The sequence below is a fragment of the Miniopterus schreibersii genome (assembly GCF_964146895.1).
Source record: "Miniopterus schreibersii genome assembly, chromosome: 15".
Taxonomy (NCBI): Eukaryota; Metazoa; Chordata; class Mammalia; order Chiroptera; family Miniopteridae; genus Miniopterus; species Miniopterus schreibersii.
Window position 1 is genome coordinate 34,613,575 of NC_138115.1, and position 144,179 is coordinate 34,757,753.

At 39.9% G+C, this 144,179-nt stretch overlaps 1 protein-coding gene across 5 annotated transcripts; it reads right to left on the reverse strand.

Moving 5' to 3' along the window:
- Positions 1-11,792: 11,792 nt before the first annotated feature.
- On the reverse strand, positions 11,793-107,428 carry SATB1 (SATB homeobox 1). 5 transcript variants are annotated; one of them, XM_081160361.1, is made up of 12 exons: positions 107,208-107,428; positions 82,981-83,215; positions 79,107-79,283; positions 78,214-78,340; positions 77,322-77,445; positions 59,219-59,330; positions 56,450-56,904; positions 48,893-49,105; positions 41,036-41,191; positions 14,552-14,755; positions 13,857-13,952; positions 11,793-12,328 (listed from the first exon to the last, which is right to left on the reverse strand). In XM_081160361.1, exons 2-12 carry the CDS (start codon positions 83,189-83,191, stop codon positions 11,837-11,839), a joined length of 2,367 nt encoding a protein of 788 aa, XP_081016487.1. In that variant the 5' UTR covers positions 83,192-83,215; positions 107,208-107,428; the 3' UTR covers positions 11,793-11,836. The 5 variants fall into 5 exon arrangements, with proteins under 5 accessions (XP_081016487.1, XP_081016489.1, XP_081016486.1 ...); XM_081160363.1 differs by lacking the exon at positions 107,208-107,428 and adding an exon at positions 86,651-87,713; XM_081160360.1 differs by lacking the exon at positions 107,208-107,428 and adding an exon at positions 85,889-86,603.
- Between the last annotated feature and the right edge of the window lie 36,751 nt (positions 107,429-144,179).

The following is a 144,179-nucleotide window of genomic DNA, read 5'->3' on the forward strand; positions in this document are numbered from 1 at the left end:
AAAAACTATAGCACAATATCACAGAGGACTTTGCCACTGATACCATCAAGGTACAGAACATTTCCATCGCCACAAAGAGCCCTCGTGTTGCTCTTTTGAGACACGACAACTTCCTTCACATCCCCTCCTTAGCCTCTGTGTAGGCCTAGGCTGATATGTGTGTTTGTGCATTAAAACAAAAAAGTTTAAAATGTTAAAAAATATAAAAACTTTAAAAATAGAAAAAAGCTTATAATGTCTTAGGTCTTCACATTTGCTCACCACTCACTGACTCACCCAGAGCAACGTCTAGTCCTGCAAGCTCGGTTCATGGTAATTGCCCTATACAGGTGTACCAATTTTTATCTCCTCTACTGTATTTTTACTATACCCTTTCTATGTTTAATTATGCAGATACACAAATACTTATTACGTTACAGTTGCCTATAGTATTCGGTACAGTAACATGCTGTGTAGGTTTATAGCCTAGGACCTATAGGCTATACCATAAAGCGTAGGTGTATAGTAGGCTATACCATCTCGGTTTGTGTAAGTGTACATTATGATATTCACATAATGACAAAGTTGCCGAAGGACAGATTTCTTAAAACACATACCCATTGTTAAGTGACACATGAAAGTATTCAAAAAACATTGCGCCACTTCCTTTAGGTTTCATGTGAGAAATCCGCTGTTTTTCAAAATGTTTTCTCCCTGTCAGGTGGTGTTTCTCTCTTGCTGTTTTCAAGATAATTTATCTTTAATTTTCAGAAGTTCAGTTATAGTGTGTCTTGGTGTAGATTTCTTTGGGTTTATCATATTTGGGGTTTGCTCAGCTTATGGAGTCTGCAGGTTTATGTCGTTTGCTAAATTTGGGAGGAGTTCAGCCATTATTTCAATTACTTTTCAACTTTGCCTTCTTTGTCCTCCATTCAGTTTTTCATTTCAGTTTTTTACTTTTCAGTTCTAACATTCTGTTTGGCTCTTGTTTATATCTTCTATGCCTTTGCTTAAATTTTCTATTTCTTCATTTGTTCCAAACATGTTTGTAACTGCTTATTGAAGCATTTGATGACTGCTTTTAAATCTCTGTTGGATAATCTAACGTGTGTAATCTCAGTGTGTGTATCTAGTCATTGTCTTTTTTACACCCGGTTTGAGATTTTCTGGTTTGGGATAGGATTCAGTATATTTGTGTTGTTTTGTTTTGTTTTGTGCATGCGTGAGTGAGTGCATGTGTGTGTTACTGAAATCTGGATCTTTGGGGTATTATGTTATGAGAATCTGCGTCTTATTTAAATCCTCTGTTTTACTGACTTTCTTTGACACTGCTCTGGCAAGGGAAGTGGAAGTCCAGCTTCCCTACTTGGTTTTCACTGACATCTGGAGGGGTTCTCCTCATTGTTGTTAGGTGGGGAGTGGGAGTTCCAGCTCCCCACTAGGACTCCAGTTGTATCTGCCTGCCTAGGAAAAGTAGGAATACCTTGTTACAGCTCCTCATGTGGTCTCCACTGATACCATTTTGGGGATGTGGGATCGCTTTGTCACCACTTGTGGGTGGTGAAAGACGTGACTGTCCTCTAGGCCTCCTCTGGGAAGGCTGGGGCACCTTGTTACAGCCTCTTGAGTGTGGAAATATAGGCTCACCACTCAATTTTGCTGCCCTGGGTGGGGGTGAAGAGCAGTTTTTTTCTATGATGTATGGCTGGAGTAGGGCAGTTACTATCTAAAAACTTTCTGCCTTGCTAGGCTTCCCCTTTGTTTTCCCTTTGGCTAACGAGAGCAGGCTTTGGGGGGGCTTCTTTTGTTTGCACCCACTGACATTTCTGGATTGCTGCCTTCTTCAGCTCCCAGTTTTAGGATATATGAGGCAGGAAGGAAATGAACGGAACACACTGCTGTGTTCCTTGAGCCCTGAGGCCCCTAGCTGGTCTGCCTTCCTCTTGCCGCCTTTCAGTCTTGCAGTGTTTGTTTTATATCCATGGTTTTTAGCTGGAAGACTAACAAAAAGTATGTCTCCTCCATTGTCCTGGAAATGGAAGTCTCAGTAATTTTTACAACTATAAAGAAGTCCTGAGACCAAAAGATTTGAGAACTGCTGATTCAATTCGAAAGTTCTCAGACTTATGATTTCATGGGTATGTAAAACAAAACCAAATAAAATATTTTTAAAGGTGGTTGCTTTCTACTTATTACACCACACAAAGACAGTAAAAAATAAATGGTCCTCTGATCATTTATCACCGCCTTTTCCCAAAAGAGACATTTTACCACCAAATAGTAAGAAAACAAAAATCTCAGAAGTTGCAGTCCTTGAAAATGCACAAATATAGTATTATTAAAAATTTTACTTCGTTGTCTTTTTTTATGTTCCTCAAACTCCTTCTGGTCCAGTGGAGACTCAGCTTTACATAAGTATCTGTGGAGAGACAAGGATGAGGGGGCCCCTGCTCTAGTGTACCCCTCTGGCAACGGTAATGTTAAACTCACACTACCTGGCCCATAGTAAAGCGAGTATATAATTTTGTTAAATACAATTCTCTTCAGATTCATTCTGTGGGTTTCCAGAGAAAGATATCTTTTCACACTAGATCTGTAAAATCAAGTTGCTCGGTTCATGTAGGACACTGTACCACACATACCCAGGTTCTGGGATAATTGTCCAATATGGTGTTGCAATAAGGTCCACAAGGAGGACTGTAATAGCAGAAGCTTGTTGCTATTTTTGATAAATATTTATTATAAGTTTTTGTCTTATGTGTTTCCTATTTTCTTTTTTTACTCAGAGGCTGTTGTGATAGGTGTATGTTTATAAATAAATAAATATATTGAGTCCACTCCAGACAGAATTAGGCTATGCATCTGCTTTCCCATAGGCACACTGACAGCATTACTCAGTCCCTGCAGATTTCAAAAGCTTTAGAGTTAAGTCAGATGAGGGGAGGGCTATTTGCACCTCCTGGGTTCTCCAGTGGTCAGTAGAACATTTCTCCACGGTATGGCGCCCAGGGTCTATAGAAATGGCCTTTCTGAAATAGTGCAGGCTCTCTGTGTAAGAAGGAATCATTTAGATCCCTGTGGTCTTGTTTTACTTCAACAGAACTCTCTCTAGACAGAATCACTTCCTCAAGGGCTATCAAGCCCAAGTGACAAGTTAATCTCAAATCCTCAAAGGAGAAGCTTACAGTTGTCAGTGACGTGTCCTCTCAGGATGGAAATGAGACAGACCTAGCTTTCTGCTGGGCCAGGAAGCATTGATTTTAGTAGGAACAAATGTTCTCTCGGTCTAATCAATCTCACAGAGCAGATGGATACGGCAATTAGTGCAAAAGCAATTTTGCCAAGAATATTAACACTTCTTGAGTTTATCAAGAAAGGGTGAAGTTTCTAGTCAATAATTTTCTAAATTCACAGAAGAGTTACTGGTGAGCAACAGGGTATAGGATCTCTGGTCTTAGGGCTCTTGTGTAGGTCAATGACGTAATTAGTGGATTGAATGCTTTAGGTTCTTCATACACATCATATGAAACATGGAATTGAGAATGAAAGAGTATTCCAGTTAACATATGCTCCAACTTTCCTGAAAAATACTGAAATGATTATTTTGTTTTGACACAATTTGTCCAGATAATTGCTTTAGTTTCTCTACCTTTGTAAACCTAGGCACAGCTTAACGGTCGAGGGCAGAGGTCAACAAACATTTTCCATAAAGGTACCAGAGAGTCTCTTTCACAACCACTCTAATTCTACTGTTATACCACAAAGGCAGCTATAGACAATAAGTAAATAAATGGGCATGTCTGTGTTCCAATAAAACTTTATTTACAAAACAGGTAGCAGACTGGATTTGGCCCATGGATCATAGTTTGCCAATCTCTGATCTAAGACATTGATATTGTCACTTGTTCCCTTTCTAACATTATATATATAAATTTTTTTCCCCCAAATTAGGGTACTTACTGGAATCACTGAATTTAAAAATAGACAGTGTTTCCACAATCATTAAAAGGGGCCAGTTAGCCATGGTTTTTGTTTTGCTTTGTTTTGTTTTCCTTACAATATAAAAATATGCAGAAGGTATGCTTCCCCTTGGAGTTATCTCACTTACCAGCCAGTCTTCCTATTTCTTCCCAACATCTTCATTCTTCTCTTCCTGTGTCCCTGTTCTTTCTTCTGGCTCCCGTCTCTTCAGTTTTATTCTTTTTTAAAATTTTTGTTTTTTAACCCTCTCCCGAGGATGTTTTTTCCACTGCTTTTCAGAGAGAGTGGAAGGGAGAGAGAGAGGGAGGAACATCGACGTGAGAGAGACACTTCAATTGGTTGCCTCCCGCATGTACCCCGACCAGGGCCGGGGATCGAGCCGGCAACTGAGGTACGTGCCCTTGGCAGGAATCGATCCTGGGACCCTTCAGTCAGCGGGCCGATGCTCTAACCACTGAGCAAAAACAGCTAGGGCTAGTTTTATTCTTTAGCACAATCCTCTTCCTACCCCCTTTCCATAGTTGAACTTTATTTTGGTCAAATAGGATTTTGTGGCTTACCCTGAGCACCTAATCAAGAGTTGAGTGCTAAAGCCATGACCCTTGTGGCAAATAAGAATAAAACAATGAATGCCAAGGCAAAAACTATAGCTGCATTTTGAGAGGTGAACGAGTTGTTGGGAGCCACATCCACTGAGGCCAGTTACATAAAAACTCTTTGCCTAGTTTAATTACCAATAATAAAATAACAATAATGTACCTCCCTTTTATGGTGGTTTATTTGGATTAAATTAATTGGGATTGTAAAGGGTTTAGAACAGTGCTAGCACATAAATTTAGGAAAGAGGCAAGGATATCTATCTGCTCTTACCATTTCTATTTAACATTGTACTGGACACTCTAGAAAATAAAATAAAGCAAAGAAAGAAGACATTTATATTGGAAAGAAGAAATAAAACTGTTTGTAGATGACATGATGGTCTATAGAGAAAATCCGCTGGAATGTACAAAAAAGCTACTAGAACTATTGTGTTTAGGGTAGGTTGCAGGATAAAAGATCAATATACAAAAAACAAGTATGTTTCTGTATACTAAGGGCAAATAACTGAGCATCAAAATTTTTAAAAATATGTGCAATAGAATAAAAAATATAAAATAATTTAGGGATAAATCTGACCAGCATGCTAGAACTGTACACTGAAAGCTATAAAACATTGCGAAGAGAAACGAAAGAAAGCGAGTTCATGAACTGGAGACTCAATATTGTTAACAGGCCAGTTCCTCCCCAAGTGATCTGTGCAGTTTAAGCAATCCCGGTGAAAGTCCAGCAGATTTTTTTGGTAGAAAATGATGAGCTGAGTCTAACATTCATAGGGAAATGAAAAACCCAGAAGCAACAAAACAACTTTAAAGAAGAATAAAGTTTAAAGATGTAGATTATCTGGGACTTAATATGAAGCTATGGTAATTAAAACTGTGATCTCGGTGGAAAGAGCGACAAACCAAAATAGAAAGAGACACACATACATAACGTCAACTAATTCTTGGCAAAGATGCAAAGGCAATTCAATGGAGACAGAATAATCTTTTAAGCAAATGATACTGGAAGAATTGGAAATATATATGCAAAATAATGGGGGGGGGAATATTTTGATCTATATCTTGGTACTTTGTCACATATATAACAATTAACTCAAAATGGATCGTGGATTCAAATGTAAATCCTGAAACTATAAAACTTCTAAAAGGAAAAAATAGGAGAAAATCTTTGTGACCTTAGATTAGGCAAATATTACTTAGATACAATGAAAGCAAGACCTTTTAAAAACAGTTATATTGGATTTCACCAAAATCAAGAACTTGTCTGCTCTTTAAAGGACACTGTTGAGAATGAAAATACAAGCCACAGGCTGACAGGAAATACTTGCAAATACTGTGAACTTTAGTGTTTCTAGTATAGAATTATTAATTAAATTTAGTTCTTCATTTGAAAAGTAAGTTTACTGGACTGTACCAAATGGAATGTGAATCAGTTTAATGTAGTTTAAAATATAAGCATAACCTAATGAAGTTAGCTTTTTATGTTATTTCTATTTCTTTCTTTTTAAAAATATCTTTATTGATTCAGAGAGAGGAAGGGAGAGGGAGAGAGATAGAAACATCAATGATGAGAGTCACTGATCGGCTGCCTTCTGCACGCCCCCGACTGGGGATCGAGCCCGCAGCCCAGGCATGTGCCCTGCCCGGGAATCGAACCCCGATCGCCTGGATCCTAGGTGGATGCTCAACCGCTGAGCCATGCTGGCTGGGCATGTTATTTCTATTTCTTGAAACACACACTCCTGTTTGGAGTTGTTTTTTCCCTCTTCTCAGCCTAAAAAGATTCCTGTCCTTTTTAATTTAGCCTTTGTGGGCATGTTGCAAATATTCTGCCTTGCTATGTATTCCAGGTCTATTGTAGTAGCGCCAATTCTTCATTTCTCTGCTTCTCACCTGTTTCTGTCTATTTATTTGTGTATAAGGTGTCAAAGGAAAATGAAAGGAACACCTCGAAATACCACCTTGAAAGGGAAAATGCCAACAAATTCTTCTCTGCACCTGAAGCTTTTAATTCTTTAATCCACCATGGAATGTTGCTTAATTACATATTTTATTATGCATAACTGAAAATTATGTACTTTAGTTTAAACAATGATATGAAAGCACGTATTGTTTATAAATAAAGAGAGGCTGGTTTGCCTCTATTTTTTTATGGTACAAATATTTGTGGAATTCTCCCAGGTTCTCCTTTTAAAATTGGCTTTTTGAAAATTCTCAGAGGGCTCAGGGGAAAACTTCAACTTTTTAGTATTCTTTCTAGAAATCAGAAAATTCATGTGTATTTGAAAGTTCCTATAGTAAAGTGTATGGGTTTTTTTTTTCAATCCGGTGCATATGGGTCTTTCACCAGCACGGCAGAGTTTTGGGGTTCATGATGAAACATTTCATACACAGAATTTTAATTACTTTAGTGATGACCTTTTTATATTAGCAAAATACGTGTTACACTGTGTTTCTGAACAATTTGAACTGCAATTTTCCCCCATATTTTCTACATTTGAGAAAGTTTTGGTTTTTTTAAAGAGAAAGTAGAGACAGACATTTGTAGAGAGGAGACTTGGTTTCGGACCAACGTGGCCACTTAGCGAACAAGTCAGTGACCCCGTCTCCCCCCCCCCCGACCTTGGAACTGGGAGTTTCAGGCCCGACTCCTCCGGCGGAATGATCGCCTGTAGCGCTGCCGTGGGTCTTGTATGGTGCGGTGTTCAACACGTTGTGGCTGTCACCACTTTAAGCGTATTTGAGGAGGATGGTAGGGAGGGGGCCTCAGAAGGTAGGGAGCCTTTGCATCCTTTGCATGAGATGGTAAAACAAATATTTGGAAATTAAAATTGGAAACAAAGGTGGAGTAGTTGAAACCTGGCCCCACATTAAGATGCTGTTGGTCAGGTTGTGCTCTGGACAAATGCCCATTTTGCATCCCATTGCCACAGACTCAGTGAACTAACGGGCACATTTCAATGTTTGAACCTTGTCAGCATGCCCATCTAACAGGTACTAGAGGTTCTTTTGCGAGTGGCAAATCGGAGCAACACACGGAGCATCGTTTCTTTTTTTGGGCCTGCGGGCATGAATTAGAGACCGTCACTGGGATGAAAGCTTATTTGAATACCATAAAAAGCAAATATTCAGTAACAGTAAAAAAATTCAACTAGCAGTAAAGAAATAATGTTTAACATTTCACCTAGTGCAAAATACACTGTAGAGTTTCTTTGCGAGTGTTTATTTTGCAAGGCAACAAATATAACATACTGGTCTGTGATGCATCCCCCATTAACCACCTCATTGCAGAGAACAGGGCCCAGGTCGTGTGCCTTTGATCACAGTAGGGATGTTAGCAGAAAATAGTGGAGGGAAGAAAGTGACTTAATATACAACCTTGGTATAAGCAAGAAGCCATAACGGGGCTGTTGTAGATTTTGATAAATTAAATTTGGAAATGCATGATCCACGTAAGTAGGGTAATATAAGAAAGGCTTAAAAATGTTGCTCATCTTGTAAACAGCAATTCCAAACTATTTTTATTTAACATTTGGTATTGTAAACAGGTATCCTGGACATACACCTTCCACCACATTTCTTTAATAAGGGTACTTTATATTTTATCAAAAACGTGTGTTAATAGATTGTAGCTTAGCCTTTGTCAAAAGACATGCAAGTAGTATTTACATTAAAAGGGTTTCCCCAGAAGAAACACTGAATCCGTAATACACCCCCTTCAAAAGTCAAAAATATTTATTTGTCAGGTAAACTATAGCATCAATATCTTTTGATATTTTAGATATTAATATTTTTGGACCTCCGTTGGTTTCCACACTACCATGCAAATTTCTGGCTTGTTTTAACACAGTAGTCCTATCTCTATAGGCTATTGAATAGGGTATATACATTTTAATTGCTCTTTTTTGAAAATATCACCAGGCAGTTCAGAATAGCTCATTTATTGATAATATCGTGACATTCAAGGACCTTAATATTGGCTGATGATAACAACAGGGAATAGGTCAGACTTTAATAATGGAATGTATGGGATTGTCACTTTTCCTCAATCTTGACCCATTTGAAAATGTTTTCTACTCAAGCTATATTTTAGATAAGCACAGATATAAATATCACTACTTAGAAAAAACACTTATTTTAAGCTCAGGATTCGTTAGGGCTAAATGTTCATCTATACACACTTTATACATAATATGTACAGACTTTGTAACCAAGTGCCACACAACTAGGGCACACATACATATTAGTTACCTCGGTTTTCAAAGGTTGTGTGTCAACTCTGCATATTTTGTGCCAAGGAGATACTATCAACATTATTTTTTGCATAATGTGCAAGTATTATATGGCCACAGTGTGTAATACAAATTAGTGGCAAAGTGCTGAGGGAAGGAATCCATGACAGATTCAGATGTACAAGGTTGAATATTACCCGTAAACTACCTGACTCTGCTAAGGTCTTAACAGCACAAAGCGCTATGTCATGTCCCGCTTTTAAACTCGGACACCATGAAACTTGTTCAAGGAATTTTACCATAGCCACCGGCAATAAAAAGACTGGTACGAGTGAAAAATGACACTGGGGGAGCGATATGGAAAATCACCCAGAAAAATCGTTTCCAAAATGTGCCATCTTTCCTGAAAACAGTAATTGTGTAATGACATGTGCTTTATTTTTGGTTTAAAATATATTAGTAGGATTACACTACCAAAGTTAAAGGGCCTAAGGATTTTGTTAATCATTTATTTTTTACAAACACTCAGCAATTCATTGAGAATGTTGTTTCAAAAGTTAGACTGCGAATGGGAAAATCTTATTTGCAACCCAATTTCTCCTTCCAAAAAAAAATTAATTTCATACTTCTGATACCTTAAGTGTTGGGCTGATTTAAAAAAAGTCTCTTTGCTCTAGGGTTTTCTTTAAACTCAGAAAAAAGAGGAAGATAGTTTTCTTAGAAACTTCATGGCATACTAGTTTATATTTTTTTAATACATGAAATCTTATTTGTATTTTAATTCAAATTTCTTTTGCTCAACATGGTTTTTTAAACTCTAGTGCACAAGACTGTTTAAAAGTTTTCTCACTTAATAAAAGAATTGAAAACTTTTCAATCAATGTTAAGTTTGCAGCAAACCAGCTGCCTTCATAGTAGTTCAGCTGTGCTTCAAAAGTAAATACTTTTGAGAACTGAATTGGGAGTTTTCAATGATCCCATTTCAGTTACCTAAGTAAAAGTTCGCCACTAAAGCAACCCAGTTGCCTAGCAATGCGTGGCTTATCAGGGCCTAGGGCAATGGCAGGAAAAGAATGGGCCGTTTCAGGACCAAGTTTTAAGGAACCTGGATACCCCTATTAACATGGAGGAAACCTTAATAAAAGGAAGCAAAATACAAAGTGAATACAAAAATAAAAATAAAAACCTGTAACACTGGCCCCATCCTTCCTATGACCATTAGCACACCTAATTTTGTATCTTGACGATTGTGTTTGAGTTTCAGGTGTGTTGTTCTTACTTTCTCATGTGGTTCTTAGTTATGACATACACAACCAAATGAACTGAGTTAACTTATATTCCATTTATAACCTTAAAAAAATACACTGCTTATTAAGGAGTTTTATACAAAAGGTCCCTTTTTCCCCTACTTATTTTATGTTACTATTAATGGCCTTTAAAAACATTTGTACATTAGCTTTAAAAAAAGTGTTGCCATGAAGGAAGTACTGTGGAATAAATGCAGAAGAATCCATTCTAAGCACATAGCTGCTGGAGACTGGATTTATGTTTTTGTGGGCAAGTCTTCAGACCATCCTGCTACCTGTTTATTAAAAGCAAAATGTTAACCCCAAACAGGTTACGATCTTCATAGTTAAACTTTAAAAATGAGCATGTGTTTGTGATTTAAATTTACAGTGTGTCGAGTGACTTTTCTTTCCAATCGCTCTTTTAAGAATCAGTAAAATATCATCCAGAAAGTATTAACATGCACCTAACCGAGAGGGCCATCTTTGACTCCTGAAAGTGACTTCACATAAGCAGACAGACCCTCCCATGTCATACCATACAAACAATTTTAATTGCGTAGTTACAGTCAATAACCACTCCTAATCAGAACATTTCTGCATAAAGAAAATTGTGATACACTTATAAAAACAGCCAGCTGTAACAAAATAGCTGGTGTTTTCATAGCCTTAAACTCATAAAAAAGAAATACACCTTTATACAGAAATTTTATACAGATGTAGCTTTAAAATTGATTGTAAACCAAAGGAAGACACATTGCAAACATCAATTATTTTCACATTAATTGCATAATTTTCTAAGGTGATCTATTAGTTTTATTTACCTAAGCTTATTTGCATGGTAGTAAAAATTGCATACAACAATAAGAGTGAAGCTTATAGTATGAATTGCTTGGATAACATAGAGCACTTTTTATAGGCAACTGTGTAAAGCACATTTTCTCTATTTAAAACTTTTTAAGACACTTTGTTTTACTGCCCATCAAAATACATTTATAAATAGAAAAGAATCAGTATGGTAACAAGAGAAGCAATATTACATTTAACGGAAACTTCCAAAAAATTAATTACAACATGATGCTGCAGGATCTACAAATAAATAATGACTAAATCGTGTTTCACATTTTTCTTTTCATTTTTTAAAAAAGCATTTAACAATGAGAATGAAGAGAAAAAAAAAATTACAGTGAACTTTTATTTCCAAAATAAAAACAAATTTGAATTACGGCAGTGCCATATAATACAAGGCATTTGTTGGCATATGTCATCTTTAAACTGCATTCCACAGTCTATAGTTCTTTTGTAACATACAATAGAGTAACAAACTCTCTTTTTTTTTCTTTTTTCTTTCAAAATAAGGGGCGAGTTTCGAAAGATCAGTGTGGAGTGTTACAGAGATAATTAAAGGAAGGAAATCATCATCACAGAAGTTATAATGCTTGTTTGAGGCTCCAGAATAATAATAATTATTTAAAAAATAAAAATAAAAAATCAGAATCACTGGTATCATGCTGACGGGGTCCGCCCCTCGGTGCGTCCCGAGAACACAGATCTGCATCGTTAACACCAAACAATCCTCAGCGCCTCCCCGGGGCTGCGCGCAGTCCGCAGGGCGGCCTCGCGCCCCGCTCGGCTCTCCCGTCGCGCGGGTTTCCCACGACGCTCTGGCCCGGCGGGGGCGGCGGCGGCGGCGGGCTCCGAGCGCGGGCGCCTCCGCGCCGCTGGCCACGCGGGGGCGCTGCGGGACGGGCGCCCCGCCTCAGTCCTTCAGGTCGGCGGCGTCCGTGCGCCCCTCGGCCGCCAGCTCGTCCTCCAGCTTCACCGCGAAGAGGGTGTTGGCGTTTTTGTCCTGCGCGCTCTCCTCCGCGTCCTTCAGCAGCTCGTCGTCCTTGAGCTCGGCCACGTCCACCTCCAGGCCCGCGTTGTCCTTCAGCTTGCCGTGGTGCTTCAGGTAGTAGCGCTGGTTCTGGAAGAACTTGATGATGGTGAACTTGGGCAGGTCCAGCTGCGCGGACAGAGTCTGGATGGCCTCTTCGTCCGGGTACAGGCCCACGTCTTGGATGAAGCTCTGCAGGATCCCCAGGGCCTCCACGGAGATCTTGGTGCGCGGCCGGGGCTTCTGGCGGGCGTCGTCCTCGGCCTCGGCCGGCGAGGCCACGGGGGGCTGCCGCGGGGGCAGGCGCGGGCCCGCGGGCTGCGGCGCGGGCGGCGGGGGCGGCGCGGGCTGCGGCGCGGGCGGCTGCGGCTGCGGCTGCAAAGGAACAGGCACAGTGAGAGCTCTGCGCGCTCGGGCCGGGGGCGGCTACATGGCCCACAGCCTGGGGGGAAAATCAATAACTAGGAAGGGACTGGGTGTTTGGGGGTGCTCCTGGGCCTCCTTCTCAGGGGTCGCCGGAGCCCGTCGCCTTGATTTTCTGGCTGGCTCACCAAGTGGGAACTCGGCGCTCTGCAAACGCGAGCCTGCAACGCGCCAGAAGGCTGCACATCAGGCGCAAAGAGCAAAGCAAGCGAGGAGGTGAACGATTCATAAAGACTGAATAGGGAGCTCGAGAGGGGCTTCAAAGGCCAGAGCCGTGAAAGGGAGGTGTGTCCTGCCCCATGTCCCGGTGGCTGAAACACGGAGCAAGCACTGCAGGTTGTGTTTAAATGACCATGAAGTGAACAGTCCTCTCTCTTCTTCAGCACTGTCCCCTAGGAGTCCAAGGCGGTTTCGAGACGCGCGCACTCGTGAATCTCCTACCAGACGGCTCCGCTTTCACACACAATGTCTTACCAAATTGCACAAGGCTGACAAGGCAAGTTTTTTTCTTACCGAAACATAAATGTCCAATCCACCGCACAATGGCTAGCGAATTGTTTTGTCTATAGTAAATTCAGATGTGATTAGGATTTAAATTTAGTGTACACAGACACTTCTTTATAATTAGTATCTGTGTGTGTGCTGTAATTTCCACAGTTACACAGAACGAATGTGTGAGACACGTACGGAACTGTACTCTCTACCCGTGACTCGTCAGCAAGGCAAATCAACCCGAGTACGCGGCAAAATATCAGAACATTTATATGGAGCCTAAGCGTTTCCTTTTATCCCCCTAAGAAGCAATTTTATTAAAAACGATTTACATTTTCAAACAAGTCCTATTTTTATTACTTAACGTGTATCTTTCTCTTTTTTTGCTTCTGCTAAAGTTTTTCCAGGCTTTCACGATTATTTTAGTGCTTGATATCCTAAGGGGTTCTCCTTTTCAATTTATCTTTAATACACACTCAAGGATTCTTTTTTCCTAGTGGATGGATAACCCTATTATTGTTTTTAGCTACATATGTATTTTTTCCCCCCAGCAATACCCAGAAATAATGCAGATGATTCACCAAAGATAGTAGAATTTTAGGGCTCTGGAAGGCAATGGCATTTCCCCTTAAAGGGGAAAGCTAAAAACAGCCCCTTAGATTTAACAAAAGTAAGTTATACAGCCCAAGTTCAATTTCAACAGGATTCCTAAGCAATCGAGGCCATAAGAGCATCAACAAACTACCTGATCCCAGAGCTTCCCCATCTAAATTCTTAGGGGAGTTCCCTCAGTGGATGAATGGAGACAAGTCCCATGACACAACAAGCTAAGTACAAGGCTGAATCTGTTGGCACAGTGGTCTCTGCCCACTGCCATGGTTAGTGTGTCCTTTAAAAGTCTGAATATCCTGACCAAGGGTGCAGGTCTTTAAGCCACCCCCTCTCTGTGTCCCTCTCTTGCTGGCAAAGGTAACTTGTGCCCGCTCACCTGAGGAGCAGCACCGAGCCACGGTGCAGGGGTCAGCAGGCCTGGTAAGAAAACGCCTCTAGACTCTCCTTTCCCAAGGGTGGTGGGAGAGGGGCTCTAAAGGAAAGACAAACAGACATGACTCACCCCTAACCTGTGTTCCTTGAGGGTGCAGGGAGACAGCTACACAGTGAAGGAGGGGCAGAGGAGTCGGAAGCAAGATTCCAATTAGGTTTCCCTTCCCTCCTTTTGGACAGAAGCCAAGGTATACAGTTGTGATTCTACAAAATTCCTCTCCAGAAAACAGCAGTAATTTCTCTCCTCGGGGGCAGTGTAGGTATTAGTTTGTGCTGTTATTGTTTTTTTTTAAAAAAAAAGGTGGTATGTTTTAAACTCTGATTTTTAAAAAAAATTTAAGCTCTCACACACCAAACAACCCGATTCTAACAAAGACACACTTGCCAAACAAGAAGTGTAAAAGGGGGTTCCTGCCACTTTGGGGGTGGGGAGTGAAGAAAGCGGAACACAAAACACATGTTGGAAAAAGTGTTAATTTTCCTTTCTTCCCCGAGCAAGACGGCGGTGGATTGCTCTCTCTTGCTAAAAAGCCCACGTGGAGCCTGCTGGAAGGAGGGAGCCGCTAACTCCCCCGCTGCGTTGCACGGCTCTATGTACTCGGCGCTGTGTGGAATCGGCCAAGGCCAAGGTAAACGAACCTGAATCTGCTCCGCGGGCACGTGGATGATGTGGGGCGGCCTGTCGCCGTGGTGATGCACCGCGTTGCTCTCCTGCTCGTAGATGGCATCGCGCTCGGGCTGAGGAAGGCTGAGGAACCTGCGGATCATGGAGAGGTTCTCCCACAGGGTCCTGTTCTCCGGGGAAGGGTCTTCTTTCCAGCGTAACAGCTCACACAACCACCCCTTAGAGACAAGGGAGTAAGAGGTCAGTTCGTGCCTGGGGGGGTGCTGATCATTTCCATTAGGAGCTGAATACGGAAAGACCCTGTGAAGTTAACTTTTTTCATGAGCTCAAAACACTCCAATCTGTTTAAAAAAAAATTTTTTTTTTTTTAAACTCTGAGAATAGCTGTGGCTGCCGAAGAGACAGGCTCTGTTTCTAATAAACGTTCAGACTTGAATCTGAAAGGAGGGTGATATTTTTCAGACTCTGAGGGCAAGACACATTTACCACGGACTCTGTGACATGTGGAACAGGAGAAGAGCAAAGCTGAGAAAAAGCCCCATTTTCTCGTCCGATGAGTGGCCACCTGAGCTCCTAAAGGTACTTAAGAAGAGAGAGGACAGATTTTTAAAATAATTTTTGGAAAGGACTTCATAAGCTTATAATTTTTGTATCAGAAAGGAAACTAGGTGTGAATATTTGTGTGGGGGTGTGCGCACACGGAAGAGAAAGGTCACGTGCAACTGTGTGAGCAAGAACTTTGTGCAACGCAGGGCGTGATGGTCAGACTGGGCACCGGGAGAATCCTCAAGGAAGCACTTTCCGAAAAGGCAGCTCAGAGTCCTGCTCTTCTGCCCACCGCAGTAGACACGTAGGACTTGTCAAGCAACGATGTTAACAGATTTTCTGAGCAAAGAATGAAATGCCCAATGAATGCCAAAAATCGGAACCTTCCTGACACGTTCCAAGGCCCAGCTTTTGATCCTCAGGTTATCGATTGAGAACTGCGTAGCCTGAGGACACTGTCCATTTTCTAATCAGCATCTCAAACCCTCTTTATCTCCACCAGCCCCCCTTTACCAGCCAAGGCTGCACCCCAGCTGCTGTGCTGCCTGCTGAGACCTCACAGCCACACTCTTCTCTGGAGAAGTGTCTTGGGCCGTCTCACCCCGAGACGCCTGGACAGTTACTCCACTTCCTCTCTGGCCCCTCACCCGGCGTGGCCATGACTGGCTGACCCAGTGGTACAAAGCTCTGCCCCTTTCCCCACGCGACAACTCATTCCGCCATTCAGTCTACTGCTGTGTTCTGTAGAGGAACTGACTCCCTAGAGACGGCCCTCCCGCTCCCCATCCACACAGACTTTACCTGAGCCCACATTCTCGCTGGACCCTTCCCCATATGCTTCTTGCTCCTTCAGGTCCCTCACCCAATCACATGCACCCATCCCCACCTCGGGCTCTGCTTTAGGGAACCCCACCTAAGACAAAGGGGCTTCTTGAAAATTCCATCTCAGTTAGTTGGATGTGAATGGATAAAGTACATTTTCTTTATGATCTGATTTTTAGAACTAGCCAAGGAGAGGGTTTTGTTTGCTTGTTTTTGCTTTTATGCTTTTGTTTTTAAATGTTACCTCTGGAGTGAGAATAGTATGACTTCCCTCCCTTTCTTCTCAAACTGAACCACTGGAGAGAAAAATTCTCTTTCCAACTGCAATATATGGTGGAAAGAAGCATGGCCCATTCTCCCCGAAATGGCCTATTTGAGAGATTTTAGAGAGAACTGATACATTAGCTTCCCAAGGCCCATCTACTAACCAGCCAAGGGTGACTGCTGCTAAACCTCACGAGATCTACCAATTCTTCTAAGAGAGCTCTCATCCTCAACAGGTCTTTTAATTAAACAAATATGTACATGGGGACGGTCATGCAATCATGCACTCATTCAGTGCCACTGAACTCATAATTCAAGGCTAAGGGAGCAGGCAGTAAACTGAAGATTTGCCTAAACCAGTATTAGCCGAATAATAAAAATGGTGATTACAGTGTCACTGAACACGCTTCTCTTCTAACCATGGCGATTCTATGTTTATTTCCAGAATAATATGATATGTCATATTTCAGCTCTGTTTATGTGAGCACGATATTAACTACAAAATTGTATTCAAGTATTTGAAATATCTGAGACACACGTGCATATGGTGCCCTGGAGATGATTATTTAGCTCTTATTGGCAAATATTTACAATCCAGATTAAGCCATGAAAACACTTTATATTTCCCTACATCTAAGCTACTTCTTTATATTTTACCTCTAAGTTTTGATGCTGTGAAGACGTTAGATTTATCTTCCTGTAGGTCTGAATATTAACTATATGACTTTCCTCCTTCCCCTTGTCTCCATTCTTCAGCTATGGCAACTGACAGGCCCCCATGCCTAACACAGCAAATACTATCATTTTATTTCTCTCTCAAGAGATGTTAGAAGGTTCATAAAGAAAAGTTTTGTTTTCTTTACTTAGCTAGTCTTATTGCAGTGAGTGCTCAACATTGAGCATCTGAGAATTTTTTTAAAGAAACTAATGCTTGCAACTAAAAATTGCTAAAAGTTAAATTAAGAACGATTCATGTAAGAAAAGCTTCTTGGGGAGAGCTGAAAACTCCAATAATTTTCAAATCCTTTAGAAACTTTGTAATGCAGAGATCAGTTAGCACTTGGATATATGTGAAAAAACATGTGGATCACAGATGTTCTCTGGAAAAGAAAATCATTAGTTCTTTTAAAATGGCTAATAATGATAGCTAATTCCTAAACAATCACATGCATGCTGGTTTAACAAATATTTCAGAAAAAGAGCCCCGACTCATTCAACAAATATTTGCTCATATTGTCACTTCTGTGTCTCTGCTTATGAGATAGATCCTTATTTTTATTAATTGCCCATGACTAACATAACATTTCCAGTAGTTTGCTATTAACCTCTGCCCTTAAATAATACTTCTAATTCCTTATCTAAAAATAATTTGATGAATTAGAAGTTTGAAGCATGTCTCTGCTAACCTTTCAAGAAACACGATGATTTTAAGAGACTGAAATCAGATGCTTCTTAGAAAAATATTTAACGGTGCAGCTGGGAACTGTTAGTTCTACAAGGATATTCCAAAAAAACAAAAAGAGGGTGCTTTTCTTGATGTGTGTAGCTCTTAAAAAGTAATGGGAAACAGATATTTTGACACGCTAGTTCTCTGTCAGCAGGGAAATGAATTGGCTCATTCCCAATTTACACCGGCAAAAGTAAGATGAATTTTTTCTAATACTATTTAAATGCCCTGGAATATTCTGACTACCTCGGATCCTATCGATTGAGATTCTATTAATGATGACAGTAATCTAATCTATGTTTTGCAGAAAGCGACTGAAAAACTTTAGCCAAATGCTTTCTAATTCCCCCATACCGTTTTCTAGGCCACTTTTCCGTAAGTGATATTGTTAGAGCATATAAATTTGTGAAGAAAATGAACACGTCAGAATATTTGTAATATTTAACAAATAAGGAATAATGATTCCCCTAAGTACTGTATTGGTTTTTAAATGATAAATTTATAGATTTACTTGGTAGAGGAGAGGAATTGAAATGAAGCACTTTGTTGCAAAATGTGACCATAATTACATTTTTAAGAGAGGTGTCTGAGACTTGAAATATTATAAGACCATAGGCGGGAGTAAGCAACTACTCTCAAAATTAAATTCAATGACAACTGTTCATTGAATTGAATTAAATTCAATGAACAGTAAAGACAAAAGACTAAAAGCCTTAAAATAATGATACTGATCCAGTCTCAGAAAACTGAAATGGCACAAGGAACAACCTAAACTTTAAATGTAGTAAATTTGCCAAGCAACATTACACTGCATATAAAGCGGGCAAAATATAAACAGTAGCCACATGTAAATAAATCGGTAAAACTTTCCGGATGTTACTACTTTTCAAACTGACAAAGTTTAATTTGACACCTTCTGTTCTAAACCCTTTGTTTCTATTCAAAATCACGCCTTGAGCTGTTGCTATCAATCACAGAGCTCCCCCTATTACTTAAAAAAACTGGCATGGACCCCGAATAAGCCGAAAATGCCATGCAGATGAATTCTGAGATAATATGTTCGAACCTGTTATATACCACACAAATCCTGTAAAGTTATGTATTGTAAACCTACATTTATTGAGAACTAAAAGTCTTAAATCCATCTGCCACAAAGGAAATACTGTTACGTACTTTATAGTAACCAACAACCATCTGCAAAAGTCTAGCCACTATAAGCAAGAAAATGGTGCAAAAGATGCTAAACCTAAGGCTGCATGAAATAAATAACATTCTTCGGACTGGTTTTGGTTAGGGATCGATTAAAGGAATATGAGATAGGGCGGAGGGAAAAGGGAAAACAGAGCGACTGCCAAACCAGTACTGAAAAAAGCAAAACAAACTCAATGACAACACAATGGCAATTTATTATGGTCCAGGAAACACATGACTGTATGCTCATTTTAAAGGAAAAATTAGCAGTTCTAAACTCAATATTCTAATGATGTGCTTTACTGACAGAATCTTGTTGTACCACATTTAAATAAAAATCCTGGCACCTTCCTCTCTCAGCTGCTAATTTCCAACTAAACTCAATCTCGGATTTCCACTCTTTTTACAACAGTTAATTCAAGTAAATTTGCGTCTAACATTTTCACGGATAAGGGGTGCACGATGATTTTAATTTAGTCAGGAAAGGAACCTTATTTCACGAGTGAATTTATTGTATCTATAGAGTCTCACACATAAAAAGAGAAACCTTTCAGGGCCAGGTCTGTGACAAAGCTGGGAGCATGCAACACAGTTTAGTTTTCCAGGGGAAAGTAGACTTCCATATTCTCTGCGGAAAAAAGTCACTTAAATACAATATACAGATATGTATATGTGATCATTACGTACATATACATTTTAAACCCGAGAGCTATAAAAAGTGAAAGAAAATGACAAATAATTCTTGCTACAACTAAGACGGAAAAATACATTTAAAAAAACAGAATGGTAATTTGAGTTCTAAAAAGCAAAACATTTTATAGTCTGTATTTATCCCCCATCTTTTATGTGTTATTTGCAGAAGTATTTCGTTCCAATCTCTGGGGCACATAGCATAATAATATATGATATTAAAAGAAATCAATCTAAATAGGGAGGTATTTGATACAAACATTTTAGTGGAAAGCATGAATTACATTTTAGCAAGTAGTAGGAACCAGGATTAAGTACATAATCCATTAAATAGTACTTCTACCACAAAAAAACACAGGATTGCAGACTAAACTACACTAGGCATTTTGAATGAGTACATTCTGAACAACAACTAACTATAAAGCTAGCAAATTATCATTCAGCAAATAATTTTCTACTTTTAAAAGAATCTGTAAGTGTTACTTATGCTAATGAAGACAGTTTTTAATCTGCCCACAAACATGCTAATAGAGGGCAATTTCTTTTTATTTACAAAGCTGTCGGCACTCAAGGGTATTTTCATATCAATGTTCTATAAGCTGGGGGGGAGAGGGAGGATATGGGTTCTAATTGTCAGAGCTACTGATTCTTTCACCTTTAGAATAACGGTTTAAAGATACCACGAAAGATACAAAGTGGCTACTGATGTTTTAAAGCCACCCCTTGAACATTCCAGAAGGGTTCCATTTTCACACTTTTTAGGTTTTAGACACATTCTGTCTCAAACACAGTACTGAAATATACTACTTCTTCAGGGCCCTGATGCAGACACGCTAGGCTAATGGACCCACCCACCAACTTCAACCCTTGGACCCACTTCTAAGTCCAAGGCTTGGAGGTTCAAACACCAACTTCAACCTTTTTTCGAGAACAATGGTCACACTTTGAACAGTGAGAGACGAAACAGTGGCAAAGCAATACTGAAAGCATTTTAAATTATTTACTAGGTTAAAAGGGTGAAATGATACTTTAAATACATCAAATTTCATCATCCAGGCCATTTTTTGGTGGCAAAGTGGTATTGATCTTTCCAAATGCTTAAAATTAACTATTTTCCCGAAGGTCATTATTTGATTAAAGGCATTAAAGTTGAGGGCAAGAAGCGATGCACTTTTTCTTCTTCCCCATTCAAATCATCATGTAATTTAATAAAAACCATCCCATCATGTCCTGTAATAAAAACGCTTCTCTTAAGATATCGTTCTTTACCTAACATATTAACCTTTAAATGTTATGAAGTTCTTTAGAAGAAAAACCTTTGCAAAAAGCAGATTAGGCTGTAACATAATGAGAGGCCAACCCATTAACATTAATAAAGATACATGTTCTCCTCCATGGAATTAGTAGGAAATACATTAATCTTTCTCCTCAGTTTAATAACATCGACACTGTGTATAGTGAAGAGAATTTCAGCAGGTCCGTGAGTCAATTTTTCTGCTTTGTTAACATTGGTCTTATTAAAGGAAACCTGGGAAATAAATCTGAACAGAGACGTACCAGTAAATGCATTTTCCATTCTAAAAGTAGCACATTAACATCCACTTTATTCAAAGATGGGTTTTAAAAAGAAACATACTTAAAGGGAATATGTATGTGTGTGCGTATATATATGTGTCACCAAATATATTTATTTTCAAGGTGTGTTTTCTAATACTTGTATTTGCTAAAAAAAATTTTTTTTAATCAAGTACTCTTTTAAAATATTACTGTTTTTAAACTTCTAAACTGTTTCTGTTTTAAACTCTCTCCAGACTCCACAGTTTATGTAAGGCCCTCTATATCTTAGCCAAAAATCTCTGCGTTTCCATATTGTGGTAATGAGAGGACACAAAACGGCTCTCCATACATTTCTCATTTGAGTAAGGTTTTGCCGTTTTTTTGTCCTTAAGAGGGTAAACACATCTAAGTAGAGTTTCTGGAGGTTTGTTGTTACAAAAAAAGAAACGTTTATACAATCCGGGTGAAAGTTCCCTTTAAAATTTAGTGAATTTAGAAGGAATATTCAGAATCATATTTATTTTTCAGTTTTGCTTAAAAGTCAAGCAAAAAAGAGAAAATGATGTGTCTTCCATAGTTTTCTACCTTCTCATGGCCACTGACTTTAGGGCACACGTAAGGATGGTGTTTTTTTCTTTTGGTCCATAACAAGATTAGCAGATGACAATCTGGTTAGAGTAGATAAAAACGGTTCTCACTTAAAAACTTTTTCAGCCAAGGAGATCTCAGGTTTTAAAGAATATTTTCAGGAGGGAGAATCTGAGAAGCGGAATGAAGATAAAAGTATGACATTCTCAACAACAACATTCAACCAGCCAGCAAGAAGATAATCTCTTAATTTGAGTGAAATAGAGAATTTCTCCCGAGAGCCTTAATTTTATTTTTAATACATTCTATTTGGAAAATATCTAACTTAAACGTTTCTTTTTTTCCACATACTTCAAGCCTACTTTCGAGATGGTTCCTTCGAAGCTTAAACAAAACTAATCCTGGCTTCTATGTCTGGCTTGAATACAGATTCTGCAGAAGAACTGCTTGTGTTATTGCCTCTCGATCTAAGATGTATTTTTGACATTACATAAACTTCAGTGATACGATCTGGCTCTTGTTCAACATTTATACACTCGGCCTTAAAACCTTACTGAAGTTTTCGCCCTTTCTTTGTTCTCCAAAGCTGGTGTCCGTAGAAGATCCCCCCTCCCGAGGCTCGCCCGCGGCCCGTCGGCTGCAGCCTCCGCTTCTATGGCGGCCCCTCCACTCCGCCGTCCCCGCCTCGCGGGCTGGGCGGCCTTTCCGCTGAAGTCCATCCTCAGGCAACAAACGCTGTAAAATTACTCCCCTGGACAATTATTTTGATTTCTGAACTAAAGAACTTTGCAGTAATCACTCCTTTCCTCTCTCAATGGGGGGGGGGGGGGGTTCAGCAGTGATGACGGGAGCTTTGATGACAAGCGAGGCAGCAAGTGTCCCCACAGAGGTGCGACTTTTCCTGCAGAAAGCACAGCCCACGTCTGCCTCAGTGTCCGGCCGCCCGGCAGGCACGCGCACAGGCTTGTGCAGGCCTTCTCGGCGCCCTTGCCACCTTGGAGGTGCCCCTGGGAACAGGAGCCAGGATGAAAATCCCCGCTCCGGTCTCTCTCAAACTGCTGCCCAAGGTGACCTCGCAGCCCTCGAGCTGCCCGCGGTCCCCGGCGCTCGGTCCCGGGCAGGGCCTGTACCGGGCGTGCCGGGGGTCCCCACATTGCTCTCCACGCCTCCGATCCCTCTACCGGCAGGCCCTCCTGTTTCCTGCCCATCCAAGTACTAACCCTCCTTCGGCCGGCTCGGTGTCCCCAGGGCGGGCGCTCCTGGGGGAAGCTGAGGGAACTCCCTTCCCGAGCCTTCGGGGCCGCTCCCCAAAGTGCAGAGCGGCGGCCTGAACCTCCCGGGCCTGCGGCTGGCACGGCCGGACAGGACGGCAGCCCGGGGCCGGCCACGCGAACCCCACAAAGGCCTGACGAGCTCAACTGAAAGCTCTCCCCGCAAATGCTCACAGGGTACTGGGGAAGCTCTGACACAAAAAATTCCTACTTAGTGCAAGGCCGTACGTGCTAACCGTCGATGAGGGGCACGCTCAAGTGCGAGCCGGGGGCAGGGGCAGGAGAGAGGCGCCGGGTGGGGCAGGCGGCCCTTCCTGGGACGGTGGCGCTGGCTCGGCTTTAAGGAAGGGGCGATGTTTCGAGTGGGGAGGACAGTGGGAGGAAAGAGTGAGAGGAATTAGCGAGGAAAAGCAGCAGGCCAGCTGCTCTGAACTGACCAGGCCTGAAGTTCTGCCACTGCTCTTTACCATGCTTTCCTGAGAACATATCGCTGCGACCGTGTCTACTCTAGGCACTATATCCCTAAGATGCATTTGTTAAGGAAGCCTGGGTATTAATCCGAGTTCCTATTCTGCTACTTACTAGCCCCCTGTAATTTTGGTCATGTTATTCACGTTCTCTAGACCTCGAGTTCCTCCTCTCTGCAATGGGCGTATAGTCTTAGCACCACTCACGGGCGTTGTGAGAGCTGAGATAACTCCTGCGAGGGGCTGGGCACACACTGGTGACTGTCAGCTACTATTGTTTTTGTCATGATCACAAAGATAATCCAAAGGAATTCGAATACCAAGGGAGTTAACAAAAATAACTCAATTACCACAGTCCAACCAGAACCCAGTCTTTTCTTCCCGCAAACTAGGATCTCTTCCTATGCAGTTTAACTCAATAGCATCACCACCCACCCAGTCACCTGTGCTGAAAGGCTGTCATTTGAAGTATAAACCAGTACAATCTTTTGAAGGGCACTGTGAAAATGTTGAATGTACAAACGTCTGGCAAGCACCTTTAGAACACAAATGCCTTTTTTGATGCTCACATTACCATTATTTGTAATAGCAAAAGTTAAATATAACTGAAATACACCTCAACAGGGAATTCAAAGGTGTGTATATCATACAAATGAATGTAAGACATACATACTATATGCATAAACCACATATATATGTATACATATCTAAGTTAGCCTACAGCACGTCCTGATAGGTAAATATACTGGTTTAATTAAGCTTTTAACTTGAATCCCCTTATCCATCTTTGAGAAGTGTATATACATGCATATATATATATATACGTGTGTACATACATATACATATATAAAGAACATAAATCAGGCTATCTCTAGTTAATTGGGATTATGTGCATTTTTATATTCTTCCTTATGCTTGTGTTTTTTTACTTTTTTCTATAGTGGCTACATACTGATTTTTACTTTAAATAAATAGCAAACAGGCCTAGCCCATGTGGCTCAGTTGTTTGGAGAGTCATCCTCAACACTGAAAGGCCACAGGTTCGATTCCTGGTCAGGTCACATACCTAGGTCATAGGTTTGGTCACCAGTTGAATGTAATGTTTCTCTCTCACTTTGGTTTCTCTCCCCCCCCCCCCCCTAAAAATCAATAGACATATCCTTGGGTAAGGATTCATTTTTTTTTTAAGTAAATAAAAAAACAGTAAACAGTTTCAATTAAAAATCTTATTTTTCTTGTCTATTTCCTCCATAAGTGGACAATGATAAATTCCAGTCAGTTCCGCCCCTTCAGAAGGTCTCCTGAATTTGTTCCTTTCTGCCATCCCTGCTGTTCTGGTTCAGACCCTTGGAATGTCTTCCATGAACTAATTAAATCTGATGTGTGTTTTACTTCAGTCCACCCCCATCTGTGTTATCTGGTTACATTTATAAATAAAAGTCAACACAAACAGCCCTTTGAGGGGCACACGATTCACTTTCCTTCACCCAAGGGGCTCGGAGACCCCTGAGGCTCACCCTTCAAGGAGTGGGTATAAAACTGTAGCAAAAGATTCCTTGCAACACACTAAAGTGGCAGTAAGTTAGGGGCACAGAGAAAGATGTAAGAATGGCAAAATCTGGATCGTTTATTTAGCGGCAAGAAACTGTACACTCCTAATTCCTGAGGGTATCATGTATGGTAGCAAAGTCCCATAACTTACATTCGTAATGCTGTTGATGCATTTCACAGAACTAAGATTCAAACTGAGCTCAGCTTGCTGGGTTTAAGGAGGCAGGGAAGCACTATTAAAGGCTTCTGTCAGAGGCAAATACATTGGATTATTTAAAGAAGCAGTTTAATGAAAAACTTCACTTTTTCCAAAGCCCTCAACCCAAATAAAGATGTGCTCTCATACTGCAATGTTAGGAAGCAAATTTCTTGCCATGCTGTATCTTAAAGTCACTATTATAATTTTAAGATACATATTTTTCTGTTCAAAATTATGAAACTATGAAAAAGACTGATGAAGATCCACATATGCCCAGTGCAAAAATAAAGTAAAAATACGAACTTACAAAATGCATAATTTTTAGGTGACGATTTATCTGATACAGTCGTCGTTTGCTTACACAAATAATTTACTACCATGTTCTTCTAAACAAATATTTCTGCCATTGCATCTTGGCTTATATAAAACCTTTCAACAATGCAGATATTCCTAAAATAAACCTCACGCCCCATTATGCATATTTAGGATCTGGGATTAAAATTTTAAGTATTCCGGGATAACAAAAAATGTTTAAAACAAGGGGGAAGACAAGTTGGGATTGTAAAAGTTAAGGGACTTGTTTTCTAAGAGGAGCAGTCAAGCAGGAGGGTTCATTATGAGCTCCCAAATTGCTTATGATTCTGCTGATAAAATAACACCTATTTTGTGGTCAAAACCCACATCATTGTATCCATTTATGCAAACCTACTAATCCGAAGTTGGCCTGAGGGACTCAAATCTTGTAATTTACAAGGAAGCATTAAAAAAAGAAAAGCATAAATATTTCTGGAAACATCGTGTGAGTCCCAGTGACAATGGCCAGGTTGTAATTTTACCAATGAAAGGAGACAGGGAAGCTGGGGCGCTGGCCCTGTTTGAAGCTGGGGAGACAGGCCGAGAGGGCAGGGGGCAGGAGGGACCAGACTTCCCGAGCTCAGCGCCTCCACCCCTCACCCGGGCTCCCTTAGGAATGCACTGGTTTTGTGAGGGCGAAATTGTGAGCAGAGGAAATGTGCTTCTGAAGCATCCCGCCCTTCCACAAATAGTTACCAAGTGCCATCTGTGTGCCACCTACTGTGCCGGGTAAGAGGAAATTTGGGGACGGACGCAATGGGGAGTCATTTCTCCCAACATTTACTGTCCAGCGGGGTAAGAACAGCTTAAACTTCAGGTGTAAGGTGATATTAAAGGTGTCGTTCAACTGGCAACAATTTCTAGTCTAAGGGCAAAGGAGCTCTCTCATAAAGGGCTGCCCTGTATGTGGCATCAGGATGTTGCAGATTACCCACGAGGTTTTTGTTTGTGTTGTTGTTTTAAATGTTATTGCAAAGTTCGTAACCCCTGCTTACATGTGCTGGGAGCGAAGGGCACTTGAAAAATGAGCACATTGAAAAGTAATAAATAGCAAACAAATGTTTGCCAGGTAAATTCAAGAATTCCTCAGTGACTATATTTAAAAAAATATAATATTTCTTCCTACACAAAATTTATTTGATCACTGATCTCATCGCCTTTGTGTCATGGACTCTCTGGAACCTGGTGAAGCCCATGGATGATGCCTTTTCAGAGCAATGTTTTTATTTGCCTGAAATAAAATACATAATATGAGAAAAACCAATTATGAAATAGTTATCAAAAATTGACATAATATGTGTTTCTTTATTAACGCACTAAATAAGATCTAGCAACAGATCTAATAACTCCTACAATTTTATAGTGATGAGCGTAAGTAATATTTTGAGATACTGTAATAACCTGATATGATATGAAAGTATTTGTGATTTTTATTGGTGATAAATTCTTAGGTATTGCTAAAATTATTGTGATTTGTTGCCTACATTGATAATTGAATAAAATATGAAATTTTAGTATACCTTAATGAAAAAATTTTTTCTATCCAAGTTCATGAACACCTTGGGGAAAGGTAGGACAAAGGTTAAGACTCCCGGATAGGGTGCCCCCCCACATGATGTATATGTGTATACATAGTACTAAATGTGTATATATACACATATTTCAAACATTTTTCTAGAACTATCTTACATAAGCTCCTAGTAGACTAGAGAAGTTTGGGTTTTTGATTGACGAACTAGATTTCCTTATCATGTTTTTTTTTTGCTTTGTTTTTTGCCAAGAAAGGACCATTCCTCTTAGAGACTGGGTTGGAGGAGAACAGTTAATCACTAGTACGATGGTCCCTGAGTGTGTCTCAGGAGCGCCAGGTCCCCATCAGAGGGTTTCAGCAGTGCCTTGGCTGTGTATGTGTAGGGGGGGCGTCGATGAGAAGGCCCTGCCCGCCCAACCCTCAGGTCCATCAGAATGGGGGAAGATTTTTATCTGATTTATATAGTTCAGTTCTAGATGAGATTTCATTCATAAAACAACAGTTCTCGGGCTTGACACTCTCTGACGGCCAATCATGCTAGCAGCATGTATATACCTCACTGTGTTTTCCTGGTTCTGTTACAAACTCACAAAATGGGTTTACAACCCCTGAATAAAGCCTCAGTATTCTAACTTAGTTAACTTCATACCATCCAAGTAACTATAAAGGTAAATAAGATTAGCCGAGTATCCTCTGAGAAATGTCTGTCTGCCAGGAGAGGAACACTAACAAGTTTTTCCAAAGACACCTGGATCCTCAAATAGAAGGGAGAAAGGTGGCAGGGCAGAGAGGGGGGCAAGGACAGGGACCCAACAGTGGCAGGCAGAGGGGGCGGCTACGTGAACGCTAGGAAGCAGCAGTAATCAAATAATGGCCCTTGTCATCACTTTTCAAAGAGCAAGTGGTTATAAAGAATTTGCCTTTAAGATTTGAGGGCAGAAGGAAGCTAGTCCAAGAGGACTAAAGAGAAGAAAGTGAGTAGGAAAGATGGTAAAGGGGGGGGGGGGGCTAGGGAAAAGATAACTGAGCACATAACCATCTCGAAACTTTGTATTACGATGCTACACTTCTCCCACAAATATAAACAGAACTTTCTGTCCAGAGATTAAGATTGATGGGTAAGGCTTTAGTCCTTATGGTTATCCAGGGTGCATGTTATTTAGTCTCTTTAATCAAAATACTAAAATAAAATTATTACCCATTAGGCTATTACCCTTCCCCCAATCTCCAAACACACAAGCAAAAATTAACTGTGAGCCAGGAAGAAAGAAGGCAATTTAGACAGTAACAGCTTGGCACGGACTGAGCTGGGTTTCCTAATGGCATTTGTCTGGTTGTGAATGTATATTTTATTTACCGCCTTCACTTCCTTTGACCTTGTTGAAAGTAATTTATTTTGACCTAATCTGCATTTCATTTCAACCACCAAATACTCCATCAATGGGCCAGCTAAGCAGCACCCATGACAACCAGCACTCCTGTTGGTACCATAAGTAACACGGGTAAACATTTAAAGGAGACATTTGGGGGTGGGTACCCCTCAGCAGCTATTGAACACTGCAGGTACCAATTTATGAATTTGTAAATATGGGCATCAAGAAAGTCCCTCAAATCAGCTGTCACTCCCTAACTTTCCTTGTTTACTCTCTTTTTCACGAATCTCTTCCAAACCTGAGGGACTGAGTACATTTTTTCCCTCTGTAATGTGCTATTCTTCCCAGAAGAACTTACATCAACCCAGGGAGAGAGAATGGGGGGGGGGGGGGGTGTAAGGGTAGACTTTCAGACAGCAGTTAAAAAACCAAAATAGACATGTTTAAGGAGGAAACCTTTCATCAAACTTCAAGTTATCTCATGCTGGCAGCCACTACCCACCGCATACTAAGCCAAGCCCACTCGCCAGCCCAAGGGCGCTCGCCTCCTCTCTGCACCGTGCTGACTCGCCGGTCCCCGATAAGGAGAGATTTCCCAGTTTTCTAACAGCAGGGCTCAGTGAGGTTGTGTCAGTGCTGAGCTCATCTGGCACTACACACCACGGAGTTCACACACGGGATTCCAAGCAGTCCATTTTCCTCACTGTATACCACTCGTAATTCTTTTTGGCTACAAACCCCAAGATGGCACTTTGTCCCCCCAAACCGAGCCCTTCTGTTACTCAAAATCTCACCTCCTCTGTCTCATTCTCAGACCAACACACCTGTCGGCAGTACCTTCAATCAAAACAGCACCCTCTTCCCCACTTGTGCCCGTTTACAACAAGCTCACAGAACCTGGAACTGCAAGCACGTTAGACATAATCTGACCCAGCCTATTCACCTTCACAAAGGGAAGGTCAAAGCCTGAGAGATTAAGCAATACGACAGGCGGTAGTGGTATTGGGCCCCCACTCTTTGGAACTCTCAATGCTTCCTCTGAAAGATAAATTTGATGTACAAGGTATTATTACGCAAACCATCCGTGAGTCTGCAAACTTACCTTATTTCTATCTGATGTAGAATATCAGGAACCACGACCTCTAAATTCCCTTCAGCTCAGAATAAAAACATGAACTCCACTGTAAATGATATTGATGACCTCATCAATGATCATGAAAAATGCAGACAGCGGGTCCAAGAGGAAACAGCAAACAGTATTAAAAGGAACCAATTCTCCTTCCTGTATATTTTCATGAGGATTTGAGAGCACCGAGGAAGAGCAACTGCAGGATGGCTGAGGAAGATGGACCGCGGTGGGGCCGGATAAAGCGTGTTAACTAATACTTCGAATGAATCCTCAACTGTGACTTGCTAACAGATGCATGAAAACTGTCCTGTTATTAGACAGGGACCGAGCAGGTTCCCTAAGTAAAATTAAAAGATTTTCCTTGACAATGGGATTATTGAAGTCTAATTAAATTTAATGGAAAGGCATGCTCATACCGAAAATACTGAATATTCTCCAACTCCACCCATACCACAGCACCCCTAAACAGCAACGCTCACTGTGCTCTCTTTCCTGTTCCCATCCGTATCAACAGGTGTGCTAGGCGCAAAGAAATCCTCACACACAAAAACTAAAGTTTGCAAAACACGGAAAACTAGGGATGATTTTTCAGGTTGTAAAAGAAATTTTACACTTGCAAAAGAACAATAAAAGGTTCCTCTAAGTGGCATAGCTCTCCCACTGATTACGAAACATGATTCAATTTGCATGCTGGCTTATATCTTCAAGTAGTTGTGCAAAAACTTCAGGGTTATTAAAGCAAGGGGAGTAGCAATGAAGTCCTAAGCTGGACTTTAAATTTAACCTCCACTGTTCCTATTTCTTGGACTTATCCCCACACAACTAGGCTACATTTATCAAACCTCTTCTTGGGAAACCAAAAATTCAAGTGACTAGAGCAGCGGTGGGCTGATCTCACTAATTAGCACTGGGTGCCTTCCCCTCCGTGTTACACAGGATTCTGAGGTGTTATCTACACTCAACAGGAAACAGTGTTGTGACAGATCGGTGATGTGGGGATTGAAACAACCCTTCCACAAGAACTGCATCCTGCAAAATGACGATGAGGGTAGATTAAAGCCCTGTGAAGACACTGACCTCATGATTTGATATTAACCCTGTGAATGGCTTAGCAGCTGAGATGGAAGAAGGTTCTAACTCAGCGGCAAATACGTTTTTTTTTCCTCTAAAGCAATATCCAGGCAGAAAAATGGTGGATTTCAGAGTCGGAAGATATCATGCACCAAACACAAAACACACAGAAAATAGCCAGGCCAAGAGGGAAGGAAGTTCCAGTAAAAAAAAAAAAAAAAAAAAAATTGGGAAGATTTTTTTTTTTTAATTTGAGAAAATAACTAAGTAAGAGGGAAAATAGACCAAGGAACCAAGGGCCAAAAATATTCCACTCTTAACAGTTGGAGAATAGGAATCACCACAGAATCCTAGAAGCGTCTATGTGAGGTTCATAACTGAAGTAGTAAAACAAAGATAAAAAAGAAAGCGTATTTTATTTGGTATTAAAAGCCATTTCACTAGGCTCCATCTACGCAGTAGGTGTTCTCTAAAGCGGGTGCTGTGAACCCTCTCTTGAGGTGTGACTAAATCACCATGGCTCCCATCCCTTTCCCCTCTCTAACTTTTAGTCTTCCACCAGCTTATTTGCCTTCTTATGGCCCCAATACTTAACTTGTTTATGGCTGGATTCTTCTGAGGCTGGTGATAACTTTGGCCTTATATGGTTACCTACTGTGCCTGCACTCTCTGCCCGGTTATCTCCAATATTTCTACAGACACAGAATCCACACTGATTTTCAACTCTACCTTTCAAAGTGGTTCTGCGAATCCATAAACATCTCTAAAAATACATTTTCTGACTGGGTCCATTTCTGGTTTTGGATTGTCTGGGATATGACCATAAAGCCTAAACCACCCACTTTTCATTTAAAAAAGAAGGGAAACTGTCCTTTAAAAAACTACACATGCCCAACTGTAGCAATTCTTTCAGAATTTATGTTCAAATAAAAGGTTTAACACTGAAAAAATAAAAAAGGCATAGCTCAAAGGGGTATTATCCCACCCATTAAAAAAAATCTTACCAAAAAATGGAAAGCCCAAAGGAGAACAAATTTTTTTTCCTATTCAAGTTTTGGTGAAAGTGGGGCAAAAAGGCGATTCGGTGAAGGTTTGGATAAAAATAACCTGGAAAAAACTATGCAACTTCTCCATTTTTCTAGACACTTCTTTTCACTGTATTTTATTTTTATTTAAGCACGTTGTTAAACACACACACATACATACCCCAACTCTTTAAAAAAAAAAAAAAAGGTGGCCTGAAATTTTAGTTACACTACATGTGGTTTTCATTTGTGAAAAATGAACAAGCTGTTTGTGGTTAAACTGTCTAATCGCCTGTTATCAATCTAGCGCTGCATTCAAGATTTACAGGATACATCAGCTTCTGTGCCACATTAGCTGTAAGGGGGGGAGAGGAGGAGAGAGTTTATCCTGAGGAATAATATTTCCAATGCAGCCACACTCGCACTACATCTGGTTGTGCTGGTAGCGGCAGTTAAATTGAAATATTTCACAGCGTGTGTCAGAAACATGCAGAATGGTAATTATGACAGATCTGATTAAGCCCGAGTGCCACAAGCTCCCTGGCCAGCGCCGGTTGTGCAGGTGTGACCTTGTGCGTGCCTGCGTGTGTAAATAAAATTAATTACAAGCGAGAGGGTGAAGGCTTCAGTGACATCACAAAGCGGAGGAACTCCCAAGGGGGAGACCTAATGGAATATTTTCCCTCAGTCTAATAATACAGTTCATATTGACTTGAGGTAATTAGTGGGATCATTAAAGCAGTTTTCCCGGCGTATTTGGCTGCCTGATCAGATTAGTGAAAATGTTCTTCAGAACAAGCCCTGTGTGGTCTGCCAGAGAGGAGGAAATAAAAAGCAACAAAGCATATTTTGGAATGATAAGCAGCGCTGGACTTTTACTCCAGCAAAAAATCTCTGCTCCTCTCTGGAGCCTAAAGATCTAACTGTCCTGTCCATTTTAATTCTTCTATTCAACGTGTGCTCCTATGCAGTCTCTCCTTCCCCCTTTCTCTGTGTTAAACCAGCCTGCTTTATACACTACGAGCCATCCCAACTCCCCAACAAATCTCCCTTAAACAAGGCAATTTTAAAATTGGGGGAAAGTATCTTAAATGACTACATTCCTGTTAACTGACAATATGGAGCAATTGGGAGAAGGGGAAAAAAAGACACACACAAAAACACGGGAAGGGAAGCCACTTAAAATTCACCTGCTAAACAAAAGATTCCTCTCTTATGTAACACGTAACGGAGATTTAAATATTGATTCGCGTTTGGATCTCGAAACGGATTTGGTGCAGGCCAGAGCCGGGGCAAACGCTCCTCTGCTGAACAGAGCGCAGAAGTCCCGTCAAGGAAAGGGCCATTTGTTCGGAAAGACCCTACTGAGCATGCTCTACCTTGCCGCTGGAAGATGCCAAGCGCTGTCACAGATGGCAGGCTCTGACAGTTCCCATCCGCAGCGTCGATACTCGACAGTTCAGCACAAGATCAGTGACATTCTGTCTCATTAGAACCACGCTAATTATCACAGCTAGTTTCAGGGGAAACCATGTGTTGCAATGGTCAATTTGAAGGAGTCTGTGCATCAACAAACTGGTAATAAGGATCAGACACCTTATTATACGACAGCATGCTGTCTATGATCTGATTTACAGGAGCAGAGGCGCCGAGGCGGCCGAGGAGGCTGGCAGTTTATGAAACAGCGTGTTTAAACCCAATTCCTCAAGCACACGGGTTGAGAAGGGAATTATTTTAAAAACACACACAAAGACAACTGGAATTGTTGAGTCAAGAAATCAAAGGAGAACCGATTCTCTCTGAACATACAACAAAAGTGGATTAAGACCTAGAAAACAGACTTCATGAATTTAACAATTGCAGGGCAACACCACAGTGGATTTGAGCGTATATTTTTATAAGGTATTTAATGATAAATTATAGGATGGCTATATTTGTACTAATATCTAAAATATATACTGTACATATATTTTTAAATGGGTGGTCTATGATTTAGCTGTGTCATTTTTTTCATGCAAAAGAACTGCATGTATAAAAGCTAACAACTGTACTTAAAAAGGAATAATCTCAAATGCTACTTTTAAGATACGAAAGGTATTCTTTCGGCGGGGCAGAAAAAATTCCACAGTGGATTCGTATTACCAACATAAGTTCTATCCCTCTCTTAGCACCTCTCACTGATGTGCAATTTTAATGATGCAGTTTCTTCCAGAGCTATTTTTCTATTGTCATTTTGCATAAATGCATTTTCATAGCTCATTCATTTCACAGGGCCTTTATTTTCATTTCTCATATGAGGGAAAAGAAAGATAAAGCTAAAATAAAACCTACCTTTACTACCAAAAACATAAAAGACAACTGTTGAGACTTCTGAGAAAACACTTCGTCTTTTAACCTGGTACTTTGTTAAAGGGTTTATCAGTGTTACAGTTATATGCTGAGTTTAACTGAATGGCTGTGTTTTAAGATGAATTCCTATTGAGTTAAACCCCATTGGCTTGGGAAGAGTCCCTAGTCCCATTTTGCAGATACACGACCCTGTCCTCACGCACTAACTCTTCAACTGTCAAAGCTGATTATAGAGGAGTTTCCAAGAAGAGCTTTCATAGGATATTCTTAGTCCACACTTTTCAACTTACACTAACATTTTGGGTCAAAAGGTGGCCTCAGAGTAAAGCAGAGTCTACAAGGACATAGTAAATTAATGCTTTAGTATGTACACACTGACCTGCTTTAATATTTTTTATTGATTTACTGATTTTAGATAGAGAGGAAGAGGGAGGGGTAGGGGGAGAGAGAATGAGAGACATCAATCCATTGTTCCACCCATCCATGCATTCGCTGGTTGATTCTCGTATGCACCCCTACCCAGGATGGAACCCGTAACTTTGGCGTATTGGTATGAGGCTCCAACCAACTGAGCCACCCGGGCAGGGCCACACTGACCTGATTTACAGTGGATCACTCCTGTGGTGACCTTCCTTGGACTTCCTCACATCATGATCCTCTTTAAAGAGTTGGCCCAATATTCATAAACTGATTCTTTTCAAAGCTTGTCTAAAATTTTCTTATGATATTTTCTAAAGATGGAGAAACTGGGCTTAATGAGTTATGACTATATTTGTAACAGTTAACTTATTAAGTGGGTGAATGAATAAAATGTATTTACATGACTCTAGTTAATTAATTTTTAACTTAGGGGAAAAGAGTGAAACTTTGAAGTGATTTGAAAGTTGCAGTAAGATAACCAGAAATCTGTAAAGAGGGGGAAAACACCTCTTTACATGACTTTTTCGCTAAAAATGTAATGAGCAAGTAAGTGTTCTAGTTAATAATTCTGGACCTCCTCAATCAAACCCTAGATTTACTAAAACATATGCTTGTTTTTAGAATGTAGAAATATGAAACAAGCTCATACTCAGATCCACAAATTTAACTAACTCTTAAAACATCATCTAACATACAATCATGTGCCTTTAAGCCATTAGAGTATGTCAATATTTATGTACTTAAAGCCTTTAATTTCAATAGTCCCGTTTAACAATCAACTGGAGATATAAAGATAGGTCTATATTTAGAAAACTAAATCCAATATAGATTCCCAATATTTAGGCACAAGGGATTTTTAGAGATCGGCTACCAGCAGAGAACACCTTACACAGGTGACCGGTGGGGCTCCACACCCTTCTTACTCAAGGAAGCAGCACAGGCCGCCACGACTAGGCGGGCGGCCGGCGGAGACGGCCACCCTCTGCGTGGTCTTCCCTCCTCACTCTCCCGCTCCTGCCCCCTCCTCCTCCTGGAAGGTGATCCAGGGAGACCGAAGCTGTGTCTCCCCAGGGTCTCCTCTACCCAGTAAAAATATATAAACTTAAATACAATTAAATAAAGCACTAGATGGAGAACTTGTAAAGAGGCAGTTCTCCCCGCAGACCCTGGCCGAAGAACACTCCATCTGCCCAAGAAGGTGCCATGAGAACACAGTGTAAAAAGATCCCCCCAAAGACTGCTAGAAAAGGGGGGGCCCCCAAACAACAGAAGCCGGGACTGTGAAATCCGCAGGGGCCCCCAGTGTGTCTTAACGGGAGGCTACGCAGGTGAAGTCGTGTTGCAGCAAAGTCTGTCACATGAACATTCCGAAAGAGTGAATCAGCACAGGGCTTCAAAGTGTGGCTTCCGCGAGGCGCAACTTCACTCTAACAAAGCGAAAGAGGCCTCCCCTCGCGTGCCAGAATGCAGAGCGCAGTCGTGGTTCCCCGATGTCCCCCGATTGTACCACTGTAGATTCCTATTCCCGACAATGAACATTACATTTCTAGCCCAATTTCTAACCCATTTTATGACATATCATGTCTTACTGTATTTAAGAATTCCAATCACCATTTAAGAATTTCCAAATCCAAAGGTAAAAAAAGATGCTTTTTTTTCCACCTATGAACCCAAGGAGCAGTAAAGCTTTCTTCTTTTCTCTGTATTCTGCCCTCCCTTCTCTCTCTCACGCTAGCGGCCTTCAATCTCAATGATAAAAGTGTCTGGAAGGATGGAAGAAAGCGAAAGGCTTTGAATTATTTGGTCTCTTTGACTGCCGTGCTCTTCACAGAGGCAGAAATCCTCTTTCTTAGTGTTAAAAACTGTACCTATGAACCAACCAAAGTTGTAGCAGCCAGAGTCCTCTGACTCTACAGGACGGGTAGGTAGAGACTGCAGAAGATTATCTTGAAAGCATGTTCAGTCAAAGGGAATTTTCATCATCTAGTTGCTTTACCTGAAAGAAATACCCTGTTCAATAAAGCACGGGAAAGAAATCATTTTCTAAACACAAGTGGCGATGCAGTGTCGCTCTGTGAAAGCCCTTCACTCTTACTGTGCTCCTGTACCTGCAAACTCCACCCCTGCAAACATGAAAATCAATGTAACAAGTCGATGTACAAGGCAAGGCCTACAGCGCTGCTGATGTCCCCTTGCTGGACATACACCTTAAGTCTCAGAGCTCTCCGGGGGTTTGCCGTGGAATAAAATTAGATTCCAACATCTGCCACCATTAAGGAAAAAATTCCATTTCCATCTCCCATATGAAAACACTATAACCAATGAACAGTAACTGAACCTTGATACCGTAATGGTTATTACCCAAATCAACTATTTTTTTTTAAACAGTAAAATTAGCGAATTCTGCTCTCATAATTATTTGAATGTTATCAGACTAAATGTTTGATAAAATTCCAATATGATTCACTTGAAAAAACGGCTGCTGATTTGAACACCCAGAATATAAAGTGTACTCATTTGTAGCTATTCGCATTATGTTTAAAGCATATCATCTTTTTAAAGTTTGCATTAGCCGGCTTTCCTATCCAAGCACAAAAACAGCCTACCTTCAGGTTGCACCCACATATCTTATTCAGACATTTCTATTAGAGTTAAAAACAATCTCATTTCTATTACTCATGGAAGAGGAGAGATAATACACGTGAAACGGTGGAATCCACAGAGCTGGCTTCTTTTACTGAAAATACTTCGTGCATTAGTCAGTGCAGAGCACAGCTATGATGCGTCGGGCTCCACAACGTTCTGGGACTGTAGTAACTTTAAAATAATTGTGCTGCCTGTCATTCAGGGCATCTACCTACAGCTTTACCTTTTAAAATGAAAGGCATTTGAAATACATGAAGAGACAGTAAAAATGTCCCTGTGTGGAGGGCTGAGCCTCTTGCTTAGCACATTGGGAGACATTTTCCATTTGTGTATGGTGCTATATAATTTAAAAGCTCTTCTGCATACATTACAGCATGTAACCTCCTCCCATGTTAAAAGAATCTCTGACTCAAAAAGGTTAAATAATTTCTCAATATTATAATATCAGTGGCACAGCCAGGCCCATAGCCTCCTATGAGTTCTCTAACACGTCTCCCCTCTGTTTCCCCATCGGGCAACAAAGTGGACTCCGGCCCTACGCTGGTAAAAACCCAGGTCCCGAGAATATGTGAAAGAAAATCCCCCACTATTTCCACTATCAATCAGTCCAGTGACCCCAATTCCTCTTTCCTGGAGTGGGGTGTAACTTCACTACTGATGCCACCTGGAACCCTGAGGAGACACTAAAACAGTAGGACAGATGCAGAGACCTGGGGTTGGCTCTCCTATTTATTAGTCAGGTGAGTCTCGGGGGTACATAGCTCACAGGGTTACTCTGAGAGTTAAACGTAGATAATACGGAATGCACGAGGCGTTTAGCAGGGGAAAGATGGCGAATGCTAAGTCAACCTGGAGAATCAGGGCCAGACACAGCAGATGGAGCTGGGCGGGCTGAGAGAGACGTAACTGGCGCCTGCCGTCTTACCCAGGCTCCATTTTCAGGGCCTCTGCCTCACTCTGACAATCCTTTACATATCTCTAAGATGTAAACAGAAGTTAGGAATTCCGATTTGAAAAAGGTCAATCTGATTTGAAGGGTTTTTTTTCAATTTGTTTGCTAGTTTTTCTGTTTCCTTCACAAGAATCAGGGCAGGAGAACAGAGGTTAAGTAAATGACTACCTTCCCTTGTCAAGTCAGACCTCCTCTCTCAGGGATCCATATCATTTCTAGACTGTCTCATTTTAAAGTAACCATCAATTTTTCTACATATTTTCACAAACAAGTAGAGCTAACAACTAAACTGCACAACTAAGAGAAAACTACAGAAATGCTCTGTTAGGAAGTTGCAGTGCATTCGTATGTAGGAATCACTATCTGAGGGAATAAAGTTAACAGTTTGCTTGACTCCAGGTGGCCACCAACTGGCCCCTTGGATTCCCTTTCAACCAGCGATGAAGAGATGAGCTAATAGCTTTGGGGGGTTCTGGGAAACACCACTGTAGCAGACACAGAGAAGCGGCCAACTGACATTGCTGAAAGACTCACGGGGAGCTCTGCGGGGCCGGGGTACAGAGAGCAAGGATATTTACACCCCCGAACATCACGCACATGACCGTATCAACCAACTGCTACCACTGTCCGAATAGGTCCCAAATCAGTCACTCGGCCCAGGCAGGGAGGGTGGGGATACCGTTTAAAAGCAAGACTGAAGGTAGCGAAGAGGCTGCTAGCCATAAGGGGCTAGGCTATGGTCCTGTGATTTCCAACCGGTGTGCTGCAAGAATTCTTAAAACATGTAATACCTGACTATTTAGTCAGGGGCACTGATCTCTTTTCCCTCAGACTGTCAAATACATTAAAAAATAATAATAATAACAGCCAACACAATAGTGATCTGGTGTGAATGCCCTGTCTTGAACCATAAGTACATAGCTCATATAATAGGGATGCATCTTCCCGGTCACAGCACAATAGGGTGCTTCTGACTGGCTAACTCATGGTACTGAAAATCCTTATATACAAGTATAGGCACCTTAATTTTTAAAAAGTCACTCTGGAGCAGAAAGGGTAGGTAATTACTTATTGTTTATAAATCAATCAAAATAATACCTATTTTTTTGGTCAGATCAGCAAAACATATATATTTTTGGTGTGCCGCAGAATTTCAGTCATTAGTTTACGTGTGCCACGAGGTGAAAAAAGCTGAAAATCCCTCCCAGTCAGAAAGGAAATTGGGGGAGGGGAGCCAGATTAAATGGCATATGACAAGCAACTAAATGACAGCAAAAAGTTTTCATATTCATTTTTGTTTGTTTTATGCCTGACGCTTATTATAATACATGTCTAGTTTCTCTGTTTATTTTGGAGATTTGGAGAAAGTATTTGGCCTTGTAGGAATATAGTCTGTTATTCTTGATAATTTAATTGGATAGGTCAGAAAAGATGTAGGATCAGAAAGAAAAGCAAGATTATATACATTTAAATATGAGATCCTCATCATAATTAGACTAAATAACCGAAACAGGAATGTGCAGGGTGGGTGGGTGGGTGAGGGGTAAAGTGAGAACAGGACATTTCTCCTTAATGCATAGTCTTGGCATGTAAATGAAGACATCTGAAGAAGCACACAGGTTTGAAGCGGCTCTAACATTCTATCATAATTAGAAACATTTCAAGAGCCCTGTAATTTCCAATCAAAATTACAGTAATTTCCGATATACAAGCCATGATTCATGACAGAATTTTACATTCCATGAGAGATTACGGTGGCCTGATGTATGACACGCTGAGTACAGCACTAACATAAACAATTCAGTTTAATGTTTAAACAGCACTTGATGTTTAGAATCTCACAATAAAAGAAACATATTATTGTAGAAATTATCACTTTGACAGTGATTGAAGGGTAGGCAGGCATGTGGCCTATAAAGCTATAATTTTTACAGTCCACAGCTTGAGTTTAATCATTTTTCTATAACATTTCCAAGATATCCCTTAAGTATTTCATCCAGCCTATAACTTAAACAAGAACAACATTTCCTAAAGCAAAACTCCCATCAAGGACCACTATCAATGCTGATAAAGTGAAGTTTTAGGAAAAGCTAAAAAAAATATTATACTGTAAACACTCTCAGGGTTGCATATTTTTGTCAGAAGTTGACAGCAGTCAAGCTGTTTTATAAAAAAGGGTTCATTAATGATAATAAAAAATACATTTGTTTAAAATTTCAAGTTCCTGAAATCTTACCTGAGCCCTTGACTGCCTCTAAATTCTCACCTTGATAGTGTTATCAAATCTTTTTGCAAAGGGAAAGACAGTGTAGTATTCTTCTGGTCCTTTAAGAATTACTCAGTCTTTGAACAAGGGTTTATAGATAGTTGTGAGTTCATGCATATAGGTGACTCGGCTTTTGATAAATATAAATTATCAATATATGACAATTGTACTGATATAGAACTGAATTATCTATTCCTTGTTATGTTTTTATCTTGTGTAGGGATTTGCAACTTTTCCAATTCAAATCTATTCACTTATAATTGATCAGATATGGACAATTTTTCTAATTGTAATTCAATTTGGGTGTCACATTACCTATAGAAAAACTAAAATCATTCACATATGAAAATATATGTATGTGTGTATCAGTTTGTTTCAATAAGTGCACCTAATAGTTATAGATGCTGGAGCTGGAACAGAAGAAACTATACTGTTTCTAGTATTTTAGGATAGAAATTAAGGTGATCTAAGTAATAATGAAAAAATACTAATTCAAGTTATTTGTTCCATTACAATGGACCAGATTGAGAAACTTCCTATACATTATAATATTCTTCTGAAAACGACTATGAACTGACTCAGGGATTTACTAAGAAATCCTGGGTCTTTGGAGTGGCTGTTGGAAGAAATAAAACCAAATGTCTATTACCAGAATCTGAACATTTTGTTTCATCGGAGAGCTCTGTAAATAATCCTGGAGACTGTGACCTCTCAGTGATGGGAATTCATACTGAAAATAGATACCCTGAAAATAGATAAACATTCTCAATGCCTAGTCGAGGCTCTTACCTGGCTTTTGGTTGCTGCAACCTTTGCAAAAAGTGCTTGGGACACTTTAGCGCGCTTCATTTCCTGCTGAATCTCATCATAAATGGAAGCATTAATGTTCATGGTATTGTTCTCTGGTTTCCCATTCCTCTCAGTGGCAATAGTAGCTGTTTTCACCTATAAAACATTTTGAACATGATTGTCATTTTTCCCTGGTCAAATTGTTTTGAAGCTTCTCAGGCTCAGCATCCAAACTAGACACTGTTGCTCCTTTTACAATCAAGGTGATCAACAGCGCAGTCATTCAACATTAGTTATTACCCGGAGATCAGATTGCTTAAGTTAAGGAAGTCACACTGTCACAGGTGATTGAATCTGTAATATGACAGCAACTGCCAGCTGACAACCAGGAATTATAATGCTATAAAGTAAGTTTTCTGGAAAACGAAATAGTTTCAAAGACTTGAAAACCCTAAACTAATTGTTTCCCAATTACCTTCCATTGCAATTCTAACAAAGGAAATTCACAATTAAGATCATAATGCACAGTGCTGTATCTACACTAGGTGCCCGGTGCCTAACACACAATTGCATCACTAATAGCTATTATATACTATGGCCTTTTTAATTTTAGGCCCTTTATTTTATACCTTTTCCTCATGTTTCATTTTAAAAATCTTCCATAACAAAGCCATTTGCAGAGCTGCGTATTTAAATCTTCTATCCATCCATGAAACAGGTAGAGTGCCTTGCTTAATTATCATAAAGGCTGGTTGCGCTTTACACGTGCATGTCCAAGCTGTTCTGTATAATTATTTCATCTTTTCCTGGCACCCCTGTATATAACTATTTCTTTTTGACTTGTGGAACCAGACTATCAGAAATATTTCACAATATTTAACAGAACATTGCTGCAAGTTACACAAAATATATAATCAGTGACTTAAAAATTATATTCAAAATGTATAATCCTGAGTGAAAAATTAGTACGAATGCTTTTGGTGATAATGATAAACAGATACCAGCAGAAAACCACCACAGAATTTTAAGGGAAAAATTAAACCACATCCTCAAAATTTATTAATGCTATTATTAATCTTTAAAACTCCAAATTTAATTTTTATTACACAGTTATACTGACCAGTCTGGTAATCTTACATATGAACTACGTAGCTGCTTTTTTCACTGGGGAAATGATGAAAATGTAAATGAAAAGTTACCACAGATGCAGGAACATGTTTTTTCCTGGCAAAGTGATTCATTAAGGGCCTGATTTCTTAGAGTCCTTTACAGAACCCAGGTTTTTGTTCTCTAGAAATTTAGCATCTTGGACCATTTCTCTCATACACTGTAAACACTAGGAAATGAAATGCATTTTAGAATAAACGAGTGAGGTTTTGGCTATAAGTCTTCCAGGTTTATTTCATCCTGTCCCGAAATATTTGGCATCAAAAGTGGGACAGAGGTTATCCTGGGTTCTTCAACTCTCTGCACTTAGAGAGTAACTATGAGTCCCTTTCAAATGTGCCTTCTGAATCCCTTGAACTTCCAGACAGTTGGCAGAGTAACTCACCTCTGGCTCGTCTTGGACAGGCAGCTAGATTCTCCACCTTGACCTTCCTAACCACTGAATGGACAGTGCTGTGAAATGGTGGGACCACAGCTGGAAGTGAGGACCCAGAAGGGGAGGCAGGACAGGTGCTGGCTGGGCCTCCTCTGCCTGTCCCAACGCTGTGCACTAGACAGGGGTGCCCTTCCAGCTCTGTGACTCCAGAAAGCGAGGGCACTCACGGAGGCATACTAAGGACTGGAGGCCACTACAACACGCACAGGGCTTTGAAGCAATAATCTGCTAAACACCACTTTAGGAGCCAGAAGAGTTAATGCATCGCCATAAATTGCCTACAAAGTTGCTTTGGTGAGATTCACAACTTTGCTCTGGGGTGGTCTTGCTTTGAGGCAGAAGGATAGATTTGATCACCCCACGGGGTCCCTTTTAATACCTATTTTTCTCACTGTTTAAATGAAAGAGAAAAGAAAAGCCATTTCAATCGCTTTGAAAATTGAATGTTATGGAAATGGGGGCACGAAGTCCAGTGCACTGGAAGAAATAGTTCCGTGGCAGCAATCTGCTTAGCAATCGCTCAAAGAGAGCAGGCTTTGGAAACTTGGCGTTTCATGTTTTTCAAATAATTTGCATTCTTTTGTAAAAATTATGTTTAAGATTTTATCCTCAAGGTAGGCTACAATCATTTGTCTCTACACTGTGATATTGTTTCGAAAACTGTCTTTGGATTAACATTTGTTAAAGCAATTACAACTTGAATCAAAAAGCAAGAATTTTACATAATGGGGGGGAAAAAAATCAATCTTTTCCTAGTAGCCAACACAAAATAAAAGTGGGAAATAAATACATGAGACATTCAAAAATTAAAAAAAGGAAGTGAGAGCAACAACTTTTAAAAATATAAAGTAAGGAACTGTATTAGTCATTTGAAAAAAGATTTAGAAAAGTTGTTTATCATCTTGTTGGCTCAGACACGCATCTTATCATAGATAAGCTATTAGAATTCTGGAATCACTTTTTTTTAAAACAAAAAAACACAAGCTACTGCTTAAGGGGAACTGACTTGGACAGCTTTTCAAAAATATGAAAGCTGAATTTTTCCCCAGGTAAAAATGGAAACAAAAATCTTTTATACCTCACTCTACTAAGTACTATTTTAGCTTAGTACAAAAAGAATCTTCTTTAATCCTGGTTTAGCTTTTAATATTATATCACACATTAAAATTCATAAAGTAGTTCATTCCAGGCAAAACAAACTACTCTTCAGCTCTTCTCCGCAAATAGCACAGGAGGTGAAATAAATGCAGTTGCTTTCTGAACAGCTTTTATCAAGGCAGGGTGTCCTACTCCATCATTACGGCGGCGCCGGGAAGTAGTCAGGAACTGACGCTTCCCCATGGCCCTGCCCACGTGGGCCAGGGTGCAGCTCCAGGGTCCGCCTTGTATTTCACTAAAATTACGCCGCAGAACACACATTTTCCATGAAAATTCCATTTTGTTTTTTCATGTATTGCTGCATGCATCAAATCATACTACAAATGAACTATACATGCTACACATACACTACATATTACCTGCACAGCACACTGAATGACCTCTACTGGGCCCCCGTTGGTGAACATGCGCTATTCCTTGAGGCAGGGAAGCTGATCGCATGCGTGCATGCATGCACCCACACAGTTTCATGTAGTTTTACTAATAATTATGACAATAATAAACACTAAAATTTATTAGTTGCTTATTATGTGCTGGGCATAGTGTTAACAGACATTAACTCTAACCTGCACAATAGCCCTGAGTAGGTACTATTACTGCCCCTCTTAAACATTGAGAAAATGCTCTTAAAACAAAGAAGTCTAAGTAATTTGTCCATGGGCAAACAAAAGTCTGTCTGATGCTAATGCTTATCTTAGAAACCACTGGAAGTTCTTTATTTGGAAAAATTCTTATTTTTTAAGACATGCTGGACCTGCTTTTTGGTGGCCCTTTGCTAAATCTAGTTCATTACTATCTAATTTTTAGTAGTAAATGACTTTATTATTAATTTTACAAATCCAGTCTGAATTTATTTTTCAAGGTATGTAAACTATAAATGTTTCCTTAGTAATGTTATGATTCTTATTGGTGATGGATGTAGTCTACATTATCAAATTTTTATATATTAACACTGTCTGGAGGGTTATGGCTGTAGAAACAATATTAATTATTTTCCTAGTCCTCTAGCTTTTAAAAGATGACTATTAATGGGAAACATTTTACAAGCACATAAATAAGATCTTAAAATAATGCTGGTCAAGGAATTCATAACAAATAAAATTTTAATAATGTATTAAGCTCCTGCCCATAACTAGACCTATGTTTCATTATATTATAGGCGAGGTTGTGGTAAAGAGACAGAAGGGTGCAGCTACCAGATTGAATGCAGTCATTTCACATAAATTAATGATACACTGTTTATATAAACTTTGTACATTTTCTAAAGCATAAAATAGCACATCTTCCTTTAGGAGAAACTACAGAATTACTAAGGAGGTGTAAAAAATAAAGGGAAGAGAGAATTATATAACCAATGTAAAAGTTATAATTTGGTAATTACAGGCTTTCACACAGTCCTTATGAAAACAGAGATTGCTAATTCACCTCCCAAAGTCACACATATTAAAACACACAAATAAAACTAGAAGCAGCACGTATCTAAAGAGAAATCAACGTAAAACTGGTCTATTCTGTGGAACAGACAATTCCCAGGAAATAATAATTAATTACTATTAATAAAATTCCTCTAATAAACTCATCTGGTTTACACTCAATCTGCTAAGCAGAGTCAGAAAAGCAATCTTTAAGACCGGGGAGTCTTAAAGGTTCGGAAGGATTGGGTTCTTTCAGATATTTTCAAACAACCAAAGTAGAGGGGGGGCATCCTCCACAATCTCAGACATGCCTAGGGGTCATCTGTCAAACATTCAACGTTTTTCTACCCCTGTCCGTCTTTCCTCTTCCTAACCTAATAATAAAACTTCCCATCCTCTATGACAAACAGAAAAAGTCCCCGAGTTTCATTTTCCCTTTTCTATCATGTTCGTTTATATTTATTTTTAGCAGGTGGCCTGGGGAAGGGGGAAGAGCAACAGAATTAAAAGAGGGTTGGAAAACTTTGAGTAATCCTTAGACTTGGTTCTCATTTCCCTCCTACAAAAAGGCTGGTCTGAGGATACAATAAATTAATGTACATCAAGGTGCTGAGAAAACCGTGAGCCATTACCAAGTGCAAGGTAATCTTATCTGTTGAATTAGCACAAGTTGTGAAAATAGGCTGTCAGCAAACAGGTCTGGGCCAGAGCCCGCTGCCCCCATGAGAAGCAGCTCACCGCATGGCTGCCCCAAGGGACATGCAAAGGACAGGTGTGCGGAGGGGCACCTCACCCCGCAGGGCCAGCCAAGAGCTCTGGGGATTCCTGAGGCCAGTCCGGGCCTACCCAGGGGCGGTGTTCCTGCGAATAAAACCTAGGGCTTGACTACAACCAAGGCAGGCCCTGCTTGAAGATGATTTAGAAGCTGGTAAGTCCCTCAGTTTGGTATGAGCCAGGACCGTCTAAATCACCTTCAGTGTGGCCTAAACTCCACAGAAGGAGCTGGAAAAGAACCCAATCTCTGGGGCTTAGAGGCGGGCGGGGTCTCTGTCTGCAACATGCAGTTCTTTGGAAAGAGATCAAGGTTGGGTTTTAACCGTAGCCCAAGGCTTGTCTCACTATGTATTTTCAAATCTCTTCATTTTGGGGGAAAATGAACTGCAGCACAGTCATTTCACATAGACTCCTCTCTGGCAAAATATAAAATTAAAAAAGGCAAAATTTTGCAGTCTGTTCCTGTATTCATGGTTTCAATCCCCCCCCCCCCTTCTATTTTCATCACTTGTAATAAGCATATTAAGACCTTACAGGTGGTGTACTGGTTCCAGTTTAAGCACTAGATTTCGACTGCTGCAAAACTACTAATTCAACTGCTCTATACCACATTTTTCCAAATCTAAAGTACTTGTCTGACACTGACAATGCTTTTAATCCATTAAAAATTTCTTAAAATGTAATTCGTTGCATCATTATTAAAAGATAAAAGGTGAACAAACTGACTGTGAGCTCTATTATAATAATATTAAACAATGCAAAGGGATTCTCAGTGGGGCAAATAAGATACCATAAAGATTTATATTATAGCAGTGAAATAAAATTATACACGTATGTCAGATAATCATTTCAGAATTTTGTTAGATAGCCACTAATACTGCATTAATAGAAACCATTTTTTTTTCTCTGAAAGAGTTTCACTAAGACTCTAAAGTATCAACATACTTTGTATGTTCAACACTGTCTGAATATCCTGGCTAAGGGCTTGGTTTCAACCCTTCTTGCTAAGGGTGGCTCAATCGGTTAATCAATAATTCAAGCCAAGTAAATTATGTGTTCTATCCCAACTTATCAGCAAATACAGTCTCTAGACATATATATCAGATATATATCAGAAAGCTACTCAAGAGTATCGTAATAGTATATGGAAAAAAAATGAAGACTAAGGATAGCAGAATCACATCCGAAAAACAGAAGCATTAAAATCCTAGAAAAATTAAAAACAAAACAAAAGCTGTACTGAGGATCATTAAGTTAAATTTCTGGATATTTTTTTTTTAAAAAAGGAGAAGCTCAATGCTAAAGTTCATACTGGTCTTAAATAAGACATATTTTGGTTGGTATTGCAGATTAAGTAATAAGTAAGATAACTGCCCATGGGCCTTTCAGTGATGATGATGGTAATGACAAATTTAACTAATACTGATGTGTGTATTAACTCTAAACACCACACTACGCATTAAACCAAGTCCAAAGTACAATATTTTTTCTTTAGTCACTCTTACAATAAAAGTTATGTATCTATATAAAGAGTTCCTCATTTTTTTTCTTAAGAAATACTTTATAGAAGGCTTTACATATCAAGTTCAATAGCTGTGTGTGTGTGTGTACACAGGTGGATATGTGTGTGTGTATACATATCTACCTATAAACACACACACACACATTTTCTGCTAGAGAAGCATGACTTTCTTATTCACAATTACAGTAATGACTTCCTTACAGTCTGCTCCTATAGACATCAAGACCTAATTGATTTACATTAAATAAAATGGAGAACATGGACGTTTGTGACATTTCTAAAGAATAATCATTCCAAAATATTACAATATACAGTTTAAGACCCCCCCCGACAACAAGTGGCTAAATATAACATCTAGTCCTTATTTATGGAGTATCTGTAGCAATTTCATTTTTAGTGTTGAATGAGTTTTTTCTATAATTCTTTACTTGGAAATGTATTAATATTTTTTACTATTATATGAAAAGAAATTAACATCAAGGTATAATTTCATTATGACACTATGTTACATAAATACTTTAAGTTTATATTCCGTATTCAATTTTTATTCAGCTTTAGCTGACCTTATTTTTAAGAATTGTACATGCCACAAATTATATGTGTAAGAAATGTATTTGCTTGTGGATTATAAATCTAATCCACGATCAAACTTTTATCTACTAGTTCGTACTGAAAATTAATTTGAATTCTCATAATAGTTACTAGGCTGCCTTTTAAATTTAAGAAAACAACAACACAGTGCAGATGCACATACACAAAGTTACCTGGAAGGTGACTTTGGTCCTTCCTAAAAAGTGTAAAAATTTGGAAAATAGGAAATGTGCCCGTTTCTGGGAATACGGATGGAATTCCTTATCAGCTCCACTTAAAGCTGCCTTCAAGGATTGTATTAAACTTAATTATGAAAGATTACAAACGAGATGATGTGTAATGGGCACCAGCTGCAGTTTGCACTGGAAAGCATAAATACAAAGAGAATTATTTATTTATTTATATGTATTTACTATTCAAATGGTGGTTCTAAAACTTACAGGGATAAAAATGACTTTATTACTTTTTTCCTACTGAGTTTAAAATACTTCTTTACTTAACAGTCATAGAGACAAACACCCCACTTAAAGACTACTTTTCACCCCTAAAGAACCCCAAAGAGCAAGCAATACAATGCAGTTCTTTCCCCTAATTAGCAGCTTATTGTTTTTATACCATAATTAGTGATATGAGATCAAATTCTCCCCCAAGCAACTCTATACATTTTTGTTTGTTTTTTTAAAACAAAAATCTGTCCATCTATCTTTCTGACTTCTCATTGAGATTCTTCATCAGACATTTCTTTTTTTTAAAAAAGCCAAAGCAGAAGGGCAAGGAGGGCAGGGGGACTTCACCTGGGGAGGGCGGCTGGGCGGTGTGCTTATCAGGGGGGCAGGGCCCATGGCCGAGGCGGCGTTCAGGCTCCTTTCCCTCTCGTCCTGGTAGATTCGGTCTCTCTCAGCTTCCGGCAGCTGCAAGAAATTCTGCATCGCCCGAAGGTTGACCAGCAGCGACTGGGATGCAGTCTTGGGGTCCTCTTCCTTTCGGAGAATTTCTGAAAGCAAGCCCTGCGGGAGCGAAAGGCACAGGGTGAGGGAGCTTGCTCTGCTCAGCCCTGCTGGGCCAGCGCGACCCTTCCCTTCCCTTCCTTTCCCTTCCTTCCTTCCTTTCCTTTCCCTTCCTTTCTCTTCCTTCCTTTCCTTTCCCTTCCTTCCCCTTCCCCTTCCCCGCCCCCTGTTTAGAAAAGGAACAGCCAGGAGCACTAACTCTGCAGGCCTGTTAGTTACAGCTGAGGTGGTGGAGGCTCTGAGAGCCTCAATTGTATTCTTAATTTTATTAAGCATCTGCTTTACATACAACATAAACCGAAACGGCCTCACTGGCCTCCTTCCTCTGAGGAGCTGAACTTGCCGAGAGAGGGAGGGGAGTGAAGGGTAAACGCAGCGCCCCTAAGACAACCGCGTGGCTTCAGAGTCCTCAGGCGGCCTAGATGGAGGCCCGGCCGCAGCGGCCCAGGATGCGGGTGCGAAGCTATTTCAGGACCAGCCGAGCTTCCAAAGAAGCGAACTGCCCGCCGCGGAGGGAAACAGACAGTCCCCGGGGGCGGCCCGGCCGGGGGCTTTGCCTGCCCGGAGGCTTTGCCTGCCCGGAGGCTGCGGGGCCCCGCTTCTCCCTCACCTCAGGCTCTCCCCCTTTAAGCATGTCCTCGGGAGGATTCAGAAAATGTTACAAAAGCCGCATCCAAGACAGGCTGTATCTTCACAGGCAGCATTTTAAGTTATTCCTTAATTCTAAAGTTATGAGAGTCACTGACAAATGATTCTTGCATTTATCACGTAAGGAAACTACACTGCCAGCCCCAATGGCTCTAACTACTACTTGCTATAGTATACCTCTTGGAAACAGGCTGACACTTTGAACTTCAGAAACCATAGATTAAATCTGAAATACATAAACCCCTTTCCACATTTCAAAAATCCATGATAGCACACCAAAGGAAAAGAATATTACCCAATTTTGTAATTATCAAACTTCTTGAGAATTAAAAATATTTCTCTCTAGAAGTAGTAGTTTACAAAGCATTGGTATACTCCTTTAAGGTGTCTCTCTCTCCAAAAAGTACTTTTTTTTTTTTTTTGTAATAACGCTTTCAAAAATGGGTGGTTTTCCCCAATTTTAAGCAATTATATAAAATTGAAATATTAGAAAAATGCCTGGAATGCCAAGTTACATTTGCTTTCTACATTTAGGCAGAATATCAGTTTAACATAATATAGCTCAGAATAAAATGTTGTCAAGATCTCTGTACAGTTTGCAAATTTCACTTTCCAACCGCTCTGCAGAAAGGGTGAATGGGTACATTTGGGGAAGGGGAGGTAAAGTGTCCTGTCAAAATAATTCTCCTCCAAGAATATAGCACTTGGCTTTTTCATGGTTTCCTAGAAGTATAAGCCTAGTTTTGTTCCCCAGGGACGATGTACCATATTGCCTAAATGTAAATTAGGTGCAGACAACATAAATGCACTGACCACTTTAAAAATGGTTTACAGGCTGCTTTTTAAAAAAGAACCTCCAACAGGCTCAGGGGGCTTTGGAGTAAATTTTAATCTCTCACTTGGTCTATGCAACCAAAGTCTGGGAACTAGGCCCACACTTGCAGTTTCGCCCTTAAGACACGTAACTGAAGACGGAAGGGAACGCGTCCTTTCATGCATAATACTAACAAGTAATATTGCAACCGAGTTTACACAAGAGCAAAACATCCAGTCCCTTAACTAAAATTCAGTCAAACAGGCAGTCAATCACCCAGCTATTTAATTTGCACGAGGCCAACTAATTAGATCGACTGTGTAGATGTGTCAACATTAAAACCGAAAAATACAGGTCTCAAAAAAATGTTTGAAAATAGGTGTAAAAAAATAACCCATGTTCTCCACACTTCCCTACCAAATGTTATGTATTAAAAGATGTGCTTGGCAAAGGAATAATATGTATTAACTATACAGAAATAGAGAGAAACATACAGTATAATAAATAAAATGTTATCAATTCCTTGAGTATAATATTCTAATATTCATTTTTGTTATCCCAGCACAATGCCTACTATGTAAGTGTTTGATAAATATTTACTAAGTGGAGAAATTATGTGTATTCAGGCCACAAAAGGAAAACATTGCAAATGGGTGACAGAAACTTAGGAACAAGATATGCTACCAATGGGTAAATTCTACTGATAATTATTCATTTACTCAAGGTGAGCCTTCAAAGAAAAGTTATTGTGGTGTTTTGTAAGATGTTTATCTACACTAAGTGTTCAGTAATTTTAAAAATAGATTAAAAGGGAGCCTATAAATATTGAAGATTGGGAAATGTGAAGTTAGACATTTATAAATCTCAAATAAAATAATATATCTCTATTAAAAATTTTTTCCGACAGCACAGAACTACAGTGAGAAAAGCAAACACCTGAAAAAATACATAAGAATAGCCTCTATCAAGTCTTGCTAACATAAGACCAAGGCATTGCTGTGTGGCTTAAGCAGAAGAACAGCAGATCAGTTGGGAGAGAATTGAGAAATTTCTCTACCCATAGTCTGATGTTGGCATGCCTTCCCATTTGAGCATATAAAGTGTTTCAGGGGCAAAAGATTTTATTTCCACTTAATTTTATGTCTAGAGCAAGTGCAGTTTTTCTGCTTGTAATATGTTGAAGGTCTAAAGCGATATTTCAAACCCTGGAACACTAAGAGCTCTAAAGCAGCCAGTGTAGACATCTCAGGTGTTTTAGAAACCTTCAGAGTTTTTTTTTTTTCCTTTCTTTCTTTTTTTTTTTTTTGGCCCAGGCTTTCAATGAGGGGAGTGCCCTCTGGTGGAAATGCTTGAAAATATTGTTAGAAAATGTTTTTATTAGAATGTGTTAATTACCAAAAAAAAAAAAAAAATTACGTCGCTTGAGAATAATTCTGGATGCAAAATGACTATTAGAATCCGGATATGGCCATGAATGTTTGGTCCTGTTCAGGTTGTTGTTACTTGAATAGCTGCATTTATGGGTTCAGGATGTATGTGGCCCTTGTTTCCCATTTTCCCACAGTGGAAAATACAGTTCAGACTTGCCAAGTTAGGTCAAGGTCACTTGTAGTAACCCCCCATCGAGGACAGTAAGAGGGATCTCTTACCAAAAATTCTTCTTCATGCAAAAAAGTAATATGTCATTTTATTTACCTTATCTGCTATCTCAGAGAGTATGCAGAAACGCCAGGACTAAACTATATTGTCAATACTGTGCATCATAGGTGCTCAATAAATTTGTTGAAGAAAATTAAACAAAATCATTAGCCATTCTTGTTTCTGAAAAGAACTTGAGAATTTCTATGTTATGTAGTAAGTTATCAGCACCTCATGAATATTAATTTTATTGGAAATGAGAAGCTGCTTTTCACTGGGACGTCATGTCTTCAAATAACTCGGTATGTTCTCTATATACGAAAGCATAAAATGGTTCTGCATTGTCATTACATGGTGGTTAAGAGAGAATTCTAATTTTTTCAATTAAAGAGCAAACTTACTGATGAATTCCTAAACCTTTTTTACATTCCAAAAAGAGTTTACAAGTTATTACAAGTAAAATTCATTAGTAATTGTAAAAGAAAGAAAAAAACCTTCAATAAATATTATCAGTACTTCCAAATGCTAATTATGAATTCTTTAAAACAACAGATAAGCGATAGAGACTGCCAATCCGAACAAAAAGCCGGTCTGGCCTCCCGTTTGTCTCCTCTTTGAACATAATCACTGATTCAAATAGATTTTATCAGTTTCATGGAACTTCAAAGCCTCAGAAGGAAAATATGATTTGATAAAACCTCCCTACTAAACAGAAAATATGTGGAATATTCTTCAAGGCTACCTGCCTCCGTGGTTTGGTGAATTTTTAAACACATGTCCAGGTGAAAGACCATGTTCAAATTTCACCTACTATGCTGGACTTACGCCAAGTAAGTCAGAAGCAGACACATTTATCTCTGTCATTTAGGGAGGCTAAACGAGAGCTGTCACATTGGGGTAATAGCACCTTTTTACCTCTTACTCAAGAGTGATATGGAGAGTGGACTTTTCTTAAATTACACTGTGAAGAATTAGAGAAACACAGTAGCAATCTCTCTTATACTTAAGCAGGCAGATTTCTCTCCACCACATAATTTACAGAACTCAAATTCAATAAAACATTACATGATGGTCCATTACTGTTATCAGTTTTGAATAATCCATCTTCATTCTTTATTTTACTGGAAAATAAAGTGTGCCAAAGACAAGGGGGGGGGGGGGGGGAAGAAAAAAGGAAAAAAGCCACAGGATGGGATCAGAGTTAAACTCTGGGTTTTATTTTTAAAAAGGCACTAAAGAATATATGTTCGTCTGTCACAACCTTTAAACGGCAATAATAGAGAGAAGTGAACTGAAAAGTATAAATCTAGAAGCTTTGGCAATTATTTTTAGCCATAGGTTTCCATTAAAAAGACATCAAGTAGGAATACCTGAATGAATGACATCTGCTAAAAGCTGGTGTCTTCGGTAGCAATTAAAGAACATATGCCCATTAATTCAAAAGGGGAAAAAGTACTTAAAACAAGTAATTATATAAATTCATCATAAATTTTCAGAAAAGGTAGACTTTAAAAAAAATAGTCATGTGTGAAAGTCTTAAGAGAGGAGTATGATTTAATTTAGGAGGCCCAATTACGGTGATGAGAAAATTCTCCAATTAAGAGTTAAAACATGAAATTCAGGATTTCAGAGTTCTGCAGAGCTGAATGACTAAAATTGTCTCGAGTCATAACAGCATTATCTATTATACTAATGTTTTAACACACTGTGTACAGGGTACCCATGTCTTTACCTGATCATATCATATAACTCCGCATTTGTACGTACATATTTTACATTAATTTTTTAAACCTGGAGTTGGAATCGCACATTGTGATGTGCGATTTAATTCTGCAGAGCTCCTCGTCTATACATATGCATCAGCATGTGTATTTTCGTACTCCGCACTCACACCATACACCCGCACTCTGCACCTGCTTTTATTGAAATGCATACACTGAAATAAACACACTACATGCATTCGTATGAATGTATAATCATTAAAAGAAATGTAGTTGTGCGTGCGCTCGATGCATGTGTGTGATGGTTCTTAAGCGTGACACCAAAAATGCGTGCACGCCTGCTTGCACGTTCAAAACCTAGTTCCCAAAAAGTGAACACTTCAATGTACATAGAAAACTGCTCTGTTAAATCAGACAGCTTCAAATATGGGCCAGCATCCACTTGGGCAGAGAAGTTACCACTGTAAAGGTGTAAAACCAAACCCCTCTACTATTCCGAGCTCCAAATAATATTTTGGTGATGTCTTTTTCTAAATTGGTGATTATTAATAAAGAGACATTGGTATCACACTGTACCAGGTTTTCCCTCTCTCACTCTCAGAAAAAGAAAGTCACTTTTTGATGTTAACCACAGAGGCGACTATCTTTTCAAAGTGATTAATATGGCATAAAAAGGGAATTCTACCTTTCTTACAGTAACAAATCCTATAGATATTTGTGGAATTTGTCAGTGTAAGAACCAAAGGCAGAACAAATGGTCAACTCTTCAGAGTAACGGCTGGGACATCACAGCCCCAGAGAAGAGAAGTACCCCAAGGGGTGGTGACTTCACCCTTGTCTCCCTCAGCTGGACTCTTGTCATTCCTTCACCATATAAAGTACACTTTTGCCAGCGCTTTAAGAAACACTTTGCTCAATTTTTAAAATGCTTATCAGTAAATCTGTATGGCATTTGTGTCTATGTCAATGTTCTCTTTGTCTGTGGGGTTTTAATTCAGTTCAACAACTCTTATCTATTTTTTGCCCAGTACTGAGAACTACTAGCAATGACTGCTATTTACATTAAAAAAAAAAAAAAAAAAAGAATGCTGCCAGAAGCAGGAGTATCTAACCAGACGGCTGACTTCTGATCCATTCATTCACTCATTTAATTTTTTAAAAATAATTACTCCCCAAATGAATTTAGGTGTCATACTAAATTTATCAGCTAATAATAAACACATTTTTTAAGTTGTAAAAATACAGAACTAGGCAAAACCATACAATTTTAACCTGAGACAGAACCTTCTACAATCACCCTTTTAAAAACAGACAAACAATGTACAAAAAAAGCAGATAAAGAAACTGAAAACACAGAGTTAAAGGCTTTGTCAGGCCTCCTGACTTTCAGTCCAGTTAAGGCAAGCCAAAAATAAGTTACAGCTGGGGTTCTCCTAGGTATGGAAACTCTGCCAACAAGGAATTAATACTAGATTATTTTTGTACCAGAATTTTATTCTTATAATCATCTAATAAACAAAATAATTTTTATATATATATATATGGGAGGAAAGTATGAGTCAGGGCCCCAAAGAAGTTGACAAAAGAACCAACAGTGGTAAAACAGGAAAGCTGAAAGGACATCATGTCCCCATTCTAATCAAAGTTACATGTTCTTTTAGAGGTTTTTTTTTTTTTAGTGTGCCTGGGCCAAAAATAAACACCATATATATCATTCTAGTTTCCAAAAAGGGAGATTAAAAATCCTCTCATTCACAGTTTAACAGAATCAATTTGTTTAGAACTTTTTATCTTGGGCCTTTGTCTCCCATCTCCCTCTCTCTCTGTCTTCTGAAGCGTCTTCCACGATGATAGCAACCTGCCCAGGACAAAGGTGTGGACACAGGGAGTATATGCAGACAGAGGCCTGCAGACCAAAGCTACCCCAGGGGCCCCTTAATGAGGTGGGAGGAAGGGCAGCTGCAATGCGAAGAGGGAGGGAGAGCACAAAGCCGGGAAAGTTTTTGCTAGCAAGTCATACATGTTTTTCTAAATGGCTTCTTAGAATTAAATGGCAGAAATTGCTATTGAGTCCCAAGATGTTTTTTGAGGTTGTAGAGGAACTTCAACAGGGCACATTTATATACTCATGTTCGATGTGGGTGGTAACATGGGGAAAAATTGTAGGCTAGACGCCTGGAGTCCTACCAGTGGCCTTGACCAAGTCATGAGACTTTTCTCAACCTGCTACTACTGTCTCTGATTCCGTCAGGGAAGAGCACGGGTAATCCCAGCTGGAAACATTTTTCATATTTCACTTATTCTTTCGAGGCCCCTGAATGAGGATCAGGCGGTACCCAGCTTCCTCCTGGAGGAGGAGGGTTAGGGTCGGGAAAGGGGGGAGTCAACTGAGGCACCACCAGGAACAGAGACTAGGACCACGCTACTTTGTTAGCGCAGAGTCAAAGAAGAAACATCGGGATGCACGGGACCGAAGACAGGAGAAAGAGAGAGAAGAACCATTAAGCAAAAAACGAAACTGACCTGAGTTCTGTTAAAAGCCACACGTGCAAATACTGCCTGGGAGATGCCCGCTCGTTTCAGTTCATCGCGCACCCACTGGTAGATTTCGGAAGACACCTCTGTGTTGGTCGAGACCTGCTGCTCCAAAGGCTTATTCATAGATCTACTGACAGGGGGAGGGTGGTTCAAGTATTGTTGGTTTAAGGACTGCTGGGCTAAAAGTCTGTTCACTGCATACTGCTGGTTCAGCAGCTGAGCCATCACCAGCTGCTGGTTGACCAACTGAGGGCTGATGGGCGTCGACACAAGCCCAGGATGCAGATTCGGGAGCGGGGTCCGCACGGAGGGCTGGCTGCCGTGGGACAGCTGTGCGGGGGACGGGGGCTGCTCGGCGGTGTTCCCTGGGACCGGCTGCTGGCCAAAGTTGACATGGTTGGCACCTTGCTGGGAGAGTTCAGAAAGACTATCCATTTCGACTAAGATGGACAGAAAGTAAAATCATGGTAAGTCAACAAGGATGGGTATTGGTAAGCATTCCTGATCATTCCCTAAACAGAGATAGTAGGCACATCAAAATCCAATTAAAGGAAGAAAATTTCAAGACAGAACTCAACCTGCTGTGTATTTACTTCCTTTTTTTGCACAACTCCACAAACTTTAAAAGTGGTACAATACCGACTTAATTTTATAACATCATTTAGACTTAAGGCATGAAATCAATTATTTTCCAATTCTATATAACTAGTTTTGGGGTCAAACTATTATTCATTTTCATTACTCCAAGAAGGCTGATAAGCAATGTTTACTTTAAGATAACTTCTAGAAGAATGCCATTTGCTTAATGGCAGCTAGAAAGAGTGAGTCGAGCTAAGAAAAGACATCATAAGCAACTAAACAAAAAAGAAATACATAAGTATTTTCTCATGATATATTTTAACTGTTATCACTCTAGGCAAAAGGTTTGAAAGAAAAAAAGATGACATAAATGTTGTCAACGTTCAATTCTTACCCAGACATGAATATAAAGTAGCAATCAATATAATAAATAATGAAAGTGGTCATAATGACAAGTAATAATAACTGAGTGCATATTGAACACTGGGCTGAGTATCTTATACAGTTTGCTTTACTTAATTCTAACCATCACGGGCAGCAGGTATATCTGCAAATATTTCTTAGAATGAGGCAAATGATTTATTGTATTACAAGCCAGTCTACCCAGGGTTGCTAAGACCCAAATGTTTCTTGAAGAAGCTATAGCTATCACCAGATGCTAAAGACAATCTTTCAAGGAAGAGGCGGGGAGTTGTTCTGGTACAATGGGGATACTGTCATGATTTTGCAATTTATTACCACCTACCCAAGATGAATGCTTCTCCCTTGGCTACATCCCTCACATGCATTGGCTGAGAGTCAGCTCGAAGTGTGTCAAATGCTTTGCTGCTGCGAGGAGGAGACTGGCCTGATGCTCTTGACTAGAAACGCTGGGCACGACGGTGTATGGACATAGGTGAGGATTTCTAAAGAGCACGCCATACTTTCCACGTATAGGCTCTGGCTGGATTTTAATCATCACTCCTCTTTTCATTAAATATTCAGGTTTTATATTTAGAGGAACTTATCATATTTCTATAATCACTGATATATGCCAAATATAACTAAGAATTGGGGAAGAAACCTTCCATTTTACCAGTGATATCAGCCCAAGTGGGCCATTCACAGGGAATAGTAATTCAAGCAATTATTCCAAAAATGATGCATTGTCTTCATTATAGCTCTAAGCTATAAAAGGCAAAGAATCTGTTTGGGTAGATGGATGGTTTTGCTTCAAATATTAAAAGCTAAAACATGCTCAAAATTCAGATTCTCTTGTCTCTTAAAATCTTTGGAAATGTTGTTGTTGTTGTTATTAAATGAATGTAACAGAAGTAAACAGAAATAGATGTAAAACGGCATAATGCTATGCATATTAAATATCCCATTCCTGTATTATTTTAAAATATATTATTTGGAGGGTACAAGTTATGTGAAAGAAAACATTAATAGAAATTAAAACATTAACCTTAATCACAGTGTTTGCTCTGGCAAACACTCACAAACTCAATAGGGAGAAAATGTCATAATCTAAATGCTTAGGTACAACACACAACTTTTATCTGTCATTTTACACTGCAGATAATTTTAATGTATTTCCTGAGTAACAAATATTGACCTAAAGTTACGTTAAGATAGGATGCTCTATTGGAATTAAAAGTTCAGAAATGATTCAATGATTTTCTGGGATGGGCGGTAAAGCAGTGTGTTCACCAAAGCACCTACATGCAGGGCTGGGGATTAGGTCAATAAAAATCACTTGCTCTCAATTGTGGAAACTAGAAATACAATTTAATTTCCTCAAAAATTGGATGTAAAAAATAGGCACTTTCTCTTTCTCTTGAACAAAAACGAAAAACATAAAAGAATGATTTATCTCTGAGAGAAATCACAGCTAATGTTAGTTATTCAAGGCCTGGTTAGGTCTTCACTGAAATGTTAAGAAATGGCAGCTCCCCTCCTGACGCCTCGATTTCCTGCATGTCTGACAACCAAGTCAGTTTGGCTGATTTAAACACAAACATTTATTGAATTTAATTATCTCATTATACTCATCCCCACTCCCCACCCTCAAAGAAACATTCTAAATTGATCTCTAATTGGGCAATCAAAAGACCTGGCTTTAGATGTGACTTTGATAAACCCCCAAATGACACTTAATGGTATGTAGCCACCGTGGCAACGGTTTTTGCTTACCCATCATATCTTTTGTCTTCTTGAAATGTTTGTACCACCTTCCAAATTCTTGACATTTTGCTGCTGAGACATTTGCATAGTAAGTGCTGTTCACAATGGAAGAAATCATACTCTGCGTGAAGAGAGGGGAAACGTTTGTAATACACAGAGGCACAAGGTGGAACACAGAAAGGATTTCAATTGTGGAAACTGTATTTTTTTTTAATCAACTGAGTACCAATACATTTCTTTTTGTTTCACACTTAACCTTAAAGCCTCGACTTCTTAAAACTCATCAAGTAGATCATCAAATGCTTATTTAAGTAGAAAGCCACCACCCACTGAGACCAGTAGAAAAAAAGCTTATCAAACACACAGGCTTTGCTCTAGTATTTATGGAACCTTCAACAATGTCATCTATTCCTAGGCTGACAAACTTATACTGATCCCAATAAATCCACTTATGTGAAGATGACTTTATGATTGTTCTCAAATAAATGCTACTTCAAGTTTTAGTGTCTGTACTCTACATCCTTGCTTCTCAAACTATGGCCCAGGGACCAGCAATATCAGCATCACCTAGAAGCTTATTAGAAATTCATAAACTGCAGCCCCACCCCAGACCTAGTCAATCGCCACCTGCATTTTACCAAGATCCCCAGGGTCTTTGGGCGTGCATTAAAATTTGGGAAACACCACCTGCATTTTCCACTTCTATTATTTGGTTTTCAATTGGAGGCACATTAACTGCCTTAACACTGTTCAAAGGTTGCCTGACCACATTTAAGGAGAAAATAAACTATTCAGAGATCCTTTATCAGAAGGAAAAAAATTCTACAATTTTTGAGTTTTGAATTTCCAACTAACCATAAAAATTTTAAATATGTACATTTTATATGTACTAAATTTCTCAAAGATGGCATGAAAAAGAATATGACTTATTCTGTCACTTGTCTTCATCCTGAAAACAGCCAACAGTTTAACACACAAAAATGAAGACAAAAATAACAATGATTTTGATCTATTAGTTTTTTCGAACTCATTTTCAACAAAGAAAAGTGTTTTCTTCCCAGCAAATTTTAGTTATGGTCATTTCAGTGACTTAATTCACAGTTATTTTTAACCATAACACCCATATTATCCTCTAGTAGCAGCTAAATTAATTTCCAGTTGCGTCTTAGGAATAATTGAGACTTTGCAGCACCCACCCATCCCCCACTCCCATGTGCAGAAACATGAGAACTTGCATTTCAACTTCAGTTGGTCTACGGTGACATAGTTCACAGAGGGCAGCATTGTTTGGGAGCAGGGAACAACCAGAAAAGCCAGTTTGGGAACAAAAGTATTTTTATATAATTATCTTCTTTAAGCGACTTCTAATTTAAAGCTCTTTTGGTTATTATTGACTCTCCTAACATCCATTACCGGTGTTAATTCTGCAACAGGAACACATTCTGTAATATGCAAATCTTGAGGATCTTTGAAGAACTTGCAGGGAAGGATAAGCTGGAATTGCATTATTTATGTAAAACATGGCTATCTTTCTTAAGAAAAATTGTGATATCCTTTTTTTTTTTTTTTGACACTTTCTACTTTATAGTACTTTCCTCATTTTATTTCTCTAAAAAGACATTCTTAATGGGCTCATGATGCCCTGCCATTAATCTAGAAGCTTGCAATCTTACTAAGAGCCTCCCTCAGTCCAGAGTACAAAAAGATACTTAGCAAGGTTGCCAGAACCAGAGCCAGAGGATCACCCGATCCAGTTAACAATCCGTCAGCTTCAATCACCTTACTCTATTGTAATAATGGATCAATAAAGTCAGACACTAATAAAACTATTGAGATCGCTGATGGATAACGGTGATTCTGAAAATGGATGACAGTTGATGTTCTTCCACTTTGCTTCAATTTTTTAAAAATTATTACTCTTACACCTAGACATTCTGGCAGTTTCTTAAATGTTAATATAATAGTTCACATAAATTTTAGATATAGCATGTGTCTTAATTTTCAGAAATGTTTAGAATATCTAAATTTTCCTGAGGTTTTTGACAAACATCCAATCTATTTTAGTTTGCCAATAGTTCTATATGTGAATTTTGCTCTTTGCTGCACACCTATTATGTGCCTGGCTGGTACTAGGGCAGACAAGACAGAGCCTCTGCCTAAAAAAGCTTACAATCTATTAGGAAGACAGATATGTAAACAGATCATTTCAATTTAATGTGGTTTGGTGTATCAACAGTGAAGAAATATATATATATGAGGAAAAAAGAATAATACACAGTGTGTAGAAAAAAAAGTCTGAAATATTTTTATACAACTAGAGCCCATATGTAATAGTGCTGTGTAGTTCATTATTACCCATATGTGAAAAATAATATCCATATGTGCATGATCATCAAAGCTTCCCCCTGCCCTTGTTTAACTCTAACTGGTAGGCTCTGTCCTTAAGAGACTTTCTGGATGCTTTCCACTCTGTCCCGACTGGTGTGTGCTTAGGGAACTGATTACTGTAAATATTAGCCTAAGCAAGACATAAATCAAAGGCTAATCCACAGGTTATGACGTATGCCAAAGAAACTTTTTAGGTTCTCTATCTTTCTGTGCTTCTTGAGGGCTGGAAAATATTCCATAATTTAGGCAACTTGGGGTCACTTCAATTTTTATCGGAACAATATGCATGCAGTAAACTTCCCATGTAGCCACTAACAGACACTGTTTTTCTTGTGGTAAAATCCTATTGAAATCTCAGGCATAGCACCTGACTAGACTAGTAAGTTTCAAGGGCAGGGAAGAGAGATTTCAGAATCTTATGGGGCCCATGGCATTTGAAAGATCATACTCAGTGTCATAATCTTCAGTTTGGAAAATCATAAAGAAACACCTATTGTTTTGATAATACAAATGAAAGTCAAGATTGATAATATTTTCATAGGTGGGAAGGGTGTACAAGGAGTTCACCAAGATCCATGTTTTTAAGGAGAGAGGCCTGGGATTCTTGTCAATCAAAAGGAGACGTTGGTTTAAAAAGATTACATGAGGCTGTGAGTTCACGAAGATTCGGGTTCCATATTACTTTCCAGCCCAAATGTCTGGCAGATATTACATACACACTAAACATTCATGTGACGAAACAGAATCAGCTAAATCTACGTTCAAATCCAAGATGTGCTGCACACTGCTGGTGTGACCCCAGTCAAATCGACTACTTCTTCACAACTCCCCATACTAAACAGCAGTGAGAGCAGCACTCGCCCCATGGGGTTGTTCTGAGACTCCATTCATTCTGGCTTTTTTTTTTTTTCCATTCACTCACCATATATTTATTGAACTCCTATTATGTGCTAAGCACTGGGCGAGTGACTAGAAAAGTAATGACTTCAAGAGCCATACTGTCTGCCCGTGGACAGACAATAAAGAAAGTAATGAATGCGCTACAATTAGCATAGTGCCTGGAACATACCAAGTATGGACTTAAGAGATGTTAATTACTATGACAACCCTGTGCCACCACCTCCTCGCTGGGCTTTTATTATATGATCACATTTCAGATCAGCTGGAAGACTGTGCTGTAAAATAACAGAAAGGTATCAGGTAAAATTTCAAATGATATATTTTAAAGAAAATTCATTTTCTTATGAAGAATGAAGATTGTACTCAGTTACAAGTCGAGTGGGAACAAAGGGAAAATACCAAGGAACATAGTATTTCCATTGGTTGCAATATTCAAATTTGATGGTGTCTTCTAAAGTTGGCCTGCGCCTGGTAGCTGACATCAGAAAGACACACACCACTTCCCTGGCTTGGACGGACGGCCAGGCCCTCTCCCATTTCTAGCTAACAGCTGTTCATCCCTGAGGACGTATTTCAGGTATCTTTGCTCTGCCTTTCCTGAGTCCCAAACACCCCACACGTGGTACCACTAGAGCACTTGTTATGCTGCTGATTTTCTACTAGAGCCTTGGTTCTGATCTCCAAATAGCGTGCGCTCATCACAGACAGGGCTGGGAACGTATTAGTTGATCAACAAAAGGCCACTGAAATAAGCTATTACTGCAGACTACCAGAAAACCCTCGTGTGTGTGTGTGTGTGTGTGTGTGTGTGTGCGCGCGCACTTAAAGTCAAAGGGAATGGCAGCTTAGGTGTTAAATGATTCCTTTAAAATCATCACTTTGGGGTGTCACAATAAAACTCATAGTTTAAAGAATCTTTGTTCATTAGTTTGCAAGAGATACCTGCCCAGGTTTTTCCAAAATGCATCCACATGGATGTCTGGGAAGTCACAGTGCTTGCTGATTATGCCATCCCAGTCCCCTCCCGGTGTCTATTTATACAAGCTGTCCAGAGCTCTTGGAGAAAGACACAATTTCTATCGCAAGTTTTCCCAGTCAGTGGCCAGTCAGTGTAAAACATCCATGTGCAGGGAATAAAGGACTCAGGCCGACAAAACTCAGTCGGTTTAAATCCCAAGTTCAAACGCTACACACACCGACCAGCGCATCGCCACAGCTTTCCATGCCAGGAAACAGAATTTGAAAGTCGGCAGAAATTGGCCGTGGATCTCATAACCCCAGTGTGACACGATACACTCGTCCTAGGAGCCAAGTTGTAAGCTTTTCTAAGATCCATGAAGCACATGTCTACTCCCTAGGAGGAGCTTCGGCTCTTTCTGGGAGTCTGCTGAAGTTCCGATCTGAAAGAATGCCATCTTCGCAGAAACCCCGGCACTCTAGAATGATACCATCTGCCACAGGCTGAGCTTCCTTTGCAGCCAAATACATTATTTATAACCTTTCTAATTGTGAAAAGGTAAGGGTGGAATTTTTCTAAAGCCTGACGCACATATAGTGAGAACGTTCTGGACCTCTGCTCTAAAATACTGCATGTCTCTAAATTTGAAAAACAACAAAACCCCACAAGGAATCAGGGGAGGTTACATAATCTTTCAAAACGTTATATTCTTGCAAACCCCTGCTAGAATGGGACATACACTGGAGGTATGTATTTATAACACATTCAGAAACTAAGGGCAGATACTTTTATTCTTCTACTTGGTCACCTTAGTAGCCAATGAAGAGGTTTGGGGGCGAGGTGAAGCCTTCTGAAAAAGAAGTTCATCAATTGGGGAAAGGCAGTGATCTGATTACCCTTAAAATTGCTTTGTTGTGCCTTTAACAACAACAAAAAACCCACCCCAAAACAATGCTAATCAGGTTATTCAATCATTTAAACCAAAACTGTTCATGCTTTTCTGCCAAATCAACCAACCACAGCAAAATCTGTTATCTCTGATTGCTCAGCTTCCAGTCAAAAAACAGTTAACCCTCACCGTACCAAAAGTTTTCCAAAATACCCTCCAAGCTCTGCACGCTCATGGAGAAAAGAGAGAAAGCCATGTCACCTTGCAGGGCGCCCGGAGTGTGGCACCGACCTGCTTGTTACAAGACGCTCTAATGACCGGACGCCGGAGCGGCGGCCTGCAACCCCCTAGAATGCACGCGGGCTCCATCCTGGCGTTTTGCTCACGGTTCTGCTGTGTTTTTAAACAGGTCTGGAATATCACGACCAAAACTTGCTGAAGACTTGCTGATGGTTTCACGGAGGTGGGCAAGAGAACCTACAAAATGGTGGTTCACCCCCGTTTAAAGCTTTCAGGCTCCATCAGCAGAGAGGGCAAAGGCTACCACGTCTTATTTACACAATTATCTAAATACGATTAAACAGCTGATGGACAAATATTAAACTAGAAAATGTATAGTCATTTCAGCTTAATGTAATCCTCTTTCTGTAAACACCCAAGATGATTTTTTTTCAACCAGAACAGTCCTGACATCTCATAAGCCTAAGGGTGAATAGCAAGAGATTGTTTTTGATAGTTATAAATATTCAAAAGACATGCAGACCATCTGCTTTCATAATACAGGTAAAGCAAGACTGAAATGGGGACTGCTGTATAAAAATGATTCTTTTAACAAAGTCTTCCTCTCCTCGAAAACTATAAAGACAGATGTCAAAAACTGTTTACACAGAGCAATCAGGAGCGTGCAAAATGTAATATTCCTTTTACACACAGTGCTTGCTAAAGAGATTTTTTTTTTCTTTTTCTTCCCATCTGTGTGTTGCAACACATTTCTACAAGTTAAAAACATTTTTTTCAAACAGAGATCTCATGAATACCCAAAAACATGCTATCTGGTTTCTGAATGCTAATTAATTTCAACTAAGGAATCTGAATATCTTTTTCTGTAGGAAGGAAATGTATGTTTTGAATTGGAACACTCTAGAGAGGCAGCAAGAGAAATCATCTTGCACAGGTTTAATTCTATAAGGCGATTTTCATGGTTCTACCTTGCCTGATGTGTGTGTGTGTATATATATATATATATATCAGTTATGTCCAAGCTTTAAATGAAAGTGCATCACTGCTAATGTCTTTGGCGTAAAGTCTAAAATAATTGTTTTCTGAGATAAATGTCTGCACATGCAAAACACACACACACACGCCTTTAATTTAGCTTCTAAGTCGATGTAGAGTGATGCAAAAAGCTCTAAAGTTAATTTTCAGAACTGGAACACTAATCTTGACAGTAACCTTTTTATGTATTGTATTAATGGCACAAAGGCATTAAGCACCTTTTTATAATTTTCAATAAAATGAGCATTTACTGAACAATCTGTCAAACTGCTGGCTCTCTATTCTTTTACGTTTTTATTTTTTGATTAGTCCAACTTCGTACATTCCGATGTCCCTTCCCTTTTCTCCATGTCCTGCCTGCCTATGGCCTGAATTTTTACAGCTTTTTTTTTTTTTTTTTGGTATGCATGTGAAAAACTCAAAGGTCAAACTTTAATTTCAGGTCAAATAGAATCAATTCCACATTCAAATACAATTTTAATAGAATTTTCAGAAAATGGGGTTTTCTTTTAATTCCAAAGGATATTTAATCCTACAAACAAGCTCTAAAAGGCATCTTATGAGATGGTGACATGGCACAAATTTGTTGAAAATTAACAGGTAGTCCCCATCTGGTATTTGGGGGTGGGAAGGAAGGAAAATGGGCTTCAATTTATGAGAAGCAAATGGCAGGATTTCTAAGTGTAATATTCTGTTTGTGCATGTTAGCTTATGTTCCCCAAATCTTTCCCTCTGGATCCTCTATTGCTTTCTAAGCTATTCTCTTGGGAGATACAACTGGGGCATATTCAGAATCTCAATTTGTTGAGAAGAGACTAATCACTTCTAAATTTTACTTAAACTCCAATTGTCATAGTTATGGCTCTTGCCATCTTGATCAATCCCAATGCCTGAAAATGGCATTGTCACACAAAGTAACCCTATAAGGGTTACTAAAATGCGCTAAAAACAGAAACTCAATACAAAGCTCTACAGGAACACAAAAGGAAGCACAAAGAGACCATATCCAATTCTGTTTTAATTTTCTGAGCACATCTCCTAAAGATGAAAATGCAATCATTTCAAACACAGAAATTTTATTTAATTATTTAAATATCCAATTCATAATTTTTAAAGAAAACGTGGGTTCACAGTTCATATGGCTTTTTCACGTAATTAAAGTAATTTTACTAAGACCCAGATAATATCTTTGACCAGATCCTCTATTCAGTTCTTTTATATAAGTACCTATCTAGATTTTTCTTATTACACTGAAACCTTCTTACTCAAATTCATTGAATATATTAGTAAAGAGCTTAAATTAGAAAATATTTGTTAAAAGGTGTATTATTACTAAAGGTGTATAATATTTCAAATTAACTGCACAGAGAGGCTTACATTTGCTCCTCTGCAATAGGAAGGGAATTGAACTAGAAATTCTCCAAGGTCCCTTTTAACAGCTTTAAGATTCTATGAAATCTGTATGTCTTCCCGAACAGAGGTCCTATAAGGTCTCCTTTAGTGACTAAAGAAGATGCAATTGTAATATTCATCATCCATTCTCAGGCACTCACTGTGCAAAGGTACCCAACTATAGTCTATTTTTAGAATGGTTAAAACCCCTTGGTATCTTGCTTATAATATGATTGTTAAAAATATACTCATCACTCAGCTAAACATTATGCTATTCCAAATAGGATTTTCACAAGTTTTTTCTTAGATAAATCTAAAGCCAATGAGTTTGATTTTTATAACAAAAATTGTTTCCTAAAATTCTAAATCTCTATCAACTTACACATTTGGAGAATGCTTGCTTATCCTTACTCTGACGGCCCTTGTGTGGTTAAATCTCCCATCCTCTGTGGAAATCAAATTTTCTAGCATCTGTGCTTAGAAATAGCAGAAAAAAGATACTAAATTTGTGTTAAGTTCCAGGGGTCCTACATAGAACATACTGAAAAGCTTTAAGCCACAGAGTGAGGGGGTGGGATGGGTAACTAGTTTGAAAAATCTATTGTTCTAAAAGTAAACACTAGATTTAGGCTCTGTAACTCTTCACAGATTTTATATTCCCTCTTTGCATTCCTTCTTTATAGGAATACTATTAGATTTTAAACCACATTGCCTAAAAATTGGGGAGGAAAAACAGTCTGGCTTTTAGCTTTTGATGAGGCCAACAGAACTCTGGGAATCTCAGGAAACCTAGGGAAACTATCCCCACACATGCTCCCAAAGGTGCCTTATAACTTTTGGGTCTGCACAAACCTGAGGAAGCTCATTGCAGGGTCTGTGGACCCCATTCAGATCTGATCCAAGATTTTACAGGAGACTAGGAGCTAAATCATGTCCTTGATTTCTGTGTATTATTATTAGCTATCCACCAAGACTTCTCATGTCCACTAGATAAATGTAAATCAATGTCACCTCTGGGTTAGGTCAGAAAAAAACCCAAATTAATCTGATTCATCTCTATCAATATTACAAAAATGCTTCCGTTTAGGAAAATGCCGTATAGTGGTAATCACCTCCTTAGTTGTAGTGAAATGGTAAAAAATGTGTTGGATGGGTTGGACATCGTGAATTAATGAGCCGTGTCCATCACTGGAGGTGTGTGCTCCAGGCTGAGCTGGTGCTCATGCACAGGGGTGGACAAAGGGACAAACCAAGTCCCCGAGGCGCATTCTGGAATGGCTGGACAGTTATCTACACTTGCAGCTCTCCCTAAATTCAGGTGATTCTGGACCTTTATATAGCTGAAACACACATTATATGTTTACAGCTTTACACAAAGTCTCCAAGGCCAAATGTGGACCAAGAACATCAACTGAGGAATGGACACTGTGAGCTCACATGGGGTGGTATTGACTGTTAGCATTTCTGTGTTGGCAGCATCAGCATCTTTGTCTATAAATTATTTGACTCTGAGAAATGGAAAAATGGAACTAAAAATGTTAGTGAAGAGATTTTACTAACTCAAAGTGATTTTAGATTCAGTGAAAGAAATTGAGGATCTCAACTATAACACTTTTGAGACAGAATGAAAAGTAGTAACCACACTGAAATATATGTTCAATTATGAAAAATGGAAAGTGTGCATAGAAATATGGTGCTGAAGATTGTGCTTAATCGTGATGTATAATTAGGTCTTTTATAGCATTTTTTAAGATCTCTGGGTCCCATGTATCCCCCCAAGACTATTGTTCTGCTTACAAACATATATATTTTATACATATATTTAAGAACATTACAATGTAAGTAAAAATATGAAACAGCTTGGAATGTGAGTAGGTTTTCTTAGGAAAAAACAGCTCAGAAGCAATTTGCTCTTGGTTAGGTAAATTCAAAATTCAGTTTAATAGGAAAAATATTTTATAAGGTAGGATACTGCAGATAAGAGTATCTATAAAATACTAATAATAAAACTACTGACAGAATTTATTGGTTCATGAAATTAAGATGGTGAAAATTCTATGAGGGTATTTCAGTTTTCCAAATATTTTTGAGATCCTAATGTGTGCCAGCATTCATGACTGCGATGATGAATAAAACTTAATCCCTAGTTAGTCCACAGGTAATTTCAGAACAATGCAGAAAGTACTATGATGGGTGCATACGGGGAGACCAGAGCCTTGAGCGTGGGCAGTGGTGTGAGGAAAGTCATAGGAAAGGACACGGGAAAACTCACGGCCAGACGACAGTCCCAGAGGCATCTGTATCTTCTTTGACACTGTTCAGTCTAACGTATCGTATCTGCTTAACTGGACATCGTGCTTATTTAGAGCACAAGGCCTGAGTCTTCCCCACTTCCATTTTAAAATACATCAGCGCTTTTTAATGATCCCAAGGACGATGCTAAAGGGTCCCTTAAAAGTGAGAATAAGTTATAACATGGTCCTCTAATTTCTTCACAAATGGAAGGTTCTTGATCGTTTCCATGAAAAGGAAGCTTACATCAAATCTTCTACGTAGCAGCAAAGTTTCTTGGACTATGAAGCACCGGCAAACACAATTTCAAACTCTCCAGCCCGCGTCTTAGAAAATCAACTACTTTACACCCAAGTGCTGTTCTAAACATTGCACAAGTATTAACTCATGTAATTCTCATAACCACCCTGAAAAAAATGGTATTATTGTCTTCTACTTTGCCGATGAGGAAACTGGGGAGGGACAGTCCTGTGCCCCAGCTCCCAGCCTGACCTCATGTGAACGCCACCAGCTCGGAGTCAAAGCGATGTCGCGGGGCAGGGACACGCAGACCCACCCAAGGGGGACAGAAGGAAGGTGCTGGAAAAACACACTTCTCCAAAAAATAGTTCCATTAAGAAACAAGAAGAAAACACAACCACGCTCGGTCCTATGTTAACATAACCCAGGGGAGTTTCAACACGTTTTGGGAAATATCTATTTGTGAAGTATCAAACAGTTAATACTTGTTTCAGTTAGCTCCCTATTTTTTAATTGCCGGGGAATAAACGCTGAATTGACAGTGAAATGGGACAAGCCCAGGACAGTCGGTGGTGCCCAATGAAGTACCCTGTGTCCTGTCACCTAGATAAACAATGTGATCTCAAATAAGGCTAACAACTAAAGTGTCACTCTTAACTTTCAACATATCATCTGGTTTGCTTCTTTAACCCCTGAGTAAATTAAATTAGATCAGCATGTTCATGGGGAAATATTGTGATTCAAAGTATTTTTTAAAAAAAGAAGAGGATGATTATAAAGGATAAAGTTTTAGAGTAAGAATGAGAGAAAGAAAAAGAGGCTATTAAAGGAAGTCAGACACCTTCTCTACAATGAGGAATTCTGCAACCTTATGAATTGCCCATGATGAAACTCCAGCACCCCGTAATAATACTGAATATTAGAACACAATACAATCTTGCATTTCTGTTGCGCCCTTCATGCAAGCATCCCAGGGTGCTTTACAATCATTATGAGTTAAAATTAAAACTGAAGCACATACAATTCCTAATAGAATCATTTTAAAAATGCTAAACAGAACAAATAACTTTTAAGTCTAGATTTAAAAGTCCCAGCAGCCAGAGCGTTCCTTACTTCAATTGGCAATGAGCTGCAGAGCCCTGGCTAAGGCTCTCCCCTGTTATGTTAAAGGCTCTCTTATGTTTTCTATGCTCAGAGCCTGTTATGATCAAGTGGTTTCCAATGAAAAAGAAGAAAAAAAAAACAATAAAAATGGGTGTATCTGTTTGTTTGGATTATCCTGAATTTAGGGCTTTTTTTTGTTTGGTTATGAGTTTGTACGGGGCCCAAAATCTGACCTGAAATAAAGCAGGTTTAAAAAGCAAATCCAGATAGAGCCCAACTTGAAATTTAAGTCATAATTGTGAAAAAAGACACTCAAAAAGCACTCTAAAGCTAGCTCTGTTTTAGCAGGAAAAACAGATTAATTAGCATGTACTGGTTAACTTAAAAAAAGAAAACAATTAGAAAATAGCATTTAATAGGCTTTCACCCAGGCCATGTCTGCTCCTAAGCCTTGAAAGTATTTATTATTCTGCAGATCAGAAAAAATATAGGGGAAATGCTCTCATGATATGGTAATTTTTCTTGCATTAGTGATTTTGAGGTCAAAGGAAACCTGTTCAAGATCTAAAACAAAGCAGAGGTAAAAATCTATTAAGTGAAAATGAAGTACTTACACATTGTTAAGCATCCCTAAACTGGCATGGCTTAGGTTCTTTTATGTTGTACTATTGTGAAAAGATAGTGGCCATAAAATACTTGAGATCAATCCACTTTAAGTTAGATGCTTTATTAAGTTCAGCTTTTTTTTGATTAATATTTCTAAAAGGTGATAGAGAACTAACACCAAGCTACAGTAAAACCTTTATGTATCTAAACCAGCTAAAAATGAGATTCAAAAAGTAAAACTTGCAATTTAGAGGACACTTCTACAGTAGAGTCTATTATAACATTAATACAGAGCAGATAACTCACTGTCTGAAATGAGGAACTAGAATGAAGCAATAACTGGTTCACAAATGGAGGCAGAAAAAATTATTTGGTGTAAGTTCTGCAATTCACACAATTATGCACATAAGACTGGTTTACCATTTCCATTATGGATCTTGCCATTAATGCAATTGCTGAAAGTGGTAATAAAATCCAATTAGTATCAAGTACTTCAGTGCCTGGCTAAGCAGGTATTCATAAGCTGGTATTCCCATGGTCAGTAGGGTAAGGACTGGGATGTTCTATAATTTTAAAAAAGGAAATATAGATATTCCCCAAAATGCATGGTAATTAAGAACAAGATTTGTAATATTATACTAGGAAGGACCAAGTACAAAAATCCTACAAGCACACCTCAAACAGGAAACTTTCTAGCTTGTTTTTGTTGTTACTGTTTTTATTTTAGAGGGAGGAAGTGGGGGAGGGCGAGAGGGAGTGAGAGTGAGAGTGTGAGAGAGAGAGAGAGAGAGAAACATGGATCGGTTGCCTCCAGTACTCGCCCAGACTGGGGAATGGAACCTGAAACCCGGGTATGTGCCCTGACTGGGCATCAAACCCGCGACCTTCTGGTGGATGGGACGACACTCCCACCAACCGAGCCACACCGGCCAGGGCAGGAAACTTTCTCATTTTAAGTAGAGCTGCCAGCTACACTCTCATCTATAATACCAGGCCAACGGATGACTAAGGTCTATACTTTCAAATAGACACAAGAACTGCCCACTGTTTCCAACGAAACGCCTAGCACTGTCTTGGGGTTCACTCGAAACAAAGGGTTACTGGCTCCGTTATACCTACTGATCGAGGTGGATGTGAGGGTGGGGGAGAGAAGTGACTGCCACAGAGCTGTTACACTTAAGCCTTCTGGAACCTCAAACACCAGATTATTCCAGAAGTCAGTGCCTATAATCTAAATCACTCTCTCATGCTCAAAATGAAGGGCACGAGATGATGGTACTTTTAAAGCAAGTCAATGTACAAACGACAAATCAAAGATATAAAAACACATGTTACGAGAAAAATTTCAATAGTGAGAAGAAACACAACTGGAAAACTCTAAGTAGTTATCAGTACTTCACAGAAATCTAAGTATTTTATAAAACATCAAATTAATTTCAGAAAGCCTTTTAAAAAGTCTTTCACTATATACGGGACCAAGAGGATACCTGGCTAAGCACACTAGCTCCAGATAGAAGTCTTCCCCCTCTACCAGCAATGGAACCGTGGGCACTCATTTAAACATCCTATGCCTCAGGTTCCTGAACTGAAAATGGGAAAATATAGAACAGGGTGATAGAAGTGCTTTTGATACATCAAAAGCACTAAATGAAAGTTAACTATTATTACCTCAACTATTAAGATGGATCATCCTTATTATTACATTGGAAATAGGATCCTCATGTCACTCAGCAGACTGAGGATACACATTTCTGAATGTATAAATATGTAACTATGTGAATAAATGTCATAGGTTAGGCTCTCACAGGAAATACAATATATGAATACCGATGCTGCATAATCCTTTGAGAGAATGTGATTATCAATGTTTGCTAAAAAAATGTTTTTAAATGTCACTTCGGTCCAAAAATTATGAAAAAAAATTACACAAAGTGCAGTTAAAAAATCTGTAACAGATAGGGCTTTTTAATTTGTTGCTCCAGTGTTATTTATAATACAGACTGAAAATCAACTAACACAGGTTTATTAAATGCCTATGGAAATGACTGTCAAGTTTCAGAGTATGAGCATAGTTAAATGCTAAGCTTCAGGAGGGCAGGATGGTTTCCTTTTTTATCTGTTTTGCCAATACATAATAAAAAATCTAACACATATTAGATCCTGAGATGTAGGCAGGAAAATGAAAACCAAAAAATCATTTTTCTCAATATTACTTCTAAATGCAACGTTCACATTTTCATTCGTTTTATATAGCTTTTGCTACTTGAAAATAAAAATGACAATTCCTGCTTGCTCTGTGTAGGACTTGGGCTTGGAGGTACTTTTCCCCAGGTGAGAGACAGAAAACAATGAAACAGAAGACAATCCAGTGCCTTACAAATGTGAAGGCTGTGATGATGTGTATGTGTATACACACAGGTGTGTGGTGGGGATGGGTGGTAAACATGCACATATCAGATGAGAATCTCTCAGGAATATTTGACCTAAACATTTTCAGAAGGAAGGCATTAGGCTGGCAGAAATAATAACTGACTTTTTACTTATGGTACTTTCAACAAAATGAATCTAAGGGTGGGTGGGTGGGTGGGGGTGTGTGTGTGTGTGTGTGTGTCTGTGTGTGTGTGTGTGTGTGTCTGTGTGTGTGTGTGTATATATATACCCAGTATTTTTAAGGTCAATTTCTAAAACTTCAAGGAAAACTAAAATCAAAATGAAATGTTTCATTTTAAGTCAAAACGTGTATTTTTTCAACTCCCAACTGACCTCCCGAATCCATACTCTCCAAGTTCTCATGACCACAGGCTTTCCTGTCCCCGAGTCAGTCTTCATTCTCTGCCTTACCTGCAGTGCAGAATACAACCTCCGACTTACCTAACCGCACCCACTGAAAGGAGCAAGAGCAACACAAGGCCCCACCTCAGACCTCTAACAAGCTAGGCGTTTCTTATGTCTTAGAACATTTTACAAAAATAAACAAACATGTGGTACCAAAACTTAATCAATGGATGTCAATCTATGTGGGCAGACTTATGACAAGAAAGCAGTACCAGAAATAAAGAAAGGTCTGAGTGATAAATTAAACCACATGCACATGTATGGAACTTCTGCAGCTGGAGAGAACTTCGTAAATATTATCAAAGAAAACATTACTGCACCAAAACATTACGTATTCATTTTTAAATCAGCACTTTAAAACGTATCACTGGGAAAGGACTTTGGGGTCAGTCGCTAACCAGCATTTTGACTTTAATCTCCAGGGACACTGGCTCCTTCATCTGTCCAGAGAGGAGTCTGGGAAAGTAACACCTCCTAGTTCTATGATTCCGAGTCCAAAATGGACTTCTGCTTAGGAGTCTGAGACAACCTTCCTAAGAGCATCGGAGGCAGGGCTTGTCAGACACCACAAGGCAAATTCCTGCTGGCTCCCCCTTCCCATTCCTTCCTGGCTACTACTCTGCAAAGGGAGGCTATTGCCCACAGGGTGGACATTCTGCTCAACATAATCTTAGGGGATCCTATAGCCAAGCTCTTAATGGATAGCAAAATGTGAACCCTGAGTTGTGTGCTGGAAGTTCTTAAATGAATGAACCAAAACCCCACAGGGGGTAAAAAGGTCTTGACACTTAGGATTTCTTGGTGTCGGGTCCTATTTTGTACAAGACAGAGACAATGTTTATTTGCTATGCATTTCTCACCATAGCATCTTCATCACCAAATCTTAGCCACAGGAGAAAGAAAGAGTAGTTTTATCAAACTTAGTATATATTTTGGGCTTAGGCCTTAGAGAGCCTATATTTCTCATCTTTAACTAATAAGTTATGACAGAAAATAAAATAAAAAAGAAATGGAAAATAGTTCATTATTAAAACATTCTTAATTGAATATCACATTCATGGAATTTATTCTAGAGGAAGAACAGAAGATGATGTAGCAGGATATAAAATAAGTCCCTCATTTATTGGGCTGCACTTTTTTCATAGTATAAATATTAAATTAATTGCAAACATTTGCTGCCACCGCTAAACTGTGCAGAATTTTTTCAAAAGATTTTTTTAAAGAAAAGATGACTGTAATTACAACTGGTGTTGAAAGTACAGCTTAGCTTCACCACTGAATGACTGCAGTAAAGTCTCCAGATACACATGGACGCATGTTCTTCTAAAGGCCTCTCTCCAGAAATTCACCAAATATATGTCTCCAAAACTAAGTCCCAAATTTCATTTTGTCATTCGGTTTAATGTTATAATTGCCAGTATTCAATTCATTTCCCATGATAACATTAAGTAAATTCACAATTATATTTATAAGCTACAGTGAGGTGGAGTTTATTGGCTGAATGCTGATGTCATTTAACAATTAGTTCTCACTGCGTATATCGATAAATACTTGTACCCTCTTCTCCAGCTCACAGTAAATGCCTTAAATCTTTGCCTGAACTTACTTCCAATATCAATGGGACACTTAGTAACATGCAGATACATGAGCTGCCTATTCTGGGTGTTTCTACAAGTATTAACTCTGAATTTAAAAAAAGTTTATTTCTAGGACATTTCAAATTTTCAAATGCTAGTAACCAAGTAACATGTTATTTGGAGTTATCTGCAAAACCCAAACTCCCAGAGGTAAGAGTCACCTGCTTCATTATATCATCCTCATTGATTTAACTGTGTTTAATTAATTTAAATTACTTTATTGGATGGGTATAAATTCACATCCTTTCTACTCCAAGGGTGAGAGAGGAAGGGTAGAAGGAGATGAGCTAAAATGACAAAAAGAGTTTGCTCTGAATTTCAAGAAACTCATACTTAACAATCCAGAGGATATTTTACCTGTGGCTAACACTCACCTTAAAAAAGCATAGAAAGTCATCATTAACTATAAACTTAATTCATTTGCTTCACTCCTATAACTGCTAACAAATATCAAAGCAAAGCTGATAGACTGTAACGCAGCAAACCTGAAACGCATGGAGTTCCCATGAAAAGGGAGCACGAAAGCTCACAAGCTTCCTTCCAAAGGCGCCCAGTACCTTCATGAGCATCATTTTAAGACTACCTCAACTGCAGAAATGTTTACAGCAGTCACACGGCTCAAGTTCAAATGACCAACAAGACTAACATTCAGAATTACATTTTAAACTTGAATTAAAAAAAACAACTACCTAAAAATCTAGTTAGATCAGCACTTTAATTATACTAAGTCATGGAATGACCTCACACTGCGTTTGATGGCTTTAGACCACGTCTACGCAGTGACCACACAGGCAGCCCACGAAAAGCAGGTTCGTAGCACCTTTGCTTTTTTTTTTTTTTACCTGAAATTAGCTGAGCACTATCAAAAATGTTTGGTTTTACATTTAGAAACAGGGACAGTCTCTAGCTACAGTTTTAGGTGCTCTCCATCAAAATTCATTCTAAAAAATCAAGCACTCGTTTGAAAAACCCCTGGTGGTGTAACAGGCATCTCGGGGGGAGGGGGGAAAAGGTAAACCAGTGCCCCCAAACTGGTGAGAAAATCCTAACAAACAATAACCACTCAGCCTTTAGTTACAGGGAAGAGATTTCTATTCTTATTTTTGTAATTATTTTTACTCACTGCTCTTTGTTAATTTGTGTTATTTTTGTAATGAACAAAGTCTCGGGAAACTGCACTCTCATTTTTATTTGGGCAGCATGACCAAGGTTCCCACGCTAACGCTTACAGCCCATTCACCGAAGGCTCCTGGAGTCGCCGCCTTTCCTGTCCCTTGAACAGGGCACGCGGCCCTCGGCCCTCGGGAGAATGCAGCTTCCAGGCTCGGAGCGCTCAGAAGGGGAAGCGAAAAAGAAGCTGGCAGAGTCTTCTGCTGAGCTGTTTTTCCTTCCCTCTTCTCCCGGGGGAGGAAAAGTGTAAAGGCTCCGTTCAGATGAATCGGGCATATTTTTTAAAGTCACTAGTGGTCAAGCCACTTTGCATTTCTGGCGGAGCCTCACTTCCCATACCAGTTGCTTTCAGCGGCGGAGCCCCATCCAGCCTCAAACCAGGGCCGCCGTGAGGTCTCATTGTTTCACACCCGCTCTGCTAAGTACCTGCGAAAGGGGGCACTCCTTGGCCAACGAACTCTGGTTCATATCTTTCAGCAAGTCCTTCAGAGCATTCCTCACTGTGGTGTGCGACCATTGTTCAGGAGGCAGGTCTTCGAGTTTGGGGCAACTATTTGAGACATAGATTAGAAAGGGGATTATTACAAGATTGCATCCCGCTGCAAAACATTCCTTTAAGACAGACAGATTTCATTTTGCGCATCAAACAGATGCATCTGGAGATTGCTCTCGGTCTCCTGATTGTTCCGATTAGTTAATTACTTTATACAACACATCTGCTGTATCGATGCATGAATTATACATCAGCTGCCTGTGGTGGCTATTTTTTCATGTTACTTCTACCTTCCTGCTCGGATGCGCTTGGGAAGACAATTTAAGGTGTACTGCTTTCTCAGGAGCCATCGGGAGGAGCATTAACGTTATTAACCATTTTCCTTTCGTGACTCTGTTCATACGAATTGAAACAGTAAAAAAATATATAAATAAAGAAGAGCACGGCAATAGTGAACAAGGCATTCTTTCACAAAATGTACACAGATGGCACTGTTCATGATATGCAAAAATATTTTTCTCTTAAGTAAACTTTATGTAAAATGCCTTCTTGTAATGCATCATTTAATTGACTAAATATAAAAAGTCTTGTCTTTTGATAACCTGCACAAACCTACAAATTTGGGGGGTGGGGGGGCTGCTTTTAAATTCTACACTGAAGTTAGGAAAATAAAGCAGAAAGGGAAAGGTGACAAAATCAGTTTTAATTAACCCTTCTGAAACACAGAGGAAATAAAAATTAAAGGTTGACCAGAGATGCTTTCATTAAAAAAAAAAAAAATCAGGCAAGCAGACCCTTTTCCCCTCGAACACTGTCCTGACTCACCTGTGTAACTGAATTTTCAATGTGACCACATGATACACGTCCTGAAGCATATCTGCTACCGTAGCATCAGGGGCATCTGTCACGTAAGACAGTGGAACTGGATTCCACTTTCCAACCTGGATTAGCCCTATTCCAGATAAAGAGAATATGTCACTAAACGTTGTACCCTTCAGATAAGATATCTGGTGGGTCTTTTTTTCCTTTCATGGCCCCCACCACGAGCAATATTGTTATTTCTGTTTGAATGACTCCCTTCCCTCTAAAAGGCAGGTCAATGAAAATATTCATAGCTTAGCTTTCCAAATTGTGAAATTATGTAAATGACTGTCGGGTTGTTTATTATTTTGGAAATCAAACCCCATCAATAAAACCTATGCAGAGGCCACGTTTCCCTAACTTAACAGGAAGTTCTAATAAGACATAGCTGAACCAGTTCTAAATGGCTTTACGATTTAGATAAGATTCTCTATTGCAAAGGGAATCAGCATTGAAAAATACTTTACAGCCCATAAAACCATCAGAAACAGAATAAAAGAAACAGAACTAGATATTCAGTCATAAATGCAAATTGACTCTCAACAGTCCATCTGCTCAAATACGCTCCTCACTTCCTTGTGGGTCCTCAGTGGAGCAGATTATTAAGGTCAATAAGCATACTAATGATTCAGCTGAAGTAATTTAAAAAAAAAAAATCTACCTCGACATTCCACATGAGCAAAATGTGTGTTAACTAAACCAAACTGAATTAAGCCAATTTTTTAAAGCCACAGTCTATAAGGAACCAATGTAATACACAGGCTACAGTTCTTTGAATAAAAATATTCAGTGCTTTCTCTGCAAGGTAAACAAAGGATGCCAAGCAATTTTTCCAGCCCCACATACGCATTATTTACCTTTGGCCTGGGCAGCAGAGCTGTGCGAATAACCTAGAGACAGCAATGCCATTTCTATCAGCTGGTTGAAAAGCATGTCCTTTCTCACCAACACAAATTCCGCATGCTCCTCCTTACAGTCATATTCAATGGCGTTTTCATAATGTTCCACCACGCAAAAAACCGGTAGCATGGTTCCTATCAGAGAGACAGAGAGAGAGAGATGCAAACCAACAATCTTCAGAAATACAGTCTGGGGGAGGAAAAAAACTAAGCCATGAAAATAAATCTTCACAACAGTGAGAGAAGGGGAGAGACTGTTTCCAGGCAGACAGGGCACAGACACACAGGCACACACACGCAAACATACACAATCTTTTCTTCTGTAAAGTTGTAAGAGGAATATTTAAATAGAATGTGAACTTGGTCCTACAGTAAGTCAGGCTCTGCTTTCAGTAAAATTAGTTAGTGCAGAATTACCTTTCTGGTCAAATAGCAATGCTGACGAGAGGGAAGTAAGTGTCTTGTCTGATCTGTTGTGAACGGTATACAGTGTGCAAACGTACCTCACTACAGTCATCTTCACGAGAACCAACTTCATGCTTCCTACAGGCTTTTGTTATATTAAATTTCTTGTTTGTGCCCAAACAAATTATCTTTGACTATAAAATTATTAGCCTTTTTCTTCCTTTTCAAAGATTTTACTTTAAAACACTTACATAAAAGAAACACAAAACTTAACCAAAGTGATGCTCAAAATATATGATTTCAGTATATGCATAAAGTAGATAAATACGATTTATTTTCATGGCTACTCATTTAATCTACCTAAAAAAGATATCACAGTAACCATGTGTCTTTAAAATGAACAATCTTTTTAATAGTAAATGGGTGAACATGACAGAGAGACAAGGAACCTGGCCTCATCAGGACATGTTAGGATAAAGGAATCTGTGTAGATTTGATGTTCTCTCTTTATTTACTTTAATCTAATGTAGTACCTCAGTAGCCAGATGATTAATACCCACAGGCCACGCCAGTGTTAGAAAAGAGGCTTCCGGAAACTGAAATCACGGAATGCTGTGGCACTCAAGGTGTTTACACAGCGCACTGCCAGCCTTCCAGTGATGAACAGAAAGGGGTTAAAAGCAGATGCATCTGAACTGTACTGTGGCAAACTGCCAGGAGGGTATCATCTTTACCATAAATGATGACAAGGGTTACTCTAACAGGGCACCCAGGATCCTCAATTAGTCCTGTAACATTAATGCCTCTATAAGCTCTGCCCTCTGGACTCGCAGAATCCTACCAACTTCTGAGGATGTCTAGTGCATGCCAGCCAGAGCTAAAAAAAAAAAAAATTGGGATTTTCTACTGACACCGGAGATGCCCTTTAAAAATGCTCTATTCTGCGAACAAAAGCTGGCAGTAACACAGCTACATTTTTCTACATGTGCACCTTCACCAGGGCTTTAGTGAACTGTTCACAAGAGATGCTAGCTCTGAAAAACAAAAAAACAAAACAAAAAAACCTTTAGGTTTACTTAGAAAACTCACAAACTCATCCGGAGGTACCCAACAGGCTAGGCATAAAAAACAAGCCGTAGAGCTTGCCAATATTCTTGTCATTCATTCAGCTGTTTTATACCAGAGAGAGAACCCGTCAGGGATCAGAAGACGACTTGGGGAGACCACAGCAAATATAGCACTATACAAACTGGTGATTTCTTTCTTGGCTTGAAGGCACTGTAGCAAAATCTCTTGAACAAGTAAACAAAAACATTCAACCCCTTTTTGTTAAGCCACATCTCAGCCACAATTTTTATCTAGCACCTGTCAAACAGAAACCATGCACAAAAATAAGATTAAAAAAACAAAACACTAACACTAAAAGGCTTTCGTGATTTTGTTGTTTGAAATAAACAGAGAACCTTCTACAATTAAACTGCATTTTGAAATAAGTCCCTACCAATGCAATGCTTTAAGAAAAAAAAATCCTTTGAGCAGGAAGTGAAATTACTGTTCTCTGGTTTCCCCTCCTGGTCCTGATGTCTTCAAAGAGTTGGGTTAGTGCGACAAAAACACACGCATTGATTTTTCCCCTTAAAAGATGATACAGACTTGTTCTACTACATGCTGTTCCTTAGACCTATGACATAACTGTAGGTTTTACAAACTACTGAAATATAGTGCATGTATTTTCAACTTTATTCAGAGGTACCCTGTCGGTAATTAAAGGTGGCTAGTGATAAAGTGACAATGGTGTCATTTCATTCCAAACCTAGCTGCTAAACCTTCCAGCAAACTGTCACAGTTGCCCTCCTGATATTGGGAGTAATGCTAAACAGGAGCCTACTCTGAACTGTCTGATTATTTGTGCTAGTGTTTGGAGAGACTTCCAACTACAGCAACTTCATAACCTTCCAGCATTAAAGGGGGAGTGCACTGGTCACTGCTGGATGCTAAAAATACCACATGATTTAAACCTGGAGGCAGTCTTAGAAGCTTTTGCTGAAGGTTTATGAGCCTGTGTAAACAGCACGTCTGCCATAAGGAGCAGTGAAGTCTGTAGAATCCTTGTCTAAAACTGTCCTGGCATTAAAGTTTGCTGTGCAAATATCACATAATACCAGAGACAGCTGAAATCTCCTATTTAGGAATTTATGGAACTTATATGTTTGCAGGCGTCAGAAAGTCTTTTTTATAGAGCCCCAGTGCTTCACAGTACAATATTAATGCACTCTGTTTGAAAAGCCGTAATAAATTATATTTTTAATGCTCTTACCCTGGCTTTCTTAAGATGCATACATTCTTGGCAAACAATCAATAAATAGGGTAATCATGAGTAGAGGCCAAAGAATTTGCTGAAGTGCTGTTTTTCCATTTTTAATAGATAAAGATCTAACAATACGGACTGCTGTGTCTGTTCATTTCAGGATCAATATATTCTTTGTTTTCGCCAAACCAAGGAAAAAATAAATGATTGTATGATAAATGTTATGCATCAAACACAATGAAATTCCTCTGCCTTCTAACTTTGTCTACTTAATATTCTTAGTTGCTAAAAGATGGCATTTTTAATCCTTTGCTTAGCAAATGTAAGGAAAATCTGAATCCTGTACACATTTATTCAGAGACAAAATAAAGACCATTACGAGGCACACACATTGTAACCAGCACAGACACTGCTTTACATAAACAACAGTGCTGAACACCGTCAAAGTTGTTAAACTTCACGAGTTTAATATAAAATTGGTAGAAAGGACTCACAGTTACATGTCCTCCCCTCATAAACTTGCCTCAATCTGCCCTTCCTTTATCAAAAATACCCAATTATAGCAGAAATCAAAACCTAGAATCATCAGGTTTTTCATGGCTAAACAATACCTTCGCTCTTAAAAAAAACAAACCACAAAAATGACATCACAAAACTTTTACATCATATCACGTAAGATCTCCATGACCTCTGAAACTGCCTTTTACAATTAGCAATCTTACGAAAAAGTGAGGGTGGCACTCCCAACAATTTAAGTGTCTTCTTCTTAATCAGGGTGAGTTTAAGCAATAGCCACCTCTGTAGCCTCTACTACAAGAACAACTTATCAACGGAAGCCTCGGGTAGCTAAAGACCATTATGTTGAATTCAGTCCTTAGCATCCTCCATGCCCAATGATTCCAGCCTCTAGGAGAGGAAGATGCTCCACTCGAGCACAGAGCCTTCACTTTCAAAATGTGCCCAACACTGCAGCCAGGGATGTAACTGACTTCACATCAGAGAGAGAATCAAGGAAAATAACCTACAAAGACATGGGTCTGCCTCTCCACACCCACACGAAGTGGCCTTGGGTAGACACAGGGCTCACAGCTTTCCAGGATTTGGCTCGGAAGTATTTACCTTTCCTAAGGTTGGTTTTCATCAGATGGCCCGAGTGTTTTAAAGGCACTCCCTGCATTTTTCCACCTGTACTCCCAAGCCTTCCTCTTCCTAGCGGGCTCCCGTTCTGCTCCAGGCGGGCAATCTTGGCTGGTGGACCCTTCGGATCGCTCACATTGTTAGACATTTCTGAATGTTCTTTCCCCTGAGTTGCCTCGTTCAAATGATCCATACTCAGTTACCCTCTAAAGATCACCTGCCAGAATTTAAAAAGAAGACGACATTAGAATTGGGTGGGTGGGAGTCTCTCTCTCTCTCTCCCCGTATTTGTATACATACATCATATAAATTTTTTACCCCTAGATTTCTCTTCATAAATATAAGGTATCTGTAAGATTACTCAGCTAGATATATAATATGATGCAGATGTTACTATGCTTCTAGATAACAGCATTCTTTGTCCATTCAAGGGAACAGATTCATTTGTGAAAACTGTACCAACACACATGAATAAAAGGTAATTGTGACCTACCAACAAAACTAAGTGGGGGAAAATGGGCTTACTTTTAAAACAATCACAAGTATAGCCAGAAAGAAACTAAGTTATATTCATAAAGTTCCAATTTTTAAAAATTAAAAACTCATTACAGAACAAACAGGAACACTTAAATTATCACAGTCCGAAATGTTCATTAAATTTGATGTAAATATTCATTAAACCTATATTTTTAACATATAGCTTTTATGAGGGGAAAAATGTATATATATTTTAAATAAATGTACATATTTTATAAAAAAATTTGTACATATATATGTATACACCACCCCAAAAGAAGGTAGCAAACATCTAATTTTTAAACTGCCCATTGGCTTTACAGGTTAATTTGTAGAAAAAGTTTTCTATTATGAAAGTTTCAAGAGTTACGTGACCTGTTAAAGGTCTAGTCAAGTCTTGGTGTGATTGGATCATTTTACCCCTAAACAAATGGATGTTAGTGGAGGAGTTCTTCAAATACTGAAGCATTAGGACTCATATGTTTTACAGTTAATATCTAGGAGTACATTGGTAATAGAATGCTCTTAATTTAAGTAGCAAAAAACCTGAAAATACTTTGTGATATAAGCATCAGATTCAAGTGCCAAACTGGCTTTTCAAAAAAAATCTTGATGATTTCTGTAAAACACAATCGCCAGTTTTTAAACATGATCTCAGTATGCAATGAAGTTAAACATCTTAACTTCAAAAAAACTTAGATAATTTTCAGTTATACAGTGGACATCAATTTTCATTCAGTTTATGATAAAGCAATGAGTACAATATCCAAGTCACTTCTAAAATAGTTATAACGAGAACTGATAAGAACAGGTGAGTGGAATTATGAACTTTCATAGTACTGAAAGTATTGGGCTTACCAATACTAAGGGGGAGGGATTATATTTAGGAAAATCAGATAGAATGTGATAATTACTACTTTCTTCCAGCTGTCTAGTAATTTGACATCTCTTGTACTTTTAAAAAATTATTATACTGGAGAAGCTATTTAGACCCAATTTATTGAAAGCCAGCTTATATTAGCATGGCTTTCCTATAAGCATATTTTTCTTCTGTTTAACTATAGATTACTTTGTCCATTATAATCAAGAAAAGAGGTGAATGGGGAGGAGGGAGCAATGGTAATCTGTAGGCTTAAAAGCAACCTTAAGAATGCCAATTGAGGAACTCTAAAGTTTGAGAAATAATGGCCATTTATCCTTGTACTCCAGGGTGGCACGCTGAGAACTAAAGGTTTACCGTTGATCGAGGTCCCATCTGTTTTTGGTTATGAGGTTCATTAACAATAAATGTGCCTCTTTTAACCACTTTTTATCAAGATTACTCTCCTCCATTATATTAAACTAAAGCCAAAATTAGAGAGCGATGATTATTAACTTATTCAAAACACTCTTTATAATGTTACATATGGATTATAATACAGAGCTGCTTTTTCTGAAATTAGTTGCCTTACCCTAGAGCAGAAAATGAATTTCAAAACATAAATACTTAAACGGTGGGGCAATTTAAGAAGAAAAAAAAAAAAGAGGAAGAAAAAAAAGTAGATAACAGCATCAAAGTTAATGCTACAAAACATATTAAGTAGTCATGAGGCTTAGGAGCATTATAAAGTACACAGCAAATGAAACTGATAATGTAGTTAATGCACTGATAATCAAAACATCATATAGGTCATGCAAAATTGTCCTTCCAATATACCCACCTATAAGCATCTATTAAACAATCAGTCATCTTGTAAAAAGCTTTACATTATAAAGCAAAATTACATGCACATAAAACACCCAATTTACTCATTTCAACTCTATGCCCAAGGCTCAAGTTCACCAAACCTCAGTTTGGAAACGCACAGAGCAGTCTCCACTGGGCCTGCTGGACTGACAGCACAGGACCTAACTACGGTCTCAACAGATGCCAGGCTGAAGAGTTTTCTTCTGAGTTACACATTTTTAAAATCCATTTTCGTGGAACGTCCGGTTGGCACACAGAAAGCAGGCTGCTTTCTCAAAAATCCCATTTCCCTGTCCATAAACTAAGTCCGCACGTGATAATTACTGAATAAAACAGCGAATTCAGACACAGCCATTATTTCCCTTTAAAAGAAAAAGCAAAGCACGAAATTCCGGTTTCAAGAACCTATTTCTCGGCAATGTGGGATCCTTCTCAACGAGTTCCTGGCTGGACGGCCTCCCTCGCCCCCACAGAACCCCATAATCCCATTTTCAGAGACTGTGCCCTTATCCATTCCATATGGCCGGCACGATCCAGGCCAAGCTTTCACTGTGACCTTTTAAAGAGACAAAGAAGCAAAGTACTATCTAGAAACAGAAACACTGCAGTTTTACTGAGTGAAATTAGCAAAACCGACCTGAAACTCACCACTTCAAAACTTGACAGCATATAAATAACAAAAACAAAGGAGATTTCCTTTGCAGCCCGGGTTCTTGAAGAGAAGTTCAAGACTGATGTTTTCTGTCCCTTTTTTTTTTTTTAATTAAAAAAAAAAAAAAAAAAAAAAGCAGCAGACCTGAAGGCGACTTCCCCTGAAATTGTATTATTTTCCCTTCCCCTACCCCCGCCCCCCTAAGCGGGGGAAGGGCAGAAATAAGCGTCTAGAAGAGTAGCCATGGAGGTGGGGGTGGGAGGGGGAGTGTTAAAAAAAAAAAAAATCACAATTCGAAAAACAACGTATATGGTTTGTAAAATGTCTAACCTCAGAGAACGGGGTTTTCGATGGGGGAGGAGGGGAGAGTGGGAAGGAGGGAGGGCGAAGATAAAATTGATCTGACAAGTGATTCGTTGGGGGGAAGAATCGTAAAAACAAAGCAAAACCCGTTACGAGCTGTGCACTGGTGGAGCTGGGAAGGCGAGGTGGTGGTGACTGAGGATTCTCTCCAACAGAAAAAGGGGGGAAATTCACTGCGGACAGGTCTCCAGGAAGGGGAGAGGGCTCCCCTCGCTGTGCCCCCGCCCTCGGCCCGCCCGGGTTGCGGTGCGAGGACAGAAAGTCTACTTCTGGCTGTCACTTGGCAGGATCCCTCTCCGGTGACCCCCGAGAGCGCAGGACGCCAAGGCCGCCTCGCTCCCCTCCCACCGCCCCCGCCGCCCTCCCCCCGACAATTGCGACTGATACCAACAAACCTTAAACTTTCTTCCCACAGCCTCGCACCCTCCCCGAGGGCAGCGGCCGGGGGACGGCGCGGGTGGGGGGTAGGAGGTCGCGGAAAAAGCCCCGGGAAGGCACTGAAATGCCACTTTTGAGTCGGCCCTCGCTGACGACAGCCGCGAGGACCCTCTCCCTGCCCATTGACGCGGGGCTGCGAGCGTCTGGGGAGCCCAGGGAGTGAGTGAAGGGGAGAGAGAGGGTTTTGGGGGGAGGGAGAGAAGAGGGGGAAAGAATCAGAAGGCACCCCCAGTCACCTCCGCCGCCTCGGCGGCGACAAACTCCCCGCCCCCTCCCCCCCCAAAAAAGTCGCCGCGCTCTCACTCAGCCGGAGTCCGAGGTAAACAACAAGCACCACAATGGCACTAGGACTTAGGGGGAGGAGAGACCCAGAAACCCCGGCCAAACTGATGAGGAGTTTCCCAAAATGCAAGACCGGGGCGGGAGGGGGTGGGAAGCGTCCTCGGGAGTCGCCCAGGCGCCCCGCTCGGTCCCCGGGCGGGCAGGAGGGCGGCAGCGGCTGCCGCTGTCGCGCCGAGGCCGGCGGCGGCCGGGTGGCCCTGGAGAGGTGTGTGTGCGCGCCCGAGTGTGTGCGTGTGAGCGCGAGTCCCCGGACGGGGCTGCTGCTCGCGCTCTCCCCCTGCTCGCTCGCTCGCGCTCTCCCCCTCGCTGCCGCCTCGGCCCCCATTAAATTATGAGTTGACTCATCCCGGCCGCTGTCGCCGCCGCCGCCGTGCCCCGCCGGGCTCCGCGCGTCCGCCCGGGCTGCCGCCCTCCGCGCCGCTGCTCCTGCTGCCGCCGCTGCTGCCGCCGCCGCCGCTGTGGCTGCCTCTTCTTCCTCCTCCTCATTTTAATACAAAATCACCCCGCTCGCAGCCCCAGCCCCGAGCACGCAGCCTCCTCCCGGCCGCCCGCCGCCGCCCCGAGCCCTTCCCCAGCGGGGCCGGCTCATCCGCCGCGTCCGGGGAGCGGGAGCGAGCGAGAAAGTGGCGGCGGCGGCGGCGGCGGAGGAGGAGGAGGAGCGGGGAGGGAGAGGAGGAGGAAGGGGGTGCGGAGCGGAGGAGGAAGGCGGCGGGGGGGCGGGGGGGCAGGGTGCAAGGAGCGGGCGGAGAAGGGATGGGGATTAAAACCCGGGCTGGAGGGCCGGGATCGGGGGAGGGGGCGGGGGCGGCGAGTTAAAAAGCGGAGAGACAAGTAACTAGTGAATGAGTGAGCGCAGGGGAGGGGGGAGCGCACGGTTTCCGGCCTCGGGCGCGCAAGAATTTGTAATGAGCTTGATTAGAGTGAGGCGGCCCGACATTTATTACACACAATACCCAGAATAACAGGGCGCCGCGCGAGGGCTCGCGCTGGCCGCCGCCGGGCGCGCCGGGGAGGGCGCGGGGCGGGGCGGGGGCGGCGGCGCGGGGGCTTCCCGGGCAGCGGCCGCCGCGCCGCGCCGCGCGGGGAGGGGCGGGCGGGGAGGGGAGCGCGCGGCGCGCGGGCGGCTGGGGCAGGTGTGCGAGCGGGAGCCTAGGGGAGGAGGGCGGGGCTGGCGGCGGGGGGGGGGCTCTGAAAGTGCGGGGGAGGAGGGGGCGAGGGCCGGGGGAAAGCTAACCACCCACCCACACGCCACAAAAGCCACAAAAAGGAATACGCCGGGAGCGTCGCGGGCTGGCACCCCAGGACCGGGCGAGGCGGGGAGGGCGCCCGGCCCCGCGGGAGGAGGGCCGGCGCCGGAGCCGGGGTAGAGTCGGAGGTAGGGGGACTTCAGCAAGTGGCTGGGGGGGGCGGTCGGGAGGGCGCGCTCCCCCGGGGCGCGCGGCGGGGCGGCGGGGTTCGCCGGGCAACCGAGGCCGGCAGCCTTGAAACGCTCTCGCGAATCTGTATCCTCAAAGAGGCTGAGTCCTAAAGTATGGCCAGAGCCCACGTTAGAGCCACGGGAGCGAGAGCTTTCTCTCCGAGTCAGGGGGAGGTTCAAAACTCCCTCGCTTCTGAGCCACAGAACACGCTGGAGGAAGAAGTACGTGGTCCACGGTGGCCGAGTTCAACAGAATTGGGGTCACTTAATAAAAGAGAGCTGACTTGTTATTAATAAGGGAAAGATGCCACCATTCTTAAACTAATTTCACACCTGCGAAAGACAAGAAAGTTTGGGTGGGTAAATACTGTGCATCTGCTGTTGCAATAAATACTTCTGCAATCTAGGCGAAGTTACCCAGTTGGATAAATGGTCATTAAGCACATGACTATGATCCTCTTATTTAGATACTCTATTAAATGCAATTCCTATAAAAATGAAGACCAGTACAATCTCATCCAAAATAGAGAGAGATGCAGTGTTTATGGCTTAGGTTTGAGCACTAACGTCTCAGTCCCTGAAGGCAGTTAATCATTAAACAAAAACAAAAATGTTGCAAGAATTATTTTTCAGAATCTACTAATAGGGAAAAGAAAAAAAAAATCTGTCAGATAAACATTTTGTTACTCATAAAAAAGCAACAAGTTAACACAAGCACTGAGATAAGAGGAAAATATGCTAATTAACCTCTTTAAAGCTACCAATACACACTTAGAGACACTGTTTACACTAGAAATCTAAGAAAAGCAGAAGGTAAAGCTGAAGATAAAGCATAGGAAATAATGGCCTCCTAGGGAGGACAAGTTTAGGAGAGACACAATGAAAATATATCACTCTAATGGCACCCAAGTTTCACCCACAAACTGGAAGGGTTAGTCGAAATTGAGGAAGGCAACCATGAATCTTGGCACATACAAAGCCAAGCCTCGAGCAAAAGAAAGAACATGTGATGATAAAACACAGCATCACAAACAGGAAAAAACCCAAATGAGATCAAATTTTTAAAAGTTGAAAGTGGGGAAATATGGAGAAGAATGTTTTAATTAAAGTATAAGAAATATAATAAATAAGGAAATATTTAAAAGAAAAACAGCAGTGAATTATCTCTATGACAATGATTTTTGCAACATGATAGATTAAGTTAGGAATTTCCAAGATGTATATTTTAATAGTTGCTTCAAACTGGTGATGCCTGACATGTTTTCCTGCCTGGTATTCAGTAGGGACAGGGCATTCTAGTGTCACACTGCACAAATTTACAAGAATAGCAACATAAAAAATTTAAGAGAAATTATAGACTCCAAAAATAAAAAATAAAAATTTCCATGCAACTTCACCTGAAGTTGAGTGTTTTTAAAAGAGGAAAAGAAAGTTTTTAAACAAAAACAAAATTTGAGCAAAGATAAGACTAAAAAAAGGGTTACTGAAAATACCAATATTAAGACACTGGAATAAAGTATTGTAAATACATTTATCCCATTATTTACACAATAAATAAGACAAAAAGATTCCTGATTGCCTTAGCCTCCTAACGATTTAGCCAATGCTAATGTAAGGTGGGAATTAAAATAGTAATCTTTAAATGTGAATAGCATCTTTTATCCAGGAATTACAAACTAATTCTCAAACACAAGACATAGAAGTATGTAGTAAGGATGGATATGGACTTGGAAAAAGTGATAAACAGAAAAATGAGGTTTAAAAACACCTAATAATGACTTTATTATCAATAATGATACAGTACAGTTATGAATCTATGAATCACATGTACATACTAATTTCCCTTCAAGACCATCCTTTATTTTAGAACTATATGATTGTAAGAAAGGACATAAGTAAAGTGATACACAGAGGTTTATGCCCTCCAAGTCATATAATACAATGGCAAACTTAATTACTATTAAGTAGCTCCCCCTTAGAATACTCATTATAGCCACTGAGCATTGGTCAGTATAAACCCAGGTTGAAATAAAGAAGAAGAAAAAGAAAGGTAACTAGAAAAATGCCACTGTCCTGGGCACCTGTCAGTATAAACTATCAAGGGGGAAAAACATTAGTCTACACAGGCATCTTATATTTGGCAGTAAAGATGCAAGCAAGTATTGGAAAAAGTTAAAACAAAATAAACTTTATAAATGTAGATATCAAAATAGTCAACCTCAGGAACATGAAATAGTGCAAGTCAAATACGTGAACTTAATTAACATGTGGATGTACAGTTAAAACTGAGTGCATCAATTTTTTTTTCCCACGAGAAGGCATTCAGACTGGCTACAAAAAGGGTAGCAAAGATAAAATATTGTAACAGATATACAATATTTTTTTTAAAAAACTTAATAATGAAAGGACTACTTACTGCATGTTTCAGATGGCACCGTATTAAGATAAATATGCAGGCAGATATCCGAAAAGCATTAAAACACATTCAGAGTTCTGAATAGCACATACATTTGTAATAAACAGAGAAAGCATTTAGAATTTGAACGCTTTTAAGATATGGCAACTCCGCCAGTGACTGTGTTAGCAAAGCAATGCTTACCACCATAGCACTTTCTAAGGACATTTTTTTTCCATCTTTTTAAATTCAAATACAGTTGGCTATCTCCCTACATTTTTTAAGCAGCACAATTTACGTAGCATATTGCTCTTTTTGTCCTGTCAACTCTTTGTTTTTTGGCTTTAGCTGCAGGTGGTGTTTTCCATATATGAATTTCTGGGAATATGGTCTGTGTTGGCCATATAAGGATGTCTATTTGAGCCATATGTTCCACTGTCATGTGTCTCATTTTGTCTGTCTGGGATGTCAGGACTGATTTCCACGTCGTTTCTTGAATAGACCGAATACAAATTTGTAAGAGCAGAGAGGAAAAAAGCTGGGGCTGGAGCCCAAACAACGTTGTCAAAACATATATTGGAGAGGAAATGCAATATCCTGTAAACATTTGCACCCTTCTTCTCACATCTTATCTGTGACTGACATCATCGCAACTGCATAGTTTAAGACACAATCTACTTGCTCAGGTTCAGAAGTTTGCAGTAAGTGTATGCACACAGCTTAATCAGACAGACCCTGCCGTCTTTGGAGGTCATGGCAAGGCATGCTTCTACTCTAGAGCCATGGGTTCTGCAGCCAGCTTGACCCAGCCTTGAACTTGGGGAAGGGAGGCTGTCTCATGCTTTCCTTGTTTCAGAGAATAAACGAAACTCTGATGAAACTTTCTGACTAATCTTACAAGAAAGTATTAGCCCCCATTTTGTACTCTCACAGCCTCTTGCATTTCTCTCTTGTAAGTCATCACAGTCTTAATGAGCAATTTGGGTAATTATTGGGTTAATAAATGTCTCCCGTACTAGACTGTAAGCCCTATGAGAACAGAGACGGTGTGACTTGCTCACTGCCACATTACCAGGAATGCATATGCTGTCTTTGTACTATTTACATTATGAATAAATAAATGAGAGCAAAAAGCCCAGTGTCACTTGCAACCCATTCCCACTGCTAACTACAATCACAATCCCTTGTAGAGAATTGCCAAAGGAGGTAACAGTGGGGAAGGTGGCTATTATAATTTAAATTTGAATTAATTGAAATTAAATAAAATTTACAATCGAGTTCCTCAGCCACATTTCAAGTGTTTAATAGCCCCATGTGGGTATTGGGCAGCGTGGATTATAAAACATGTCCTCCACTGCAGAAAGTTCTATTGGACAGCACTTACCTAGGGAACTTCTCTCAAAGATGACTAAGTAAATCTAGGACCTGGTCTGGAGTCTTAGAGGTGCTGAATGACTTTTAAACATTCTAATGATGTCCAAATTGAAATCATTTTCTGTAAAGTTGCATGCAGTGAGGCTTGTGTAACATTGCACACAAATTTAAGATGACTTTCTAGACACGTCTGCATTTGAAAGGGCCCTGTACTACATCTAAAATAATATGCATTTACCCCAAATGCTGCTTTCTATGAGGTTTTTTTTTAATATGTCTTTATTGATTTCAGAGAGAAGGAGGGAAAGAGAAACATCAATGATGAGTCATTGATGGGCTGCCTCCTGCGCGCCCACTACTGGGGATGGAGCCGGCAACCCGGGCATGTGCCCTGACCGGGGAATCAAACCATGACCTCCAGGGTCCCAGGGTCCTAGGTCGATGCTGAACTGCTGAGCCACGCCCAGCGGGCTTCCATGAGCATTTAAATAGCTCAGAGGTGAAGCTAAAAACCACAGAGTCATTCCCCTCCTCACTCCCACCCCCACATTAAATAAGCATCATTGCCATTAGAAATAGGTCTTTTGGAAGCTTTAATATCGATACCAACTCAAACTGGGAGGGCATCCTGATACCAAACGAATAATGGTATACTGCAGGAAAAATAGCAAAAACCTTGAATATGTTTCAGGGAAGATAAAGGAGCAGTGATAATCAACTCTAAATATGGGGCTTCGAGATTTTTCTTTGTGTTTTTTCCCTAATAAGTGGGGTTTCCATTATAGCCAGACTGATAGTGATCAAAAGTTGTTTCCTAATTACATTGGGGTGGTTGTAAATACCCACTGGTAATTTGTGATATGGTTTTAATAGACAAAGGTCATTATGAAAGCAGAGCAAAGAGAGGCCGATGTTGATGCTAGTTTAGGGAAAGCTGGATAAAGGGAAAAGAAGAGCCATTGTAGTTGGCTTCTAGAACCTGAGAGACTACCTGGGCCTTTTACCTAGAAATACTACTTTTTTAAAAAAAAACAAAAACACAAGAATGCATTGGGCAAAAAATAAAAATTGAAAGCCACCTTTCCTTCCATAGATGTCAGTATAGATCATAACCTTAACAAGACACAAAGGTGATAATTCCATCAAAGTTGGTATTTCTATCTAGACTTAGATCCAAAACTTGAGCAGGGAAAGATTCCTGTGATGGCTGTTGAGCGCTCTAGTGTAGATACCACCACCAGAATGCTTACAGTTTCAGGCTGCCTCAGTTTCCCCCCTGAACTGCTTCTGGAGTGAGTGCCCTTCCTCCCCTTCTCACCTGGGGACCTCCCTCCTACCGTATCTGCAGTATGCAGCTTGATTGCACCTCTTCTGTCCAAAGCCTTCTCCAGCTGTTCCTTGTACCCGTCTCAATGCTCCATCAAGCTACCTGTCCTTCAGTGTGACATTCCCTATTTGCGTGCCTGCCCTTCCAAACTGCAAGTCTGTCAGCACCTTAAAGGTGTATTCCTGGAGTCCCTCACAGTGCCTGTCATCACAGGGAACAAAGGAACCCAAGAACTATTTTTATGAGTGAGTGCTGGTAAGAAATTTTAGGAAGATTCTCGCAATCTTAGACAGTAAAGCCAGGTGCAGGGATCAGAAGTTAGCTCACTGGCTCCCAAAATGTGCTTCACAGCAGCATCACCGGAGGAGCTCCTTCAATAATCCAGATGTCCACGCTGCATCCCACGGCAATGGCCAGGCATTCCGTTGCTTAGAGCTCCCAGGGCGATTCCAATGCACAGCCCAGTTTGGCATCCACTGGTTAGGTACTGTTTTGAAGCTAGGAAATCAAATATACCTGCTAGGACATCCTCAAGTGAAGTTTTTAACCCAATCCCGAGGTCACTCGAAAAGTTAAGGCTGTGCTACGAACCAGCACTAGCTCAGAATTTAAGGAATGTATGTGCAGGTAAGTCACTACATTCAAACAAAAAAAGGGAGGGGGACAAATATTAGATCACTGATTTGTCAATTAAAGGTATGCTGTTTGAGGAACCATGATAAACTAGCATTTTGCACTTGCTTGAGATTTACTAAGGTGCCAGAAATCCTGTACAGGTATGTGATTTACCATCACAGACATAAGTGACTAACCACAAAATTACACATAGAAGTAAAGTTCTAAAACCAGTCTATTATTTACTGGAGCCAGAACCATCCCAGTTTCCTCCATTTCTTTTGTCAACACAGTCGAGCATGACTTCTCTCCCAGAAAACTTCAACCTTGAGTGAGATTCTCCTTGAACGGTTGAAACTGTACCACTTACTGCCAGGCTAAGCCACTGCACTTAAGCACAACTGAAGTGTTCACATTGTCCATTCCCAAGAGCCTGTGACAGGTCATCACAGTCCTGGCTGCCGTGCAGTCCTCTCGGGAAGCTCAGGGGATTTTAATGCCAACAGCGTCAAAAAGCAACTGTTCCCAAGCAACCCTTTTAGCCAAGACATAACCAAATCTTTAGTGATGTGAATGTTTTGTGTTTTTGTTTTTGTTTTTTAATATGTATTTCAGAGAGAGGAAGGGGGAGAGAGAAAGAGAAACATCAATGATGAGAGAGTCATTGATCGGCTGCCTCCTGCTCGCCCCCTGCTGGGCATCGAGCCCGCAACCCGGGCATGTGCCCTGACCGGGAATCGAACCTCGCTCTCCTGGATCCTAGGCCGACGCTCAAGCGCCGAGCCAGCCCGGCCGGCAGCGACGTGAGTGTCAAAGCGCATCTTTCCTGGCTTTACTGGAGGGAGAAAACCAGACTGAGGTTACCATGGACCTGCGTTCCAGCTCAGATCCTCGTGGCGGAGTGGGCATCAGTCAAGAGCATCTTCTGATGAGCCGCCACGCTCGCCACCACAGGCAACGGGCAGGAGCTGCCCATCAGGGAAGAAAGCCGCCACCCGAAACCATCGCACCTGCGCGGTCACTAAACTCCACCGTCGTGCTTGAAACTGGCTGAAGCGAGGGAGAAGTTAATTCAGAAGTAAAGCACGTCCTATTGGGGACGATGGAGAAGATCTGGAAGCAGACGGTGTTGATGGCTGCACACAGCGTGACTATAATTAATGTCACCGAGCTGCACGCTCAGTTGTCAGAGTGGCATACTTTATGTTATATATCTTTTACCCCAATTAAGAAAACTTCTAAACAAAACTAAAGCAAACCAATTTTTCACCCATTCCTAAGTTTGGCGGATATATATCATCACGAAAACATCATGCCAAGTAGAGAAACAATGAGCTATAACCTGACGAACCACCCCATGCTCACTGACAACCTTCCATTGCTTTCTCCTTCCCCGCCAACAGCTACAGTCCAGTCTATGCAAGATAATTAATTCATATGGTGAATACCTGACCCAGGGATAATGAACATGGATTGGTAATTAGAGACCAAGATCCCACCCAAAGTGGGTAATTTGATGGTCCTCTAATGCAAGAAAATGGTTCTCTTTTCAGATTTTATTCTATGCTATTGTATTTTTGCAAAAGAAGAGAATGAAGCATAAACAAAAACAAACAAGAGTACGTTAAGTCCAAAAATTCTTTTTGGATGTTTTTCAAGGGAGTAAAAATGAACTACATTCCTGAAATAGAGACCCTTCCAATTGAACAGTATTTGGAGTGTTGAACATTTACATGCAGTGCAGCCACAGATGTGTAACAACTGTATAAATGTAGTCAATGCATTAACTTATAAAATGTCTCTGTATAAAGACTTTAGATAATATTTTTAAATTAAAAATATAATTTTTGTTTAAAAAAGCCTGAAAGTCTTTCAACTTTAATTTTCAGTCACATTTTAGTGATAATAATTAGGATTAAAGTTTTTACTTCTGCATGCAATAATTTTTATCATCATTTTCTGTAATATATTGTCTTGCATTCTGTTTCCTATCATCTGTTCTTACAGATTTCATATTTATTTTTATATTAGGGACTTTTATATCAATGATGAAATTTTTAATGTATTGGAAATTCATATATAAATTATCTTACTGAAGTTCATACCTACGATACATATTTTGATGCATGATTAAGAAAGACTAATACATAGTAAAACCAAACTAAAATTACATATTTATTATGTATAAAAGCATAAATGAAATACTAAAAAAATAGTTTTGCAGTATAGCTATAGCTAGACATATCCAGTTACCAATTTTGCAGCTGCGTCTTTATTTATTAGTGTGTTTACTGAGGAATTTAATTCATTAAATAACTAACATGAACCATAAGTATATATGCAAATTTGCAGCTGATATGAAGCAAAAAGTTGATAAATAATGCTTCTGTATAACTATAAAAACTGAACAAGTGAGCCTTGAGGCTATTTTTTAATCATTTATTTTTATTTAGTCTGTAAAGTCTATTTTCATTTGTATTTTTAAGATATATACATATAAATACACTTGGGAGAGAAACAAACAGCATATTTATGAAAAATTTTGATGGCAACCAGCTTGTAACTGTTTTGAAGCTGTATTGCTTTAAAGATGGACAATACCCATCATTGTATTACTTCTACAACTGAGAAAACACTACACATTCACACTATCCTTAATTAAAATTAAACTTATATGTCCATGAAGATAACAAGGCTCTCAAAAATAACTTTTTAGTTCGCTCTGCACAAAGGGGTTTTGTCACTAAGAATTTTTCAGCATTGCAAGTGTACAGGCATCTTCGTGGCTGGCAATATGCCGCAGGTTAGGATATAAACCAAATCTTGGGGCATTCTCTAGAGATTTGGGAAATCCAATTGTTTGGCCAACATCCAAGTGTGAATAACTGTAGATATAACGTGCATATAGCATATTATGATACACATTCACAGATACTATTTGCGGGTCATACAAGAGAATATTACACACTTTGAAACTAGTCTCCCACAGTCTTCATTAGAAATTCTTTAAAACCCAGAGTTAGTGTAGCGCCTCTATCATTAAGCAGCTCCCACAAAACAGGACAAATGACAGCGGGTGAAGCAGTGGAGAGAAGGTAGAGAACCTGGATGGGGGCTGGCTCCGCCCTGTGCCAGCCAGCTGGGTGAGCCTTCCTAAGTCAACAGGATCGGCCTCCCTCTCCACAAAGTGATGAAAAGAATCTGGGCATCTTTAAGGCCACATAAAAAATTATCTGCCCTGTAATTTAATTTACAAAGTCAAGTTCACTTTAAAGAGAATATAGAGAGAGAAGGAAATTTCTCACATGCCACATGAGATGTTTATCTGTCTATGAGACAGGTGTCAAACAAACAAATAAAAAAAAACCCCACTAAGGCAAAGAGAAACTTTAACTCACCAGATTCCATCTGTTACATTTGAATTCATGCATAATTGATTATCCATGACTGGTAAGTTCTTTTCTCACTAGCCGACCACAGTTTTCTAAACATTATGTATTAAATCACTACTAAAGTAGACCACAGTTCAGAAACAGCAAGGGCAGAATAAGAATATTTTAAATGAAAAATTACATGCTGGTTAATAATAATACAGCTGACCTATGTTTAAGGGAGAGAAATTTTAATCATGTGCATATTAAATATTAATAACCTATTCTGTTATTGTTATAATAAGGTTAAGTAGGCTTCTCCCTGCTTAAGGAAAGAGAGAGAAGTAGGAATGCACATTGGTGCAAAAAGATACAGAGACGGGAGACAGACATAAGAAAATGTGTCAACAATAAACAAGAGGAAATGAGAAAGGAGAAAAAGATGAAGGTGGAAACTAATCTCTATGTGTCATTATGACTGCCAGAGTACTGGCAAAGAAGCAGCATCCTTTTATTTCAATTTTAATCATTTCTGAATTTTAATACCCAGCTCCTTTTGTAATTCTCCTGGCATTCCCCATATGCCTCCATCCCGGCCAAAACACCAGCGTAAATTAAATGGCAGGCAACCACACCACTGACGTGGCCTCCCCAAAGAGCCTACCAGGTGACCAAAAGCAAAAAAAGGTATGTCTCCCTTACATCCCCGAGGACGTCTAGCCAATTAACTGCCTGAATGTTCTCTACTTTCTTTAATTTTGAAAAGAAAGGACAGTCGTTAGGTAATCTACGGATAGATTTTATGAAAAAAAATAAATAAACAAATAAAGCAAGCCAGTAGTAATACAATAATCAGTGACCATCAGGGCCTGGAAAAATGAGTTTGCTCTCACTGGCACTAAGGAGCATCACATGATTATTTAATTACAGCTCTAATTTTTGTCTCGTGGATGGCAACATATCAACAATTAATAGGGCAAATAGAGGAGACTGTTTTTAAAGAGACAGAATGTGGGTGATAATATACCAGGTCACACAGCAATGTACTGCTTCGGGATACTTTCCGGGAACTAAACAGGACTGTCTTGCAAATAGTCCCTTACATGTTTTTAAAAGAAAATAAATTTAAAGAGGAAGTATGTTTTTTAGATAACTTTCATAGAATGCCCAGAACTTTTCAGAATGTTTCAGATGCAGCTAATACAACCCCATTGGAACTCTAGTATTAATTTGAAGGAATGGAGTGGAATTTCATTCACATAAATACCCTAAATCTTAAAACATTAAAAAATAGAGAGAGTTACAATGAAAAGTATATTTTTATGTGGTAATCATGGCTGATATTTTTTTCAATGGGACCCTGAAAAAAATCATTACTGTAAGAAAGAATAGGTAGAGGTCAATCAGCCTTGGGCCACTGGTAAATAGTATTTTTGGTCCCAGAAAATCAGGAAGACCATTACATGGTGGCCTAACTGTAAGGACCCAGGGGAGTGCTCTGTAGACAGCTTGTTACCACAACCAAACACCAAAGGACCATGAACCTGAACAGAGATGCTTCACCTAGTCCTTGAGGTCAGACAATAAGGGATAAAACAGACCTCAGTGCTACTGTCAAAAAATGACAGAGCACATAGTTAAAGACAGAAAAACATTCAATTATCCAGAAAGCCGGACATGTGTAGATTAAGTGTTCAGATAAACCCAGTAAAAACAGAAAATTAGAGAGAAAGGTCCCCCCACCCCCATTAAATCAGTATTGCGGCACAAGCTAAATTCACTGTTTTATTATTAATTTAGCAAATCTTTAATGAATGTTCACTCTGCAAGGCACAGAATGTTAACTGTGAACTTTTCTCTATTTTATATAACAGAGACCTGCACCTTACACTGAATTTCTTTTCTGTAGTTTAATATCTTACAGAAATAAAAATATAAGCAGCACCTAAAAATCATAAAGTGGGAATACTAGTGCATTTTTTTAGTGCTACATTCCATGGCTACAAGGTCTACATATCCAAATTAACCAAGGAAATTCAAAGAGTTAACCAATCTGATAGAATTGCCTAAGTAAGGCTAAGTCCAGCGTCAAACTCATCTGGCCAACCCATTTGTTCTGCCATGTCCAAAGCCAAGGCAAAAACTCAGGTCTGAAATCCGGAAAATGAAATAGTCTTAGAACTACCACTGTGATCCACTGCTCAAATCTATCTTAAGTATCAGGTTTTGGAGCATTTTAAGAAAACAGAACTTGGATAAAAGAACAATGACTGAAAGGATTCCACAAAAAAGAAGTATTCAGAAGGGCTAAATCAAGGCAATAAGCTTGCAATGGCTTGGGCTGCCCAAAGTTTAGCATAAAGCAAGAAAATGTGAGTATCTGAAAATACAATGTGGGAAAGGTCTAACTGCTGAGGGGCAACAATTTCTAATGCCACTGGCAAAAGTGATCAAGCCGATACTAACTACAAGGAAAGAAAAATATAAACAAAACAGGAGGAAAATTTTGTATCCCAGTGAAAAAAGTTCTAAAATTAAATTGTTTTAGTAGAAAACATTTTGGTGATTCTGGACTAAACTGTGACTCCATACATTCTAAAAGCATATTTTTAAGAGTCTAGCAAGCAGCAGCTTGTATGTAAGCATATACATCATTTTTTTTTTACATGACTGTTTAATATAGAGTTAACATGTCTCAGAAAAGGCTGTAATTAACTGTCTACTGCTCTAATAACACTAATAAGCGTACAGTATTATTAAAATACAATGACTGCATACAAAGTAAGGCTGTCATTTTTTTCACTTTTAAGATAATGTTCTAAATTGTTTTTGAGTCTTTTCAACCACCTGAAAGAGCCCACCTCTAAGATTTGTTTTATAAAGTGTAGCTATTAAAATATTGTTATTTCCCCCCACAGTCTGAAGAAATCTGGCTCACATTAAACAGGATATCTAGGTATGATTTTGATTGGTAAAGACACAATGGGAAGTACTGGGATTATTTTACCAATTCTGTACATTCTTTTAAAATTTCAAAGTGTAAGAATTTTAGTTTAGTATCCTCAGTGACTGCTAAAATACTTGAATGGGGAAAGAAAGGTTAGCTTTATCAAGAACCAGAGAGCCATGCTGTTAATTCCCAATGATTTCCATTGTCTGGTTCACTGGGACAGGAAAAAATTGCATTCAACATCAAACAGCTAATTATGGACATGCTCTATTCAAGCCTATCTCATTTTAAAAGATATCTGTGTACACTGGGTTCTATTTTATTTATAATAATTATTATAATAAAATATTTATAACATAAAACCTCTTTTACCTTAAAGTCCTTAACATTATAAATGTTAAGAGGCCAAATTCTCATTTACATGCTCTTAACAGCATTACAGAAACCATTGAGTAAGACTAGAAAGGAACATCTAGCAATCAGGTTTGCTCTACGCCTGGCTTCCTGGAAAACTGCATCTGAAGAATTCCCTTTTCTTTAAATATATCAAGGAAAGACAGTCTAATAACTTCCCCTGGGAGCTTTCTACCATATTTTGCCACCCACAAAAGAATGCCCCCTGAAGAATTTTTGTTGGGATCTGGTCTCCAAGCATCTCTAGCTGAGAAAAAGCATCATCCCAACGCAGAGACCGCCCCCCAGACACTCACTGTCTGCCTCTCCCTGTGGCTGTAGCCCTGACTCTCCATATGGAATTGATGGGAACATTTCTGGCACTTACCCTCCAAATATCAGAAGCTGCTCTCTGAATCTAGCCCTACAGGAGAGCTACCAAAAAGTAGTCTTTGCTGAGGTGTCAATGACGGAAGTTCAAGCTGGCAGCGCTAGCAAGGCAGGAGCATCCCCAAATGAGGTGGTTACCAGTTGCCTGCGAAGCAGCTGGACCATTACTGCAGTTCTGAGGGTGCGTCACAAATCAGGTCATAGCTCTGGGTAGAGTCCACCCACTTCACCCTGCACAACGCCCCCTCCGCTTCCTGCACACCTGAGGGGGGAGGGGGAGGGGCAATGCAGGTCCACAGGCGTTCTTGCAAAGGCACAACCAGGTGCCTACTGACATCGGCTTCTTCCACACGCATTTCAGCTTCATTTGGGGGATCTGCACCCCAAGGTACTCAAAATGTGTGCCACAATAAGCAGGTTCTAAAATGAGCCATGAGCATGATAAAATACCGCCTAGTTCAATGTTTTATCCAGCAAGACCTTTCCTCCACTGGAAGCTGAACCAAGTCTTAATTTCTGATTACAAGACACTTCGCTACCAAATGTCAAATAACTGGTCTGAGATTTCAGGAGAATCTAGGGACATAAATGCTGGGGTAGCAGTTAACTAATTTCCATCTCTCACAACTAAACTAGATCACGGCATAAACGGAATTGCATCCTTTGAAAGTCCATTGAAAGAGATGATGAGAATTTCTGTTAGGAACCAAGCCTCAGACAGCAACGGTGGAAGTGACAAGGAATAACTGAAAAGATTAAAAATAGGCCAATATGCTGGAAAAATGCTATGCTACTAGATCTCACCCTGAGTACATAGACACACAATCTGTATCTATTTACTCTGAAATGAAATATCGGATCTTAGAAAAGACTAAAGAAATAAACAGCAAAAGGTACCATAAGTTCAGAAGTACTAAATAATGGGTGGATCCCACTCCATGAAGCCATCAAGTTCACGTAGACTTACCATTGAGAACAGCGCTGGCGGAGAGTATATAAATTACCGTAGTAGACACTCTTTCTTTGGTATAGTGAAGCAGAAGAAACTTGTGTAACACATTTGATTTATATGCTGTATTAAGACCACATTCTGTTCTGATGTCGATGAAACATGTCATTAGAGATTGACAACTGTGTGAATACGAGTGTAAGAGCTACTTATAGAATGTAAGTGAAAATAAGCATGTTCTCAAGTGAACCATACGTTGGAGAATTCAACTTGAACGTAGGGTTTTGATGTTTCCAGGAGTTTGAAAGAGAAGGGACTTTTCATTTAAAAAGAAAACCAGAAATGCATTTAGTATTGTAAGACAGCTGAAATCACCCTTATCGCAGGGTTGACAGATTAACAAGGAATCAGAGGAAAGACAACACTATCAAGCAACCCACGGGCCCTACTTTGTACTTTTATTTGCAGATTTCCATTAAAAACTGAAACATTCCATCTAAGACTTGGAAGGCAAGACACTTTATCAAAGTTATCATCAAAGTAATCAAAAGAGTTTAAGTAACCTATCTGGAACTTTGTCGAAAGTTAATTTAGAAAACACACACTTGAATGTGTGTGAAAGTATTTGTCCTGAGGTTGCTCTAAGATGACTATTTTAAGTGGCATGCAGATTATTTGGGGGTTTTGAGGTTATAGTTGAGGTATGTAAAGGAACATTTCTTCCAACTGGTTCTCACACGACAAGAAATGAAATGACTTTTAAGGTTTTGCCACCGGGAAATGAGAAAAACTGCTCTCGACCCCTACCCCCAACCAGGAAGAGTCTGAAGCCCTGGATTACAGCACAGGTAGATATTAAAACGGAGACAGAGCCGTTATTTAGTGGTGACAGGAATATAAATACGTGCACTAACCTATAAACTGGTACTTACTTCAGGAAGGTAAGTAATATTTTTCCTCTGATTGCTGAGCTGTCAGTTTAATGCAGCGTAAATAAACAGTAGGTGCCTGCTAGCTCGAAGTAGGAAGTGTTCATTCCACACGAGGAACAGATTACTGAAGCCTCATGCTCATGATGCTGCAACATAACTTTCATTTTACCAGAAAATACACCCTACCGTGGATGACTTTTCGTGCCTGATCTATTAATTAACTTAACTCTGCTCTGTCAAAATGTAAACCAATTTGTTAAAATCATCCCAGAGTTTGGGAGTTTGAAAACCAAATCAATTTGAAAAGCAAGAGTAATGACTGCTCTGTAATCTGATCACAAATGCTAAAACCGAATACTTAACAGAATAAGTAATAACTGTACAAAGCCAAAAAAAAGGGGGGGGGGGAGAACGTATTTAAGTAAAGAATTTAATAATCTGAGTTACGGAGTTTACTCGAAATCCTCCTCCTTTGCTAATTAAAAGCAACTGGCACCTTTACTTTTCTGACACCTTGTGCTACTTAGGCCCGTTAAATATGTGTGCTTTTTCTGCTCTCTGAAATATCTAAAGGTAAACCACTCATAAAAATCAAATCACACTCCTTAATTCTAACAGAAACATTACTGAACTCTGCTGAGAGAAGTGGCACGCTTTAAGATCAAATGACGACACCCTTCCTAACAGCATTCGTATAAAATGTGGTTTTCTTCCCATTTCTATATGCCACAAAGCTATGACAATATATAGCAACTAATTTTCTCCTTACGTACAAGTACTGAGCAAAATACCTCATGGCATCATTTAAGGCGGAACTCGTCTTATCTAAAAAGTACATAAGGCATTTTAGGGAGGTTTTCATTTAAAACATGAACAAATTCTGATAATTAACCAATGGATTGTAAAGGGAAAAGAGGGGTTTTAAAATATTTTTGCATTCAACTACAGCATGTGTAGACATGGTCTGAAGACTGATCCAGGGACACGTATTTATTTTATATACTTCATCAATCCCAAGTACTAATATAATAAGAGTCATCCAAGATAACATATCGTGAAAGAAATGATGTGTTTGTGTAAAGGGCATATCTATGTATGGCCCTTTTGGAAATTTACAGAGCAGATGACAAACCACTGGAGTGCTTTATAGAGTCCCTATTGTATATCCATGTTGTCTTTAGCTTAATAATGTTTGTAACCAAAAGATTTTTACAATAATGAGGAACAGGTGCCTGTCACCTGACCTTTTAGGCCTAATTTACAATCCACAACCTGTCACCTGAAAAAATAATTCAAAATCTCCTCCAGATATTTCAGTCTTTGCTAATTTAATGTAGTCTTTCTCAGCATATCATATCTTATTAAGTCCCAGGTTCTTATAGCTGGCAACAGACTTCTTTGCAGAAATAAGCCAATATTCATTTTGTTGTTGTTCTTGTTTCAGAGGCTGAGAGACAAAAGAACTACTTTTGTAGATTATCAACCAGAGAATATATTAATTTATTACAACAACTGAACAAAAGGCATTCCTTTTGAATACTTTTACATACAAAGAACTATTATTTATTACATATTTCAGCTTGTGGGAAAATGAGGAATGCATTGATTCTGGAAATAACTATTCAGGCTTGGGGAAGTTCTTTAGGTTTTCTTTATCTCTTTTCCCCCCTTCTCCCCATTCTCTCCCACCCCCGACACATTTTAAGGCGCTAGTACTTTAGGAGGGAAATCTCTGTTCTTTTTCATACATCATTTGTATTCATTATATGGAAAAGAATACAAAATTGAGCAGTGATTTTTATTTCTCTTGTACAATCTTGTTACATGTAGGCACACTCAAATTTAACAGTGCTTTGTATTTTATAGCTACTGTTTACATATTATGTATTACATATGACGGAACAGCCCTACATTTAAAATATTGTTTCCATTAGAAAAAACATGAAGTAATAAGTGTCAAATGGAGATGAAGAATAAACATGCTTGGTATATTTATAAAATGCATAGTGATTTAAAATATGCAGAAATAGGATACATATTTTGCTACTGTTACATAGTATGCACATTGTTTTAAAGTATATTTAATAATGTGCCTAACCAAGTTAATTAAAGTATTTATGTCTGGTGATTGTGTTAAACACTTGAAGAGGTAGTGAAAGATACAGCCAGTTACTTCTGCAAACTAAAGTTGAAATTATGCACTTATTATAACCTTTTCTAACAATGTGAGAAAAACAGAGTAAATATATTGAATTTGTTTCACAACAGATGCTTAGGTTGTTAATATTTAAGATGCCTATTCATGCTATTCCTGTCTGCACATTTGTCAAAAATGTAAGCTTGAATGCTAATGTTTGCCAGCAGACTGGAGCAGCCAGTATATGAATGTACTACTGTTCTACTAAAATAATATGCAATAGAAATAAAGAACTGCTGCTAAATCATAGCACCAGTACCACACAGCAGATTAAAGGTTTGTAGAGCAAACACCTCAACCTTGGTTTTCTCCAGTCTTAAAGTACCGGGCAAATTTTTTTGCAGCTACATTTTGACTATAGAATAAATCTTATATTCCTGACATCGCAGAAAAATCCACTTTAGACAGGATGTAAATTTCAATAAAGTTTCAGTGGGATGAGTTACTCCGTCCGTCAGCAGCACCAACACTGCAGATTTCGGGAACTGCTTCGGACAAAACCTGGCACGGAGCAGCAGACTTTTAATCATTCTTACCCCCCTCCTCTGTCCTCCTGGGAAAGTCAGGTGGCCTGGCCTCCCAGGACGCAAGCATGGAACCCAGGTTCTGCCCTGAAAATGGGGCGCCTTTCTGTTTTCCCCGTCTCTCTTACAACCCTGTGGAGTCCACGTCTTAACAACGTTCGCCTGGAAATTCCGAATGCCGCTGAGAATGTTCGCCGAGGAAGGGCGCAGAGGTCAAAGTTGCCAACCAGGGCACTTCGGGAGGCGATCCTGTGGTTGACATTTGTAAGTGAAATTTGCAACGCCCTAGTGGAGGTCCGGGCCACAACCTCCTGCCGGAGCCCTCAGTCCCTCTCGGTATTCTGGGGCCGTCTCAAGAGTCCCGCTCAGTGAATTTCCCCGGTACTCGCGCGTCACTGCCCGGACCTGCCACCTGCCCGCGTCGCCCCCTCTCACGGTGGCTGCCCCCACCGGCGCTGCGCCGCCCCGGGAGCCTCGGCCGTGGGGCGCTCGGAGGAGGCCGCCGCGCTCGAGTGGGGACCGCGGGAGGGAGACCCCGGGGCCGCTCCTGTGACGTCCCGGTCCCTGCAACGAGGGCAGCACCTCTACCTGCCTCCGGCCCGTCTCCAACCCCACATTCACGCCGGGAGTCCCTTCAGGACCGGTCTCGCTACAGCCAGCGAGGGCTGGGAACGCGCAGCGCCGCGGCTTTCAAACTCCTGGCTCCAACTTGAGCGCCCCGGCGCCCGAGTGGTTCCCGGGATGGAGAAGTTGCCACAAACTTCCCGGGTCCCCGTCCGCCGCCGCTCCCAGCCCGCGGCGCGGGCGGGGGGCGGAGGAAGGCGGGGAAGGGCCGGGGAAGGATGCTGGGCTGCCCCGCGCCCCGCGGGGGAGCGTGTCCACTCCCCCGGCCGACTCCGCGGGCCACCCTGCTGCCAGCCCGGCTGGGAGGCGCGCAGACCGGCTCCCCCTTGCTCCGGAGGCTTCCTTCGGTCTTTTCGGCTCCCCTTTTCTCTTCCAAAAGGGGTCACACTGACGACCCGAAGGAGTTTGTTCATCCAGGGTCTGTCGGGCAGGTGTGGCAGCGCGTGCACACCCCGAGAGAGCGCGACTGGCATCTTCGAGTCCCCCGTCCCGCGCGCTCTCCCTCACCCTAGCGGCCCACCCCTCCGCAGCCGGCTGCGCGCGCGAGAAGGGGCTCCGCAGACCCCCGCCGCCCGGCGCCCCCGAGAGGGGAGGCCACGGGCGCCGTGGGTGGGTGGGTGCTGCAAAGAAGTTTGGATCGGTTCCGAAAAAAAAGAGAGACAGAGATAAAAGCGCGAGAGTAGGGAGAAAAAGAGGCAAAGGCGCAGAACTCACTCAGGCATGGGCGCTGGGGGCGGCGGTGGCTGTCGGGTGCGGGCCGGAGCCCGGGAACGGCTCCCCGGGCGGGCGCACCGGCGTCGGACTTCCGAGGCGGCGGCTTCTGCCTCCTGTGCCGCCGCCGCCGGAGCTGCGGCTGCCGCGGAAGTTAATTGCAACTTGACTTCAAGTTGTCTTCTTTCCCCATCCGAAGTGGGCGTTTAAAGGGGAGAGCGAGGCGAGGAGCGAGCTAGCGAGCGCGCGGGGCCGAGGGAAGGAAGGGAAGGGGGGAGGGAGGAGATGTTACCGGGGGGGAGGGGGCGGGGGCGGGAGGGGGAAGGGGCCGGCGGGAGCTGCTCGCGGCTCGGCGGTCGCCGCGCCCGCAGTCTGCAGGCGCAGCGGAGCGGCCGGCGCGCCCCCCGCGGGAGCCCGCAGCCCCCGCGGCGCGCATCCAGCCGCGGCTCCTCGCGCTCGGCGCGCTGCGCCCTAGGGCTCCGTGGACCCCGCGTCGCCTCCGCTTCGGAGAGTGTGCGGCGCGGGCTGGCCGGCGGGGCGGCGAGGGCCCGGCCCGCCTCCCCTGCGCCCGCCCCGGCTTCTCCCCCTGGCGGTGGAGCCTCGGCGGCCGCTGGCAACACTAGTCGCGCCGGAGCCCGAGCCGAGCCGAGCCCGAGCCGCCGCCGCCGCCGCGCGCCGCTCCCAGGCTCCCTCCCAGCGCGCGGGCCGGGGTGTTGGGGGGCGGCGGGCGGGAGGGACGGGGGCGGGCGAGGGGCGCGCACGGGGATTGGCACCGAGGATCGGACCCTCAGCCGCGAGGGGTAAGTGTGGGCGCCTTGGAGTGCGCTTGGGGGTGCGCGGCGCGGTTCTCGACGCCCGCCAACCCTACCCCCTCACCTCTCCCGGGCCCCCACCTCGCGCACCCCTCCTCTTGCCGCTTGCGGCTTCCTCTTGTTGTTCGTTGTTTGGCTGGGCTTTTTTTTTTTTTTTTTTTTTTTTGAGGGGGAGCAAAGGGGTGACTGCAGTGTGTGCCAGCCGAGGAGGAAGTCAGGTGAGAGGCCCCGACGCCCCCCCAACCCCGCCTGCGTGGGATGTATCACTCCCCACTAGGGGCATGCGGGCCAGTTTTTTTTCTCGTCAGTGTTCGGTGAAGACGATCTTTCCTAGAGGGCCTCCTTCCCCTACAGCCTGTTCGGTGCATCTCCCTTCATCTCACCCTCGCCCCCTTAGCACCCCGCAGAGGAGCGCTGCGCCCCGCAGGAGCACGTGGCGGAAGGAAGGGGCGCGGACCCCGGGACCCCGCGCGGGCCCTGCCCGCCTGCTTACTGTTTACCCTCCATCAGCCGCTGGGCTGCTGCTCTGCTCCCTGAGCGTGACGCCTAAGCTGAGGTCCCATTTCTCCAAAAAGCTGGAAGCGGAGAGGGCCGGTGAGGAGGGGCGAGGAAACGTTCCCCAAAAGGTACGGAAACTCCAAAAGCCCCTGCGACACCAGGGGCGACGCGAGGCTCAGGACCCCAGCCGAGGCGAAACTGAAATTCAACTTTGCCCCTCTCCTCTTGCCCTTCTTCCCCCGCCAACTCTAAGGAAGCTAACAGGTTTTTTTTTTTGTTTTTGTTTTTGTGTTGTGTCGTCTTTGGGAAATTTGCATTGATGGGACAACAGAAAATTACTGCTGTTTACTCAGAGTTAAGGGGATTGCACAAAGGGAAAAAGAAACATAGTCTTTACTTTTTCTCTTCGCGTGTGTGTGTGTGTGTGTGTGTGTGTGTGTGTGTGGTTGTTAGGTCCATGGCTTGAATTGCAAAACGTCAGTTTGTAACAATAAGAACTGCAGAGCCGCCTGGGTGTATTTTTAGAAGCTGCACTTTCTTGAGTTCCTTTCACACAAGGCTTGCTCTCTCATTAAGTCCCCATAAATAATTGTATTTAGAGAGGAGGAAACTATGGAAGCAGGAGGGAGACCGCTAAGCTCTCCATCCCGCCAGCCTGGAGCACAGTGTGCAGTGAAGTTCCTGGAAAGTGACTGTGGGCTGAGAATTCAGTTTTTCCTAAAAGCCTGTTAGGTCCTCTCTGTCGAATGTCTATGAATAAAGCACTCTGGGAAAATCCTGGTCCCCGTGCAGTCTTATTTTATCTTTTACACAGTGGCTGACTCCACTTTCAAACCCTGGTAACAAACACGTCAACTGTGCTGTATTTTGGTGTGGGTTTTCTAAATAAAGGAGAGGAGCGCCTGTATTCATGCTGCTTTCTCATCTGCCGGTTCTTTTCTATCAATGGGTGTTGAATTCACCGGAATGTATCCGTCTTTTTCAGTTGATTGTCATGTTAGGCGGAGACGACAGTTCCAAAGATGTAAGAATATAAAAAGTTTCTTTTAGAGAACTAGCCCTCATTTTTTTAAGACCTCTGCTCCTGGTTCTGTAAAGCAAGACAACAAGGTATAAATGATGGCAATGGGAAAAACAAAAAATAAAGCACAAAAGTTTGTTTTTTCCTGGACCACTTCCTTCCCCTACCGGACCCAGGAGACACCAAACCCTGCCTTAGTTTCCCAAAATGCTGAATTGCCTTACCAGTACCAATATCGCCATCTGGGAATGACATCAGGTTTGGAATGGAAAGAATAAATAAATCCGCAGTCTTTAATTACTGCTTATTAGCAATTTCTTGTAGCAGGCAGCTGATTCTCCAATTCTAAGAGCCTGAAATGAACCTTCACAGAAACTGAAATACAAAAAAAGAAAAAAGATTTTTTTTTTCTCCCTTACGCACTCATCTACTCCCCCAACTTATCAAGTAATCCCTCAGAATTTAAGGTGTGATATGCTCCCCTGCATTAAACCAAGGGAACATTTTGCCCCAACCTTTTGAATTTTCTTCCCCCACAAATGGCATTGTACGGAGAGATCACAGACTCTATTATAATACAGAATTATGTAATGATGGGTAAAGTGTATTAAGTAACATATCTTGATAATCTCGTGTAAACCTTGCCCCCTGGCACATAGTAGGAATACACTAAGTACTTACTGAATTAAGATGTTAATGAAACATTGTAACTGGCCACAAATTCAATAATACAGAGCTAAGACTTTTTTTTCAGGGAAGAAAAAAAAAGGCATTTTGCTTGAAAGTTATTAGGGTAATACATTTGTATTCCTAGACTTTTTTTAATAAGTCCAAATAAACATAAATAGTTGAAAGACAAATAAATCTGAAACATATAAAATAATAATAACTAGTGTCAAAAGCTGATTATTTTCCTCGGAGAATAGACAATAATATATTGCCTACTAAATAGTATGAGAAAGACGTAAAGGAGAGATAAAACAATATTGGCCTTCAAGGAATTTATTTGCTGGGGAAATGACATTAAAATGTGAAAAGACAACTCAATAAATCAGTAAATTGTTTGAATCAAAGGAATGGTTGAGAAAATAGATTTTTTTTTTTTTTCTTTTTTAGACCAGAGGAAATAGCATCCTGAAGCTCTGGGTTGTAGGGTATTTTTCCAGTCAAAACTTTAGGGGCCATCAACGCAAACGTCTTGGGTGAAGGGGAACTTGCCACTTACCTCCACAAAGGCAGGGATTTGAGCTACAGAATACTTAACACACCGTAGACTTCAGTGTATATTGTGTGAATGGATGAATCAAATCCTAAGCAGTTTATTTCATCTTTGTACACTTTAATATTGCATTTTCTTAAATTGCACAGAATTGGTCTTCCTAAAACTTCCAACCATTAGTCTTTTTCTGTCATTTGCCGCAAAACAGAGCACGTCTGCTTTACTAATCAGGATAGGCTGTATTATGCCGGAGTAGCAAACAATCCCAAGTTCTAGCAGCCTGTGACTCGAGAGTTGTTTTCTTGGTCATGCTATGAGTCCCTGGCACAACAGCTGGCCTGTTCCGTGTCTTCTTACGCAGGGTCCTAGGCTGAAGGAACAGTTGCCATCTTGAGTGTTTCCTCTGGTTGTGGCAAAAACAAAGATCACCCTGAAGAGTCTCATGCTGGCATTTAAATGATATGGCCAGAAGTGACTTGCGTTATCTGGACTCACAACTATTGACCAGGACTAGTTGCATGGTTCCGTGGAATCATTGCCATGAGGCCCGATAATGCAGCCTGCCTTGTGTCCGAAAGTAGAGAGCTGTGGTGCACAGCTCGAAGGACTGCCATACTCCTACTGACCCTTTTCCGCCTGATAGCCTGCAGCCAAAGGATCATTTCCTGCCCGTGTGGCCCAAATGTTTCATTCTTGCCTGCCAACATTGCCAGAGGCCACCAGCCTTGCAGGGAGATGTGTGGTGATTTCTTTCACCATCTATTACCTCTTTGAAGGTAGCACTACAGTCGCACCCATATCACGCCCCACAGCATGGTGCTCTATCAATTTAAGTCACTCTTTATATATTTACTAATATTATATGTATCTTATTTTTTCAAGGCTTGCTTTCCTGGAAAGGGTACAATAAACAGGAACTTTTGAGAACTGTTATTTGAAGATGTCATTATCATTATCAGAATTTGAGATTTCATTTTGAGTAAGTTACTTCTCTTATTGTAAACCTGAAAATCTTGCAACAAAAAATTCTCTTGGAAGTATCCATCCATCCATCCATCCATCCATCCATCCATCCATCCATCCATCCATCTTTTTGTTCATTCCATAAATGTTCATGTTTCTCTACCAGATGCCAGGCCCTCTGTTAAGGATCAGGGATGGAGATATGGAGATGATTAAGAGTTCCCTTCAAGAAACACATTTTCCAGTTGGGCAGGCAGAAAGAAAAAGTCATTGCGATGCTAATAGAGGCACAAAATGCGAGAACACTTAGGAAGAAACAAGTAACCCTCTGGCAGGACTTAGGAGAGTTCCACAGAGGACTGAACTGCGTCCTGAGGCTAAGTGAGACTCCTCTAGGCAGAGAAGGGAGCTGCAGGGAGAATACGTCCAGCAGAGGGACCGGCACAAGGCAAGGCACTGAGGACAAAGCTCGTTGTCTAGGGAACAACACAGAATTCAGTGTGGCCTTTGTGAAGGATGAAACCAAGTAGTTCCAAATTGTGAGGGACCTCGCAGACACTACCTCGAGGTTAGACATGATCCCACCCACCCGGGATTGCAAACTTAGTACACCTTGGGCCGGGCCTGGCTACGAGGGAGCAAAGCAGACCAAGCTGACACCACACGCAGCGGTGGGAACTGTGGCGACTTGGAGAACACATTCCGTCAAAATGGGATAGTCAGTGCCAACGATGCCAAATGTCAGTTCTTCACTTTCTAAGGAGAAGCTAGAAATTCAGCTTATATGAAAAACTGAAATATTAAGTGTTGAGAACTTACTCATACTTCAAAGCACTGTACACATGTTGGGGAGGGGCATGTGTAGTGGTCAAACTGAGGTTAATGTCAGTGTCCCCTGCATGAGGCAGGGGTCTCGCGTATGAGATGGGGCGTCATTAAAGATTGTAAGGATGGGAGAAACACCATCAAGTCTCTTTAGGAAGATCACTCTCTGGTGGCAAAGTGGACAGGAAAAGTCTATCCTGGGAGGCTATAGTCAATACTCTGTACTGTCTTGAAGGATGAGGCAAAGCCCTTTATAACACTGCCGATTTTATAGTACACAACCCTCCACTATTTATCAGGTGGTGCCTGATAAATATTTGCAGGGTTAATGAATGAAAGAAAAGAAAGCTAATGTTTCAGAAGAAGGGCACGTTTCTGAAGGCTCCTTATGCCATACGCTTCCTTGCTAGATTATCTTTCAAGAGCACAATGATCTTATATTGATCGATACAATTTTCTGTATCTATGATAAAGATTATTGGTTTTTAAAAATGCATTTAAGTCCTTCAGTGCAGGACAGAAAGATCCGCACAGCATCAGCATACCTACTGTCTAGGACTAAGCTTACTGAGCCTGCTGTGAGGAATCCTGGCTGACGAGACCCTAAAACCCTGAACTCTCGGGCTCTGTAACACTACACTAGACTCCTTGTATAGTTCATGTATGTTTCTAGTGAAGGCTAAACTCTTTACTACCCCTTGGAATATACAGGGCGTCCCAAAAAGGGTATACACACTTTGAATAATTAATTTCAATGGGTTAAATCTGAAAAGAAAGAAACATCAATTGAGCTATCAGCTTAAATGTGTATATACCTTTTTTAGGACACCCTATATTATAGCATAGTCTGCCCCATAGCCATGGGCCTCAGACTGTCCTTACAAGGTTTAATTTTTCAATTTTTTAAAAAACTGAATTCAACCTTAGCTGGTTTGGCTCAGTGGTTAGAGCGTCAGCCCACAGACTGAAGGGTTCCAGGTTCGATTCTGGTCAAGGGCACGTACCTTAGTTGCAGGCTCGATCCCTGGCCCAATTGGGGGGCATGCGGGAGGCAGCCAACCGATGTGTCTCTTTCACATTGATGTTCCTTTTTCTCTCACTCTCTTCCTCTCTTCCTCTATCTCTCTCTCTCCCTTCCCCTCTCTCTGAAAAGAAATGGAAAAAATATTCTCAGTGAGGATTTAAAAAAATAAAATAAAAATCTGAGTTCACTAAACAATTGTCAGCTCCTTTCTTGCTTTGAAACCATACTTGCCAGCCACTGCACAGTCTGTGATCTGTAAGAACACCCTACCCTCTCCCGTAAATTCCCATAAAATGGTAAAAATACTAGGTATTCTTTCAACCAGCTGCTCACTGGTTCCTTGTAGGTTCTGTTCCCATGGGCACATCCATGTTCCTAAAGCCACTCAATTCACTGAACGAGCACGTCTTGAAATCCTTAACTCGGATCTACAACTTGTAATTTTTTTATTCAACTTTCTTGAGGTATAATTATATACAATGAAATTCACCCATTTTATATGTTCTACGGATTTTTGAATACAAAGGAGCAGCATGGGCAAATTGTAGTATTTTCAGTGAATTTCAGAGTAAATTAATATGTATATATAGGCAAAGGAAACTTGGGTGTCAGCTTGCCTGGACTGTAGTCCCGATTCAGCCAGTTACTCCCTGCATGACCTTGAGCAAGTCTCCTAATTTTCCTGCGTCAATTTACTCGTCCATATTACGGGGAATGATAGTTGCACCCATCTCCTGGAGTTAATAGATGCACAACACTTCAACACAGTTAATGCTCAGTACAAACTAACTGTTGCTTTTTGTGTTAGTGTGATTGTTGTCAGTGTTCTAATAGAGAAGAAATCCTGGAGCCTGAACAAGAATAGAAAATGAACTGGCTGGACTGTAAATGGGATAGAAACAAGTCCCCATTGGGTGACTCGCTGGTGTGCCGGGATACACGAAGCCAGAGAATAATTATGGCCTCTATTTCTGGAATATTTATTTGTTACTTAAAGATTTTGGAAGAAATTATTTTTCTACTAAAACAGTTACGCATACAATGGGATTGAATGTGGCATTTTGCATGACTTTTTAGCAAAAAAGCAAGTCTTCAAAGACCTTCTGGTGACCTGAGACTGAGGGGAAGGGTGGGTACTGCATTTGTTTCCTCCTCGCGCTCCCTGTCCTCTATTGCTTTCGTGGGAATGTTTGCAAATTTCAGACCATATACAGTAGTTACATTTACCTTGAAATTGTTAAAACACCTCCTATTTGAATATGCTAGGAAGCTGCCCAAATGTAGAATCTTTGCCTTTAATAAAAGTGCGTATTTTAGACCCAAGATGCATTGGAGTAGGGAAGGAAATTGCTAGAGCATGACCTTGGGGAAATCAAGTCACCAGGAAGAAAGCAGTGAAACTCAATGCTAGTTCTGATTCTGTCACTAACCAGCTAGTTTGTTTGATATCTGAAGGCAGGGATCTTTGCTCTTTTCACTCTTAATTCCCACACACCTAGAATAAATATGTATTGTTGAATGAACTTGGGAAAGACACCTGGTCTTTATTAGTCTCAGTTTCCTCAGTCATGAAATAAGGGGGCTAAATTAGTAGATCTCAAACTTTAGTGTGAATAGGAATTAAATCGAATGCTTATTAAAAATACAGATTTCAGCCCTGGCAGGGGTGGCTTAGTTGGTTGGGCGTGGTCCCACGTACAGAAGGGTCGCCGGTTCAATTTCCAGTGAGGGCAAATGTCCCGGTTGTGGACTCGATCCCTGGGGGGGGGGGGGTGCAGGAGGCATCCGATGGATGTGGCACTCTTGGATCGATGTTTCTTTCTCTCTCTCTCCCTCTCCCTTCCTCTCTCTCAAAAAAAAAATCAATGAAACATTTTAAAAGAAAGACAAATTTCTGGTTCCATGTCCATAAATTCAGATTTGGTAGAAATAAGCTAGGATCCAGAAATGCACATGGATTTGGGGAACTTGGGTTGTAAGGGGGAGAAATCCAACTCAAAAATCAAGGTTTTGTTTCACTTTTACTCCCCCACCCCTAACCAAACACACACCTCAACTGGAAAATACAGTGTAAGGACTGCTTTAGGCATAAGGAGATCTAGCTGCCCAAGTAATGTCACCAATTATCTCTTGGTCCTGCTTGCTTCTACGTTAACTTCTGTTTTTATTTTTGATCTAGTTTTCCTTTTACTATAGTAAGCTAGTCCCTCCAGACTTCCATTCTTCTGATACAGAAACCCCAGCACAAAGAGCATTCCTCTTTCTCAAAGATTCCAGCGAAAGAACCACACGTGACCGTGACCGGATCCAATTGCATTGTGGACCCACACCCGCACTCATCACTATGGTCAAAGGCTGTGGTTCTTTAACTCACCAGCCTTGGGTCCGCTGCCCACCTTGGATTTGGGAGTGCAGCCACCCTACACAGATCATATAGGCTGGGAGTGGGGAGGTACAGTTCTCCAAGATAAATTGGGGATAATTTTTCCAGAAGTAGGAAAAATGGATGCTTATTCGTCAAAACTATCGATTTTTCATTCACTACTGTGTAGTTTTAAAGACATACATAGATGTGAATGAGCCAACTGCTGTGCTACAAAAGGAGAGCCAGTATGCCAAGGTATTGAGGCCTTGGGCCTTCAAGGTGACCCAGCAGGGCCTGGGAAGGGCTTAGGATGGTCAGAGTCCTTGAGCCAGTTACCTCAGTCGCTTACCCCAGCGTTCTTGGAAAATATTAAGCATTTGCTATGTGTGCCATGAAGGTGGTTTATATGCAGGTTATCTGTGATTTGTGCATTGGGAATCACTGGATTTTGAGAATCATTCAATCTTTGAGGTCCTCTCAAACATGCAAGAATGTTACTCTGGGATCTTCAGGAGATAACTTGGAAGCTGGTTTATGCAACTGAAAGGACAGCAAAGCTCCAATTATGGTACAAAGAAGTGGGACAGACAAACAGGACCAGCCGTTGAATCCTACTTTGACTTGATTATCTGTGTGGTTTTATGTAATGTTTTGGGGCAAATGTACTCCGTTTCATCTAATGGATACAGTCCCAGCCTGGATTTCACCATCCTTGGCTTCTTTTAATGTTTGGAGCATAAGTGGGTGCGCATTACAGAGGTAATGGAAAAGGGTAAGCTGGCAACATGGAACAGAAAACAAAGTTGGACATTAGTCATCAGGTATGTTTTAGGTGCATTACATGTGCATTCGCGGAAGAAGTGCATTCTGATGAATGAATTATTAATCCATTCCTTTGATAAGTGAAGAAGCTACAATCATTTTCTCAAACTCATTAGTAAAATGAATAAAATACATCTACCTGTTCATTTTAGTATTATCATTAGTTTAGTTTCAGGTGACCTCTCCATCCTTGCTCTCATTTTCACCACCATGCCAACCCAATGTGCAAAAGAAAGTATTTTCAATAAATAGTGCTAGAATAACTAGATATCATATAGAAACAAAACAAAACAAAACACTTTGACTCCTACCTCACACCATATTCAAAAATTCATTTGGAATGATTATAGATCTAAATGTAGAAGCTAAAAACCATAAAGATTTTAGAGGAAAACATAATGTAACTTGAAGATAGACAAAGGTTTCTTAGATAAACCATAAAAACAATAACCATAAAACAATATATATATATATATATATTAATATTTCAAAACTTCTCACTTAAAGGAGAGTAGGGGGAGGGGTAAGGCCTGGAAATCCCTGATTAAACAATCATTACCACTAGGGGGATTTCCCCTCTTGTGCAATAGTTCAAGTTATTTTGACTTGTGAGTGATAGAAGCTGACTCTCTGAGTTTAAACAAAACGAGAAAAGCACACTGGGGCTTTTCATGGAATTCACAGTCAGTGCAATGGAGCCTCAGGAGTAGAAGTACTTAAAAGTGCTATAGGAAACCCATCAATCTTCTCTCTCTGTATGTCTTCTTTGTCTTTGTTCTTCAGAGCGGTCCAGCTCCCTCCTCTCCTCATTTACATAGCAGATCATGGTTGCCAGTTGTTCTCGAGCTGCAAATGTTCTGGTCAAGCCACCCAGAGAAAGACCCATCCTTCTGTCTTTCACAATCCTCAGGGAAGAGTCTGATTGGCCCACTTGGGTCCGGAGACCACTGTTCATCCAATACATTGTGACCAGAGGCAGGGCGATATTTTTTAAAACTTGGCAGCTCCTATTATCCATGGGAATGGAGAATGAAAGAAACTGCATTCCAATAATATCTACATTTTGTTAGACAAGAGAAAGAGTTGATGAAAATTTTGTACATGGTCACAGTTTTTAACTGCTGTAAGTTTTGGTATATTGCTATACTAGCTGTTTAATGATCTCATATCAGCATCTCTGCCTCTTTACAAGTTGACTGATATATATTAGGAACCATAAAAAGAAAATTAGTCCATTTTAAAAATGGGCATATTTATTTGTAAATTATTAGTGAAGATCTATACAAATGCAGACAAGCTTTGTCCTAGTCTGAATATACAATAAAATTAATTTAAATAACTTTAATCAGCTTCAAAAACAGCAAATTCCAAGACAATTAGGTTAACTTTAAGAACTCATATTTATTGAGTTAACAGATGGTAAATTAAAAAACAATGAAGTTAATTTTTAAAATCATTCATTGAATTTAAAAAACAGACATTTAACAAAACTGTTTTTAAGCTGTGTTTTCATCCCAATGTGCATATTTTAAGATTCCAATTTGGGGGACTTCTGGGAAGACACCAAATGAGTTGCAGTATATGAACACTCTTCTACTGATTTAGTTTTTGAAAAGCTTTAGAACCACCTGAAAAAGAATTTTGTACATCAACAATAAAAACATAGGAAATAAGCATATTCCCGATATTGAAAGGAATAAGGGTTGGCTTCCCCAGTCCCGGTTTGTTCTGTAACATGCTCCCGTGGCCTTCTATTTGCTCCTGCTGGACCTCGGGCATTTCCTAGGCTTAGCAGAGTAAAAATTAATCCTGGCCAGAACTGCCTTTCTGCATTTTAACCTTCAAACATAAAAGACTTCCCTTTGATGGCTTCTTGGGCCTTGTGCACCAGGACTTGAAATATATGAACAACACAAAAATATTCTCCTTTGTTCTTTTCTGTGTTTTCCTTTGCTCTCGTTGTAAATGCTAGAAGCTCACTGCAAGTTTACAGGAAAAGGAGAATTTTGTGGAAGCAGATGGAAGGCATGGGTGTTTTTCCTCCTGGGTCTCCTTCAGTTTTTGGAGATGGAGCAATGAACATATCCCAATATCCCAACAGACTCTGGCTGTTTCCATATAAGACTTCAATCATTTCTTTTACTTCCCATGGTTTTATAGATGGAATTGGAAATAATATCATTGATACATTAAGATACATCGTTTGCATAGTACTGGCTATTATTAGTTTTAACATAATGGCACGTTTAGAACTAAAGTTAATCATGCAGAAACTAAGTTATTCCATAAAAATATTTGGGGAAAAATTTGTCTGAATGGCTGATTGGTTGCTCAATTGGTGTTATAGTCTTTTCTTTACCTTGGATAGTTGCAAATTGTAATATAATTTATTTTATGGTCCCAGTTTAAGATCTGGTCTTACTTTACACTGTACGTCCTACATTGCTTGATCAGTAATGTTGAGAATTGTATTTACTGGTTTTGATAGACTAATTTATTAGTTGTAATTTGAATTAAAAACACTTAGAGATATAAAAACATTTATTATTGAAATTATTGTAGTAAAAATTATCTTATTGTGTGTTTGAAACTTTTTAGCCCCTAGCCCCTTTTCTTCTTGAGATAATTGTTTTTATAATAACCTTTTGATAATGTGAGGTTTCTTAGAAATGCAATTATAACAATATAGTAGGAGAGACTATATTGTTTTTAATTAAACAAGAACAGGTGAAAATAAGAATAGATTGTGACTAAATAAAAAATTCAGTAGGTGAAATTTTTGTTTTGCAGAAGTAGAAATCAGGGACACGAAAGAAAAAGTTTATAAATAGTCTAAACATCCAAAGGAAATGAGTAAATGTTATAAGATAAGAAGAAATTGGAAAGACAAATTATTGAGTTCTCACTTAGAATATAACCTTCTTGACAGCAATAAATAGCTATAATTGCAACCTTCTCCCTAACAGAGTGTTTAACACATAGTATATTCTATTGGTATTAAATAAACGTTTCTTGTATTTATGAATAAAATAATTGGCATTCCCCTGAGTATAGACCCTATGAATCAGAAGTAAAAATTAAAGTTAAAACAGAGGAAAACTTTCTGAAGAAAATGTTGCACAGACATTGTATGTTTTCTTTTGAACAAAATTTAGGAGTAGAAAAAAATGCCTAATCACAGGCTGGTTAATTTTAAAATTTCTAAAACAAGTCTTCCGAGTAGTTAAACAGATATATATATACGTGCACACATATCTACACATATATACATATATATATATATACACACACAACTACTGTAGATTGTCCTTATATTTTTATATCCAACAAGAACTTTTTTAATACCACAGGAAAATTTCTACATAAGTTTATGAGAAACAAGTTTGATTTTGATTTTGCAAGTTTTCTGCCTACTTAATTATTGGCTTATGTGTAAAAGCGACAGAAGAATATTGTAAAATATGCAAGATGCCAGGACATATAACACCTAAGAGTATTTTCTGCAAAAATTGCAGAGATATCTTCCAGATCACTGAGAGGTGAGACAATATAAAAACTCAAGAATAGGAAATTTCTGGAAAAAAATATTAGTGCTAAGCTTTGAAGGTAAAGACAAAGTAATAAATGAAGACAGTGTAGTGAAAATGAAGTGAATTAAGAATTGATACTGATAGCTATATTTTTACTGAGGGAGCAATGTTTTCAATAAAATTATTCTGAAGAGAAGGATTTTAGCCCTGTCCAGTGTTGTTCAGTGGTTAGAAAGTCAGCTTGTGCACCAAAGGGTCACGGGTTCGATTCCCAGTCAAGGGAACATTCCTCGGTTTGGGATTTGCTCCCCACCCCCATTTGGGGTGGTGCAGGAGACAACCAGTCAATGTATCTCTCTCACATTGATGTTTCTCTTTGTCTCTTCCCCCCCCCACCCCTTCCTTCTACTCTCTCTGAAAAGCAATGAAAAATATCCTCAGGTGAGGATTAACCAAAAAAAAAAAAAAAGAAGAAGGGGGTTTTAAATTTTTAAATGAAGAGTTTATAACTAATGTTCACAATGTGAAAAGAGGAAATGGAGAAAACAAAGGCATTAGAAGTTGTTGCTTTATTTTTAAATGATTAGATAAAAATACAGTTTAATAGTTGTGAACAATTTAATGTAGGCATTGGTTGAATTGGAAACAAAATATATATTTTATAAGAAATTGTAGAAGATAAATGTAAACAAAATATAGTCCATGCAAAAGGAGCAAATGCAAAGGAAACAATAAAGAACTATTGAAAAGAACAAAGTATAAAATAATTCCAGTTAAGCTTAAAGATTATGACAAGTATAAATGGCTAAATTTTCTTATTCAAAAGGAAAGATCTTCACAATAAATTAAGATAAAAAATCTTATGATTTGGTAGTGCTTACAAGAGTCATACTAAAAGAAAAATAGCATAAAAGTATGTTTTTAAAAGCAAAGATTTTTTCCAGCCTTATCTGCTCACACATCTAAAACAAATAAAGCTCTATGAATATAAAACAAAGAGGAATTTCTGTCAAAAACAGTAAATAAGGCAAAGGGAATACTTTCTAATCATGAATAGCGTAATGTTATTGAAGGAACAATGGTACTGAAAGATTATGTATTAAATAACTCTAAATAAAAAATAATTTATAATGCTATACTTTAAATGCAATAAAACTCACCACAGCAAAATAATTAAAATTATGTATATTAAGCAAAGGAAAAGTTTATAAAATTAGAAACTATACTAATGAAATCTGTGGTATAAGTGGGTTAAATAAGAAAAAGTTGTTATTTTAATGAATTATTTTTAAAAGCATTGGATAAAATTTAATACCTGTTCTTGATAAAATGGTAAAAAAAAAGAAAAAGAAAATATTTCCTCAACATGATGATAAATATTATTAACCAATAGTCAACATTACAATTAATGTAAAAGTACTAAAAATGTACTTGTTTAAAGCCAGGAGTGGGAAAAGAAGTTGGTATAATGGTTTTGCCATAATAATGTTATTAAATGTTATTTTAAAAGCCCTAATGAATGTAATAAAACATATTAAAGAAAGAAGAGCTATAAAGAGTAAAAAAGATACAACATTATCCAACATTATTATTATGTATAGAAAAAAAAATGTTTTATAGCTTGAAAATTCAAATAAGTCAATGAAAATTTGAATAGACTTAATAAGTTAATAAAATGTTAAAAATCAGATGAAAATTTACATAAATTAGTAGTATTCCTAAATATTAGCAACCACTAATTCAACATAAACTTTTAAAAGATTCATTTTATAAGAGCAACAAAATATATTAAGCTCTATGATTGATTTTAAACAAAAAATATGTGACCTATCTAAACAAAATTTTTGAGGAGTCAAAAATATTAAATTAAATAATCAAAAGACTGTTTCTTTTTATTATTTGGTTATTTTGATTATTTTAACATGGCTGAAGTTCTCCTAAAAAACTTTTTGGGAGTTACAAAAATATTAAGTTAAATAATCAAAGGACAAGCTTTTGCTTTGAAAGATAACATACCATTTTAATTGTTACTTCTTTCCAGCATATATATCTTATGGAAAGCTAATATCAATTGCTCTTTTGTTTCCACATTTTGAGGTCATGATGAGGGGAACTTGATTTTGACCTAAATCTGGAAAATAAAATAAACAAGAATAGCAAGCAAATATCAGTTTTAAGAAAAAAAAGTAATGAAAGACTGACTTTATCAAATATTAAAATACATTATAAAGTTATAATAATTAAAACCATGTGATACTGGCACCAAATAGATTAATGAGGCAAATATGTGATCAAAATAAATTATATTTTATATAATAATAAAATATTGGGTAATAGCAAGTCATAAATCAATGGAAAGGGAAAACATTTTGAAATACATGGGCTGATTAACAGTTTGGAAAAAATCAATATACACTCATCGTACACATGTAATAAATTAGCAAAACTCAAACCATGGAAAGTCTAAAGGGACTTGTTTTTATAGGCTTAGAATACTGTAACTAATTGCAAGGTGAAAGATAAAATAGATTTGATTCTATTAAAACAACCAATAAAATAAGCAAACTGTAGCCTAAGTACAATTATTTGGATATAATAACAGAAAGGGTTAATGTGATTATTACACAGAAGCTCATACAAACTCATCATAACACTGCAACTGAAAACTAATACAGGAGATAAGAACAGAATCACATTTAACCAATATGTGAGATAAGACCGAAATCACATTTCACAAAAGGTGAAGTGTAACACATTTGCAAACATACAAAGACATTTAGCTTTGCTAATAATCAAGTGAATATACATTAAAACAAAAATAAGTTATATTTAGGTTGAATTCATTATTTTTAAATTAGTGTCAATGACTTATACTCCAGCTGTTACAGATTATTGTCATTTAGATCAACTCATCCTCCAAGAGCAGGTAGAAAAGCTGGATAAAATATCTAGCAAATATTAGTTCAGACGAATCAGAGGGCTTCCAGGTAGAAAGGGCTTGAGAGGCCAAGCACCCAGGGAGCAGGAAACCCAAGAGAGGCCTCACTCCCCTGGCTGCGTGTCAGAAGCTACAGGAAAACATCACTTGGCTAGGATATGATCACCCGCAGGCTCAAATGATGTTGACGATTTTCTGTGCACAATGTCTGGTATTCAATAAAATTACCAGGCGTACCAGCAGACAAGATAAAATGAGCAAAAACAGACCTACGGGAGATGCAGGTATAAGAGTAACAGACTTCAGATGAGAAGATAGAGAATTTCAGCAGCTTACTGGAAACTAGGGTAAAAATCAAATGGAAATTCCAGAACTGAGAAATAAACAGATAGAAATGAAAAACTCAACAGATGGGTTTAAGATCAGTTTAGAAAAAGCTGAAGAACAGATTAATAAACTAGAAGACAAAGCAAAAGAAAATTTAATGTCAATACCCAAAGTCATGAAGAGTGCGTAAAAACATGGTTTCCTCTTACGTAACTGGTGGCATGTAAATCTATATAACACTTTGGAAGTGCTTTGGTAACATCAATCAGATATTAGAACAAAAAAAGTTTATATCTTCTGACCCAATAATATTATGCCTGGGAATGTATGACAAGAAAACACTTATCATACATAAAAAATGTGAATTTCTTTACGTATAAAGATGTTCACTATAGACTTAGTTATGATAGTAATAACTATTTGCAGACAATTTTAAGTGTTTTACTTCAATTAATGCAGTTAATTCTCTCAAAAACCCAACAAGGTGAAAGTAGTTACTATTAATAACCTCATTTTGCATATGGGAAAACTGATACATTGAGAAGTCAACTAACTTACTCAAGATTCTGTAGCTAGTGAGTAGACGAGCGTGAACCTGCTCGAGGCTTTTGGAAGCAACCGAAGCAGCTAACAACTGGAGACTTGCGAAGTACAGTATACACAGTCCATTTAATATTATGCGGGTATTAAAAGTGAGCATCATGAACTCTTTTAGCAACGTGGGAAATACTTCTGATACAATGTGAAGAGAGAAAAAAATCATAGAACTATAATAAAGTTTAAAATATGCATATAAATATGATTGAAAGCAAATATCCTCAAAGGCTGCCAACAATTATTTGAGGTTAGAAGCAATACAGTATCTTTCCTTCTCTTTCTCACTTTCTCAAACTTAATAATGTGTGTTTTCTATATTGAAAAAATATATCATTATCTCTATGTAAAAAAATAGAGTCGATTGGGTAAGAGCATGGACTCTGGTGACCTTGGACAAGCTGTTGAACTTCTAAGTTTCAAAGTTTATCCTGTAAAATGAAGATAATAAGGTGCCGACTTTGTAGGGTCATTGTGAGGATTAAATATGTTAAAAGTGTATTTAGAACAGTGTCTGTAACTTAGAAAATACATAAGCATGATCTAGTATTGTTATTGTTCTTTTTCAAACGAACATTACTATCAAGTTTTGTTTCTATATATAGATCTTACTTTGTCCTTACTATGAATTTCCCAACGCAAAGATTTCTGGGAACCTACCTACCGCTGAGGGCACCTCTGAACTCTTTCCAAGTAGCAGTGACAAAAATCAAATGTCTGATATGTTTTTATTTTTGAGAAGCTCAGTCTCTCTGCTTGTGTCACATCTCTGAGGACATGTACATGAGTGATTGGAAATGCCCATAGAAGCCTGTGTCCCATCAACATCATCAACACTAAATTAGAAAAAATACTTACCTACTTCCCCAATTTCCACCCTTCTCCAGATGCATGGCTTTTTACCAGCTGGCAGGCTGAGGGACAATAAAAAGCTCTTTAAGAAATAAGACATTTGTTGTGACTTGATTTTCCTGAACTGAACACCCCAGGAGACCTGAAAATGAGCTTTCAAATTTTTTTCCACCTGGCAGATCCAAAAAGCTTGGAAGATTTGGGTAGAATTTTCTCATTACTTGAAACAGTTTTATTGAAATTGTGTAAAAAAAAAAAAAAAAAAAAAAAAAAATCTGTTAAGATGCCAAGATTTATTGTTAGCTGTCTTAATGGCTAATGAAATAAGGCCTTATAAAAACTCCTGCCAATTAAACTGACAGGTGTTTACCAGGTAGAATATTGCAGTACCTGAAAGAGGAAAGGGTACAAATTGCTATTATATAAATTTGTGAGAACGGTCACCCTTGATGTATCTGTTTGGTTTTCAGGATGTTGCAGGACCCTGCTCTTTAAGACTTCAGCTGGAGAACCAACGAGGAACCCTCCTACATGAATTAGCCATTTCTTTACTGCTGTCTATCTCTTATCTGCCTCTATCAAGGTTCTGTGACATTCATTGCCAATGTCCTTTGGTTAAACTCCCTAATAATTCTCAGCTCTGTAACAGGGTAAAGGTCTAACAGATTGCTTCGATGTCTGAGTGTTCCATTTTTGCTAAAGTTACTACTTTTGAGGTTATTCATGAAGACATCTCTGGGTTTATCTACCCCAACCCCACTTTGTTCCAGGATTTAGCCACAACTTTTCACACTCTCCTTTCTAATAGCCTTGTTCTAACTCAGACAGAACCACTTGTTAAGACAAGATTTAGTATCTAAGTCACAGGCTAGCATTTCCCAATTGGTGATGACTAGTCACACGAAGAACAAGGGAAGAGTATGGTAACAGGGAAATTCCTTTCTCCTTCTGGAAAAATGGATCAAAGGATTCAACCAGGAAATGGTGAATTGATGACAAATTGACAATAAAGTGAGAGACTGTGTTACTAAAAGGTAATCTCAAGACTATTATTGTACAATGATGATCTCAAGATTATTACTGTATAGTGAACTAATTTCTTATGTAGATAAGTGCCGGATAATTACTTATTGTAATAGTATAATTGGAGGTGATTTCATGTGTTCATGTTGCCACATGAAGTTAAATGGAATTGGGTTTGGTCTCCTCTCTAACATGCCATCAATTTCTGAAGTTGGGCAAGTTTCTAAGCAATTCTGGGCTTCAGTATCTCCACTTAAAAATGGGAGGAACAGTATTTAACTATTAGGTTATGAAGGCAAAATGTCATAACATAAAGCAGCTGGTAGCCAACAGTCACCTTAATTAATGTTAGCTCTCCCCACCCCTATTTCTGGAGATAGAAAGCAAAGAGATGACACACAACTCTCCTTTCATCCTCATTATGTTCTTAATTGATTATCTTATGAATATAATCATTGACTCAGGATAGGTGAAATTTTCATCTCTCCATCTTTATTCCTTTATTCAATTCTCAGTGCTTTGGTGAGCATCTACCATGAGCTAAGTATTGAGTGGTGTGGGACAGTAAAAGGAGAGCAGTATCTTGATCCTATTCTCAAGGAGACTGGGTTCTAGAAAGGGAGGTTATCTTTTTTCAAAATGCCAGTAGAGAAACAAAATAAAGTACTACACTAGTTTATAAGAAGGAGAAATTATTTTAACTAGGATTATCAGGAAAGGCTTTTATGGAGAAAATAGTGTTGGATTGGTTTTTAAAGAAGGGATACAATTTGGACAGCAGGAAGAGAGGGGATACAATGAGCCAAGACTGAAGTAGTATGATTGGACGGAAAAAACATTGACCTGGAACTGAAAAGACCTGGGTTGGCATTACCTTGGATAAACCTCTTTTCCCTGGCCTACAATGCCTTCGTCAGTGAAATGTGTAATCTCTGCCCTGGTGAAGATCGAATGGGAGCTTGAATATGGAAACTCTTTAAAAACCATGGAGCCAACTTGTAAATGAAAAAGATATATATTTTTTCTCTATTCCCTCATGTCATAAACTTCATGAGGGCACTTGACAAAGCTAGTCCTGTTGGTCTTTAAAAGGTGTTTGATGAAGTATATAAAAATATCACATTATAAACCTTAAATATTAATAATTTTTGTTAATTCTACCTCAATAAAGCCGAAAAAAGTTTGGTGAAATAATGAACCATTGAATGAATGAATCCATGAGCATTATGGGTTGAATGTCTATATCCTTCATATGTTGAAGACCCAATCCTCAAGGTGGTGGTATTAGGAGGTATTTAAGCCTTTGGGAGGTAATTAGGTTTAGATGAAGTCATGAAGTTGGAGCCCCATGATGGAATTAGTGTCCTTACAAGGACAGGAAGAGATACTAGCACTTCCTCTCTCCATCATGTGAAGACACAGTGAGAGGGTGGCCGTCTGTAAGCCAAGAAGAGAGCCCTCACCAAGAACTGAAACTACTGGGACCTTGATCTTGGATTTCCCAGGCTCCGGAACTGTGAGAAATAAATGTCTGTTGTTTAACCTACCCAGTCTATGGTATTTTGTTAGAGCACTCTGAGCAGACTAAGACAATGAGGGAATAAATGAATGAAACAAAGCAAAGGCACAGAATAGGAAAGCAGATGCATACCTGTGAACAAGGAATAAAGGGTTGCCTTTGAAAACAAGTGCTATAGCTGGGTATTAGGAATATAACCTGAGGCTAGATGGAATGGGTCTACTAGGCCAGTGGTTCTCAAAGTGGTCCGTGGACAAGCAGCATCAGTATTACCTGGGAATTTGTTAGTAATGCAAGTTTTTGGGTCCCCACCAAGGCCTACTGAATCTGAAACTCAGGGGTGGGGCCAGCAATCGGTGTTTTAGCAATCCTCCAGGTCATTCTGATACATAGTAAAGTTTGAGATCCATGACTTTGTACTAACATGGGGAGTTTTGAAACTATTCTCCTGTAAATACAGTGTTGATTGAAGGTTTTATCTGTGGATAGACATAGTCCGAACTGTATTTCTAGGATGATGAGGCATGAAATTGTGCCAAAAAACTGTATGGCTTCAACAAAGAACAACTGAAAATATTGGAAAATGCATAGTATTTGCCAAACCCCAGAGTTGAAGATTTTGGTTTTTCCTAATTCCAAATAATATCCACATCATTACCTAAGAGGCAAAGCAGAGCAGGTGTTGCTCCCAGGTACTGGGAGACTTGCTTGGTCTACAGAAACCAGGTGGGTTGAATATGTTTATGCAAAAGTCCGTGAGTGAACTGTGAAATATGGACCCAAGTGATCTCAGAGAGGCCTCTTAGCCTTCACCAACTGTGGGAAAACATTAATGGAACCTTCCAAAGCAAGTTAAATAGAAGCTCTTCCTAAAATGGGGCTAAATACACTGGCTGCAAATGCAGCTGTCTCTAGGGCTGGTGGAGACAGATCTGGCGAAGGAGAGGACACGGTGTGGAGGAGATACGAAGAGCCTCAGGGGAAAACATTTATGTTAAGAGAGGGAAGAGTCCAGGAGCAACTACATAAAGGTCAGTTGGGGATAGAGGGGGAGAGAAACAGGAGAAGGGCTGGTTCAGAGTGGTTTGGGGCTCCTGGGTTTTTCCACAGTGGTTGGGGGTTTTCAGGGACACAGGATGTTCAGGACAATCCCTGTCATACCAAGGAAGTCACCCTACAACTATGCTCCCTTACCTATGTTCAAGATCTAGAGAGAACACAGGGTGAAGGCAGAAAAATCACTGCTCTAAACCTTGTTTCTCAAAATATTGTCTGTGGGCAGACATTGGCATCACCTGGGAGCTTGTTGGAAATGCGGCTCTTTGGGCCCACCCACGACCTGCAGGATCACACCTGCAGGAGAACCCCAGGTGATTGTCTGCACAACTGTTTGAAAAAGAGGGCTTAGGAGATCCTATAAGTTCTCACCTGTATTTATCTCACCTCAGACCAGTAACCGTTTGTAGACTGGCATAGTCTATGGGCCATATTTTGAGTAACATTGTTTAAGATGACTTTCTTTTTCCCAGATTCTCTACCTTCCTTCTTCTCCCTTCTCTTTCCCAAGATGGCATCAGAGTATATGAGAGGGATCTTATTTTATCTTTTAGCACCCTTGGATCATGCACTATCATCCGGACAGTCAATGATTTCCCATTTAGAGGGGCTAGGTTCATCTTCTCCCTGCAACTGGGACCACTGAAATGTGACTAGGTCCCATTTGATCTCTTGGGATCATGTCTGCTGGCCCACACTATTGCTGCCATAGCCCTGAACATTTTCCCTGGTTTCACAGTTCCATCCCCCATGGCCTCTTTCCCTGTTCCTAGACCTCGGCTAGTCCACCAGCAGTCCCACTGGGGAAGTGAGAAACTCTGGAGACTCCTGCTTCCCACACAAAGGCCACAAGGAGACAGGAATGCTTTCTAAGTCCCCTCTACCTACCCAGCTTCTGCCACCACCTCCCTGCCATTGCTCCTGAGCTACGTGGGATGCGGTGCGGCCGAGACAAATGGTCAGAATCCCTACGAGCGATGGAGTGCTGGAGGGAGCTCATAAATTGTTAATTTTTCAGAAATTTTGCGCTCCAGTTATTAAACACAGCCATTATTAAAAATTAAATAATGTAAACACACATATAAACAAATTATATTAAATGTAAAGATAATTAATACTCAAAAGCATCACTTCCTATTTATCTTACTACATTTTACCATTGTCTATGTTTATTATATGTGCTTGGTAAAAGCTCTATGTAATAGTCCACACAGCTCTTTCCATCTCAGTTCAGCAATGTTATGCTGATAGCTTCAAGTCAGCAGAGGTAGGAGCATTTACACTATGGAAATGAAAAAACATAAATCAGGGCTCCACTCTCCCTCACCTCCACCTTCCCAATGCCAGTTGTTGAACATTTACCAGAACACACTGCTTAGAGCCTAAATCTGGGAAAGTGAGCCACTAACCCAGTGGCCTCCCATTACCCTTTATTATCTAGATGTCACAAAGCTGCCCTTCCCCTGATTGTTAGCCCCCAAAAAGTGTTTGCAGAAAAAATATTGAAAACTAGAACCCCAATATCGTCTTATTTATTTGCCCCACTTCTGTCTCCTGTCTCTCTACCATTTCTTGGGACCAAAAGGAACAGACTTCTGCCTTTTATTTCCTCCACAGCTTATCCTTATATATTAAGGATAAACATTCATGGCCTAATATCATCCTCTGATATTCTCCCCCAAAACCTACCAATTTAGTTTAATCATGAGAAAACGTTTCATGAACTCAAACTGAGGGACATTCTGCAAAATATCGACCCAATTCTTTTAAAAACTGTCAAGATCATGAAAGACAAGGACAGATAAAGACCCATCACAGCACTAAATTCAATGTGGTCACATGGGATCGCACCCTGGAAAAGAAAGAAAATAGAGAAACTGGGAAAATACAAACAAAGTCTGAGTATTGTACTAGTGTTAATTTCTTCATTTCAACCATTGTATCATGGCTACATAAAAGGTTAACATTATGCAAAGGGTATATAAAAGCTCGCTGAACTATAGTCTTCTGTAAATATACAATTATTTCAAAACAAAACTAATAAGGGAAATAATTCAAGTAATAGGTGAAATAGATTTTTTTTCTATTCTATGGAGAAAACTTATGATCTACACCACCTGCTTCACAATATGATAACAGGAGGAAAGACAGGGATGGTAGACAATCATTTTCTTTTAGAAACTTGACTTCCAAGTCTTTTATCTTTCCCAGAATAAAAACTTTTATTTTGGATGTTGTAGGCTGAACATTAACTCTTTCTTTACAGCCTTGCTTTAACAAAACAAATTCCCTACCCTGAGAGTGAATGTCTTCAGACAACGATAGCGGTCATACACATAGAAAGTAGATGAATATAAATTTAAAATATTACCTTCATTTCATGTCTAGCTGAAAATGGCCTGTTCAGAGAGCTACTCCTCTTTCTAAATGGAAGAAAAGCCAGAAAGTAGAATCCCTGAATGAGGAAGGGTAAATGGGCTCTAGGGCAATGCTTCTTAACCTTTCAGTTGTCTTTGCGTCTCTTGGGGGAACTTGTTAACATGCAGATTCCACGGATGAACCTGGAGATGATTATACTAAGTGAAATGAGCCCGTCAGAAAAAGACAAATACCATATGATCTCACTTATATGTGGAATCTAATGAACAAAATAAACTGACGAACAAAATAGAAGCAGAGGCGTGGACACATGGAACAGACTGAGAGCTGTCAGAGGGGAGGGTGTCGTGGGCCTGGATGATACACAGGGGGAAAGAGGGGTGGGGGTAGGTGGAGGTGGGCAAAGGGGGGGGAAATGTGGACGGACAGAGCCTCTGCTTAGGACGATGGGAGCGTGATGCAGTGTGTAGATGATGTTTTATTGAGTTGTACACTTGAAACCTATATGGTTTTGGGAATCAATGTCACCCCAATAAATTCGATAAAAAATAAAATAATATAAAATGCAGATTCCAATTCAGTAGGTTTGGGATGCGGACGCATATTTTGATTTTCTAACAAGTTCCCTGATGATGTCTTGCTGCTGGTCTTAGAGTGGAGGACCCTTTCTTAGGTGTTTCTTCTTTCTTTGGCCAGGGGCCTAAAGACACATAGGAAATGCACAGTATCTCCGTAAGACCAGAAATAAACAAGTTAAACAAAGAAAAACATTAATCAAAATATGACATTCTTGTACACATTGAGATGGAGTGAAAGATGGACTATCCAGGCGTTCACTGGATATAAGTGAAGCTGTTTTTGGAATTCAATTTAAAGCCCCAAATAAGAGTCATTGTATCTAGTCACACCCTTTCACTAGAGAGGGAAAATTCTGCATTTTCTATTAAGGAGACACTAAAGCTCTCGGAATTACTAAGTTGTTCAGCGCTAATTTACATGAATCTCTTTCCTTCTCCAAACACTTCTAATGATTATGGTTCTGAAAAACAATATATCATGTTTTTGATGCCTACTCTTAACCTACAAAAAAATTCTTCCAAAATTTTAATCTAGAAAAACAGGTAATTTATTTGTGCCACAGAGACCATCCATGCCAGTCAAAAACAGAGATTTGTAGAATTTGGAACATTACAAGGAGAATAAAGGATTATGCATGTACACATGCACGTTTTCCCCCCCACATTCTTAGGAGCTTCCGAGGTCTAACATGCATTTACAGAGCCAGCCTCTTAGAAATTAAACTGGGAGGCATGTTTCCAGGAGACTTGCTCAGCAGTCCCGTAGGCTCTCTGGCAACCTTACGTGTGATTTAGAAACGTTGTGACATGCTCGACCGAGGTGGACCTGACTTTGCTAATCACCTATCAGTTCTTTTACCCACTATCGCTTTGTTTCAGAAGCAATGTTTCTTGCCTTGCGGATATATATTATCCAATTTGCAACAAATGTAAATAATATCGCAAACAGCAAAATGAAATCCTGTGTGATCCCTGTATCCCGGTGGGCACAGTCCTATCTAGTAAGAGGGTTATTCTTTGCACTGTTGCTGCTGCCAAACAAACTACTATGCAATCTTTGGCTTTTTGAATATCTCTTTGGGGATCAGTAGAGTGTTTCTCTTTTCCTAGACGCCAACTTCATCTCTTTACACTCCAAGAATACAGTATTAGCCTAAAGGACTATTCAATTTAAAGCAGCGTTGGAGAGACTTAGTCACCCCCGAATGATGTTGGGTGAATAGGAAAAAAAATGTATGTTGATTTTATCTGTTGCCTTTCAGATCTTTGAAGGGGAAAGAGGAGTGGTTTTTAAAACTGCTCGGTTGTTTGAAAGTAATCCTAGCCTACGTTGCTCTTCTGATTTTCATCTACAGAAATGGGCAGGTGTATGTGTCAGCTGCTTTTTTTAAGTATTCGCCTTCATTTCTGTCTTGAAATGAATGTTAATAATTAGAAATTATTGAATTGTCATTTTAATGGTTTGCATGAAATAAATTTGATAGGCGTATTGACAACAAAGACTTATGTCTCATACCGGAAAGAACAACATGAAGCCAAATTTTAAGCTCAAACAGAGCTATGTTAGTGTATTTCCTTGGCTCTTTTGGTCTGTTTTTAATTTTAATTATATGACTTAAAAATATAGTTAAAATTATATTTAAAATATAAATACACTTGTCTCCAATTTTTTGGTGCACAGGTGAGTGTACAAGTAAGTACATTTAAATAACTTATGATGAGATTTCTATCGGGAAGTTTCTTACTTTGCATGCGGCAACTATCTCTCAGTTGTTTTTGCACACACGAGTTTTGGCTGAGCCTAATTCTTTTTTGTAAGAAAAATGGGTGGATCTGAAATGAAAGTGCAAAATATTATCTTTCATGCAAATATATTAGTAATACTAAAGAAAGCAAGTAAATGTGCTTAAAAAAGAATTGTCCTTGACAAGAGATTTTTAAATAGGAGCTTACTCAATAAATTTTGTTTTATATATATATTTAGCTGCAGCTATGTTCTCTTGGACTTTTTCATTTTCAAATGACCTTGTACTTTCTTTGCAACTCACACTAAATAATTGTGTTGTTTTGCACTTTTTATATCAGGAAGCACAATATTTAAAAATTGATCAAGCCCAGCCGGGCGTGGCTCAGCGGTTGAGCGTCGACCTGGGATCCAGGAGATCGTGGTTTGATTCCCGGTCAGGGCACATGCCCGGGCTGCGGGCTCGATCAATGACTCTCTCATCATTGATGTTTCTATCTCTCTCTCTGTCCCTCTCCTTTCCTCTCTCTGAAATCAATAAAGATATATTAAAAAAAAATTGATCAAAGTTGCAGGAAAAAGGACACTCCCACAATAAAAAAGAGCAAACGTACCTTGATTTCATCATATCTAAAGGTGAGCATGGTTCCTTTAAAAACATAAAATGATTGAAAGTTGTTTTGGGTACCACTGATTGAGATAGTAAATTGGCACAACAGTTGGGTGACAGCCTTTAAAACACAGAAACAAAAACCTTAAAATGTACATAGCAACCCATATAGAGATATTGGCTTTTAGAAACTTAGGTTGAGAAAACTTATGGTCACAATTAAGTATAAGAATATTCATTGTGCTTGGCCGGGCGTGGCTCAGCGGTTGAGCATCGACCTAGGATCCAGGAGATCGCGGTTCGATTCCCGGTCAGGGCACATGCCCAGGTTGTGGCTCGATCCCCAGTCCGGGCGCGCAGGAGGCAGCCGATCAATGACTCTCTCATCATTGATGCTTCTATCTCTCTCTCTCCCTCTCTCTCTCTGAAATCAAGAAAGATATATTTGGAAAAAAAAGAATATTCATTGTGGCATAACATTTATTGGGGGAAAATTGGAAACACCCTAATGTCCAAACATAGATACTAATTTAATAAATTATAATACATCCAGCCTGTAAAATTCAATTTACTGTCACAAATAATGTAGAAAATATTTAATGGTGTGAGAAATATGAAACATTAAGTAAAAAAAGTAAGTTAGAACACAGTTTGATCACACATATGTTAAAGGGTCAATTATATCTCTCAATAAAGCTGCAAAAATATGTTAACAGTATCTGTTTCTGGGTATTGAGCTTACGGGATTATTTTCTGTTTGTTTATCTATATTTTCTTTATTAAAAAAAATCAAAGAATTATATTAATACTCTCTGATTTATCCTTTGAAAATCTGATAGTTTTATATGTTAACAATTCTGTAAAAGGTAGTTGATCTTTAAAATGGAAATAGATCAGATAGTTGTTCTAAAGCAAAGCTAGAAAGGGTGGTGTAAAATACTATAGTGACTTACTTTATTAATAAACCATAAATATTCTGATGAATTATTTCCGGGCGAGATATAAGAATTGCCCCAGCTGAGGGTTACATTTTCTTGGAATACCATCAAAGCCATAAGCAATTTGCACAGCTATCCTAACTTTGTATCTTAAGGAGTAGTTTTTAACATTCCTGCTTAGATAAGATAGCTCCTGGAATCTTCCCAGTGCTCAACTATTTCTTTGATGACTCACTATAGTGGTTGATTTGTTGATATGAATGTTAAACTGACATACATTTATTAAATGTCTATTAGGGTATTTAGATATTACTAACTACTAAGCATACCAGAGTTTGAGATATGGCCTCTAACCTAAAGGAGCTGCAGTATTGAATAAATAATATGAAAGAAATAGAAAAAAATTTGAAGAATATAACTCAAACCCTAAATTAACTGAAGGGATAAAAACCATGCATGGTATTGATAAAAAGCAAATGATAAATGTAGGCTGAGAGTTTGGGAAAAGATTCAAGGAAAGGATGTGACTTGCACTGACTTGAGAAAGTTGAGTGGCATTTGGGCCTGAGAGAGACAGGGCGGGGGAGACATTTCAGTTAGAGGGATGAAGGTCTAAAATTCATGGGGTTGAACTTGTGAGTTGTAGCTGTTTTTATAGCACTGTGGTCAGTTAGGGATTTGGGCGGGCCAGGTCAACAAGGACATGCTGCTGAAAGGTTCCTGTGTTTCTGAAGAGGGACTAGTGAGATAAGGGCAGGGAATAGGTAGGATGCTTTATGGGCCACCCTACATTTAAAACTGAGGGTTTTCCTTTCTTGGCCTCTCTGACACCATGCTGTAGTTTCCTCCCACTACTCTTGACAATTCTTTCTCTGTCTCCTTTGCTGGCTCCCGACCCCTTCTCTACTCAACCCTGAATGCTGGGCTTCTCCAAGTTCTTCTCAGCTTCTTTCCTGACTTGTTTGTTTCCCCCCGGGTGAGAGTAGTGGGTTCTAAACTTCCCACCCCTATCATTTAAAACATTTATGTAGGTCTTTAGAGAAGTGATTGGTTTTAAAGTTGGTTCTAAGAGCTAATAGATGAGCCTAGAGGATCTTAGTATCAAGAAATAAGAAAATACTAAGGATGTTGAAAAGATGTAGGAGCCGATCTGAAAGAGCTCTCAGCGGGGAAAGCTGGAAACACGTCAGCAACAAAATAAAATATTGGATTATCAAGCAATAATATAAATACTTAGAAGTACAGACTGATATAAATAAATAATCAAATCAACAAATAAAGGGTGAAAAATGGACAGAAGAATTCTGAGTAATAAATATTAAAGGAAACAAGGAAACAGCAAATCATTAGAACATCAGTAAAAATTGCTATAGGCAGGATCCACCTATGAATGCTAAAATTAGTGGGAAAGTTTAAGGAGAAAAATGGTTATTTGCCTAGCCTCCAAGTATAAATTCCAAAATATTTATTACTTACACAGGGAAAAGTAGTAACTTTAAAACATAGTAGATACCATCGTAAGTAAGTGACCAAGGTTAACGTCACCGGTAATAATTCACGCCCCTCTGATATCATGCACTGACGGGGCACCTCCCCTCTGTGATATCATTCCCATTAATGCATAACCTCAATCTGATCGTGAGAAAACACCAAACAAATGAAAATTGAGGAACATTTTACAAAATATCAGACCAGTACTCATCGAGAGTGTCAAGGTCAGGAAAAGCAAGGATATACTAAAGAACTGTTGCAGATTGGGGGAGACTAAAAAGACACAACTACTAAACACCATGTGGAATCCTGAATAGAACCTTGGAACACAAATAGGACATTAGAAGAAAACTGATAAAGTCTGAATGCGGTTTGTAACTTAGTACCATATTCTACTCATCTGTCTTGGATTAGGCATTGCTGAGTGAAAATATCTTCTTTCTTTCCTTCATCATCCAAATTATTTTCCTCCCTCCTAGAGTCAGTTTGCTTTGACTTTTCTATAGAGATCTTAATGATTTCTCTCTCTTCCTTAAACTTCTATGTTATTGGATCTGAAACACCCAACTAAGTAATCAATTATGCTCTACACCACGGGTTAGGAACCTACTACCTGCTTTTGTATGGTCTGCAAGCTAAGAATGGTTGGAAAAAATCAAAAGATGAATATTTCATGGCATGGAAAAATGTATGCAATGCAACTTTTGCGTCCCCTTTAGTGTCCCAATAAATTTGTATTGGGACACAGCCATGCCCTTTCATTTATGTATTGTCTGTAGCTGTTTCCATAATACAAAGACGGAGTAGTTGCCACAAAGAACATACAGCCAACAATGAATGAACTGAACTGTTAACTTTCTGACCTTTAAAACAGATGAAGTTTGCCAATCTCTCTTCTACCCTATATCCTAATTTTGTCATACATATAAATCTTGCCTCTCAAGTTTGCCTGAAAACTACTGAAGTCAGGGACACTATCATATGTTGTTTTACCTCCCCAACATCTGATTCCATCTAGGACAGTTATGGATTTTCTTTAGCAAATTCTGGCATGTCATGTGCATGATTTTAAGAAATGAATCTGACTTCATAGTGCAGAATACATTAGATAGAAAGAGGAATAGCAGCAGCTAATATTTAGGCTTGAAGGCAGATGCCATGCTATCAGGGGGCTGTGATATTATGTAACCTGACTAACTGCAGCGCTGCGGGATGGGGTGGTGGATGCAGGAGTAAGATACTGCCAGTCAGGTGGTTTAGGCCAGGAGGGAGAAAATGGGAGGAGATTCAGTCTGGCGGACAGAACATAGTTTCCTGAGGGTTCAGCCTCATGCAATCCAGAACGCATTGGGCAACAGAGGCCAAAGAGCACTGAGGATTAAAGGGAGAGGAGTCAAAGCCACAAGGCATCTAGAGGCCCACGGGGCAAGCAGGCAGGGCACAGTTACCAGGGAAGTCAGCTGGCTGGACTGCATACCTGAGGTTAGGAAATAGAGACATTAGCCTAGCTGGGACTTGGGGGAAGAAACCGGAGAATCAAGCTTTTCAGCTATCAAGTTTGAATGGGTCTTATGGGTACAAGGGTCTCAGTTTCAAGCTTTTAGCAGAACTAGATGTGGCAATATTTAAATGCTAAGTTCTAGAGTATTCAGTTAGATCTTAAGTCTTTTCTACCTAAAATCAGATTTAGTTCTAGAAAGTAGGTGGGATGGCCAAGTGACATATACCACAGCTCCCAAAACATGCAGCATCCACCTTCATGCTGGAATAACCAAACATATGATATAAAGAAATTGCTGAAAATGTGGCAAACTATGCTAAGTAAGGCAGGGCCTCTGACACACAGAACACCATCAGTGGCAATGAAAGGAAAGAGTTGACCCTGAGAGATATTTGAAACAAATAATTGATTTGTCACATTCTTCCAAGAAATCAAAAAGAGATTTGATAAAAATGACAACATATGACAAGAGGGAGGTTTTATAGTGCAGCAGACACCATCAGGGCTCTGCCCACATCCCCTAGGCGTTCACCTCTGTGCAGAGGGCTTCTTACTGCGAACACCTGCACCTCTGCAAGAAGCTTTGTTCTGGTGGCAAGCGAGCTCAGTTGTGAGCACAGCTGTCAACGGCCCAGAAACAGCCATTAACCAATGATGGCCCGGGAGGTGGGTAAAGGCCCCAGCTTGTTTGCCCCTCAGGTTGCATAACTCTGAGGCACGTTCAACATCTGCGCTGTCCCATGGCATGGCCACTAGCCAGTTGTCGCTATTGAGTAGATAGAATGTAGCATTGTGACTTGAGGAACTGAATTTTTTATTTGATTTGGTTTTAATTGGATTAAAAATGATACCTGTCAGCCCTGGCTGGGTGGTTCAGTTGGTTGGAGTGTTGTCCTACACACCCAAAGGTTGTGGGTTCGATCCCCGGTCGGGGCGTGTATGGGAGGCAACTGCTGGATGCTTCTCTCACATCAGTGTTTTTCTCTCTCTCCCTCTCTATTCCTTCCTCTCTCTCTAAAATATCAATAAAAACATATCCTCTGGTGAAGATTAAAAAATTAATAAATAAAGATACTCTTCTGTTATTGGAAAACCTTTAATCATATCTGGAAAAACTTGGCTATACAAATCTACCTTTCCAGCTATAAATTTAATAAAATCTAAATATCTCATGAAATAATTTTTACATGTTGAAATGTAATATTTTGGATTTAATGGGTTGAATAAATTATTAAAATTAACATCCCCTGTTTCTTTTTACCTTTTTTTAATGTGGCTACTAGAAAATGTAAAGCCACTGGTTTGGCTCGCATTGTATTCCTGTTGGACAGTGCTGGGCTCCGCAGCCTCCCTGGGCTCCGCAGAGGGATTGAACCCCCGCTGCCCACAGCGGCAACTGGCTTGATAACACACGCTTTATCGGCTTCCTATTCTGTCTTGTTTTCCGACTTCTCTCTTAAGTTTCCTGGGATTCCTTCCTAGGTTGCACTGTAATCCTGTTCTCATGGTCTGTTTCCAGAGAACCCAAACCAAGACAAATAGCATTAAAAACAGAAAAAAAAAAAAATTTATAGGTCAACTACTCTAACCACTTAAATTTATAGATTAAAAAAATGAGGTTCAGGGAGGTTCTGTGACTTAGCCAGGGCCACTCAACTCTTAAGCCGTGAATTCAGAATTCAGTTTCAGTTCTCATCATTACAAATCCATCCATTTGCTCACTATATTACATTCCCTTTTTACGATCGTTGGCAGTTTTTGAGAAAATGGTCTCAAAGAGCAATGAAGCATTTAGGACTCTTGGGATGAAATTATGATAAACAATTTATATTTGTTTCCCACGTTCCCTTTGCACCTGCTCAGGTTGAAAACCTGGAGCGTCTCATTGACTCTTCTGGTTCGTCTCCCGTATCTGCAAGTCCCTGGTCACTTTTAGTCACAGCCTCCTATCAGAAATCGGAGCGTGCAGTTCTGATACGGACCCAACTGGATTTAAAGTGACCTTCTGTCCCCGCTCCCCTCCCTCCCGCTTTCTCATTGCAGCGCAGGGCCCACCAGGGGCAGGAGACCAGAGGCAGGAGACGGGGAAGCGCCAGAACCCCTGACCAGGTACCATTTTAAGAGGCCGATGCTGTCTCTGTGCCTGGCAGACACTTATTTACAACTGACACTTTCTCTCACACTTTGTGAGGTTCTTTAGAGTTTCCACTGCCGGGCCTCTCTCACCGAAACTGCCTTGATGTGGCGAGCTCTCGGCAGCCGCCCCCTGCAGCCTCTGGCTCTCTAGAGGTCCCTCCCCAGGCTCCGCACACACTCTCCCTGGGGTCCTCTCGGCAAGATTTCACTCCAGCCTGACTCGCCTCCCCTGGGACTGAGGCACCTTTTCCCTGTTGTCAGAGGAGAGCAGTTACCCCCAGAAGGCAAGGCCCCCCCACTGTGCTGGCCAGGCTCCTTCAGCTCGCGTAGGAGTCCAGCGAAGGTTCTCCGCAAGGAACACGTGCCCAGTGGCAACCTAAGGGGTCCAGAGGTTTCAGTTGTTTTGGATCATCTTTGATTCCCTCAACTGCTCTTTTTTTCCCCCCCAGCATGGTAGCATTTTTGCAATTTGTATATGACAATGAACAATAAAAGTTGGTGTCACTATAATTAATTTGAAGACTGTGGCTGTGTCTACACCATAAAATCACATGCAGCCATCATCTTGACCTTTTTCTTGGTAGATTCTTATTTATTTCCACATATACAGCAACTGGAGCAACAGTGAGCCAATGCCTTCTTTCCTTCCCAACAGAAATCATTTTTAAATTTGGGACCATGTCACAGTCTTGAAGTTTAGAGTTGAAGCATTTCAAACAGCATTCCTGCTTGAAAACTTACCACTGTCTTTGATGGGAATAGCAGAATGTTTAGTCACCAAACTCCAAATACACCAAACTGAATGTCTTGTTTGAAAACAAAAACACAAAATGCCTAAGTTGATAATACACAATCGGTCTTTGCCTGTGTTGTTTAGAAAACAAAATAGCTAGGCTTTGTGTGATGGGCAGTTCATCAAGATTTCCCTCCAGCAATCGCGTGCAGTGATTTGAGGGGGAGCGTGCTCGATTCTGATGCCACATCCACAGAGCATAAGTCATGACCGTTTTCTGCAGTTTTAGCTTTCAGTCCCTATTAGCTTTGTTTTAAAATGAACAATGAGGAAAAGAGAAAGATGTCATGTTAATAGGCTTCCTTTTGTGATCTCCCAGGGACAGGTCTTTTCAAATAAGGGGCTTGAACTTGACCTTCAATGGCACAGAGGTCCAGGGCACAGTTTTTAAAGTTATATTTAAATTTTAATTTGACTCATTGGAGGCAGTTAGAACCAGACTCTCAAAACCTAATCCTCAATCTTTTCGTGTAACTGATTGGTAAAGAAGGGAAGCTTAAGGAAAAAGTCAGTAATTTCTGTATTCCACAGAGTTAAACTGCTTTCAGGTCATTTGATTTTGAAAATAACAATTTAAGACAGAGTTAGAATGAAAACACTTTTCATTTCATGATAAATCTAGTTTTATAGACCTGATATTTAACAAATTAGATTTAAAAAAATAATAATCTCAGTGTTGGAAAAAATGATGTGAAAGGGGGGCACTGTCGTATGCTGTTGGTGAGAGTGTAATTTTTAAAAATCTTTCTGGAAGATAGTATGGCCATTTCTATTGAATGCCTCACGATTTTGCATCAAGTCTTTAAACCATGCATTTTTACTTTGGGGGATTCACGCTAGGAAAAGTCATACATGTTTGCAAAATTATAGCTACAAGGTTTTTATGGAAGTGTTTTGGGTAGAAACAAGTAGTGAATAAAACATAAATATTTAACAACAAGGCTTTATTTAGCCACTAAAAATGATACTAAAGAAATATTTAATGCCATAGAAAAGGTGGGAAATGCTGATTAAAAACAGTATGCACAATGTGATTCCCTTCTGTAAAAAAAAAAAAAAAAGAAGAAAAGAAGGTATTTCCATTAAAAAAATTGGATGAAAACAAATAGAAATGTTAACAGCAGTATCTCTACATGAAGAAGTTATGCACACTATTTTCTCCAGCATGGAAATAGCTTTATTTTAAAAATACTTTAAAAGTTTGAATGTATATAGGTGTAGACAACTCAAACCATAGGAAAGCGAAGTAAAAACAAATAAATAATTGTGAGCCTTGCCGTACCCTGCTATTGCATCACTTGGTAGAACACAGATACATTATTCAACAGCATATATTGGGGAGCTTTACATTTAATTTCATGGAGATCTGTTTCATTCTTTTTAATTGCTGCCTAATATTCCATAATAAAATATGTAATAATCTTCCCTATCAATTACTCTCAACCTGACCATTCTGTTCCATCAGCAGGATCTCTAGGTTATTGACTGATTTCCTCTGCTCTTCACTTTTCATCTTTTTAAACTTGAACAGTTATTATTTCAGTTAGACTCTTTCTCTTTTTTGCCCCTATCTGCAAAACCACAACTCTCAGTGTCCTCTAACCAAGTAGGAAGGCTCTGCTAAAGAAAGATTTTGCCACAGGGCAGCAACATCGCATCTTGAATAGATGCTCAACACTACCTACCCATCCTAATAATTTCTCTGGTCACTCCCCCTCCCCCTGTCTGCCTTTAAACTGCCTCCACTCCCTTCAAATGTCAGATTCTCCAGCTTTCATCTTAGAGGTGGATGGTGCCTCCCCACTTTGAGAAAACTGAAGCTTCGAATCCTATATACCAATTTACAAACCGTCTCATTTGCATCTTTTTTCTCTCCTTCCTTCTTGCTACACTAGAGAAAATTTGCTTTGTTATTATTTTATTTAGGAACTTTGTACATATTTCTAAGTAATATTGCTTTGATGGGTTTCCTGTGTATACATATTTTTGTTAGTCTTGACATTAGGGTTATTTTACTTGATTTGTAGAATGAATTGGGGCACTTTCTTTTGTTTGTTTTCTTTTTCTAAGTGTTTAGGGATTTAAATAAAAAAAATGATCCATTCCTTGAAAGTTTGGTAGCAGCATTTTTGGCACAGGCCTTCGATAGTGGTAAGGATGATGCAGTATGTGTATGTGTGTGTAAATCTTTAATTACCCTCAAGTTTTTCTTATATTTATCAGTCTATTCCATTTTACCCACTTCCTGAGTTAGTTTCGGTAATTTTTATCATAGAAAACATCTATTTGATCTAGATCAGGGATTCTTGACTTTTTAAAAAATGCTTGGACCCTTTGGCAGTTGAAATCTATGAACCACTTCTTAGAATCATTTTTAAAACAATGTTCTTCCTGGAATTTGACTCATTGTGAGTGGAGCCACCTGACTTTCCATGCCTTCCTACAAATAACGCGTGTGAGGTTTTTCCTGATTGTGTTTATGGTGTTCTCGCAATGTTACTTTCAATATGCTCGGTCTTCTGATGGAATAAAATGCACAAAACCTGCTTGCATAACATAGTCTGTGTGCTTGCCTTTACCTTATAACACAGTGTGCAAAGCAAGCATTGAAGAGGAAACCAAGTAAAGAACCTCTGTTACTCAGAATTTGTAGCATGCATGGCCTGTATCACTGCACGATCTTTGCATACTAATAAGTTACTTTAAATAATACTTCAATAGTAATCTCAATCATGTGATTTGTTTCAACTTGCAAGGCTTATACTTGTAGCTCACTCAGTTATCTGTATTGCAAAACACCATACTGACTTATGTAGAGTTAAAAATAGATTCAGTGACATGGAAGCATGGATCCAACTGAGGAATCTCAGAGGGAAGGTGGGGGTGGGTGGGGAGAGAGTAACCAACTAATCTATATGCATATACGCATAACCCACGGACACAGACGATAGTGTGGTGAAGGCCTGGGGAGGGGGGAAGGAGTCAATGGGGAAAAAGGGGACATAATATAATATTTTGAACAAACAAAAAAATTCTCATGTCAATTGTTTAATGTCACAACACTTTAACAAGGGAGGGGGAAAGCTTAGCTTTTTTCAAGTATTGATGAACAGCGGTAAATAAGGATATTAAAGAGTGAAATGGCTAGTGGAGTCCCAAATGTGAGAACAGCTGAGGGGGTGGTCGGCTCATTGGCAGGATCATCTGTGGATGGAAACTTGGAGGTTCTGTGCAATGTACAGGCTGATCTAATGATTCTCATAAATGATGCTTTCACATACCTGCACCAACTGAAAAGTCATTTAAACATCTGTGGTTTACACCTATGAAAGTCACAGGTATTGCTGAAACCACTACTATATTTATTGCCAAGAGTCATAATGGAAGGTCATGCTAAATTTCAGTTAGAGGTTAGCG

Excerpts from the sequence above, each read along its gene's own strand:
- SATB1 (XM_081160361.1), bottom strand. The coding sequence starts at position 83,191 with ATGGATCATTTGAACGAGGCAACTCAGGGGAAAGAACATTCAGAAATG. Across the intron at positions 56,905-59,218 it reads GAAGACAAAAGATATGATGG|TCGAAATGGATAGTCTTTCT; the intron begins GTAAGCAAAAAC and ends TGTCCATCTTAG. Across the intron at positions 14,756-41,035 it reads TTGCAGCAACCAAAAGCCAG|GGGTGGTTGTGTGAGCTGTT; the intron begins GTAAGAGCCTCG and ends CTTGTCTCTAAG.